The sequence below is a fragment of the Antennarius striatus genome, chromosome 2 (genome assembly GCF_040054535.1).
Source record: "Antennarius striatus isolate MH-2024 chromosome 2, ASM4005453v1, whole genome shotgun sequence".
NCBI lineage: Eukaryota > Metazoa > Chordata > Actinopteri > Lophiiformes > Antennariidae > Antennarius > Antennarius striatus.
The window spans coordinates 19991429-20104810 of record NC_090777.1 but is presented as its reverse complement, the minus strand read 5'-3'; the positions used below and the strand labels follow the sequence as shown (position 1 = coordinate 20104810).

The 113382-nt window shown below is 40.3% G+C and overlaps 8 protein-coding genes across 14 annotated transcripts; 2 read left to right on the top strand and 6 right to left on the bottom strand.

Moving 5' to 3' along the window:
* Positions 1-13880: 13880 nt before the first annotated feature.
* Positions 13881-26834, top strand: LOC137606701 (vasopressin V2 receptor-like). Its single transcript, XM_068332089.1, has 7 exons — positions 13881-14186; positions 15101-15155; positions 21066-21454; positions 21881-22126; positions 22357-22503; positions 23394-23943; positions 25116-26834. Exons 3-7 carry the CDS (start codon positions 21068-21070, stop codon positions 25316-25318), a joined length of 1533 nt encoding a protein of 510 aa, XP_068188190.1. The 5' UTR covers positions 13881-14186; positions 15101-15155; positions 21066-21067; the 3' UTR covers positions 25319-26834.
* A 6365-nt stretch (positions 26835-33199) lies between these two features.
* ssr4 (signal sequence receptor, delta) lies at positions 33200-36232 on the bottom strand. Its single transcript, XM_068336679.1, has 6 exons — positions 36064-36232; positions 35734-35852; positions 35572-35646; positions 34933-35022; positions 34750-34815; positions 33200-33589 (listed from the first exon to the last, which is right to left on the bottom strand). Exons 1-6 carry the CDS (start codon positions 36110-36112, stop codon positions 33485-33487), a joined length of 504 nt encoding a protein of 167 aa, XP_068192780.1. The 5' UTR covers positions 36113-36232; the 3' UTR covers positions 33200-33484.
* A 1615-nt stretch (positions 36233-37847) lies between these two features.
* LOC137604968 (rho GTPase-activating protein 4-like) lies at positions 37848-47090 on the bottom strand. 2 transcript variants are annotated; one of them, XM_068329250.1, is made up of 22 exons: positions 46975-47090; positions 45602-45694; positions 45291-45462; positions 45025-45187; positions 44755-44817; positions 44536-44664; positions 44307-44435; positions 43849-44070; positions 43635-43739; positions 43037-43204; positions 42845-42929; positions 42678-42702; positions 42479-42578; positions 42317-42377; positions 41453-41530; positions 41211-41339; positions 41021-41126; positions 40471-40701; positions 40344-40396; positions 40033-40261; positions 39895-39943; positions 37848-38928 (listed from the first exon to the last, which is right to left on the bottom strand). In XM_068329250.1, exons 2-22 carry the CDS (start codon positions 45669-45671, stop codon positions 38812-38814), a joined length of 2484 nt encoding a protein of 827 aa, XP_068185351.1. In that variant the 5' UTR covers positions 45672-45694; positions 46975-47090; the 3' UTR covers positions 37848-38811. The 2 variants fall into 2 exon arrangements, with proteins under 2 accessions (XP_068185351.1, XP_068185360.1); XM_068329259.1 differs by having other exon boundaries at positions 45345-45462.
* A 1732-nt stretch (positions 47091-48822) lies between these two features.
* On the bottom strand, positions 48823-51326 carry naa10 (N-alpha-acetyltransferase 10, NatA catalytic subuni). Its single transcript, XM_068335945.1, has 8 exons — positions 51144-51326; positions 50904-51002; positions 50766-50824; positions 50593-50638; positions 50387-50502; positions 50192-50236; positions 49349-49433; positions 48823-49198 (listed from the first exon to the last, which is right to left on the bottom strand). Exons 1-8 carry the CDS (start codon positions 51162-51164, stop codon positions 49016-49018), a joined length of 654 nt encoding a protein of 217 aa, XP_068192046.1. The 5' UTR covers positions 51165-51326; the 3' UTR covers positions 48823-49015.
* A 1583-nt stretch (positions 51327-52909) lies between these two features.
* Positions 52910-61520, top strand: zgc:158263 (ceramide kinase family protein). The gene is made up of 13 exons (XM_068329271.1): positions 52910-53244; positions 55432-55527; positions 55644-55781; positions 55905-56033; positions 56144-56207; positions 56317-56462; positions 56542-56616; positions 56744-56896; positions 57054-57159; positions 59636-59739; positions 60670-60866; positions 60950-61263; positions 61383-61520. Exons 1-13 carry the CDS (start codon positions 53121-53123, stop codon positions 61453-61455), a joined length of 1719 nt encoding a protein of 572 aa, XP_068185372.1. The 5' UTR covers positions 52910-53120; the 3' UTR covers positions 61456-61520.
* Positions 61521-62085: 565 nt separating this feature from the next.
* Positions 62086-67068, bottom strand: LOC137604987 (glucose-6-phosphate 1-dehydrogenase-like). Of its 4 annotated transcripts, none has more exons than XM_068329304.1 (13): positions 66425-67068; positions 65659-65696; positions 65426-65534; positions 65118-65335; positions 64863-65021; positions 64476-64601; positions 64289-64382; positions 64004-64190; positions 63689-63924; positions 63406-63482; positions 63215-63307; positions 63067-63132; positions 62086-62229 (listed from the first exon to the last, which is right to left on the bottom strand). In XM_068329304.1, the coding sequence occupies exons 1-13, from the start codon at positions 66551-66553 to the stop codon at positions 62217-62219; spliced, it is 1545 nt and encodes a 514-aa protein (XP_068185405.1). In that variant the 5' UTR covers positions 66554-67068; the 3' UTR covers positions 62086-62216. The 4 variants fall into 4 exon arrangements, with proteins under 4 accessions (XP_068185405.1, XP_068185386.1, XP_068185413.1 ...); XM_068329285.1 differs by lacking the exon at positions 62086-62229 and adding an exon at positions 62239-62641; XM_068329312.1 differs by lacking the exons at positions 62086-62229; positions 65659-65696 and adding an exon at positions 62240-62641 and having other exon boundaries at positions 66425-66454.
* A 238-nt stretch (positions 67069-67306) lies between these two features.
* Positions 67307-74079, bottom strand: galnt6 (UDP-N-acetyl-alpha-D-galactosamine:polypeptide N-acetylgalactosaminyltransferase 6 (GalNAc-T6)). Of its 3 annotated transcripts, none has more exons than XM_068327072.1 (11): positions 73870-74079; positions 72392-72897; positions 71813-71985; positions 69926-70075; positions 69401-69635; positions 69198-69315; positions 68902-69102; positions 68661-68792; positions 68457-68558; positions 68207-68365; positions 67307-67909 (listed from the first exon to the last, which is right to left on the bottom strand). In XM_068327072.1, the coding sequence occupies exons 2-11, from the start codon at positions 72871-72873 to the stop codon at positions 67796-67798; spliced, it is 1866 nt and encodes a 621-aa protein (XP_068183173.1). In that variant the 5' UTR covers positions 72874-72897; positions 73870-74079; the 3' UTR covers positions 67307-67795. The 3 variants fall into 3 exon arrangements, with proteins under 3 accessions (XP_068183173.1, XP_068183180.1, XP_068183163.1); XM_068327079.1 differs by lacking the exon at positions 73870-74079 and adding an exon at positions 72997-73321; XM_068327062.1 differs by lacking the exon at positions 73870-74079 and having other exon boundaries at positions 72392-73321.
* Positions 74080-75718: 1639 nt separating this feature from the next.
* LOC137603508 (adenylate cyclase type 6-like) lies at positions 75719-110790 on the bottom strand. The gene is made up of 24 exons (XM_068327050.1): positions 110602-110790; positions 108272-108446; positions 107265-108150; positions 89273-89422; positions 88723-88844; positions 87416-87527; positions 87042-87169; positions 86629-86787; positions 86349-86490; positions 86082-86210; positions 83414-83442; positions 83074-83221; positions 82855-82952; positions 82643-82730; positions 82392-82508; positions 81634-81786; positions 81296-81471; positions 80784-80813; positions 80667-80696; positions 80434-80566; positions 79216-79479; positions 78865-79069; positions 78650-78774; positions 75719-77642 (listed from the first exon to the last, which is right to left on the bottom strand). Exons 3-24 carry the CDS (start codon positions 108147-108149, stop codon positions 77514-77516), a joined length of 3552 nt encoding a protein of 1183 aa, XP_068183151.1. The 5' UTR covers position 108150; positions 108272-108446; positions 110602-110790; the 3' UTR covers positions 75719-77513.
* Between the last annotated feature and the right edge of the window lie 2592 nt (positions 110791-113382).

Below are 113382 nucleotides of genomic sequence, written 5' to 3'. Positions count from 1 at the left end.
AAACAAGAAAAATTGTCTCAGTGTTTCTTTTGATGTCCCTAGCTTTAAAAAAAAGTTAATATTTCACTGGCTGTGCCCTCACTGTGAGTTCAGGTGGCATGACCAGAGTTACATTACATTAAGGCAAGCATGCTGTGTTCATGACAACCTGCATTACACTGTTCTGATGTCATTACAATTCGGTGCCCCCTGAAATCCGAGCTTCGTAGCACTTTGACAGCTAGGCAACTTCCCACTCTCACACTCTGTGTCCATTGACCAGCCGAGCACAGTCGTCTTTCTGTTGCCAAAACAAAGCAAACTATCAATGCCTTGTTACTCAGCTCTGCACCCAGCATGATGTAATCTCCATCTACCACCTGTTCCACACATGCGTAAAGAAAATTAATATCTAACATTTAAAGATATCAAATCCCACTAAAACATGCAAAATGAGTAATTTTAATATTTTTCAAAATCTGATTTTTCTCTACATTTACTGATCTTTTACTTGACAAAACGTTTTGAATAATCTTCTCTTTTGTCAATTCACATTTTTCTTAATTTCTTTCTCCTTTCATACCAATGCTTGTCTTAAATTGGTTGAAACAGCTCTAAAGAAAGTCAGTTAAAACAAAAATCACCACTTTGATTAGACTCTTTATCTCCATTTGGTGTGAAAGCCTGGAAAATGTCTTACTCAGTTCCTGAATGTTTCGCTGTTACACCTCTGTCAGAGGATTGTGTCTGGTGACTGCGTGACTGAATTCAAAGCGCCTTTGATCCGAGTGAACCAAATGGGTTGCTGCAAAGAGGAAATTAAGTGATTCCTAAGTGACAGATCTTTCTGAAGGGCAGACGAATCAAGGACATATCTAATGTGACATTGTGCAAACCAATAAGACAATGAAAATGTGAAGTCTAGACCTCTATCTTGACATTTTTGAACGGTGAATGCACACTCAGTGTCCAATCTCTGACTTGATGTTCTCAGACAACCTGCTGCCATTCAGATTTTAAACTTTGGAACATGTCAGACTCAGGACACATTCCTTTGTTGAATGTTTAAGCAGTGATAATGATAAAGAGACAGTGTTCTTGCTAAACCTTTATCTTTTTTTTTATGTTATCATGGCACAGGTGAGATGCTAGTTATTCCAAAGATGTATTTTTTAAACTGATAAACAAGCTGGCTATTGAATCACATGACTGTCAGATACTGTATCATTTATCAAAAAAGGCACTGTTGACTGTGGGTTACAAGTGCAGTATGTCTTATCTTACATTCTTTCACTGTCTCTGACCCAATGTGTCTTTCAGCAGCCCCTGAAGTGTGCATACCTGCCCGGCCCCCTTCACTTTACACACTTCAAAGACCCCACCATCATTATCCATGACTTCCTATCATCCCATGGCCTCAGAATCTTAGAAAAACAGCACTGGGCTCAACATGCACCTTACTTTTCAGATTTTGCTATGACCTCATGCAGTAATTTTCCAGTAACTAACTAACTAACTCACTACCTTGAGCAATGTGTCTTATTGCTACTCACTGTGAGGCCTTGTGGCTATTATCAGTATTGTTTCACCAAGAAAATATTTCTTCTACACTCTCCTTGAGTATTACTACTATTGATATCTGTCATTAAATGATTGCAAACAGATCCGGAAAGAATCCCAAGACAAAATGAATGTTTGCAGTTCTCCCAGAGGTATTCAAATATTTTGGTTGATGAGAGTCATTGTTCATGGAAGGGGTCCTACCAGCTGGCAGGTGGAATTTAAGACGCTGTAGACAAACTGGGCATGAGGCGACACTTAATACCAAAGAGCTAGAACAATCATGAGCCCAAGCTCTGATGCCTTTTGTTCTCTGAAAACTCCCCACACCAGGAGTTCATTTTCAAAGGAAAGAAGGATACATAAGTCAGTCCTAATCCCTCCTTTTGGTCCACCAGAAAACCCCAGGAGGACTCCCAGAGACCACGTTCTAAATATAGGATACCCTTTTTTTATTTCTTCACATCCTTGCTCCAACCATTTCAGCTATGCATTCCCATTAAAAGTTGATCAAGTCTGTTGGTTTCATTTCCTTAGGATGCTATCAATCTTGAGAAAATGCTTCAACATAAACAACAAATGACATGGTTTATTTTTATAATCATTGAATAAGTGTCAGCTACTTGCCTGTATATAGCTAACACTTGACCTCTTTGCCGGCCTGCGATGTTTATGCTACTCACTATATGAACCCTTATGTGTACAGGATATCCGCTGAAGAAGCAAGAAGAACAGGGGCCACCCAGAGATGGTTTACGTCAGAACCTTGATTTAGTAAACCATACATCTAATTTATATTCTTCAGCTACTTGTGAAAGGTGTGACATGGTGCAGTTCTCAGTGTAAACAGTCACTGCCTCACAGGGAGGCCTCGCGGCACAAATCAGTTACAAGAGAGAACAGCAAACACATCGTCAAATAACTGAAACTTGTCTTCCATCCCATTTGGATGACTGTGCGGCTTCACAACTGTCATGCCCCAGGCTCATCAGAAACATCAAGAAACATCAAAAAACACACTTTGAGTGGGTTGCCAGCTCACAGCAGACTAATACAAGGTGTGTTACACCACTCGTCAGATCTCACAGCAGTTTCTTCTGGCATCATGATCTCTGAACTCAGAACATCACATCTGTCCCTGAACAGGAGGAACGCGCTGATTTTCTGATGGCCTGAATGGTCAGACTGTTACTAAGTTTCCAAAGACCATTTCGTTTCCTCTCTCTGGGTAACGCGGATCCATGCACTATGGGATGGTATTTAAACACTGCTATAAACACATTCACACTACAGTGTGTGTTTGTCAGTGTCAGTCAGCGTTGGATGTGAGCCTCTTTTCACTGACAGTTGATACCTAAAGATCGTTAGCCATATGTGTATGTCTAAACATTGTCCAATTAAGTTAGCCCAGCAGATTAGCACCCCTAGTCAGGCTGATAGCAATCAGATTTTAGACTCATTTTACACACGAGCGCGTTACATTAAACAGAAATAGATACACTGACACAAACACATGTGAAACACCTGTACAAGTGAAGACAGTCTCTCCAGGAGGGAGCAAACCTGAAACCTCACAAACACATTATGGTGACTGACACGCTTAATGTTTCATTGACTGTAACAGGATATGAAGACTCATTCAACAGTAAACACTCTCTTTCATGTATGCAGGTTCAAGTGTGTTTGTGTGTTTTAAACAACTGCATACCCTCATCACCATCCGCTGCCCCTCATTATCATGCCACAGCTCTTCCTCAATACGAACAACAACTTCCTCTTTAGACAGAAGGGATGCAAAAACACTTTTCTGTTCATCTTCCCATGATGGCCTTCAATCTTTCCATTCAGAGAGCCTCTCTTCCCCACCGTTCCCCACCCTCCCTGCCTGTTAAGTAATGACTTCCAGCCTGACCAAGGCTTAAAATCAGGAAACACTCAGCTTGTTGCTTAGGTCTCATCGCAATTGTTCTCACTCTATTTGGACGGTTCTTCAAAGCAGAGCAAGAGTGTTTGTTCATAGCATTTCCTGACAACCTTGACACCTTAATTTCAATACATTTGTCTAATTAAATAGATTGATTGCTTCGCAGCAGTCAGTTCAGTTTGGGAAGTCATATACTAGAATTAGAAACGATAATTTTAATGGTGGTTGTGGAGTTATTACGTGTTGTTATTTTTTATTTCCATCAAGGACAGGAGCCTCAGCTCTTTTCCCTTGTATTCCTCATCTGGTATCTCTCAGTCCAAAACAGCATCTGGCCAAGCTTGAATGTGCACAGCCTGCCACATGTTGATTTGTATATTCATATGATAGATTGCAACACTGAAATAACCAGAAGCAAGACTTTCAAGACTTTTAAGGTAGGACCCTTAGCAGAGTCCAGATATTACTTACAGCGTCGACAGCTACTAAATGAAATGACATGCCACAGTTTACAGCATTATTGCATCACATCTAGTGCATTATACACATAAAGGTCCCATTGAAGTTGTAGCATGAGGAAGCCATGTATGACGTACTTCACTCTGAAAACCCATTCTGCAACACAGACACACAAACACACCAAAGCGATCAATCAGGTGAGGAACTACACTGACTTGTAAACATACCACAAGAGGCTCTCTCTTTTCTCTCTCTCCCCACACAGAGAACTATTCACCCCTCTTCCCAGGTCTCCATCTTCCTCGCTCCCTCTCTCTTCCTGGCTCGTGCTCCACTCCCTGCGGCTCCTGACACTGAATTCATTCAACCTTCAATTACCTTTTTCCACCTACACAGATAAATAAACACCATCATCATAATCATCATTAACACTATGAGGTTAAGCCATTCATGTATGCAGATACAGTATGTTCATGATAAAGTCATATAAGTGGAAAAATACACACTGCAGGGCGCATCGACTACTGCTAACGTACTTACAAATATGCATGATACATGCAAACACACAACTTAGATTTGAGCAGTGTGTGTGTGTGTGTGTGTGAGTGTGTGTGTGTGTGTGTGTGTGTGTGTGTGTGTGTGTGTGTGGGTGCGTGCGTACGTGCGTGCGTGCGTGTGTGGGTATTGTTTGCTGTGTGTGTGTGATTTCCAACCTGGATTAATTTAGCTTTCAGCCAGTTTGGTTTCAGGGAGATCTGTCCAAACAATTTGCTGTAGCACTCTTAGTATTTATCTGTACTACATTCTTCTCATCACATACTGCTGATCTGCTGAGCTACTGTACCGCCAGGAGCAATCCTCTATGGTTGGCCTTAAGATTAAGCTAAAGGGCAGTATACGCCCTCCCTCCACTTCAAAATATCAATCAAGTGCAGAGCATGTAGCTGACTTCACATGGCAGCTTTATTATGTTTTGCCTTAAGCGACAAACCGACAATTACTGCTCTTCTGGAATGTAATACTGGGCTTGTAGGTTTTTGGCGATGTGATCACAACGGAATTTCTATATGGACATTAACTAAATACACGAGTTATCAATTAAAATGTTTTTATAGCAGACAGCGCCTCAGGATTGGGTAAATATTTGTTTTAGACAGGCTCTATTGAATGGTTGTGTAATAGGTTGAAAACCAGTTTTAATAGAAAGTAAGCACCCCCTTATTTTTTTGTTGTTGAGATGACGTTATTGAGAGTTGCATGGGCAGGTAATGTAATAGTAGGGAAGCACTCATGATGCTGGAAGACGTCGTCTTCGCAAGCTCTACCTGGCGCGAGTCATTAATGAAACGGCGCTGGCTTGTGAAAATGTTAATCCTGTGTGCCTCGTCATTGATCCACATCCAGTGCACCGCCACCGATTCACGGTGCTTTTAGCCTGTGCATCACATGTGCCTGTCCAGATTCCCCTAGGTCTGTCGCCAGTAACAGTTGCAAAAAACTCCCCTAAAAACAAAATTCACATTAATAAAAACAGAAAAATACAAAGTAATTGGAATACATATTCATGTATGTGTGTTTTCAGAAATAAATTTAAGTGTAAGTTACTGTGAGATGTAAGCACATCTTTACAAAAAATAAGCATGTTCGTGCAACTTTCTTGTTAGTTTAATGTAGCAGAGTCAGATGTGACAGTTGATACCATATGATATGGTTCTGCTGAACATGAAAATATCGGCAAAAGCTGTTGAAGGTGTATGAGTTCATGGACAAGGAGAAATTCACTTCAAAATTCACCTCAGTTAACTTTTTTTCTTATATTTTTGAAATAGGGTAAAGCAAAAAACATAAAGGTTCAACTCTGATGTATTAATACCAAGGGATTATTTTTTTGAAGGCAAAAAAATGGGCCCTGTCATCTGTATTCATTGATATACATGCAGTGAGAGGAGCAGATCCACTTTTACCCATACATGTTCACATGTGTAGGCAGAGCATAAAAACACACACACACACACACACACACACACACACACACACACACACACACACACACACACACACACACACACACACACACACACACACACACACACACACACACACACACACACACACACACACACACACACACACACACACACAGTTGCTGCAGATCTTAAGTCCTGATGCAGTAAGGGATATTGGCTGACATTGAGAAAATGAAAAATAAAAGATTTTCAGAGGGAAGAAATGTCTTGACACTGTCAATTTATCTTAGAGATCCCAGCAGAGCGCCAACTGCTTTTCACCAAATCTGAATCTCTATCTGCTCAGCAACTTCTCTCACTTACCCCGCTCTAAACAAACTTCCATCTGTACAGAACCGCATGCCACACTGTGCTTATCACCCATGTACACGCGCTGTGTATACAAACAAACACATCCTCCCACCACTAACACGTGCTTCCAGTCTGGATTTTTTTTTTTTTTGACGATTACGTTCAAGGCTCCATGAGCAGAAATCCGGACCATGCTCTTTTGTTCACTGTGTCGTCACCAGTGTTCCGCTGTGGTGCTTTCTCTTCACTAAACACTGGCTAGAAGTCCCTACAGCCCTCAAGTAATTTGCCCTGCCCTCCTCTCCAGTTAATCCCCTCTAATTCTTTCTCCTCATGGTGTCTATTTTTCCATCTCCAGGATAAAGATATCTATCATTCCACGGACTTATAGGCTATACATTTGTTATGCTGGACTTACAGCCTATCACATTTTTCCTTCTTCAGAAGGGGTGCAGGCTTGGGTGAATACATTGACAGGCTAGGTGTCCAGAGGAAAGCATGACAAGCATGTGCAAAGAGATTTCAAAGTTTGTTTTGTTGCAGTCTCCCCTGATTGGCAGCTCATCTTACGTCCTCAAACACGGTTGTCATTGGTTGATCAAAACAGAACATTTCAATACCGAAGTAAAACCCCCAATATCATGGCTTTTTCCACTTGTATCTTTTCTTCATCATCTCTACCTGGCTTCTTTCCTGTTTTCCCCCCCTTTACTGTCAATATATTTGCTTTGTTGTTTACATTTCTCTTATCGCAACCTTTTGTGTGTTTGCTGTGCACACAGAAAATCCATCATTGCTATCTAGCGTGAAGGGGGCTCTCTGCAGAAAAAATACATACCACTAAATAACATGAGCGGTCTCAGAGAGTAGAGAAAACAGATTAGAAAGATTATAAAACCCTGATTTAAAGTTTAGAGAGTTTGAAGCACTGCAGAAAAGCATGCAAGAGCTGCAGACCCTTCTGCAGAAGAACCTGATCTCAAATCCTTCATGTGGTTATGCACACATAAAACCAATTTGAAATCTGATTTTTATGTAATGCAGAATTTAGCTAGTTCTTTAGCTGCAACTGCTTCTGCTTGGGCCAGTTGTATAAAAATATACAGTATAATCTACATTAAAGCCTTGTAAGTAAGAATTACATTTTGTAATACCTAGAGAGAGCAACGTAGTGTTGCAATGTTGAAGTGTTACAGTAGGAAAGTTGCTCACATGCAACATGATGCTGGAATAGAGACTCACAGTCACATGAGTTCTTTTTAAGGGAGAGGGATACAGCTGGCACGTCTGAAGCAAACAAACAATGAATTGAAAATGGGTTGATTTTATAGACTGAATATTCATTACTATTGATCCTCCTGATTAGTTCATCAGGAGGAACATGACACAGCACATAAATATGAAGTCTGCATATACAGTATTTACATCCTGCGAAGGGGATGTATTGTGATTACATTCTGCTTCAAAGCGGTGATGTATAGTAATTGTCAGTGTTTGTGTGTTTGTCTGTTCATCCGTTAGTTAGTCAACCAAATATCTTCACAACTGTTGCAGGTAGAAATTTGAAACAAAAAAAGGCATTACTCAGGCGGCAAATGGGACGAAAATGAGATGATGAACTTGACCTTGAGAAAACTAGGTCAAGGTCAATTTTCAACTTTTGTACACTCAGGAACCGGATAAGATTGAAAGACGAGGGAGAAGGCCAGTGTAAGACCATAGATCAAAGCTAATGATTTGATCTACCTATGCTTTGATTTACCCTGGCCTATGAAAGTAGGTCAAGATAAAATTTTGAATTCAGAGACTGCAACATCTCGCGACTTACCCTGGCCTACCCTGAAAGTAGGTCAAGGTAAAATTTTGGATTGAGGGGTGTAGCGGGTTGTTGCAGTCTGCGACTGCCTTGGTTCTAGTTACTCCTGTTTTCACATTCTCATCCATTTTATCTCTTCGACTACATTTTAGCGACAGACACAAAATCTGCATCTAATCAATTTATCGAGGATTCTGCTAATGTTCGTGTGACAGAATTGCTGTGGCTTCCTTGTCTTTAAATTTTTAACATCTCTGTGTAATCCATCTGTATCTGTGAGAGCCAGTGGATCACATCCTTCTTCAGAAGTTTCCATCATCATCCATCTTGGCAGCAGGAATCATAGGTCTGCCATCCAGCTTATTTGTCTATGTCTCCTGCAGCTATCAGAATGACAAAGCACACATAGATAATAGATGTAGGTCTTTATGAAAAGTGGTTATGGCTATCATAAATTAACTCACTACTCCACTTCATAAACAGATTATATCATGGACAATCTATCTTTTGAAATGAACATAAAGTACACATATTTCTAGTGTTTGAAATGTAAAACTGCAGTGCTGAGGTTTACAGAATGAAACAGGGTTTACTAGCAGTCACACAAAAATGTTAATTACATTACATTACTATCAAATAATATAAATTAGAAAGTATTTCCTTTTGAAGGAATTTAAACCATAGACAGTTAAAATACATTCAATGCATCAATCTTTTACATGATTAAAAAATTTGAAAATAGAAAAAAATCATGAAAGCAAACACACACACACACACACACACACACACACACACACACACACTACACTACCTATTATGTACAGTTACATAATCGGCAGTGTAAACATCTAATTTGGATTGGGTGTGCACAGATACTGTATACTGTAGTTGAGTTATGACATTCTGAGTAGAGAATGATGTCATGCCCACTCTATGTGATGGGAGCTTAGCAAGTTGGTACATTTGAGTCTCTCTCTCTCTCTCTCTCTCTCTCTCTCTCTCTCTCTCTCTCTCTCTCTCTCTCTCTCTCTCTCTCTCTCTCTCTCTCTCTCTCTCTCTCTCGCTCTCTCGCTCGCTCTCTCTGTCAATGGTGAGTATGGAAATCTGGAACCTCGAAAGAACCTTCATCATAATTAAGATAAACATTTCAGCATAACTTGTATCGGAAAGTGTTTTTAAAGTACACAGAAGCTCCTCGGTTAGCACTGCCTGACCAGTTTGATCACATGCACACATACATACATTAATAAATGCATGCATACATACATAGTGATTTGGTGATAATGATGGAGATTGATTTCTGTGACTTGGTCAGAACTTTTAATAGTAATTTTTACATTTGCAAAATTGAAATTATGATCTATTGTAAACAAAACTTTTTCATACACCTTAATCAGTATGTTCTATTTATCCATCCTTTGTCTATAAGTGGTCTTCCTTGCAGGTGTGCAGGGGAGCTGGAGTTCATCCCAGCTGACTTTGAAGGACAGATAGAGAACATGTGGTACAGGTCAATAGTTATTCACAGGGCTGACACACAGAAAGACAAAAAATGATGAACCCTTTCACACATGTTAGCAATTCACCTGTTTTCACTGATATAACCTCTGGTGTATTTTACAAGGTAACAGGGATACCCACCACACCTCCTTCCATGTAAAATTTACAGATAAACCTTTACTTAATGATCCATAAACACAGCATATATTTTCCAAACTTAAATTCTGTCACTAATTAAAACATAGATTTATTTAATAAGAACAGCTTTGTTACAGACAATATTACTCTACAGTTAATAGAGACAGGAACATTTCCCTCATGGTTCCTTCAAGGCAAGAAGGTTCTGGATTTCATTCATTTCAGTGCAGTGCTTGTTTGTTTGTTCTACCCGTGTCTGTGTGGGTTCTCTCCTGGTTCTCCGGCTCCAAAAGCATGCAGTCGACACCAAATTGTTTGCAGGTGTGAGTGTGACTGTTTGTGTTTTATGTGCCAGTGATGAGCTGGCGTCTCATCTGGGGTGCAACCCACCTTTTACCCATTAACCTTCAGCAGACCTGCGAACTGCAAGGCGTATAAGCGTCTGGAGACTAAATGATTGTGATTGACAGACATTCCCTTCAATGTGTTTGATCCTTGTTAAATATCCATTACCTTTTGTTATTGGCTTGAATAAAAAATAAATTATGTAATCTTACAGGTCACATGACCTGAAAATGTTTGGTTTGGATTTTAAATATAGAAAACAACGGTTTTAAATTTGCATGATGGGATTCCTCTGTTTCCTAGCTAACTTAAAATAATGGCAATACTCATTTTCAACAGTTCTTGCACTTTGAATAACAAGCAGTTTTTTCACTTTTTCACATCCTGTTGGCCTCTTCTGTTTGCTCAAGGCTTTTTGTGGTTACAGATTGTGATCCACCTTAAGTAAGGCATCTGGCGCCTGGGCATTTATGCCTGGATAACATCGCTCTTTATTATGTGTGCAAGCTCTCGACACAACAAAAGCATGCATACTAAATAAGGACACAAAGACGTGATAAGAACAAGGTTAGAAGCTGAAATACCAGCAATCATAAATGCAAATAACTGCAATATCAAAAAATATCAAAAAATAGTGCAGGAAAAGGGGGTGTGTATGTGTATGTGTGTGCGCTGCGAAGGATGTAGTTTTGGAAAAAGAAGCTGTTCTACAATCTGTTAGTCTGACCTTTGTTGGTCCTAAATCATTTTCCTTAGGGTAAAAGGACAAACAAACTGTGACCCAAGGGGGCTGTCTCCTTACTAGAGCTTCTAACTTTCTTGTGAAGCCCACTAGTAGATACCATGTCCAGCTCTGGGAGGAGAGTTCCCACAATGTTCTGAGCTGTTTTAAACATCCAGGCCAAGTCTTTTGGGTCCTGTGGCAGTCCAGTCAGTATACCAAACATTTGAAAAGTGTGATGTGTTGTTTCTATGATATCCTTGTACATGTCCACCAGCAACTGAGAGACACATTTGATCTGTATAAGTTTCCTGAGAAAGAAGAGCCTCTGCTGGGAGATCGCAATAGTGTGTAGTATGGTCTGGGTGCCACGATAAAATAATTGATAATCTCGTCACGCTGAAATAAAAAAAGTAATGCTGGTATCGTGCACACTCATAAGTACACCTATCTCTTCACAAATGTTGGCAGAAAATGCAGAAAGGGTTATCTGATTGTTCAGGTTTCCGTGACAATGGCTCTCCAAATGTTTTTTAGCGTCAATGCTGTAAACACCACAATCAAAAATCCCTTTTAGTTTTACCACAAGATGCTGGAGGCAGAGACTAAGGATAGGTAGATATAACAAATTGAAAAACAGCTAAAAACAAAAACAACCAAAGATATGTGTGACCTAATGTGAATCAAACATTTAAACCATACTGTGGTTGCTACGCATACAGTTATGTATATATATGACTTGTTTTACTATACTCCTTCAACCCTTTCACCCTGTGTGAGAGCATTAATGTCATCATCAAAATGAAGGTGGGATGTTTTCACATTTATAATTCAGAGACAGGTTTGCAAAAAGTGATAAATGCCCGCAGCTTCTCGTGGAAAATAGCGCGAGGAATAATGACACTAATAGGACCTCTGATAGAAATAAAGCTGAACTTGATTGCCAAAGTAATCTTGCGGTTGTTATGAATTCACACAAGACAAATCCTTCTCTGTTATTCATAGGACAGCTGACACTTCATTATTCACTCAGATGTAACTTTTCACTGCCAACTTTATCCAAGCAGGTGTTAATAAGTGCACTTTGTGTACTTCTTCATGAAAGACATGGCCAATTTTAGCCCGCCCCACAGCAAGACAGATGTCTCTGGTGGACCTCTGAGTGAACATTCAGTGAAGCTCCATCTCTTTCTGTTGAGGTTGATTGTAACCACATTGGCTGTGTCTGACAGAGTCAAGAGTGAAAGCCAAACATGTCAGACAGTGAGATGGACTTGATTGTTTTTGGATTCAGCTCAGTGTCTTCCAGGACTGCCTTCATCATTCATTTCTCCAAGCAGCAGAAGGCTGCTTGACCAAATGAGTGATTCATATAACCTCATTGGAACATCCTGCAAGGTTGTTAACACCTCTGCATGAGCAAAGAGGTCCTGAGAAGAGTCATTGCCGAAGACTCCCTCTCAAAGGAAATCAGATGTCATTTCATTCCTGGCACAGGATTAAGAGATGGAAATAAGCTCCATAAGATATGTGGGAGAATATGTGGCTAGAAATCTCAGAGGGAAAAGTTGTCAGAACTGGAGATATTTAAAGGGTTCAACATTCCATTTAAACTCTAGTACCACTTGATACACAAGAGACAATTCACCAGATAACAATAATGATAATTAAAATAATGTGCGCTCCCAAATAAAATACAGGTTGTCCTTCTCCACAACGGTGTGTTTTCACAACATAATGTCAAGCTTAATATATTCAGATAGATTCAGGCCTTCTGTCTTTGTTCCTCCTTATTTTCATTGTTGCACAACCGGTGGGCTTTAGATTAATTTTGTTGTTCTGCGGCTTTGTGACAAAATGCCCTCTAATGCAACAGGGTTCAGAATAATCATGTTAAACTGAAACTATGCGCCAACACCTCATCAGCAGGATAGATGGGTTGTGACTGAGGGAGACATCTGATGCAAACCTGGTCTGGTGGAAAACAGCCAGGCTTTCTGACATCATTACACAACTCATCTCTGCTGGCAAAGGATCAATGATTTTGTGCTAGAAAGACAGACAGTTACCCTTGAGTACATAGTTTTGTGTGCGTGTATGCACACATATTTGTGTGTGTGTGTGTGTGTGTGTTCGTGCATGTGTGTGTGTGTGTGTGTGTGTGTGTGTGTGTGTGTGTGTGTGTGTGTGTGTGTGTTTGCGGCAGCTGAAAGGTAATGATATACGTATTGTTACAAAGTCAATGAACATTTGTTTCTTTGTTATTTGAAGCTTTTAGGGAAAGGTTCAGAAGAAACCGGACTTTACTTCCAATGATCCTGTTTGGTTGGATTTTAGTGTGTACATTTGTTTACAGTTTGTGCATGAGAGTGTGTGAATATGTGTGCACAAATGAATGAATTCAGTCATTGTGTAAAGTCATGTAGTGTTTGCATGCAACTGTTCATCTTTACAATGACATGTGTGTGCACGAGTGTCTGTGAGAGACTGGGAGACTAAAACTGAGAGCCAGTATTTTTTTTTCACTCTAACCTTTATGCTCTGTGTGTGTACGGCAAGGGTGAGACCTGCTGTTGGCCTTGTTGACTCAGCCTCTTGGTGTTCCTGGATGGGCTGAAGTGCACCGGTCCTTGTCCACTAGTAACAACGTAGGTGGAAGGCCAGACAGTTCAAAACAGCAGACTTTAATAAAAACACAAGGAACAATATAGCAATGATTAACATCAGACATGAACCACTGAAATGAGGGGAATGAGGGGAGGGGCATTTATTTTCAACCAGACCCCTGTCTCCCTCACACACACGCACACACACACACACACACACACACACACACACACACACACGCACACACACACACACACACACACACACACACACACACACACACACACACACACACACACACACACACACACACACACACACACAGTGTCTCTCTTACATATACTTCATATCCTTCATAGGTATGCACCACACTCAATTTACTCATGGCTGCACGCTCCACCCTCAGTCCTTAGACGACAGGCTGGTTGACCCAGTGGGAGGAGATAGTGGGGGAAGGAGGTGGAGGTAGGAGCAGACAGAGCTCAGTTTCATTTATGCTAGTGGTGCTGGAGGCTCAGCACATTTCAAGAGCATAACATGACTCGTAATGAGACTTGACACACATGGATATTAGAAGGCTCAGCCTGACATACGCTTGCAAGGACAATACAATCCGCAGGAACGTCAAGGACTTGCACAGACTCTGCAGAAATCAGATGTCACACTGAATTGAAGATAAGCTAAGTGACATTTGTCATCCAGGGGCCAACTATTGTCACATGAGTGGAGGAATTTCGATTGACTGAAGACATCACTGGAGATGTGCAGCTATTGGGTAAAATTCTGACATCTTCTTGACCAAACTAAAATGGATCATAGGTGAGTGCCTTTTCTATAATCTGTGAGTGTTTGATTTGATTGCTAACATGGAGTGATGTTAAGATTCTGATATAAATTCAAATATTTAATTTGTTTTTATAATTTGATCAATCTCCTCTATTCAAGGAAAGTCTCTTCAAATACATAAAAGCACATGTTGGACCTAAAACCTTTAAATTGCGTGTGAGTGGATTTGTTTGCTGTCTAATGTAGGTCATCTCTCTGAACATCTATAGTATCTGATATCTGTAAGGGACACATAGAAGACAGTCAACCTATATTGTCAACCTATATATTCAATATTTTACTTTTTATTTTACTTTTTATTTGCTCTTAGACAGAATCTTGTTCCCACCACTGTGTCTGATATTAAAAAAAAATACTCCTGACATATCTACTGCAGATGTTTTTGGGGTTTTTTTTACTAAAATGGTGATAAAAACAAAGTGTATGTTATTGTTGAGCAATAATTAACATGAGAAAGACAAAACTATTTTTAAAACAGCATCAAGCTTTGGAAGGTTCATGTATAACTTTGAAGTGAATGAATGTGCCGCTTAAATGTTTTATTTACTTCAAAATGTTACTTCATATAAATAAATCCATAAATCACAGAGGAACTATGCTTATATAACATAGGTATTGATTTATGTTTTTTGTGCATACATACCCTTTGACTGTTGCCATTGCTTTATTAAAAAATGCTGTCAACCACACATTTTCCAGGAAGTTATACGTTAACTTATATTATGAGTAGTTTCTGGCGGACCCTTGATGAGTATTGTTGTGGTCGTCTCAGTTTTTCCCTGGCTTTAAAAAGCTTGAGGGAACTGTCAGGTTGTTAATGTGATCTGCCCTAACATGCATTGTTAATGGATGGTAATGGTGACAGTGCTTCATGCTTTGTTCCACAGCCACACTGGGAGAAAAATACACGCATGAGAAAGCTGACCATGAACTGACAAAAAGGTAAGAGGTGACAAAAGATATATATATACTCACTGTTGGGTACTCATGTGTGTACTTGCGTTCTTTTGTATATGTTCTGTAGTTCTTTGAGCTGGTGGGTCTGTATCATTCCCATATATCAACAAGAACATAGAAAATTCTATAAAGTCATTTTGTCACTGTATATGTGTTTTCTAAGTGAATTGATTTATTACCTGACTTTTAAAAGATACAGCAAAAGAACAAAAGTCTACAAGGTAATCACGTAAATAAATAATATAATAACTAATAAATTATAGATTCAATATAACTGGAAATGAAACATTTCTCTTCAAAATGAGTCAAAATGATAAAAGTGTGACAGCAAAATGAAGTCACACCAGTTTAATATAACCTCCATTGCAGTATTTTGGTAATCAGTCAACAAGATACTGTTTGATGTAATGACTTAAATAACAGTGACCAGGAAGTGGTTAGAATCAAACAAATTGCTTTGAAATCATTTTTCTATGACTGACACAATTTCCTGTTTTGTGTGTGTTTGATGTAATCCATATTTTATAAACAAAAATAACTTCTATGATTGTAACAACTATAAGGAAAAAACATCATCATCATTATCATCATTAACGTTATTTTAGCCCGTGTTCTAACAAGGATAGGTATTACTTATTCTTTGGGGGCAAAATTTGATTCTGAATCAATAGTAAGGCAAGGAAAAGTCCCTGATTGCTTGGGGTCTTGTTGGCAGCATGATGGTTAATGATACATAAAAAGATAAACAGTCTGTGGTCTTTATCAGCACTGATATGGGGACTTAGACCTTCTTCAACACCACATCTGTTGAACTCTTCTGTCTGCTTGAATGTACAGTATATTGTATAGAATAACCCCATGGGGATGCTTGTGAACACAAAACTAAAGGCGCACCTCCGGACGCACACAATTAAAATGTCAGCAAGCGATGAGTGTATCCGTGTGTTTATTAAGGTGTGGTGGCACGAAATTAACATTTAATGGGTTATTTGGGCAAGAGGGCAAATGAGAAATTATTTACTGTTGTTGCTCACGTTGGCTGTAGCTTGCACTGGAGACCAGAAGCACGAGTTGCATGATAAAGAAATGCATCATGGATTCAGAGCTTCAGAATGGATTTTTAATAAGCACAGCAGATGCCCCCATGAATTGAAATGCCTAAATATATGCAGAGTCATTGAACCAACCCATTCAGATTGAGAATTCATGCTGCATGTGAGAGTGTCAACGGGGATCTAATTTACTTGGATATTTTGCTACATGTAAGAATGCAAATGAGACCTTAGTTTGTATGAAGCAGAATGCATGGTCATATCTGCTTTATCATGCTGATGAAATGCTTCAGATTACTCATCCAGTTCATCATTGCATCACTTGATTAGTACTCAAATAAAGTCTCTTGTCATATCAATAAAAGTCGCATAGATTATCAAAAGTTGAAGTGTTTCACATGGAGAGATTTAATTTTTGATTCATATGTTCATTTTCCATCATCTTGGTCAGGGTTTGGTCTAGAGTCCAGACTGCTGCAGATCTATTTCTTGTTAACCAAAGTCAGTCACTTAATCATGATAAGGATGGAATCAAACAATTTTAGTCACCAAAATAAACTGCTTCCGCTGTAGTTTTGATCCATAATGACTAGAGATGATTGGTAGGATGGAGGGAGAAAAATAAACTGGTGGGATGATGCAGAAAGAGACAATAACAGGTCAAGGAGGGAAATTAAAGGAAAAAGAAGAGCAAATTACCAGGATAAATTAGCAACAGGTTGTTTGAGTGTACACTGGGCTGCTAATGAGGACAGAGAGAGCCTCATAAATCAGCAGGGGTCAAACCTGGTCAATGGGAATTAATCAGGGGATGGGCATGCAATCACAAGGCAAGTGAAAGTGATGGATCTTTCATTTCACGTGGACTATTGCACCTAGGGCCTAACCATCTGCTTGTTTGCCACTGCCGCCGCCACCTTTTCACATTTGCTCCTGATTACCTTTAAACCTGCCAGCCAGGTCTATCCAGTATCAGTGTCTTTAGATGCAAATTATGTGTCATGCACGAAAGTGGAAAATAAATGAATTTGCGTGCCATGCTCGAGGTCAAGAGACAGAAAGGGAAACAGGCAATAATTTGGCATTTAGACAGTGAAAGGTGCGTTTTAAATTTTCTGCTTTTATTCACTTTTTATTTTCATGAAATATCTTTATTTATTTGACAAAGTAAAACTTTACATTTGAAAACTGCAAACGGAGGAAGACCACATATTAAATCAGTACTCTATGTCATCCTTCACCATTTTCTAATTTTATTTAAGATACTAATTTGATAAGTGATCACTTTGAGCTGCTAAGTTTAAATTGGTTTGCAGTTTAAATATAATGAAATGCACCTGAAATATCACCAACTTTGAACATAATGTTATGTTCAAAGTAGAACAGACTTGATGTTCATGATGGCAGATTATGCAGTCATTCCAGTTGCATGCATTCCTTTGTGGCTTGTGTTATGATACACACAACATAATGAAAAAAAAGGAGTTTCGGAATCGCTGAAAATAGACAAAATTGTTAAAACATTACAACATTATCACTTTCTTTGCAAATAATATATGGATTTGGCAACTACACCCAATGAATAATATTGTAATACACTTTCCTGAAAGTGTACATTTTTATTTTTAAGTTATTGTTCAAACCTATTTTACACACAAATGAAACCATTGACAACTGTTACAGATTACAAAGACTTTAGTCCATGAGTCAAAGGAGATGCACACATATATGCTCATATCTCAACAGATGTAGAACCAATGAATCATCAGATGGTCCACTACTTTGAAGGCTTATCACATAACAGACCATTGATCGTTATTCTACTTTTAATGCTGCAATAAAATTCAAATGGTATGTTTTAGGATTATTTAAAAGAAGAAAAAAAAAACATTGTTGGGTTATTGATGCAAAGATGAATGTTACAAGGTGTGAATGTTGTTGGCGTAAATACTAGTTTTTTTCTCCTCCTGAAAATTAATGGTTACATAAATATCCAGAGAGAAACCACAGTGACACCAGTAACACGCACTCTGAATGTCCCTGCTCTATGTGGTCCACTTAGTTTTGTTATAACCCACATAACTTTCTTTAAACGATAAGTGGGTGCGGGTTCTAACAGGTTAAAGACAATGGGAAGAAGCAAACGGACTCCATCATCATCTATCATTAATCAAGTTAAAGAGAAGACATGACGTCACGCACAACTAAAAGCCCTTTCTGCTGCACATCATGCAAAAAAGAGATGCAATATTTGTACATAGCATAAACTCATTAAAACCCATGCAAATGTCATACGGTGTTTTAAGAAACAGAAAATGCTGAAGAATATATTTTTACTGCACCAAATTTCTATTAACTATACTTACCTTTTAAACTAAGTTGACGGAATTTCCTCTGAAGAGCCATTGATGCAGGAATGTCTAGCTATGGGTGGTGCTCCTATAGTTGCAATATAAAGCCCATCTTAAGTTGTTGAAGGTATTTGTTGCACTGATTACACATGAGCATCATTACATTTTTACAACATCGCATAATATTTGCAATTTATCATTCAGCTTTTTAATTGCAATTACTTTAATATCGTGAATTGTTCTCTGAGTTTATACCCATGTTAAAGTATCTCTCTAAGTCGTTTTATGTTATCTACAATGAAGCACACTTGAAATATGGTCAGAAATTAGTCACACAGGTCAATGTAGATAATGAAATCACATGAAGGTTTAAGGGACCACAGCGAGCACAAAGAATCCTCTCATGAATTGTGCTGTAATTATGGAGAGGGGCTCAAAGCTCCTCAGGTCTTGACAAACAGAGAGTCGTAGACTCCTCAGTTAAAAAGCCTTGTTGTTTAAACCCCTTATTAAAATGACTTGAAAGGAAAATAGTAAATAGATAATAATGTAGAATATCACTTTGATCCAAAGGACCAAGTAATGAGCAGCAACCTAAACACTTACCGAACCAATGAAGATTTGGAAGCATCTTAAAAATTTAATCATGTATGATATTGTTGAGGTCACCTGGTGTTGCAGAAAGGATCTATTCAAACTTAAGTTGTTTTCTTACCTCAGAGAAATAGTTTTGCTCAGATTCACTTTCACTGAGCCTCAGCTCTACCCTTATTTTGGGTGGAGACATCCAGCTGGTCTGACCTGTAATGCATGAATTTGAACACATACCTTTGGAAAAGCAAAAATGTTTAAGTCAAAAATAAGATTAGCTGTGCGAATTGATGCACCCATACATGCATACGCAATCCCTGAACAATGTTCCATAAAGGAATTCCCACATTAACCTATTGAAGCCCTGTTGCTTGCTTTCAAAATTCCATCATGCAATAATTATCTTGCAGAGAGATACTTTATTTGAACACAGTGAAAGGCTTGCACACTGTGTCTAGAACAAAGCATCTCCTAAAATACATGCACACATGAACACAGCAAGTAAAAAGCAGAATAAATGGGAAGCTAGGTCATCATGAGCATTCATTTTGGTGATCATAATGTAAAATAATTAACCAGCCTATGTTAGTTTGATCTACACTCACGATTGATGAAGAGGACATCCCCTACTTTATTGCATAACAGAAGTGGTTTTCTCATACAAGACTTGCCACTTCAGGCTATTGATCCCACTAGCCACCTTTCTTGTCACCTGTGAATCTAATAGCTTTCTTCCTTCTTATAGAAGTGAAACTATTCTGTGTCAACCAAACCACACCTTGCATATTAATCATAGTGATAGATTAGCATGCTGACACGATAGATTAGCATGCTGACATTCAACACACAATGCGATGAATGATGGTACATATATACCTCTTTAGAGACTCTTGCCCTAATCTTATCATCCTCTTTCCACAAGTCAAATTTATACCTTTTCCAGGCTGTTTTTTTTTTTTGTCTTGCCATTTCTCCACACTGCTGTCATGTTTTGTCCCTCATCTTCATCTTCAGCCCTCCATTTTTCCTTCACAGACTTTCTTCAAAATGCAGTTTATTTTACCAAGATGCCCCTTAGCATCCCTGGACTCCCTTATTCTGAAATTGTCTCCTCATTCCTGTCAACGGCCTTTTCTTTTGAGACAGTTATTTATAAGCTAAGAATAATAAACGCAAAAATCATTGACATCAAGAGAGAATGTGACCAGGGAAATAGAAAAAAACCTCTCTGGGTGTATGTGAGAAAATGTTGGAGAAGGGAGGGAACATAAACAGGGGAAACAGGAATGTATAGGGTACGCCTGAGATGAGAGTGATTATGAGTGTGAAGCTGAAGGAAAGCTGTCAAATCAACTTTGAGAAAACATGGGATAAAAAATAAACCATGTTGGATTTGCATCAGAAAAAAATGTGAGCTTTGAGTGAAGGATAAACAGCCACATTAACTTATTAAAAACCATCAACATTCACAATGGAGATTGATTGATTAGTCATGAAATTTGACTCAGGGCAAAGAAACCCAGAGAGGATTTTCAATTATTTAGACATTTAAAATAAAACTCCATAATAAAGTAATTATAATGTATGTAAATTACAACAGACATTCAAAAAACCTGTGACTGATCTTTGTTTTCAATAAAAGGTTCAGGTGTTTCCCTTTGTATTGTTAGCAGTTGTATCAGGAAAAGAACAATATGACTTAGAAGATGACCTTTTTTGTCAGGTTAGAGGAAATTAAATCAAGATGAGAGGTATGATGCTAATATTTTAGAAACTAGTTCGTTGATTAAAACATTTTATGTGACCTTGTGCCAGTTTAACTCCCAGTAATTGTTTTTGTATCGGCCATCATCACCTAATCCAGAACAAAAAAATTTTCATGGGCATTGTTTGTCTTTCAGGAATGGAAAGCATTGGCATGGAAATGGACTGGGTCGGATTATCCCACTCCTCTCTGGTCACTCCAGGAAGGAACAACTTCTCTTCCCAGTCTTTATTTGTCTCTGACCTGGCCTCCCATAATAGTAGTCACGGTGACGAATCCATTTTCAGCATCTTCCCTGAGAATGGCTCCACCACCGCCACGCCTCGCACCCTACCCCAGCCCAGGGTGAGGGACCTTGGCCTGGCTCGGGCAGAGATCGCCGTCCTTGGGGTGGTGCTGGCTCTTACCACCCTAGGGAATAGCTTTGTGCTGTGGGTGCTCTTGAGGAGGAGGAAACAAAATGCACCGATGCATGTGTTCATGGTCAATCTGTGTGTGGCTGACCTGGTGGTGGCCTTTTTTCAGGTTAGTTCATAAGTCACTTGAAGAATTTCAAAGAACATACATACCAGAGTGACAATAAAAACTTCTATTCAGTTTAAATAATTTTGAACAAATATCTAGAACTTCTTTTCTGAGCTAAAACACTGTCTTTAAGCTGCAAAACGTAACTTTCTTGGCATTTGTTGTGTAGCTGCCTTTATTACTTGAGCTTGGAGAACCAGGGTGATTGAACTGCCTGAATAGTTGAGCTGCAAATAAAATCTGTGGCTCTTACTTCCAACCCAAAGATGACATTGTACAAATAGCTTTTCAATGTGTAGATTTAATTTCTTAAATGGCTGGGCACCAAGCATATATTTGGAGTTTACAGCAGCACATGTATGTGATAAAACTTTTTATGACATACACTTAAAAATAAATACATTAAAAAATATTTTGTATTTCCAGGTTCTTCCTCAGCTAATATGGGACATCACGGAAAGGTTTCAGGGACCTGACCTGCTCTGCCGGTCTGTCAAGTACTTGCAGATTGTGGGCATGTTTGCTTCCTCCTACATGATAGTTGCCATGACAGTAGACAGACATCATGCCATCTGCTGCCCATTGCAGGCTTACCGTGGAGGGGCAATGTCCCGCTGGAACACCCCTGTCATGGTGGCCTGGGGTTTGTCGCTGGTCCTCAGTATACCACAGGTAGGGAAGGATGCACTGTACACACATGCAAATGCATCTCACTCACTTAGAATACATGGAGAATAAGGAAAAGAGAGCTCAGAGGGCATCCACACCCTGGAAGGATGGAGCTCAAGATGTTGGTTTACTTTTAGCACAGTGAAGTCAATATAGTCCTCTAATGGAAGAGTAAACTGACAGCCGTGTCTGTGGGTGAACTGCTGACCACCTCCCTTTGCTTGATCTGTCAGGTGTTCATATTTTCTCGCTCAGAAGTGACTCCTGGTGAGTACGAGTGCTGGGGTCATTTTGCTGAGCCATGGGGGCTGAAGGCCTACGTCACCTGGATGACTATAGCAGTTTTCATCTTGCCTGCGCTCATCATTACCATCTGTCAGGTAATACTTAATTCACTGTTTGGACTCTCACTGCACAGTTGACAAAGAGCCATTCGCTAGGATAACACAAATTATGCGACGGTATCTAGCAGAGCGACGTGTGGCATGAAGGAAATTCTGTTTAGTTTTCATTTGGCAGCCATTGTTCAATAACCATGGGAGACTGTGGTTGGTGTTATGTAGCATCTCATGGTGGATAGGTATTCTGGGCTGCCTCCTATTTGCCCTGCTGCTCTATTTAGAGAAAGATATTTTTGGGGTCCAGCTATTTCCTCTAATTAACACCGTGCTTGTAGGAACACTGCTGAGATGACTGCTAAGAAAATCTGTCCACTTTCAGAACCTCTTACCAGGAAGTGGTGCATACCATATCTCTGCCAAACATAGAATCTATGATGCATTCAGTTTTCAAATCTAACGTGAGAGACAGTGTGATTCATATTATTGGGTACATGTATGTTATGTAGTTTACTGGTATACACTGTCAGGTGTATTGAAGTGTATTGAAGTTAAATCTGTTTTCTCATTGCTGTTTTCTCGCTTTTTTATAGATGTCAAAAAGGGGAAGACCTGCAGGAATTAGTAGTAGCAACATTATAAAAGTAGCAAAAATAGATACAATCTTGAATTACTGTAAATAGTATTTTCTTGATATAGAATTTCCTTTATGTTTTCTTTTATTTCACAAAGAAAGAAAAGTTTTATGATGGTTCTTAGTGAAGGCCAAAACACATTCTCACTTTTATTTCAAGTTTATTGTCAATTCTAACACCAAAACGGTAAAACAAATTGTCTGCATAGATCCAAGAAAAGTTTATGTCTTACAATGTCGTGACAGTATGGTCTGTTTCTGAGATGTTAAACTGATTGAAATCCTTTCAATGTTTCAGATAAGAATATTCCGTGAGATACACAACAACATCTACCTGAAGTCAGAGAGGATAATGATGACTGAGTTGAAGAGGAGTAAGGTTTTCTTCCGCCTCCAGCATTTTAAGAAGAGTGATGATTGGGGCAGGGGGAGATCTGCACCTGGAGGAGTAGGCAGGGACAGGAGAGGAGGACAGCTCCTAAAAGGTGTGAATAACAACCCTCATAATAACGGCCATAGCAGTCAAGCATCATCCGTCGTCCACTACAGCAACTGTAGTGAACATGTGACTTTGACAACATCTACATCGCCTCACCAGCAGCAAATACTGAAAAACGCAAACTGCCAGGAGTGTTGCACATCTTGTGAGATGGCCACAGGCTCCCCCAACTTCTCCATCGACTATGCCCCCCCAACGCCTGTGTCTCCACCCCCTCCAAGCATCACTAACGCCATGTCGAAGACAGTGAAAATGACCCTGGTCATCGTGCTGGTCTATACAGTTTGCTGGTCGCCCTTCTTCATTGTCCAGCTGTGGGCGGCATGGGATCCCAACCCCCCTGACCAAGGCAAGCCACATGCATGTTTCACAGGTTCTGTTTTGCATGATCTACGCATGTGTTTCACCCTATGGAAAGCAACAAAAACAGGCATTTGTTGTGACCCTCTAAATCACTTAGGCTGTTTTTCTCAGATAAAATATTTTTCATTTGTCCAATTTATACATTTAATTGCCCTTAGCGTGAAAGTCTGTGTCAAAAGCAAAACAAGTCCGGTTCAAACAACAACCTCTGATCAATGGTGTTGTTTTTGTAGCGAGTCTCACTCATTATTCCTGGGACATGTATTTCTAGCTCAGATGTGGTAAGAGAGTGAAATACAAGGTCAAAAACAATGTTTGTTTTGACCCACAACCAGAGATCCCTGGAAGACATCTCTGGCCTCTGTACCTTTTGGCGCACAAACAGCATCTGTTGATGTCTTTACTGGCAGTCACAGATGGAACGAGCTAGTTCGGCATCGCCTGAAACTGTTGCTGATGTTGTGGGTTGTGAGGGTGTCTTCTGATCTGAAGTTGAAGACAAACATCAGAGGGCGATAAAAATATGTTTTTATCCACCAAAGGATTTTTGTAACAATATCAGATGTTGACATTTCATTTGCAATGATAATGGGTCAATAGTTTGCGCACATTCAACATCACAAGCACAACACGCAGAGTGAACCCTGTGAGCATACTGCAGATACTTAAGCATGCAAAGTGTGTTTAAAAACAGCTAGAGTTTGCAAAAAATGAAGCTATCCCTTGCAGGCAAACCATAATTTCACCATATGCAAACACAAAGGCACGCACGCAGTGTGTCGTGTTCAAGTGTCATGTCCTGAAAGTTTGTTGTCATCAGTTGTGCTCAAATGACTTGTAAAATATTCGTGTTTTACTGATGTTGCTGATCTGTGACACTTATAGTACTGCTGCAATTCCTTACGGAAATGAAATGAAAACAAGACATACGGTTTATATTCAAACATAATAATTGTTGTGCTTATGAACATTTGTTTCAATGTGATGTACAGCATATGGTTCACAAGTTGGACAAGCAGTCCAGCTCATAAACTGCACATTCAGAATTAATTCTGTTTAATTGTGTTTATATGTACTGGCACCAACATATTCATGGATCTTATGGATGTGTGTGTCTGTGTGTGTCTCTGTCTGCTTCTGTGTGTTTGATTTTGGCAGGAGTGGCCTTCACCATCCTAATGCTGCTGGCCAGTCTGAACTCGTGCACCAACCCTTGGATTTACACGGCTTTCTCCAACAGCGTGTCGAGAGAGTTGCAGAATCTGATGCGATGTCGATCACGACCTAGCCGCCGAGGTTCCCTACCCGACGACTCCACCACCATCACTCACACCTCCACCACCAAGGACAATCTGTACTGATGGAGATTGATGAGATAGAAACAGACACAAAGAGACATGTCTGAAAAGACATGCATGGGTGCGCAATTGCAATGAGGTGCTTTACCACCAGTACCAATGACACCTCCAGCGTTGTGCTGACCTCTATCAGATGTTTCCAACAACATAGGACGGCTGTGCTGTCATCAAGACCTCTATGTTTAATCACGTCCTGTCCACCCCAGCTGCGATGAAAGGTGTTATTGAAGATGTCAGCACCATTTTATGAGGGTAATGTGCAGGAACTGTACAGTGGCAGCCTTGGAGAGAATCTGCAATACAAAACGTTCATGAAATTAAAGATATTTACACCCCAACTGTAACTGAATAGAACCCTGTACCTCAATAAATATGAGAACAACTCTGGCCCCACTCAGACAGAGTAGAGCCATTGGAATGCAAGGGTGGATCACTGCATTAGTAGCCTGACGGCACGCCTAATGTATAAAGCAGCAGTCGAACCTACGGGCAATGACAAAACTGAGCAGCATGCCATGGAATGAGATGAGAGACACAAACACACAGCAACGCACAGTGGGAAGGCTGCTCATCTGAGAACAGACAGGGGATTACATGGATGTTACAGCTGTTGGAGTAGCCTGGAAGAGGTTGTAGATGAAATCTAATTATATGAATGAACTCTGTTCAATCAAAGAAAGTGGATTATAGATTATGCTTCAGGCTACACAGGCAACAGGGGTCCGGTTCCAAAGAACAATAGCGACTTGTTCGCAGGATGGACGGATCTTGAGAGGATGTTGCAGTTGAGTTAAGACACTTCCCCAAGAGGGACTGGAATGACGAGGGCTGCTGCAGACAGGAGGAGTGGGCCAAGGAGAATACAAATCAACAATCCATGTTTCCTCAACCTACATGTATACTTGTGTTGAGTACAATACCTGAGAGGAACACAAAATGATTTCCCTTTTACGAACGCCTGAAGGTGTGAAACAAGAAGATTCAACACAAGAAAACACTAGAAGAAATAAATGACAAATCATCCAATGACATTCCGTGTATAGTAATCAACATTGTAAAGTATATTTATTAATAATATAAGGCACATGTGAGGCAGTTACTAGATTTTACATATAAAATAAATGTTGACTGTGAATCAAGAGGCTGCAGTGGCCTAATATACAAAGGAAAAACATGAACATGTTAAACAAAAGAGTTTATAAGCTAAACTGTAAAAATGATACCTAATTGTAAAGATATTTATTTATAGAGGTATCACTTAAGAGAGATCACAAAACTTAAACATAGTAAGTTACAACACTCTTAGTTATACTAAGTGTAATGTCTGGAGACCTGTGTGGAAGAGCCTTCTTTGAATTATGTCAACCATGTGATACTCAGAGCTAACACGAGAGTCATATGACAACATGACTTTATATTTATTGGTGCATAAGTTATGTATTGATCCTGTTACTGCAGGTCACTGCCATGTACAGTTTTATATCAGATTTTATTCTGTTAATGTATTAAAAGATTAATGTATTATGGCCCTAAACTGCATGACAGAAAAAAAATAAAAACAGAATTATGTAAGATATTTATTTGCAGTAGATCTGAATTTCAATTTCTGTGTGTGTGTGTGTGTGTGTGTGTGTGTGTGTGTGTGTGTGTGTGTGTGTGTGTGTGTGTGTGTGTGTGTGTGTGTGTGTGTGTGTGTGTGTGTAAAATAACATCAGGATTACCACATGCTCATGAATCATGGAGCTTTTCTATTTCTAAAAGCATTTGCGTTTTTAGCCAATTCAGCAGATCTTTTTTTTTTGTTGTTGTTCATGAGAGAGCGGTGTAATTCCTGTCCACAGGACAATACTAGGATGCTTTCAAGGTGTTTCATGAGGGATCGTCAGGGTTCAAGGAGAAGCCTCACCTTTTCCTCTGTGTGGGCAGGGTGTTTGGGTTTTCAGCGCAGTGCTGTGAATCTGTTCCCAAGACGCAAGCCTCCACTTTGATTCTCTGCCAAGTGAAAGGCTACAGCAACATTGTTCTAGGTCTTACTTTGCTTTATCAGGAAATAAATTAACTTCCCCAAAACTCTTGGGTATTCATGGATTTTCCTCTTCCCATCAGGAAGTTGAGAGGTCAGAGGATGATTCTTCTCAGCTCAAAGGGAGAGACTTAAGACTCATCAGTCCGTTGTAATTGATCAGAGAGGATCAGAGAGGATTCACACTGTTGTGCTTTGTTGCATTACCATGTCTGTACGGCTATTAGTGACCATTACAACAGATGAATAATTAAGGTCTCCAATATACAGGGAATAACAGCCACTAAAATTAGAGCCATCACTGCAGAGAATTTCTTCCTGTCTCAAGGATACATGAGGTGAGCAGCATTTACTGCTCCGACCACCATCAACTCTCCTCCTGTCAGAGGATGTGATTGATGGCCTGCGGGACAGGTTACTGCCTCTTGCAATCCTGTGTTGTGTCAGTATGGGTGTGTTTATGCTGAATATCCTGATGCTTATGTTTTCCAGGTTGAAGCAAGGTTGATGTTTAAACTCAAGGTCACTTCTTCATTACAGCGGAGCAGACCCGTGGCTCTGATGGCAACAAGGGAAATAAATGGGCCCTCTGTGTGGCTGTCACAAGGGCAGGAAAATAGGTGAACTTCGCTCGTCAAATCAGTTTAGGGTCAGCCGTGGAGTGCATCCAGTGGTTCTAAGGAATGACAGAGCCCCCCAGCCTTGACCAAAGTTGGCATAAATCAGAGTAGGGGCTGGGGGCTTTACTACACTGAGCAATGTGTCTGCACTGCTTAACTCATCACTGTTTTGCAGACATGATGGCTGCTTAAGCTTCTCCTAAGCTCATTCCGAGACATTGGGAGGCCTATCCAGCCCCAACCATATTACACAACTAGCTTCTGTGTTAGCATAGGGCACTGAAGCATATGACCTGAACAAAGCAAGCAAGAAAACACAGATAAACAATTAATTACATCTTTTCAGAAATAGTTTTTATTTTTCTCTTTTTCATTCCTTTCAGGTTAATGATTCTTTAAATACCTCCTGATTGTCAAAGAAGCAGTGTCTGCTTTGAAAACCGTATTTCATTTATAAGACAGCCTTTGCTTTTAATTAGGAAAATTAGATTATTGCAATTGTTTTCAAGGATTGTTTTTGGCCCCACTTCTCTTTTTATTGCCAGCAATTACAATTTTTCAGAGTATTGCCTCATAGTTATAAGGGCCAAGGGGACTGAGGTTAATCCCTCTCACACACACACCTTGTTTTTATTACATCAAGCCTGGTTGTGTTCACACCTCAAATAGACCCTTCAATTTTTTTTTCTTCATTGTAAAAAGCGGCTTGTGGACGGCATGTGATACAACCCGTTTTATGGCCATTCATTCAACAAGCTTTCACAGGATTTGTGCACAATAGAAAAGCTTTGCCATGAAGAAGTGTCTACCTCTGTAAAAAACAACAACTAAAAAACGTTAAGCTATTGTGGTACTTATGCTGTGAAATATGAAGTAAATGGTTAATGTGATCATTATTACTATTTGAGAGTAGGAAGAATAGGATAACAGCAAGGAATGCACACAAAAAAAGCAACTGACGCTGAGATCATTCACTCTAAACACATCTGAACTCTTCTGGCTATACTGGCTACATGTATAATGTGCCTCACTGTATATACACATCCATGAAATGACCGGAACAAAACTATTATTGCTCTGTAAGGAAGGGGAAGCAAGCCTGAAGAGAAACAGTGTGTTTTCTCCGTACTGAATTAGTTCATAGTTTGTTGACTTTGTGCTTCTTTGCTTTACAGCCAAGCAGTAAAAAAAAACAGCAGTAAAACCATTCTTATTGTGGAGACAGTGAGTGTGACTTCATGTGAGAATAGTTTGTATGACTCCAGTTTCCACATTGCTGAGTACCGGTAAGCCCATCGTGTCTGGCCTTGCAGTTGGTGTTTCACACACACCTCTGTCAGAGCAGCTTTACTCACCTCACAGCATACATGCATGTACGTACACGTGTTTACCATTCAATCCTATGTCAGCACGGCAACTGTCTGCATGTACTGGATTCAGCCAAGACATAGTCGTGATCAGGGGCTGACTCAGTAGCATAGAGTGACATTTGCTTTGATTGATTGATTATAACTGAATTTAAAGTTCTTATTTCATCTGCGACGAAGAAGGATTTTGTTCTTTAACAATTATTTGGACCAAATAATTGTTAAAGAACAGTATAAAACAGAGGACAATATAAAACTGTTAGAGGACAATATAAAACTGTTGTTTTATATTTATATCTGTTTTATATTGTCCTGTTAGAGGACAATATAAAACAGATAACCATTATTACATATGCAATAAATACCTTACTCTTGTCGTCATATAAATCTGTTAAAACTTCCAGACATATTGTTATGGCTGTGGAATGTATGATTCTAATTGTTTCGTTGTGAACTTTTGAATGTTCTAAATAATAAATAACTTTTATTTTTGTTGTCATGGTCTGTGCAATCATCATCATCGTTTGTTTTAATGATTCATTAGTTCATGTCTCCTCACCACTCATTCATTCAGTCCTAATGGTCACTACATTAGTCCAGCATTAGTGCATGCATATTAGTGCACTGATTGTGAAGTGACACCAAAATGTATCATATCACACTATTTTTATGTTGTAAGACTTAAGACGTTTCTAACTTCATGCTAAAAACTATTTACATAAAATATTAATAAACAGGTGTTTTGTGTTATCTCAACTACACAGTGAGGACAGCTCCACAACAGATTTTATTTTTAGTTAACACAAATGAACTTTGACCAGCTTTTCTTCTGTGTTGTCCTCAGATGAGAAAAGAGAACAGTTATTTCAACACAAAACAATTTGATAATTTGACAATTTGATTCCTCTCTCTGGCACCATTCCCTAAACGTCTCTCACTTTCTGTCTTCTTCAATCAAACCCCACTACCACACGTCCCCACCACCTGACTTTCTGCATGTGGAATCTACCCTCCTAGCATTTGCTCCCCAAAGGGAACAGGAGAGCCGCCTGCGAGTATTATGGCCCTTCCACCGTCATTGGGCTGGGACACAGGGCCAACTCACTGGGACCGGGCGTCATCTGCTGGGGCCTTCTCTTGCAGCCTTCTCCCAGACAGCGAAGCAGATGGAGCTGATGTTGGCTGGGGCAGTAGGATTTCCGGGACAGTGGTCTGTCACCCCACCTGGACCTGCAGACAAACCCAGGTGTTGCCGGTTCAGCTCACTGATCATCTTGGCTAGCGCCGGCACCGGCTGTGTTTGTATCACTGAGGATTAGTTTAGTGCCAGTGTAACAGTAAACTTTCTGCTACCTCTCTGTGAGTGCTGTCAGTGACCACGACGATGACATTTCCACAGCAGATTATATTTTCAGTGAACACAAACAAACTTTCAAACTGTCTCCAACAGGCTCGTGTTCAGCACAGCAAAGTTCCTGTGATTGTTAACGCGTTGTATCTCCTGCCGCTGGGCTCTGACCAAACCGAACCGCCGCAGTACTGCATTACTAAAGTTCCCTTTGGGCCACATGGCGTAATGGCTAGAGTGCATCCCCCATGTATGGAAACCTGACGGCAGACTGGGTTCCATTGACACTTGTGCCTCTTTGCTGCATGTCATTCTATTATTCAACCTTTCCGTCACTCTCCAGCAAATAAAGTCTTAGATACTCTAAATTTCCTTTAAAATTCCTGAGAAACTCCCCACCTCCATTGCACACACACTCTTTTTCCTTTTCTTTCTCCCTCTCTCTCTCTCTCTCTCTCTCTCTCTCACACGCACGCACGCACGCACGCACGCACGCACGCACGCACGCACGCACGCACGCACACACACACACACACACACACAGTTTGATGTTCACATCAAACTTCAAACACAAATGCACTGCACAACCAAAAGTAACACCAGGATCAGTTTTTCAGCCTCTGATCTCACAATTATTTCAGTAATCCCACATTGTCTTTTCCAGTTGAGTAGATCGCTCATGTAAAGGTTGTGGCTCTTTCATCAGCCAGCAGAACTTGTAGGTCACATTCTCCTGCATTTCCCTCTTTTATCTTCTTTAAGCTCCAGAATGATTGGTGGATATGGTTCATCGTTGTAGCTGACAATGAAACGCTGGCCCGTATTTTCCTTCATGATGACCTCAAGGTGGGATGTTCTTTTTTTCAAACTACGACGTAGTGTACTGCTCCTAGGACACTTTTGTTTGCTTGCTAGTTACATCCCGAGTATTCATTATCCCTGGAGCAGAACCAACAACAAGGTAGGTTATCATTGCTCCTTTTAAAACAATTATTAATTATAAATATTCATTATTTTAAAAAAAAAAGCTTTTCTTACTTCTAAAACAATGATCAAAAATATATTTGTTGTCTAATTTAAGAAATAGATTAAATATATATTTGCTTGGATGGCTGCTTTTAGATTAGTGACTAATGCAGGATCAATATAAACATTTCCCCTTTGGGAGAATTAGCCGTGGCACCTTGTGAGTACTTTTACTATAACAACACTAATCGAAAGTACTACATCCAACATCTGCTCTGATTTACAAGCCCTAGTTCTGCAATTTAAACTCCATCACACAACAAATAGGACAAGTCTTATGTTAGCATCAATTTGGTGGCTTTATATACCCCACCATTCAACCACTCCCACTTCCCACAGCCTGATTCGTGACTCCATGAATTCATTCTCTCATTTAACCTCTGAATTACCAACATGTCGACTGTTTCTGTTGTCCCTTTACAAAGGGGATAAGGACAAACGATACCTGAAGGTGTGCTTCTACCATGAAAACATGTTTGTACTGACAAACCACCAGAAAACCACGAGAGGCATGAGAACACTGCACAGTGTGCAGCTTTTATGTGTGTGGATCATGTTACTGTTATACAAAGTTTACATTAGTCTCCAGGGACTCACTGAGAAATTGCAGTTGTGCTGTACTCAACTTGCTGTTTAGTTTCTGCAAACACTGATTTGGGGAAACGACAAAAATAGATTTGTTAAGTTTAAATCTCTCTGGCAAACAATACATCACATTTCACATTTATAGAACAATCGTGTGTTTACATCACATAAACACAAGATTGTATTATAAACATGACAATCTAGCCTGAAGTGGTAGCACACATTGGCTTAAAGTGAGTCCAACATGTTTCACTACTTTGGCAGCAGCCGATACTGAACCAGTAAAAATCCTGTGTAAACGGTCCGTGAAGTAATGCCAGGGATGAATCTCCGTCCGACAGAAGCTCTAAGAAGCAGCACTAAGCTGCCACATGCTGTTCAACACAGGCACTGCACTGCTGTAAGTCATACCAGTAACACAACATGGTCTTAACACTGATAGCACATTTAATGCTGATGTACATTGACAGAAAGCAGGACATCAGCAGCTACAGTGCAGCTGTGGTTCTCCTTGACTATCTGGAAATGCCAGTGTGACAGCGATGCCTCCCCTCTGCAGACAAAAATAGCTGTAATTTCCACTGAGAGTTCTGCTGCAACTCTCTCTCTGGCAGAGAGGGTTGAACCAGTTATTCAAGAATTAACTACTACAGATCCTACTTGAAAAGTAAGTTTTAAGATGTGAAATAGTGATCATATTAATTGTAGAAGTTCAGGATGCACCCAACCTTATGGTAGTCAGCCGATAGCCCCTCCCCCACCCCTGGAAGGGACATTAGGCCTGTTCAGGTCAGTCAGCGCCATCACATGGTTGACATATGTGGTCTTAAACTCTCTGCTTGAACTGAGCACATCTATGCAAACCCCACTCACCCCTGGTCTAAGTGCAACACCAATTTCCAAAGCAGGACTGAATACAGTTTTGTAATTTTTATTTATTACTTGTGGTTTAAAAAAAATTACATTATACCAAAGACAAAATCATAATGCAATTGTTGTGCCAACTGATAAGACTAACGGCATACAGACACAGTCTGAATAAAAAATACTAAGACTGCTTCTCTAGCTCCTCGTCCCAAAGCAGATTATTTGGCAAGATGGTTTTGAATTGCCACCACACTGGATGGTTGGCTCATTGTTCAGACACCACCAAGTTCAGTCTTTATCAATCCAGTGGATACATAGTGACTTCCAATCCATTTATGCTTGGATGGTGCTCTTAGCGCTGAAGGCCATGTAGTAGACTAGGATACCAATGAGGCCAGCCACCACTTCGGTAGACACCCATGGGCCACTCCAGGCACCCTGTCCAGAGATTCAAACAGGAAAACAAAACCATCAGAGATTTACAGATAAAGTGCAGCACACAAAGTTCACTAAACATCCCAGGTATATCCAGATTTAGAAATACTGAAGAACTGAAACATCATCATGATCGAGGATATATTACTTGTTGAGCAATCTTAAATGTCACACGATCATCCACATGCAATAGAAATGATTTAATATTTGTGCAGAATGCTTATTATAATTAGAATGTTACTATTCAAGGTTAAGAATTATTAAAAGATATTAGAAGTACAGTATTCTCCTCTCTATACTTGTTACAACTTTTGTAGGGTGGTTGTCTGCTTATCAGATGGTTTGATCCCTAGCCCTACAGTTCATATGTCAAAGAATATTGGTCAAGATACTGATCTCAGTGATTGTTCCACTGGTGTGGATGGTAACCACTCCTTCAGAGCAGCTGGTGCTTGTTCCTACCACTATATGAATGTTATTGTGAAAGGGTGAATGCAGATTCTAAAGCTCTTGAAGTTGTCAAGCAGACTAGAAAAGCGCTATAAAATCTAAGTCCATTTTGTTTTTGGTTTCCTGCAACGAGTGGAAAAAATCTATTAAAAAAACAGCATTGCAATAATGTAATCGTTTAAGGGATCTGGATGGCGAGTTGGCCCACAGTTGGCTACTTAAACATCCAGCATATATGGATCAACACCAAAATTCAATGGGTTTTGTGTTTCTGCCTGCCTATTAAAAAGAAGCCTCCAGCTTCTACCAGCTCAGTTTTTTTTTGTCTCTGTTAATGAATAGGTTGCATGCTGTTTTAGAGGTTCTTCTCTATCAACTGGTGTTTGTTTATGAAGGATTACTGAAGCAAAACATGAAGTTACGGGTTGTAAAATGCAAACAATAAGCAGAAAGATGTTATAAAGCTGTGAACAGCTGTGAGGTGTTGTAAAGCTGTTATAAAGCTGTGAACAGCTGTGAGGAATTGAGCCAACTACTCTGTTCATCAATGCAAAAGACATCTTTCACTCGTTAGCAGTCACGTTAGTCAGTTAGTATAAAATACTGGTTTCAGGGTCTCTTAATTATTGTATTGTAGTGTTTGTTCACCTTTACAAGGCAAAAGTTATCAATGTTATGACAGAATTTATGTCTTCAGTCTAAAAATGACTCACCCTGTGGTCAATGTTCACAGAGAACAAAGGCTCAATGGCATTCACATCTTCATTGTTTCTCTGGGCCTGGATGAAAGGAGTTTCACAAATATATATAAAAAAATCACTGCCAATCCAATAAATTGTTAAAGAAGTAGAGCTCACATGCACTAAATTATGATTACATGCATGCCAAACACTAACCTTGCGTAGAGCACTATAGGACTCCTCATCAAAGAACTTGACCTGATATGTTCCTGAGCTTGCTTGTTTGTGAGGAAGACTCCAGGAAACCTAAGGCAGGAAGGTGCATGCTAGTAAATGGGTGATTTTGAATTTAATTCAGTATTAAAAGCCTTTTTGCCTCAATAAGTATTGGGACATTTAAATAGGTGTCTTAAAGTAAAGATAGATGTACTGTATGCATCAACAAAAAGAGCAAAGTGCTTTATCTGTCCCAAATGGCCACAACTGAATGAAAACAAGAGTTGAATTGTTACGACACACTTTGGAAGTGTCCCTCATCAAAGGCAGTAATGATGTTGCTCTCACATGGCAAACGTGACAGAAGCAGCTGTGTGTAAATTTAACCTTAAAACACTATTATATCAGACATATCATTAACTTCAGGTTTTGATTAGTGTCACATCTTAAGAACAATTACCCTGACATTGTGTTTCATTTCAATGTTCAGCATAACAGGTTCACGCTGAATAAATGAGATTTTTTATAATGTTTAAATGATCAGACCTCTTTAGAGGTTATATTTTGTGATCTACAACTTTCCATAGCAATATAGACAGAAGAGCCACTTTCATCAGTTGTAAGAACATCACACCATACCTGATATTTGCCAACATCCTGGCCTCTGGTCACAGGGAACTGTCTTCCATTGACGTCTGCATACAAAGTCACACTCTGGAGGAAGGCCAATAATCAACATTCAGTTAATCTCTCCACAACATTAGCATTATGGCGTTTAAAGTGTTATTGGTGGCGTGGTACCTGTGCTCCATTCGCACAGGTCAGGCTGAGTTCAACGATGAAAACGGACTCAGAGGAGATGACGGCGTCAGAGGTCGTGTAGGCCGAAGGTGTGATCACCGGGTCTGTGCAGCTCTCTCCTGCCACCGCAGAATGCACACGTTGGGGTTAGAGAAAATGTTGACGAGTGACGTATTGTTTATCGTGTTAACGACCGGCACATTTAGAAGACTGACATCCCATCTCAAACTACTGTATTTGAATGAACCTCTCTGCTGTCACCTGAGACCGGTTAGCATTAGATGCTAATTAACACAGCTACTGCTTTACCACGGCTTTCCTAAAACTTACCCGAGCAAACAGCCACGAGCAGAGCGATGAAAGCAGCTACCCGAATCATTGTGATGTCTGACAGGTTGTCTGGTCTTATTTATTTTAGTCTCTGCAGACGACTCGCTGAACCGCACTGCTCTTTTCACACTGGCAGACGGAAAGATATCCACATCAGCGCACAGCTCCTACATCTGCGGCTGCGCAAGAATGACGTGTATTGTTTTACCGTGATGCATGCTGGGAAAATCGCTGAGTCGACACGTCACCTGTATGAAAGTTGATTTTGAATTGACCTGCGCTTGGAAACTTGACGGGCTTTGGACAATAAAGGGCATCTCGAAGTCAGAATGTCCGCATTAATGAAATAATAACATTCCAGTATGATCTTAGATAGTGAGAAGATGCCAGAGGAATGGAGAAGAAGTGTGCTGGTGTCCATTTTTAAGAACAAGGGAGATGTACAGAGTTGTGGCAACTCTGTAGCTAGACTAAGGGCAGAAGTGAGCATTTGTGAGCAGCAGTATAGTTTCATGACAAAAAAATAGAGTACTACAGATGCAGTATTTGCTTTGAGGATGTTGATAGAGAAGTACAGAGAAGGCCAGAGGGAGCTGCATTGTGTTTTTGTAGATCTGGAGAAAGCTGATGACAGGGTGCCCAGAGAGGAACTGTGGTATTGTATGAGGAAGTCTGGAGTGGCAGAGAAGTATGTTAGAGCAGTGCAGGACATGTATGAGGACTGTAAGACAGTGGTGAGGTGTGCTGTAGGTGTGAGAGGAGTTCAAGGTGGAGGTGGGACTGCATCAGGGATCAGCTCTGAGCCCCTTCTTGTTCGCTATGGTGATGGACAGGCTGACAGACGAGGTTAGACAGGAATCTCCATGGACTATGATGTTTGCAGATGACATTGTGATCTGCAGTGAGAGCAGGGAACAGGTGGAGGAGAAGCTAGAGAGGTGGAGGTTTGTCCGGGAAAGGAGAGGAATGAAGGTTAGCCGCAGTAAGACAGAGTACATGTGTGTGAATGAGAGGGACCCAAGTGGAAGAGTGAGGTTACAGGGAGAAGAGATCAAGAAGGTGGAGGATTTTAAGTACTTAGGGTCAACAGTCCATAGCAATGGAGAGTGTGGAAAAGAGGTGAAGAAGCGTGTACAGGCAGGATGGAGCGGGTGGAGGAAAGTGTCAGGTGTGATGTGTGATAGAAGAGTTTCAGCTAAAATGAAAGGAAAGGTATATAAAACTGTGATGAGACCAGTGGTGTTGTTTGGTCTAGAGACAGTGTCACTGAGGAAAAGACAGGAGACAGAGCTGGAGGTAGCAGAGATGAAGATGCTGAGGTTCTCTCTGGGAGTGACCAGGATGGATAGGATCAGGAATGAGTACATCAGAGGGACAGCACATGTTAGAGGTTTTGGAGATAAAGTCAGAGAGGCCAGACTGAGATGGTTTGGACATGTCCAGAGGAGAGATAGTGAATACATTGGTAGAAGGATGCTGAGTTTTGAACTGCCAGGCAGGAGGCCTAGAGGAAGACCAAAGAGGAGGTTTATGGATGCAGTGAAAGAGGACATGAAGGTAGTTGGTGTGAGAGAAGAGGATGCAGAAGACAGGGTTAGATGGAGGAAACTGATTCGATGTGGCGACTCCTGAAGGGAAAAGCCGAAAGGAGAAGTTGGCTCCTGACCAATGCCTTCACTTCAGGTTTATGCTAATTTGTCAAGTAGTTTGTATTTGATCAAAACATTGTGGACACACACACACACACACCTTCTAATGTAAATACCAACATTTTTTGCAAAATGTTTAATTATTATCACACCTATAATATATCCAGAAATGTAACCTCAAGCAGTGCAAAAGACAAAACATTCAAATATGTGGGTCTCTTTACCCAGTTGTTTTTCTCTTCCTCCTGGAAGTTCCCATTGTTTTAAATTTCCAAAACAAAACTATTAACGTTGGCAGAGAAACTCTCAATTGACGTTTGTCATAGAAAACACCATGACACCATTATAAGAACCAACAGGTATTGCTGACAATAATTGCTTTTCCAGTTCAATGTGCATAGATTAAACATAGACATTTATTAAAATTAGTAAATAGAAAAACATGTTGGGACTTTTTGCATTTCTTCTTTCAGACTTATTTGCTTTTAGCCGTTTTTCATTTTACAGTTCCATTTCTAAACAGTTCAAACATTTCAAAGTCAAAAAGTAATAAATTATGTTTTTGTAGAATTTTTATAACTGAATATCAAAGTAGAAAAAGTTATAAATCCAGCATTTTTTAATCCTTGGCAAAAAGCATTCAGAAAAAAAACAACAATTTCACATGTAACTGAGATATACAGGCAAATCATTAGGGTCAACAGTCCAGAGCAATGGACTTATGACTGTTAAACTACTGAGTAACACAATAGAAATACGCAAACTCTTTATGGTTTAAGCATTCACAGTTTTCGTTACCAAAATGATATACCATCAGTAAACAGACATTTGGTGAATAATGCATATGTGTGGATTAACATTTGGCATCAACTAGAACCTCTCATAACAACAGCTACAAAGACACAGACCAGTGCACAATGACATTCAGGTGTACACAACACCACTGTGCATTTCAAGAAATTCACAGTTTTCATGTTATGCTGCAGGCCCACAGTTACAGCAGGGTTTAACTCTAAAAAAAACAAAGTCAGAATCAATTAACCTCAGTTAAAGAAATTAATATCAGTCTCTCAAAGAGGTCACTCTGCTGGTTTCCATCCTATTTCCCTTTCCTTTGGGAAGCTCTGGAAGGAGGGGAATTCATGGGGGAGGGATTCCGCCCCATTTGTCGTGATAGGAGCTCCTTGAAAACAGAATCCATGTGGACACAGACCTCCTGTTAGATGAGAAAAGACTCCAATAGTTATTAAAGAGAATAAAAATAAGGAACAAATCTGTGTTGTCTGTATTCCTTTCTTCTTGAGAGCTTCTGTTTAAGTTTGTCAGACAAGACATGACGGATAACAATAATTTCACAATTGACAGGTTTCTAAGTATGACAATCACTATTAATGTGAATGAATTATCGGACACTCCACAAGGCATATTCAAGTAATTGATAATTTTGTGGTCTGCCAGGTGAGAAATCTTTGACTCCACTATAAAACTTGATGAGATAATCTGGATGGTTCAAGTTTTTATCATCCAGAAAAAGCATCTAGAATATCAAGAATTAGAACCAATTATTTTTGTTAAAAAACATTTTACAAATGGCAAATTTGTTTGACTTTTGTTAACAAGACTTATCAGGGGATCTACAAGGCCTCATAGAATCTAACAGAATATAAATGAACAGTTTCTTAGTTCTTAGGTCAGCAGTCAAACAGAAATAAATATCAGTTATGTTAATGAAAACTGCATGTACCTGTAACTTTTAGTAAGCGGAAATATATTGCTTACAATAGATCTTGTGCAAATGAACCATCTTTGACACCAATCAGAACAATGTTGTCGTGGAAATGCAAAGTAATTGAAATTTTACATCTTTGTTCTTTACAATTTCCCAAAGAATACTGCACAAGGTGTGCTTCAAAACAGTTCTTACATAACAGGAAGAGAAACCACTCTGGTATATGGTTAATTTGCAGAGACAATTTGTTGAAGATGAAATATTTACCCTAGACAAAACTCTTAAAATAAAAACAGACCGAGATGCCAATTTTTCCCCAAAATAAGAATAATAAAATTGTTCAGAATCCCCAAAACATCACTATTTAATTTAGAGATTAAACTATTAAAAAGCACTTAGTTATGACTTTCAATCACTAAATAATGAAATGCAAGTAAGAAAAACCCCACAAACCTTGTCTACTTGAACAGAGACATCCTCGTTGGGTGATTGTTCCTGAGATCTTTATGCAGAAGGGAGGTCAAATAAATAAGTAAAACCATTTCTTGCAGAGTTCGTAGTAATACTGCAACAATATTGGGTGATACTCACCGTCTGCGGACTTTACCAGGAGAAAGGATCCGCGGAGGCTTCAACTGTGGCCCAACAGGGATGTGGAACACCACCTTCCCGCCTGAAGCAATGCTGCCCCCTGCTGGTCCACTTCTCAACCTACCCTTGTCAAATGACCTGCCTCTCCGTAACACAGGATATGTGTTTTTCTGCGTAGGTGATGCAGAGGACATGGGGCTGACCTCAGATGGGGAACCAGTTTCCGACTCTAAAAGCATATCTCATTGTGAAACATTATGAAACATTACACAGCGCTGGTCAGAGACGGAGAGCAGAGCACATGGACTTACCATCTTGGCAACTGGTGCGCTCTGTTTCTACATCTCCTTCAATGACAGGCTCACTACGAAGAAGACTCAGATATTCAGAACACCATCCATACATACGTGTTGTGTGTATGAGCAGCTTATCTCTTACCAGTCACCATGCTCCAGTGTCATGCATTTCTCATACACCGGACCTCTTAATTCATTCTGGCTGGGGAAGATGCTTTCATGATAAAGGATGAAGTTCTTCACCAAGTCGTTGATCTGAGCCTGCAGGGAAACGGCATTATCATCATCTTTAGATCCTCTTATCAGGCTGGGGCCAAAACACACAGCCAAGTTGTAAGGTTGCATCATGTTCTCGTCGCTGTACTGAGACACACTGGAGGCAGAGAGACAGAGGATGGTAAAATGAGAGAAAGAGGCTGTTAAAAAATTAGGCATATCCTGAAATAAAGTTAAAATTAAAGAAGGGTCACTGATGCTTTATGTTTCCTCATCCAATACACACATGCACCTGTCAAGCTAACATAAATAAACTCCACAGAAAAATAATCATTAGATTTCAATTTTAAAAAAGTGTTTTTGCCAAATATGTTTTGTCCCTCCTACCAAGAAAGAAACATTTGTTTTCCTATATACCAGTAACTGGTTCCTTTTACAGATAATCAGCCTGAAGAGTGATGAGATAAAATACTCACTGATGAAGGAATGCAAAGAGGTATCTCATGACAATGATGACCGGCGTGGGGTAAGAAGAGATAACCATTTTGATTTGAGATTCTCTCTCTGCCTTGTTCTTTATTTCTGAGAAAAATGTGATGACACAGATGAGTTTCCACTGTACACTCCAACCCACACACATTTCACAACTCATTTGCACAAACGTACGGGCATGCTCCAGGAGTTGACTAGTGCTTTCGATGGGGAAGAGGGGATTCTCCAAACATCTGAAGTAGAGCTTCAACACTCCTGCAACAGAGTCCAGGTCATATCTCTGCTCAGCCAACGGATCCTCTCCTACAAATGAAGTCCACAGCATCATATTATTAATTTTGTACAATGAAGAGGAGCCACTCTATATGGGTGGATATGGATTAGACCAAGACAGACCGGAAAATACACAGGCCTACCTCTCTCAAATGCATCCCTTAGGTTGTTAATCTCCATCTGAGACCCAGGCACTCTAAATATCCCTTCATGATGGAGACCTGTTGGCAGACAGATCATTTAGAATCTATATACAGTATTTTCCCCACTGTAAGGCTCACCTTCAATGAATGGCCTTTAAAAAAACTTTTATATATAAAGTGCACTACATTATAAAGCGCACTCTCAGTTTTTGAGAAAATTGAAGGCTTTTAGGTGTGCCTTATAGTGCGGAATATACTGTATTTAAAATTTGACTGACAGACATATGTAACTTATCACCTAGCACTATTTTCTGCTGAAACAATTTTCTGCCAAACCTAAACAAATTGATTAATAACTAAGTGTAAAACCTAAGTGCACTTTCATGTTGACCATGTGTTGCAAATGCTTTGCCCTGGGCAGGGTTTATGGAGTGTTTAGCTCAGCACGTTGGTTACAGACACCAGAAGTTAAGGGCATAACAAAAGATTCAGTGTCAAGGCTGGATGAAAGCAGTTGGGAGGCAGTACTGGCTCGGGTCAGGGCAGGACAATACTGTCTGCTGCAGTGTGGTTCCCTGAAACTATTCATATGTTGTTCCATGTGTTAAGTTTGCATGTTCTCTTCGTGTCTGCATGGGTTTTCCAGCTTCCTCCCAACATAACAACAATAACAAAAAACAGTATAGGTGACCTAGTGACTCTAAATGTGAATGTATGGCTGTGTTTCTTTGTATTCCGTGAACTGAGACAAACTAGAGACTTGTTCAGGGTGAACCGAGCACTCGTGATAGTCAAAAATAGAAAATGAAAGAATGAATGTCAGTGCTTTAAGATGCTCTTTCATTGCCTCTTCAGAATACTCACCGTTTAAGTTGATAAAGCAAATGCAACTTTTTACAACGATTGGAATTTGTTGTCCTGATGCCTGTATGAAAAGTGTCCAAATGGAAATGGAGAAGTAGGTAGATTATACCAACAGTGAAAAATGGTGAGATGGTGAAAATATCGTGGTAGTAGCTATGGTACCTCTATAAAAGACAGCATGTCTCCATTGAATAATTTGTGGTTGTGTGTTAAATTTGCACTTGTGAGAATCTTCCTGAACGTTGTGGATTTTTCACTCTGTCTGTGGAGTAGATACCATAATGACAAAAAACACAGACACAATCTTTACCATCATACAGGAACAAACTATCATTAGCAGCTCTTGAAACACGTTTCTTACCTTAGCTGTCCATTTGACGCTTCACCTATGATGGGGAAAAAGCAGAAGAGAATGCATCATATTAAATGAAAACCAATCAGAAGGGAGTAATCCACATTGTTGTCATTCATCTGAGACATCAGCAGAGTGGCTTTAGGTAACATTCTGAGAGAAATGTGAAGTGAAACCTTTATCCACAGCCACTTTAAGAAGATCATGTTTGGCTTGCAGTTTACAAGCCAAGGATCTGCCTACAAGGTACTCTTTCAGCCTCTGTAACAAATCAAACATGATTTAAAGTCACGATCATGCCGTCTCCATTGGCCACTGACTGAAAACACTACCATCAAACCTGAGCAACAATTCTTACAATGACTTACAATGATATAGAGATTTTCTAACTCCTGCAGGCTGGCCCTGCGTTGGGCCAAACTGGGCTTGGCTGTTAGGTTCTCAGTGCTGCCCTCCTGATCACTGCTGGGGTTCATATCATCATCACAGATACTGTCCAGCAGGCAAGAGTGTGCCGATAACATATTCTTACATCCCTGTATGAGAGTAGCAAAGATAATAACCAAATAATATACCCCACCAATACAGCATTACATTTTAATCAGTCCAAATACATAAATCCTCCAGATTAATATTATGAAGACTGTAAAGCACAGGGCTGCCGTGCACTGCTCATGAAATTTCAGTTATGTTGCATTTTAGAAGTTTCTTAAAGAGGATAGAATTACAATTTGAGGACAAATAAAGATTTGATCTGGATGTTCAGAAATATAGTCAAAAACAACTACCAAACTTAAAGAAATGGATCATGTCAATGGTTTCCTTTACAACTGTGTTAACTTCAGATGCATCCTCAATAAAACATGACGAAAGTCATGTTCTCTGATGTGATGGCTTAAATTTGACAGGCGGATACAGCAGACAACACGGAAGGGCGATGTTAAGGTGTCATGTGATGAACTCTACCTCCTCCGTTTCCTGGGTGACTGTTTCCAGTCTCGTTTGGATCTGTTTGAATCTGGTTTCGAGCTCACATCTCATCTCATAATCTGCACCACTGACCTCAGACACCTATCAGATAGAAGGTGGTTTAGATGTGATGGCAAATGGCAAATACCACCCACACACCCACACACCCACACAGACACACACACACACACACACACACACACACACACACCTGGTCTCCATCATGGGGCTGATAGGTGAAGTTAAACGGCATGCAGAAGGTGTTATTGTGATCCTGCAGGAGCGAGTCTCTGTCTTGGCTCTGGTCTAATCTGGACACTGTTTCTTGTAGCTGCTGCAGACCTGCGCTTAGGTTCTGCTGGCTCCGCCACCGATTGGTCAGGTAGGCCTGTGCAACCCGAGACAAAGAAAGGTGGTACCCTGCATCTGCACACTGAGGGAGGAACAGAAAATTCAGAATTTAATGAAGATGCTGTTATTCTATTCTACACGTGATGAAGGCATCCTTAAACTAGATGTATCAATGTTTCTGGGTGCTTTAAATCCAATATCACAAAAAGTTTCAAAGATATTCTGGTTGTTCTAATTTAAAATGGTAGTACCCAGAAGGGGGACAATAGCACCATTTAGTAGAATTCAAATACACTATACAGTAATGGATTCACTCACATCTATCAGAGAAGAAATGTCTTGGAGGTAGTATTTATTCATGGAGGCATTGACGGCTGCCAAGTTTAGGAGGTAGTCGTTTCGAGCCTTGCTGAGTTTGAAGAAGATGTCTTGGACCTTAATTTGTCTCTATGGTGGATAAAATATTCTTAATGAGAAATTAACTTGACAGAAACAGATACTGGTAAAAATATGATGTAAAATATGATGTAAGCGGGTATTTATTTACTTTCTCTATTAACCTCTCCAGTTTCTTCGCAGCACCCTGCTTCTGCTTTTCTTCCTGTTTCTCTGCCTCCTTCAGCTTCACCTCAGCACACACAAAATCAGAGTGGTACTGGCAGTATGTTCGCCACGCCTGCACACACACACAAACACACACATAGACACACATGCTTTCCTTTGTGGAGTAAACAGAAAACTTTGAGGTGGTTGGATTCCCACTCACCGTCTGCATCTCCGTGGTAACCTTCAGTAGTCCATCTTGCAGCTGAACACAGATTTCTTTACTCTGGATCCAGTGACGAAAAAAAAACAACCCACAAGACGAACAAAGTAAACCACTAAATGCTTTTAATGTCAAGAGTTTAAGAGGGGTGAAAGTTGGAAACGGAAAGCAAACACTCCGAGAAATTTACACTATGCAGGTACAGACTTGCCTAAACTGCCAAATGAAAAACTGTGCTAGTCTTCAGAAGGTGACAGTCCTCATAAGTACCTTCTTAGCGAGGTGTTGTGTGTACTCCAGGCAGTATGTGAGTGGCTGGATTATGAAATTGCTGCAACTCTCACTCAGTCCACTGTGGTCCCTACTTTCTTGGCGGGTCTGGGAAAGCAGAGCTGTCCAGACACAGGTCACCGTGTGTTTGCTGGGCTCTTTTCTGAATGCATGTAAAAAAAAAAAAACCAGATAAATGTGTAATGTGTCAAATACAACCAGGAGTGCTTCACTACAGCATCTTCATATTTCAGAACTGCTTTTACTTCTTGATTCTGGAGGTGAAACGTTCAGCGAGTTTTTCAAGGGAGCGAGCATACTCATTTTCAATCTCGCCCCGCCGCCGCAGGTAGTCTGTCAGGTCCTGCAGCTGCTGGCTCTTCTGCTCAACTTGTAAGTCCAACACCTTCAGCTGGTCCACAAGCTGGCTGCGAACCTCTGATAGGGAAGGCAAGAAGAGGAGACAGAAACACAATACGACTCATTTCATATTTACAGTTATTTTTTCTTTACACAAGAAAATATTGATCATAGTGAGGGGTTTGTAGAACGGCGCCAATAAAAATCATAATTCTACCTTTGATTTGCGTGTCATAGTCCACTGAACCAAACCGCTCTCTCCGTTGCTTCATAGAGGAAGAAATCATTCTTGCTCTGAATAGAATTAATTCTAAAGAAAAAAGGAACTTTCTTACAATCTTTGTATTATGAAATAACAGCGGCGTTGTTCATTAGAACACTGTTGTAGAATATTATCCTGCTCCATTTACCTACAAGCTATCCTAATATTATCCTGAAAGATTATGGTAAAAACAAGTCAAGGCCTATTCCCAGTGCTGCACCCATGAATACTGCTCTGGTACAAGAACACTCCCATTCACAGTTCTTTCTAACTTCCTCCCGCCCTTTAGTGTAACAAAGTTTTTCAAACTGCTCACCTCCGTTCTGGCAGACATTTAACCAGTCGGCAAGAGCTGCCCACTGCACTGGTCAGGCTGCAGGGTTAGGGCCAAAAACAGTTGTGGCAACATCTCTCATGCTCTAAACAATCTGACCCACAAGACCTACAAGTCTTTGAAAAACCCAGGTGGTTGTATCAATGATAACAACATTAAATGATGTTGTTTGTATGATGAATCCAGCTGCTTTTGATTAGTATTCCTAGACTGACACTACTTGATTTTCACATTGTATTATCGCAGCACTTTAGAAAACTATTGTATCCTGTTCTCTGTAGAGTTACATCAAATCCAATAAGACTGACTTGTCTCAATGTATAAGTTATTGTCATTTAAGCACAATCTCAAATGACAGGCCTTTGACATTTTGAGAACTGACAGTTTGACTACTGATAGCAATTTCGTGCTCTTCAGAAAGAGGAAGAGAGTTGCGTTTTTTGCAGAATCACAAGTATTGTCCACATTTCTGCTCTTCTGCTTTTTTTTTCAAGAGGCTAACATCACTCATCAGCAGTGGAAGCATTTCCTAACTGACCTGGTGAACCAGTCTGCCATATTAAGTAAACCCAAAAGTCCAATCTATGTCATCCTTTCCGGCTGGCCCTCTCATTTTTTCTCCATGTAATCAGCAGTGAATCACCACCTCCTGTTATCTCAATATTGAATCAAAGCCAGTGTTAACCTTACTGCTACTAATTTTTCAGCTACTTTTGTGAGAAGTATTCATGTTTCAACCTGGGCATTTACAAGCATGAACACATACATGCTGCCTGAACAAGGAAACAGTAATGTCCTGAGGGCTGTGTCTCCAGCCAAAAATAATTTAACCGATGCATTGAGACAAAATATTTGTTAGCTTAATGATAGAGCTTCCCAAGAAAAACAAAAACAAATATATTAGACCTCAACTGACAAATTGCTTTGGTTAGGGGAGAATGTTTAGAAATTACAAAGAAGAAATGTTTAATGTAATAAAAATAAAGAGTCCTACCTGAGGAGGAGCAATCCTGGCAAGTCTCTCTCAACTGAGGGAACCAAATAATGCCAGTTAGTAACAGCACAGTAAGCTCTCAAACGTTTCACCTCCCCCTCATGGTGGACACGGATGGTTGTGGGTGGAGTAAAAGTCATCTCTGAGTCGCTCTCTGTCACACACACACACACACACACACATATCCAGTTCTATGCCTCACCCCTGCTCTCTTTCACACATTCAGCTTGAGACACCGGCGCACAATTGTGCAAGTGAAACAAGTGTTTTAACTTTTTTAGGCACTCTCACATGTGGCTTCTTGAACTCCTCAGGTCTTCAATCCAATCAAACACCAGCTGTCTTCACTGATTAAATTCTCAAAGCTGGTTTTTCACTGTGGTGAATGTGGGATTCCTGTCACACAATTGATTATCTGTTATATACTCTGCTTGCGGAAATGTTTTTTATGTACTGAAATGGCTTCACAAATGCATTAACTGTGTCCGATTTTTGAAAAAGTCGCAGATAGCTTTAATCACATGTATACTTGTAGCAAAATAAGATGCAACTTGCTCTCATCTGTGCCTCATCACTGTGAAAGACCTGTTTTGAACAGCTGCAGCTTTGACAACTTCTTTACTGAAAAGTGTTAAATAGAACGAAGGTGTGAAGCTGAGCTTTATTCAGTTTGTGACAAACATTTCATGTGTCAAAAATTGTTGCGTGAAAAAACAGACTGGAGGAGGTTTCAGAGTATCAATGTATTGTTGTATGACCTTTCACTATCACGGCCAGCTTCAGTCTTCAAAAACAGTGAACACTGAAGACTTTCCACAGCACAAAGACTGATTGAATGGTAAATCCACTGTAGAAGGAACTCTCTGCATTTGTTAAACCTCCTATATGTAGCATTAGTCTGAGTTTCCTCAAAAGGGTGGCTGGGCGCACCCCTTAGAGATAGGGTGGATCTCAGTCACTAGGGAGTAGCTGGGAGTAGAGCTGCTGCTACTCCATATTGAGAAGGGCCAACTGAGGTGGCTTGGGCCCCATCTTCCTAGATGCCTCCCTGGGGAGGTGTTCCAGGAATGTCCCGGTGGAAGGAGGCCCTGGAGAAGACCAAGGAAGTGCTGGAGAGACTATGCCTCTTGGCTGACCTGGGAACACCTCGGGATCCCCCCAGAAGAGCTTCAGGAGGTGTCTGGGGTTAAATCTGGCCATCCTTTCTGACTGCTGTCTTTGTGACCCGGCCTCAGGTAAGTGGTAAAGATAGTTGGTTTGAGCTTGACCATATCTTCAGAAAAAAAATTATCGACCTGGTGAAAGGTTGTGTAGTGTCTAGCACACGTGATGTGTATATGTAGTGGAAGTGTGCATTTCGGTTATCAGTGTTTGTTTTTTTTGCTAGTGTTAGGAATCAAAGTTAACTCTTTAAATTCTAGCCATACTCAAGGGATATCAACAAATCAATGGGAATCTTCAATATGAATCATTCCTCATTAGATTGTCAATATTTATTTTGTCAGTGTGAATTCTACAGACACCTCATTACAGTCTGGATGGTTAAAAACTTAGATGACCTTCAGTTATTTGTTGTGTTGGCTAATTGTACTGAGGCATTTCAAAGACTTTGGTTCATAGTGGCCGACATACAGTCCTCAAGTTAATTACTGTTATTAGAATGTAAGACTCCACACACAAAAAGCAAAACAAAACTGCTTTCATGATAACAAATGCAATTCCAAGAGCTTTATTTGAGTGTTTTATTTGATGTTTTCTTTTAAATAATGAAGAGCCCAAATTGAAGAAGAAAAAAAATGCTTTCATTTCTGTATATTACAACTGGTTAATCCAATAAAAACACAGAGCTGATATTCACTTTAGTTTTATTTAGCTAACCCGATGTTTTGTTTCATTAACCAACATGTTTCTTTCACAAAACCAGTGACAGAAATGTGTGAATGGCTTTTATGCAAAGACAGTCCCAGTTTCTAAAGCCAGAGTCATTAGAGATAAAAAGTGGAAATGAGGGATGAATTTAAAAATGTCTAGGACTGCAGCGTCATTGTGAATCAGAGGAAGAATCTTTAACATCTGTACTTTCCGTTGCCTCACTGACTTCACTCAGCTCTTTGCTCTCTCCGCCGCTGTCTCTCTCGCTTTCCCTCTCCTGATCACCTGACCCTGATGGGCTCTGGCCAGACAACGCCTCCTGACCAGACACACGCACCCCGGGCTTTCTCAGCTGTAGGACAAAGATGAAAAAAAATATGATTCACTATCAAAGGCTGTGCATTTGAATTATCTACATAACAAGCAGCATTAAATGTGAAACGATGTCACTGTAGTGTCAACATATGTATCTACTGTTTAGAATTGTTGAGAGTGAAATCACCTCATCAGCCATGTGAGCCAAGTCTCTCTTCATGGCATAGGCATCCTCACCATCAGCATAATACTTAGGCTCTACCTCACTAATCCTGAAACACATGAGTTAAGGTCAGAACAAATATTCGGTCAAGGCAGCAGTTGCCATTTCAGTCATAAAATTTGCTTTGTCAAGAGAAATTTTGGTTTTTATTAACCTGAAAGAACTGTTACAGATTATAGTACATCGAGGCTGTCAAGAAGCTTTTGTGTAATCCTCCAAACACAAACAAACCAACCAACCAACAAACAAACAGCAGTAAAAATACAACATCCTTACTTAAGGTAACAAACATTTTTTAAAAAACCTAATTTAAAAATGGATTGTTTTACAATAGATGCTGTGAGACAATTTGACAGGCAAGCACTGAGAGATGGAACATAACTCATGAGCACTTCTTGGGAATATTGCAACAATCCAGCTTCAAAATGATCCTATATGAAAATATACACATCATGCATGCTATGGATCAAAATGTGCTGGAACTCACAGGATGAAATATATATTGGGTTAGTCTATAAATAATACAAAATATTACTGGCCTTGATTTATGGGGCAAACGTGCATTTACTATTACCAAATTGTGAGATTTCATTTTCTCTGCTAATTCCTGTTACTGACATTTACCAATTATACTATGATATTTATACTGTACATCCCAATATATGAATCAAACCATTTCACTTATTCAATACATTCCATAAGTTCTTTGTTTCTGGATATCTTAGCTGTAACTATGCTAACTGTATGACAATACAACAAGAATGTATGAATTTCGAAAAATAAAAATGCTTGATTATTCAAACTTACTGGAATTTGAGTGTGTTTGAGTAAAGGTGCAGGGCTGCTCGGTTACTGCAGAGGGGAAAAAAAAATTCTTAAAGCAGAATCACTTACGTATATAACATGAAAAAATATTTGGAAACAACAAACAAAACCACATTTACTTCGAACTATATTTAAAAAAACAACCTAAACCCACAGATTTACAACATTGCACAGTACCTCTTGCGTACATGAAGTGAGACATATTTGGCATTGAAGTTTTCTATCATGGCACGACTGGCCTGGTCCATCAGCTTCTGAGCCAGACCAAGCCGTCTGTGAGATCGTTTCACTGCCTGTATGAAACAGATGAGAGTTCTGTTAGATCAGGAGACCCACAGTTACACCAGTAATATTAGAGAGTGGTATGTCCTATTGATACTCACCAGCGATGTGATGTGTCCATGGGGTACATCATCTGGGTCCTCCTCCCTATGAAAGGTTAATAAGTTTGTTTGTTGTTGTTGTTTTCTTTTCATATAACTATTACATTTACAGCTGTATTTAATACCGTTGAAGACATATCAAGATGTAACCACAAGAGAATAAAGTTACTTACATCTTTGCTAGTACATATCCTACAATTTTGCCATTTTCGTCCTCTGCAATATATGACAGCTGAAAATATCAAAACGCACGTCAAATAAACAGGTGGATATAAACATGATTTCGGTGCTTTCATTACAGACTCGTTTACCTGAGGCCAGGATAATCCGTGGTAAAAATAGTATTTCATCTGATAGTTCTCAGGAAGACACAGCAAGTTGCAGTGCTGCATATTCATGAGATCCTCCGGCTGAATAAAAAAAACCCGCACGTCAGAGAAGTTTTTGTGGCAATATTTGGCAAGCTACAGAGTATGCTACAATGACTAGCATTGCTACATGTTAGTTTCTTTGGAAACAGCATGGCTTCGAAAGGTTTTCACCACACTTACCCTTGCGTTTCGTATGTTCATTTTGCTCACTTGTGTGTTAGCCGAGTCACATAAAGAGAAACAACGTATGGCACAATTAACAGGTCAATCAATGCATAATAATTACACTATAAACGTTAAAGAGCTTATCTAGCCAGTTAGCTAAAACGACTAGCTAAGCAAGGAAGGGAGGAGAGGAGAGGATGGAGCGTGCGATGACGACATTCATTTCCGGCCACATGGTTTGCTCCGACTTCACAATAAAAGTTGCCACCCATGTTTGTGGTACAAAATCTTTTAACAAGTTACTTTTATTTTTAAATATACGTCACGCAGGATTTCTATGGTAGGTGGAGCTCCCACAGCGTCAAGCTTGACAGTTCAAATAACGCCTAGGCATTGCCTGCCAAGTTGTGTCAAGTTCCGGTCACGGCTGAGGCAAATAGCAACTGGACTTCCGGTGGAAAACGTCTGTTTTCACTGTCCGTGTAGTTTCAACGAAGCTAATTGTAGTTCTGTAATCACATTTACCATTTCTGCCAAAGCATCTGAAGAATTCATATGCAGAATTACGTCATTAATGAATAGTTAGAATTTTATATTAGACTTAGGCAATTGATTTGCTGTGGCGACCCCTGAGGGGGAAAAGCCGAAAGGAAAAGAAGAAGAGTATTTTATATTAGACTTATTTAAAAATGTGGAATATAAAATATGTAGTTGTTACAACTCTGAAACACAAACATTACGTCTTTTAACAAGATCTAATATAATATGTAAAGTGGTCGGTAGAGCGGGTCGTCCCATGATTTCAAGATCGGCGGTTCGATTCCCGCTCCCGCCCAAAAAAATAGCCGGAGGTGAGCTGACAGTGGGAGGTGTCAGCTCACCTCTGGAGCACTGCCGAGGTGCCCTTGAGCAAGGTTCCATCCCCTTTACAAATTGCTCATTTAAGGCGCACCAAGATAGAGCTGCCTGCCACTCTACCTCCCTTGCATGCCTACAGGCCCCGTCGTATGTGTGTGTGTGTGTGTGTGTGTGTGTGTGTGTGTGTGTGTGCTACAGGGGCCTGTACACACTAATATATATGTGCTGGCGTTTGAATCATTAGCTAGAGTGTGCATTCTTAATTTCCCTTCGGGGATCAAAACAGTATATTAAAAGTCATATGCCGTTATAGTCCTTTTCTTTCCCAGCATGCAAGCGCTGCCCCCCCCCCCCCAACATATTTAAACAGCAAGGTATGTATTTGTTAAATGCAATGCTTTTGCACCAGGGTATTTAACATGAAATCCAAAGTTATTAGTTATTATAACCCTAACCTGACCTTTCAGTTAGCACTCAATTGCCAGTTAAACTTCGAAAATAATTCTCACTTTTGTATTTTTATAAAACTTGCATTTATATAAAACTTTTCGATCATTTTTGTCAATAAGGGAAAAAAAGCTTTATCGGATACAGTACTATGAGACTGGGTGCATGGGTGGGGCATGTATCATAATCGTTGTTTGGTTAAAGGAACAGTCCAACTAATAATGACACCAATGTTTCGCCAAAAATTGGAGGACGCATAGTTTTTTTCTTTTAAAATTATCACCACCTGCTCTCTCTTGTCTTCTTTCTTTTTTTTTTCTTAAAAAAAAGGAGCCTCGTAATAACAGTCATAATCATGATTGGCCAATACCACAGGTGAATGGAGTCCATATCCTATCAGAAGCGCTACCTGGGAACAGCGCAGGTGTCGGGGGGCGGGACCCGATGGGAAATGTGTTTTTAGAATTACACTGCGCAGTCGGCTCTGTTTTGGCACCTTATAGACGAAATACTTCAAACTTATATTCTTATCCTAATTTCTCTCATGACAAATTAGAACCAAGGTGCGTTGTGGGCTGATGGCGAGAGTAGAGGTTCAACCCACTGCCACTGCTCAGAGATAAATGACCGTATGTGTGATTTTGTGAAGAACGGAAGAGCGCCGCGGTGTCTGACGCGCTTCTAGAGATGGAGACCAACTCGAGGCTGGAGTCAACTTTGTGGGTCGGGAATAAAAGGTACCGGGCGGTCTTGACCGGCTGGCATTTCAACTGGACTGAGCTAGATTTGAAGGACCGCGATAAGAGAGCAAGTAGGTGTCTCTAAACTGTTTGACCGCCAGAAAACAGCTCTATATGGCCTCTATAGTAAGGTTTTTAACAGTATGGATCTGCTTGCTGAATTTAAAATATATAATAGCACAAGCTCAGGTGTATGTATGTGTGGGTGTGTATGTGTATATAAACAACAAACCAAAATGCATCTGATGCGAGGGAGCGCAAGCCTATATGTTCAGAGAACGTGAAAAACAAGTCAAACAGCACTAACGCGATGAACAGACTCATGTAAAATTAGGTTACACATTATGTACTACCAAACTAACATAAAAAGATGACTGATGTACAAATTTGGTCATCACTGTAAAAATTATTTAAAATCACTCAAAATAAGAAATAGATTAATTGCAATAAATTGTAAACGTATTGAAATGTGTTGAATCTATATATTAATATTGACCCAAAGAAGATAAAGCTATGTTTTCCCAATCTTTACACGAGGTTCTTTTCACAGTTGGACATTTAAAGACATCCTTTAAGTCAATAATTGTTATTTATGTTAATTACCAATAGGTTAAAACAAACATTGATTATGGCTTTGCTGCTTTAGGCGTGTTAGAGTCTGCCTTTTTTCTCAGTTTGATTTGTCATAGTAGGAAAAGCACCAGATGTTATTAATAATATGAACATGGGGTTACTTTCCCTGCAATGTCCCCAGTGAGCCAGTATTAACCCCAGCACAAACAAACTGAGGAGAGGATACAGGAATGAGTATGGGGCTCCGTCACGTTTTGTTCATAGAGTATAGTTAGAAAAATATTCACTACTTTCTGAACATATCACACCGGTTCTGATGAGTTGTCCTTTGCTCTTTAAGCTCTTTGACATTAAATTTTTTAAATTCCCATGGCTATGAGTTTGAGTTTGGCTCAAACTGTATCTTAGTTTTAGTTTCTTGAGTAAATTTCAAATACTATTCTTTATTTTTCTGACAAAACCTCCTGCACACACCAGCCCTGTGGTGTAGTGGTTTTTCCAATATAGGAACTAGAGTCATTTGGTACATATTGTCTTTGCTTCCCTGCTTATAAATTGAGTTTAGGTTTATTCTGTGAATGGGATCGGTCTCAGTTAAGGATTAAAAGAACATAACTCAAAAACTGTTCAGTATTTTTTCCATGGGAAAAGCTTCTTTTGAAACGTTGGGATTTTTTTAGCATTTGATTTGTTTGGTAGGTTACAGTTAAAAAATTAGCGTATTCTGAGATGTAGAAATATCAATTTCAATAACAATAAAAATGCAAATGATTTTTTTTTTCTAAGTGGCTCAACTGGACCTGTCATGGGAAAAGTATTTGACAGGTGTTGCAGTACCAAATACCAATGAACCTAAAAATGTTTGAGAGAGCTCTGGCAGTTGAACAGTACAACCAATAGTCTTGTTATTAGTATGTTTGTACGTCAGTGGCTACAAAAAAGCTATCCAATGTGAGGACAGTGGTTGTATTATTCTGTTCATAATATAACAAAGAAACATATCCACTTTAGTTTGCTCTTTTTACATCCTGCAAAGCGGCAATGTATTGTAATTGTCAGTATTTCTGTGTTCGTCTGTCTGTCCATCCGTCCATCCGTCCATCTGTCTACCAAATATCTTCAAAACCGTTGCCAGATAGAAAGATGAAAGAAAAAGCACATGAGATGATGACCTTGACCTTGAGAAAACTAGGTCAAGGTCAAATTTCAACTTTTGCACTCATCGCGGATTTTTGGAAGGCAATCATGTGATGCCGTACGGAAATTTTATTGGCGTTCTGTGAGTATCGAACTTCCGTGAGACACAAAAGTGCTTTAAACAGTCGATAAGAGTGTGGGAAAAGGTAATCTAGATAGAAGGTGGTTTAATATCAGTATGGGGAGGGTTCATAAATGTTTAAATTACTGTAAATAATAACATAAATAGTTCATCGCTCTATCGCGGAATTCGTTAATCTCGTGTGGTTCCTGGAATGCATTAATTGCGAGGAACAACGACAAACTCTATACCTTTTTAGGTACACGTCTCTTAAACCTGATGACATATAATCACAAAACAAAAAACAACATTTTCAGGAAGCCAGAGACTCAAAAATGTGTAGGTCAGGGTAAAATGTTGATTTCAGGGGTGTCGTGGGATGTTGCAGTCTCTGACTGCCTTGGTGTATTTGTGTTTGTGGTTCAAGACTCAGTGCCTGTATCAGAGGTGGTTGGAGTGGAGGAGGGCCGGATGGAGATATTACCCCAAAAATCATTTGAAGACACGGACAAAGACTTCACAGGTGGGTTTCTAGGGAGAGGCAGATGTGAGATGAGATACCAAATAATTTACTGTACTCATGTTGCAAAAGATGTGGGTTTAACAGCTTACAGTTTGTCTTCTTTGTCTATCATCTAGTATTTTATGTGAAGCGCAGCAGCAGTGGGGGCCCTTATGGTTTATTTTGGACGCTAGGCCAGACCCAGTTCAGCTGCCCCAGTCAGGTTCTTAGAAACCAGTGGACGGAACACCTACGATCTGCTGTGAAAAACCACAGTAAGGATGGATCATAAGACAAAGCTTATATTATGTCTCCTATATCTCTAAATATATCATACTTAACATATTGTAATAATATTAATCATCTTCATTCAAATCGTCCTGTAAAACTCCGTCCAGGTCCCTTGCGCCCACACAGGCTGTTGGTGTTCATCAACCCATTTGGAGGGAAAAAGAAAGGAAGAGAGATCTACCATTCTCTAGTTGCTCCTCTCTTTGAGCTGGCTGGCATCAGCTCACATGTAATAGGTAAGTGACCATGAAACTGTTTCACTACCTTTATATGTTTTGAGATTGATGTTTGAGAAATGCAGGTATACTAGTGTACTGTATATGTAATCATAGCCATTAATGTTTAGTGACCCAGAGGGCAAATCAGGCCAGAGATGACCTCCTGAAGAAAGACCTGTCAAGTTTTGATGGGTAAGCGTCACTAGCATGTGCAGTGACAACACTGGCAGCCAATCAGAAACGGCGGTTAAACTCGCCAGGAGGTGCTCTCCTGATAGAGACTCTGTTTTTTGCTTGACAGTGTGGTGTGTGTCGGAGGGGATGGCACATTCAGCGAAATACTTCACGGTTTGATTGGACGGACGCAACAGGAAGCAGGCCTGAATGAGAACGATCCTGCGGTCATTTTACAGCCTTGTCGACTTCACATTGGTATCATCCCAGCTGGTAACAACACCTCTGTTCACGAAGAGATGGTGTTTGATGTAGAAGAATAACGTCACAGATCATGGTGTGTCTTTAATAGGCTCTACAGACTGTGTTTGCTACACCACAGTGGGAGTGATCGACCCTGTTACTTCAGCTTTGCACATTATCATCGGTGAGGATTCTTTGAACCACAGTGTGTTTTTGACAGTAACATCCGTAAATACTTGAATGATTTTGCGTAACTGGGAGTTTTATTTTTTGGACTGTATAGCTCTACTTATCCACCCAATACCTTGCAGGAGACTCTCAGCCTTTGGACGTGTGTTCGGTCCATCAATCCTCCACCCTGTTGCACTATTCAGTGTCCCTGATGGGCTATGGCTTCTACGGGGATGTCCTTGCGGAGAGTGAAAAACACCGCTGGATGGGACCTTTACGATATGATTATTCAGGTATGGAGGGAGATGGTGTTACAGGGTCTTTATTTTAATTTAGCTTGTAGTAAGAAATTTATCCTGAAAACATTCTATGACACAGAACCACACCTCTGAATGTACTTTTTATAGACGTGTTGTGTTGTGCATTCACTTTTTGCTCTCCCTTGTCTAGGCACGATGGTGTACCTGAGTAACAGAAGCTATGCAGGCATAGTTCAGTATCTACCAGCAGACCCTGTGCTCTCCAGCCCAAGAGACAGAACACGCTGCCTTTCAGGGTAAAGCACCAACTACTCGCAAGACACAACTAACTGTCTCATTCAGGGACAATACTGATTATTAACGCACTAACATCAGTGGTAAAGCAGATTACTAGCAAGTCTGATCCATCAAGTTAGTAACTGGTCTGTCTGACGTTTACTGCGTGCAATTAATAGTAGGAGTAGGTCCTCAACCTACGAACACAATTGGTTCCAAGAGGCCGTTCGTCAGTTGAATTGTTCGTAAGTGGTTTTTCATTAAATTTAATCTATAATCGCAATTTGAGGTCTTTTAAATGCCATTACTACTCTAAATACAAAAGTACTATTTCCTTAGTCTTACCTGAAACAATTGCAGGACATAAAAACAACACTCACTTGAAATAAAATACTGTAGCACCTTAATACAACTTTTAGATCTCTGCCTCTGCTGAATTAATTTTATCTGCGGGGGTGCAGAGGTTAAGCCATGCTTTAAGCCCCTGAGGTTTTCCACCACATTTATGTGAATGACGTGCTGATGTACTTCTTGGTCATCAAATGTCAGACACACGACATTATGCTTGATTTAATGTTTTATTTCCATTAAGTTTTTCAGTTAACTCAATCAATAGTTAACATCAAATAGCTAAACATTCAGAGTTCAGCATATATTCTATATTGCAGGCTTTAACTTTCAACCTGACCTAAATTGTCTACAGTCTCTGTTCGTGAACGTCCCCATGCACATACTGTAAAGACCTGGTGCGTTTGTTCCCTGCTCAGAAGTTAGCAGAGATGTGGATGAAAGAAACGCTGCGCAGGACGTGCCAACCGGAAAGCCAAAAATGCCACATGAGGCCTGACATCAGAGCAAACTCTGTTCAGTCTTATATTTGCTGAGTTATTTTGACATGACATGTAAAGTCTTAATCTATGGGGTGTTAAGATTTCACTGCTTGGCAGGGGTTGCGACGGAAAGGAGAGCTGAAGTAGTCGGATATGGCGGCATGCAGTTGTTTGTAAGTCAGATGTTCGTACCTTTAGGACCACCTGTATACATTAAATGTGTTTGAATAAGAGAAAAAAAGTTGCATCAGTACCTCAGATAGGGATTTACATAAAATGTTTTAAATGTAAAACCTAACCTGGGAACATTGTCTGTTGTTTTTTACTACATATTTGTTTAAATGATTGTATTATCTGTACTTCACCTGTTTCACAGAGGTGCAGTAGTTTCTAGGGTCATGTGACTGAGACTCAGACATACGCGGTAAAACAACCCTAGCATAAACAACTCCACCACAGTGATGTAGTGTCTCTCAGTCCCAGGTGTAAAGGGCCAGAAGAGATTCCACCTACCACCACTGGAAGAAGCTCAATATGCAGCTGAAAACAACATCATTTGTGGTTTTCAGCTGCACGTTGGTTAGTAAGAGCCTAATCAAACAAGAACATTTTAAAACTGTAGTGAAACACAATAGATAGAAGTGTTTTTTCCAAATATGAGAGGAAATGGCGCTTTACCCAACTGCTGCAGTCTCAAAAATATCAAATCCCTCAAAGAGAAAAGTTGCTAGTATTATGTCCTTTTGTTGCTGTAAGCATGACACTTGGCTAATAACTTCTGTTATTTACTAATATTTAGTTCTGTATTATTCTGTTTTTCTATGGGATAACAACTCTGGTATGATCCAGAATTTCTTCTGAAAGATAAAATTCATCACTCTACATAACTGTATATTAAAATGTCTAGGCTTCTTATGCAGATGGCTTTTGAGTTGCAGACAGCTTCTCTTCTGCTGCTGAGTCAGCAGTGGTTGACATCTTGGTGACTAGACATGGAGCTCTTACATAAAAAGATGAAGAGCCAAAGAAAAGAGAGAATATTGTCTTTATAGGATTTGATTTGCAAACATGTTCTCATGAGAGATGCTGTTTAAAGGGTTGCATAATTTTGAGACCGGATTTATCATTGAGGCTAGTATTTTGTGTTGAATAAATATAAACATACAATATGTTGCATTGAGTTATTTAAAGTGTGCTCTTTCGGTGTATTGTGCCAATAATCATACTATAAAACATTGTTTTATACTAAAGCCTGTCACATCCTTTGGTGACCAATCTTTACTTCTTTTCCCTGTGGATCAAAGGGAAGGGTAGGGAGAAAATGACCCTGGAAGGAGCATCACCATCATTATTATTTAAGCTGCACTGAAGTGGTTCAAATTTACTGTTTTAGATGCTTTAGCTGTTACCGTCAGCAGCAAGGTCTCTGGTGTTAGGTGCACCTTAAGGAGTGTTGGACCCACATCAAGAGGAACTTGATCTAGATGAAATGTGAGCCTCAGCCTCCTGTTTCAGGATGTTGTCTCAGTCCATGCCTGGGGCAGCTGCCTCTCTTTGTCAGAGAATGGTTCCTGAATCTTAGTGGGTGTCAAGGTTAAGGAGCTTGTTATTCCACAGACTTCCAAACAGGGTGAAAATTCTTTTTGTTGCATGTTTGTATGTTCAGGTGCAGTGTGTGCTCCAGAAGCACAGAACAGGTTTTCCCTCACTCTTCAGATCCAAGGTCCCTGTACAGCTCCAACTACAGCCAGTTCAGGACTGATTTAAAAGGTAAAAGTGTCAACCCATTAAAATTCCATGTTTGGGCTTTAAATTCAATCCATTTTTGAAACTATATCTTTGTGTTTTGCCTTGTGAAGTCATCATTTTGTACCTTCAAACATTACATAGATTTAAGTTTCACCATTACCTTTGACAACTGTATATGCTATTCAGTAAACATTTTAACACACTATTAAGTTGGATATTAGACCATGAAGCTAAAAAACCCAAAACAAAATACATCAGGATTATTTTATTGATATGGGTGATTATAATGGGAAGTGTAGTTTTTCTGTCAATATATATTAAAAACAAAACAAAAAAAACATTCACCTATTCATTCATTAAATGTTATACATATACAGTATCTCATTTAAGTTCTTGTCCAGAATTTCACAGAATCACGTAGCATCTTGCTGCCTCCCCATTTCTCTAAAACCCCAAAACCTCTGAATGACTTATTCTCATTTCCTGTCAAGGCATCAGCTTCAGCCAATAGAATTCTGAATTTGTTCATGTGACTCTACACATAGCCAGCTAGCTTGGAGACTCAGAATTAGAAATACTACCAGTTTGAGCCGAGAAACACATTACTTTTCTATGTGAATTATTAAACAACTGAAGACACAAGTATTAGTTGAAAAATGAAACGGCTTGACTGTTCTTCTCTATTAATCAGCTCAAGATCCCACATATTTAACTTTCTACCCATTTGACCACTCCCAGAGCCCTGACTTGTAACTTCTCCTTCGCAGTTCAACCCTATTGTTTAAAAGCACACCAATGCAAAATAAAGTAAAACCAATCAAGTACATATTCAGGTATTTGAACAACTTAAATATGTTCTAGGATATGGTGATCAAAAACTTACACAACGACAAAACACACAGTGATTAGGTCGTGTAGATTGAGATGTTTGTCATTCTCTCGTCTGTCTAGGTGAATGGGTGACTGTGGACGGCAGGTTCAGGTGTGTGGCTCTCACTTGTATGTCCAGCTCTTGTGAGAGGAGTCCTCTGGGCCTCTCTCCTTCTGCCCACCTGGCAGATGGGACAGGGGACCTCATCCTGGTTTGGGACACCCACCTGCTTGGATTCCTGAAGTACCTCTACAGGCACACCAGCACTCAGGACCAGGTATGGGGGCTTTTCCCCCAGAAAATGAAGCTGAAGTACTAAGTTTAAACACTCTGACTTCACCTCTTTTACTCCCATCTTAGTTTGACCTGCCATTTGTGGAGGTTCACCGAGTGAAGGCCATCCGTTTCTCTCTCCCCTCTGGCAAACAAAGAGAAGAATATGAAGAGATTGGAGGGCTGAATAATGGTTTAGATGAAGAAGAGACAGATGAGGAGACTTTAAGCACGAGTGGATCTAAGCAGCACTTAGCAGAGCCAGGAAGACGGCAAGAAATGACGGGCAAAAAGAATGCAGGCAACAGATTTTTTTGTGGTCTGTGCTGCAGTAAAGCTCCTGCTGTGTCAGTTTGGAACTGTGATGGAGAGATTCTGCCCCTTGTTGAAATCCTCTGCCGGTAAGAGTTATTGCATTTGGGTATTCCCATACTTGGCTGTTTTAGTTTTTGATGTGTGGGTTAGATAAATTTTTCATACTGCTTTGTCACATAGCTTTCATTTTGTTCACTTCTCTCAGGATTCATGGACAGTTGGTGCGTCTTTATGCCAGGGGCATTGAGGACGCAGCAGTCATGCAGGAACTGCAGTGAGAAAAACGGTCAAATTTTACAGGATGTCCTGTAGTTTTCTCTGAATGTTCGATGATGACAAAAACAACAAGGACTCTTTGCAAAGGAATGCTTATCTGTATGTTTGTATTTTTTAATAGAATATCCAAACAGCACAGTATCTCATGGCCAAATACCTGAAATATTTTTTAAATTTGCAATAAAAAAGATATTTATTCTTAAACAAGTGTTTGAATATTTATCACTATGAATGTTGTTTAAAAATAATATGAATTAAGTTATTTGAAGTGCAGGGTTTTTGTATACAAGTGCAGTTACTGGTCTGTCAATTGTATTATCCCTTTAGCACCCAGCAAAAGGGATCCAGGGGATGTCGACAGAATAAAGACAATAATGTTTATGTTAATGCAATAAAGAGACTAACCTGGCTCCTTCTGTGCTTTATTGTTGTCAACATTAGTTCAACAGCACGATTATATGAGCAGCAACATTCTCCTTGTTGTACAGGATTATGAAGTAGGAACATTTTTCATGTGCAATCACTGCTGAATTGATTTGACATTTCTAAAGTAATTCTTACTACTTCTATCATCACTATTGCTTCACATACTATCAAACTAATATATTAATTCATATGAGAGCAAATAAAATATAAGCCAAGACGAGGTACTTCCCATGGTCCTCTAATGATTCCTTACTGGACGTGTGTGTGTGTGTGTGTGTGTGTGTGTGTGTGTGTGTGTGTGTGTGTGTGAGTGAATGAGTGCTTTGGAGGCCCCCAGCTACACAGCGCACCTGGTAGACAGACATAGATGTAAAAATCAGCATCTCTGAGAAGAGAAATTATATATTATAAATATGAATTATAAATTATATTCTGAGAAATTATATATGTACAGTATATGTATACAAATAGTAAGTTGAATTTTAAATGTTAAAACTCATTCATGCTTTGTGAAACATTTGTCATCACATGTGGTATTAATTAGTTAGACTTTGTTAGAAATGATATCTAAAAAGTGTTTAAAACTTACCTGAGTGTCATTCTTACCTTAACCATGGCATTCAGGCTTCTTGGTGGTTGAGAGTCAACAGTTCTTACAAAGCTGGTTCAACAAGTTCTCCCAGGTTTAGTTTTTTTTTGTTATGTTGTTGCTTTGTACACCATATTAAGTGTGACTGGCTAGTGATGACAGTAAATGCAGCTCTGCTGACAACAGAGAGTGAGCACATACTCCAAACTATTATACAAGAAGAGATTTTCTTGCTTCATTATACAATTTTCACATCTTAAGGCAACAGGTGTTAGGTGTGGTGATGGTATTAAAAACAATACTGACAAAGATTAGTGGAAGGTGATTTATTTAACCATTTGTGGGTGAACAGTCAAATCAGTCAACTACAGGTATTTTTAGATCCATGTTCATGCCTGTATGATTGGGAACAAAAGGTGTGAAATTTTTCTTGTACATGCAGACAAAATCAGACATTGGCACAGCGGTGACAAATTGCAGTAACCTTTCATTTATGTAAACTTTCTTACATTCGGGTGTGCATGTGTGTGTGTGTGTGTGTGTGTATATATAACTGAATAAGTGCAAAAGGAATCATGATGTGTGGGGCTGCACCCACTTGTACGTTCCCTCATAGCGAAATCCCGCCGTCCTCACGAGTTCATCCGCTTCCTTTGGACCACGACTGAGGACAAAGAAAGCAGAAAGAACATAAATCAAAGGGAAAAACATTTTTTTCTTTTTTTCTTACAATCAAATGATATTACCCTCCATATTTGTATGGGATGGGATGTGGCCTCTCTGCCTCTATTTGGTGAAGGAGGGGGGTAAAAATTCTCCAGGCCTCCCGCAACTCATCACTTAGGCAGAAAGAGGAGTAGTTCAGGTAAAAAGAAAAAAATGGACAGAAAACATAGCACCAAAATGAAGAACTATGTTAGTAATCCTTTCAACAAACCTGCGGACAAAATGCATCTGATTTCCACAGAAGACATCCAGAATCAGCCTCTCATAAGCATCTGGGAGCTTCACATTCTAAAAGAACACAGCAACTGTCAGTTATAAGTGTAAATATGAATATGCCAGTTTATTCACAATGTGATTTATTTAGATTAGGTTTGTTCTATAATGTCAAAGAATTGTATCCAACCAGGCAGCCAGTGCGTTTGTTAAAAGAAAAATCTTGAAGCAACCAACCAACAATATAGAGACTTGGGATAAAAATAAGGCGGCAGCAGCACCTTGTATCGGCTCCTGTAGGTGAGGTCAAGCTCCGTCTCTTCTGGGCTGAAGTAAACTCCAGGCCTCTTTGTCATCATCTTCAGGTAAATGGCTTCATCAGGCTGCACTCGCACAACCAGCTCATTCCTCTGACATCGTTCATCAAATATATCACCCGGTACATCGGTGAACTGCAGACGCACCTCTGCTTTCCTTTCATTCAGAGCCTTTCCACAGCGAAGAATGAAAGGAACTCCTGGGGGACGGGTGGTTGACGGGATATCATAAAAGATAATTGAAGATAGGAATAAAGTTGAGGATGTGTTTTACCTTACCATCCCATCTTTCGTTCTGGACGTAGAGAACTGCGGTGGCAAAGGTTGGCGTGCGGGATCCCTCAGGTACAGTTGGATCGTCAAGGTAACCAAGCTTGGACTCAGCATTCCCCTCCGGGTCCCCTGTGTACTGGCCAAGCACCACATCCGACACAGCAACAGGGGCTATACACTTCAAAACTTTCACCTACAGTCCATCAATAAACACAACAGGATTACAAAGGCATGAACAGAAAGCATGCATAAATGTCCCACTATGCCCAAACACTCACTGAATAGTCTTACCTTCTCATCCCTCACGTCAGCTGGGCTGGTTGAAGTAGGTTTCTCCATAGCAACCAAACAGAGCATCTGGAGGAGATGGTTCTGCATGACGTCTCTATAATCACAAAGACGGGACTGTATTCAAGGAAAGCAAAGGTATTGTTGTCACAAAAACATTAATTTCAGTTATCTGTTATCTGTGTCTCACCGAATAATACCAAAGTCATCAAAGTATCCTCCACGGCCCTGAGTGCCAAATGACTCCTTGAAGGTGAGAATCACACAAGACACACTGTCCCTGTTCCATATAGGTCCAAATATTCGATTCCCAAACCTTGAAGTGACAGAATAAAGCTGAAATAAAACCCCAGTATGAACAGGACAGTCTGATGGTCGCCCTCTGCGATGCTGTGATCATCCACAATGGCTCAGGTGCAGGGACAGATGACATACGAATATGTGAAAAGGTGGGGCTCAAAATGCCAACCCTTGAATGAGTAGAGGGCCTGAGCCCCCGGCTGAGCAAATAATGACTATTTAGCTTGGGCTCAAATCAACTTTAAAAACTTGAAAAGGATTGCATGGTGGACGTTACCTGAGAACCATGAGGTTCTGGACCATCTCTTTTCCCAGGTAGTGGTCTATGCGGTAGATTTGGTCCTCTGTGAACAAGGGGGACAGGTGGGCTGAAAGCTCCTCTGAGCTCTGGAGGTCCCGACCAAAGGGCTTCTCAACAATTACTCTGTTCCAACCCCTGTTTAAAAAAAATTGTCAATTTGGATTGAGAAGTGATTAAATATCAAGTAAACCAATGACTTTGGAAAATGTATAAGCATAATAAAATGCTGACTTGCTGCTCATGCAGTGGGCTCGGACATTTGTGGTGACATGGTGGTAGACGGTGGGTGGAAGAGCCAGATAGAAGAGTCTGTTGGTGCCATCTCCCCCCGGCAGAGACGACAGATGACTGTTGAGTCGAGCAAAAGAGCTGCCGTCGTCATACTGGCCTCTAATGTAGGAGTTCTTACTGAAGAAAGCAGAAAGATGCTCTCCCTCTTCTTCTTTTACCTAATATTAATATTGAAGAACAATTTTTGAAAACACACCCAAAATAATCAACTGTTTCACATATCCATCGAGGAGACTGATATGTTCTACCTTCATATGAGGCAGACATGCCTTCTTGATGTCATCCAAAGTCAGGTTAGACCGAGCAAAACCCACAAAGAAGGTGTCATCCGGCAGAAGACCATCCCTGAACAACCACCTAGTGAAGGGACAGGGTCAGTCAAAACTAGTGAGGCAAGTCGTTGTCCAAGGGTCAAATTCCTCATGGGACAAAGTGACCAAACAACCTCTGAAAAATGTATTTGACACAATTCTTAACATACCACAAAGTTGGGTATATCTTCTTTTTTGCAAGATCTCCCTATAGAAACAATAAAAGGAAGGCAGAGCTCTGATCAGGTACCTTTACTGACCCCTGTAGCTGAAAAGAATCAAGAGTCCAAAGATCAAAAATGTCGTCAGAAACACGAGTGACTGGATTTGTTGAGTAATGCAAAGACTTTGAACACTCTCTTTGAAGGACTCAGATGGCAGGATTTGGGAAAAATGCACACATTGATAGATAAGAGATCTTCTACAAAATGTTGGTACTGTTGTCAGAAAAGTCTGACAAATTGTTTCCCGTCTTTCACTGACTGACAAAGGGATGAATAGGGATTACAAATGCAAACCAGCATGTTTTCATAATGTGGCTTTAAAATTATAACTGATTCACTACAGAAACCCTAAGGCAACAGTTCCTCTGTCTGGATTTGTGCCAATCATGTTGGATCTGTGCCACTTTAACATACTATTGTATATGATTGTTATACTCTCTGAATTAATCCAGTTAGAAATGTGGACATATGAGCTGCCCTCAGCAAACAAGACAGAGTGTAGTCACATCAAACACCGTTTAAGATTTGACAGAACTCATTTGTGCAAATCTGCATAAATTTGCAAAAATGAGTTCTGCAACACGATGCCTGATACAGATGTATAATGTTTCTCTATTCTAAGATTATGCATCTGTATCAGGCATAATGTTAGAGGACAGAAAAGTCTGGTTATTCATGGCATGTTATAAGAAGCTCAGCAGTTTGTACTCACAGAGGCTCCCAGGATTATGAATATGTGAGCGTTGGAGTGCCTGGACTGCTCCTCTCCATACAGCTCCCTCCGGAGCTGTCCAAACACTTCAAACCGAGTCAAATGGTCGGTGTTCATCTTCTGGTCCATCCGTTATCAGTCTGTCCTGCCTTAGTTACACTCACTTACCTACAGTCACGTGATAGGCAGTACAGTATGTTGAAACTTTGACAGCCTCAAACTCAGGTCATGCTGCCACCTATGGTTGTAACTAAGTAGCGCCATAATCCTACTGCTTCCTCTTGCTCTCTAACTATTATTAACTGACTGCCGTGATGCCACTGCTTCCTCATTCTTTCTGCAAAGTTGAATGGTTTTCGCAGCAGTAATGTTAAACCTTGAAATGAATTCTAACCTGGCAAACAAAAAACAAAATCCTGCCCATTTACTCACATTTCACTCCTATTCACCCACGCTGATAACAACTGACAGGAATGTGTCTTGCCCCATAACCACACCTTCGACAAATACTGCACAAACATTAACAGGGACCTCTGACTGAGAAAGGATTCTTATCAGTTGGCCTCTATTCCTTTTGACACTGCACTGACAGTATTGTAAAAATGAATCAAGTCACGTAGTTGCCTCTAAATCTAAATGATCAAATGTTCTCGCATCAGTTATAAAAGCAGAATTATTCTTTTGAATAATAACATTAGCTAAAACAATAAAAAAATTCTTGTCCAAAACCATACGGAAATATAATTAATATGGGCATACAGTATATAAGAGGTCATAACTCAATTATATATTTTAAATATTAACTATATATTTATATTATTAACTGAAATCTCCTGAAATGTGGTTCAATTTATATATGGTGAATTAAAAAAAGCTCATAATACAAATGATCATTTATCTGACATAGCAGAACAGTTTTATTTAAAAAAATTTTTTACTCTTTTTTGCACATTGCCACATTTCAAGATTAACGGTCAAACAAGAGCATTATTTTTTTCTCCAGTCAAGTGAAAAACTCACTGAATTAAGATCACAGCAGTAGCTCGCCACTGCCTTACAGTCATGTGTCAGTTCTGAATGCAACGTCCAAACTGCCTGATAACCCCCAACCACCTTCAAATGTGTCTGTGGTAAATAAATCTGGTATAAATAAATTTAAAACAAGTGAAGGCAAACCGGAGCATCTTTAAAGTAAAGATGTGACTGTCTTAACTTTGTCCTCAGTCTTCATCTGTACACTCAGTGTGTTCAAGTACTCCAACTCCTCAACATTAAACCCATCTGGAACAATGTTGATTTGGCTCCTTGGAGCCGAGTGTGAGAAGGGTAACAGATGCCAGAGGTCACCTGATGCAGACGGGGGGGGGGGGGTCAGCTGAAGGACCAGTGCTGGTAGAGGTCAGCTGGTTTACAGATGTCCATCTTAATCTGGCCATCTTTCAGCTGTAAACATTGTCCACTACTGGGATTCTTCAGAAGATGTTCCTGGAGAGCAGCAACACAAAAAAGATGAAAAAATATTATTATAATTTTAAGATAATTTTACGATGTGGTTTTGATATGGGCCACGTCCCTTTAAGCTTTAATGGCTTGGCAACCACATGATGACTGCATGAGTCACCAAGTTCAAAGATGTAAAGCTTTATTGAAGCTAACCCAAGCTAGATGCACTACATTTAGCATCCAGATTTGATACAGATATCTGTTTTCTCATCTACCTTTTGGCAAGAAATCAAATAAATGCATTCCTCAAAGAGAGACTTGTCCTTTAGTGCTCCTCACCTCTGTAAAGACCCACTCTTGTTGTGGTGATAAACTGGAACCCTTCCCCTTTAGCTGGCATTTCTCGATGATCACTGGCTCTGACTGGGGTTTGGCGTGAAGACACAGCTGCTTTCCAATGTTGTGACGAAGCTCCTTATGAGATGTGTATTCAAAGTACTAGAAGAGACAACCTTTCAGTCAGAGACCTCACCGTCCAAACACCACCAAATGTTAATCAGTCTTTTCACATGCATGTGAGTCATTGTACCTGGTTTCCTCCCATGTTGTGACACTGGTACATGATCATAGGTTTACCTCCCTGGTTGTCTCCTCCAACATCCAGACAGGTCTGAGATCCTGCATTCCTAATCTATTGTCAACATAGACACAAAATAGTGGTAAAACAAAGACACTTCCGCAACAATGTGTGTTATATTGTTCAAATTCATATACATAAAAAATTTTTACTCACTGCACCATATACTTCTGGAGTTAAGTCAGGAACAAAGCCTTCTGGGTAGACTGTATTCAGATACCAAGTGAAGTTCTTGCACTTCAGCCTCTCTCTCAGTTGAAGACGATCAGTGATATCTCCATATTTATTCTAGAATCGTGAAAAAATTTGTTTAAAACTCTTAGAATCATTTACTAATACAACATCATATCAAACTGCAATAAATAGAATCCATGTGCATTTAACGGGTCACACCAACCTCTTTGGCCATAACTTCAGCATTATTGTGTCGTCGATAATAGATCTTCTTGTAGTCGTCCATCCAGACCTCAGCCAGGCGCACCTGATTGCGAGTGATGACCTCTGTGCCTTTGGGGAAGGTGTGAGGGCTCTTGGTGCGGAAGACATGTCCCACCACAGAACACGGGATTATCTCCAGCTGACCTCCGCACTGCCAAACCTGTGAGACACATTTGTAAGTGGTGGGAACTCTGACTGACTTGATAAGACAGACTGAGCGTCATGTTGAACTACAGTGAAGGTAAACCTACGGACCCTGAAAGACATCTCCACATTTTCGCCACCCCAGATCTCCATCTTGTCGTCGTACGTTCCGATGTGTTCAAAGTAAGACTTTAAGATGGAGAAGAGACCTCCAGCAAAAGTGGGGGTTCTGAAAATTTCATAGGAAGACACAAACATTTTAAGACTCTTAAATTATTCAGCGTAGTTCGTGGGGAAACCAGCATGAGTCTTACTTTACAGGATAGGTTTCATCTTTACGCAGCTTCTGTGCATCTGCGGGAATTGACTCCCACCCAAACGTCAGACTCCAGTCAAAGTTACCGCGGTTGGCAGCGCGATTGGTGGCCACTGGCTTGTTGAACTGAAAGGAGTTGAGGTCAATGGTGGTGATCTCTGGACTGACCACAGCAGTGGGTTCTTCAACAATGCGTGTCAACAGAGGCTCCAACCAACCATGGAAACACTCACCTAGAAAATAGAGGAAGGGGATACACAGTTTAATATACAATTCGTCTTCACAGTTAAAAAGAAAAAAGAAGGAAAAAAACATTCAGATATCTGTGAAAATACTTTTCATTAACGTTTATCAAGAAATACCTTCCAGCCATAGCAAAAGCTTAATATAATAAAAGTGCAAATTAGCTTTACGTTGTCTCAAAACATGGATAAAAATAAAGAAATGTTGACTTTAACATCAATAATAATAATCGTGATCATGGCCTTTGTGACTTGTGTGATATGGTTGTGTGTTTTCTCACAGTGCGCATCAAGAAAAGTCAGGACTTCGCCCTGAGCAACGCTGGCCCCCAGGAGCCTGGCGGTGATGAGGCCCTTCCTCTCTTGTTGCCTCATGACCCGGACGATCTTCAGCTGGCTCACATGTTCCTCTAGCTGGCTCTTCAGATGCTCTGATGGAATAAAAACATCCTCATGTCTTCTCTCACACAACTTGAAATCCAAATTGTACTGTCTCAAGTGAGGACCAGGGGGTAAAGCTATCTCATTGTTGCAGTCGAGTCAGACCGAGATTGCTCTTTGACATCACTGACAATTTTTTACAAATGCAACAAGAGCACACATTAAAACACTCAAATGCACAACCTGAAGACAGCAACTACTTTCAGTATGATATTTCTTAAAGGCTCCTGCTGCATCTGGGAAGATTCCTAGCAGAGAAAACAAGTGATAAAGTTGCTGGTAAAACTGGGTCACACTTCCTCTCTGAAAGTAATTATGATCTCAACGCATGTTGTACATCTGTGGTAAATCTTCCACCGGTTACAACAAGTGGCTGCTGCTCTCGAAGCAAAGGAAGTCAGGGGACAGTGGTTCAAGTGCAAATGCAGCTCATGTTACTTTGGCTTATGAGAAACTGACATTTCCAGCTCAGACATGAGGCCACTAAACATCAGTGGCAAAGGTGAACAAATGGAAAAGTGACCTAACTGTGTGAGGTGAGATACCAGTACACAAATGTGTGATCATTTTATTGTACAACTGCAACTGCTACACGTATGTTAACAAAAGTTAGGCTCGTGGAAGACAATTAAATCAGGAAAGGAAGGACATGAACCCAAGAGGGTACCGCATTTTCTCTATTTTAAGCAGCCCCATTAGTGCACTGCATGCTGATTTTCCACTGACAGGACACTCAAGACAACACCGTCATGTTTTCTCCATGGAAAGGACACCACAGGGGACTCTTTATCACAATGGCATGCATATTGGGCTATTTGAAAGGGAAAGAATATTTTGTTTTATCTATAATAAAGGCTCTGCTTTTGAAAAACTTCAAAGACGAGGTCCCCAGGTGTACTTTAAAAAGATTGAACATTGATCTAAAGGCTGAAATATAATTTAATGTTACAGTGACAACAGCTTCTTATCACGTTTTACACCTAATCTCTGCAGTCCTGGTCAGCTACTGATAAGTGGTGTGCAGTGTGTAGTAAAGTTCATTTCCATTCCAGTCATGACTTTTAAAACTAACATGATTATTAACAAACATTATTAAACACAACTATATTGTTGCTGTATAATTACTGAAACAATATAATTACACCACCTATTCCACTGGATTGTAAAACACTTGTGTTACAAGAACACATTATAATGCTGCACTACATCACAGACGGGTTCTGACATACTTGCATTTTTGTCAAATGTCATCGAGGTGATTCTGTTGACAAGTTTGTGTTCACCACTAAAATTCTTACTAGTGGAAAACCTTGGAATAAGAATTATGACACTGTTAGCTGCTGCATGTCCTATACGCAACGCAAAGACTCGTATATGATGAGCAAAAATGTGTGCGTGTGTGTGTGTGTGTTTGAGAGAGATGGAGATTATTGAGCACATATTTGCAGTATGTCTTGAGGAAGTCTGAAGGAATTTCAAATATCGAAGGCACAACTAAGCTAACTTACTGATTCCAGACACAAACGGAGTGATGACTACAGTATATCTGTGAGTCTTCTCTGTTTGCCCTCTCTGTGGAACATACTGTGGAAAGTGGAAATTTTCATCTTGGGAAACCTGATTGCCAAGCCTCTCCGACAAATGGCTCAAGAACAGTTGTCTTAACTGGACCTTTGTACTATTTGAAGGATTCTAATTGTGTGTGTCTGTGTTTGTCAATTTCACACCTGCAACACTGGCATCATCCACCAAGATGATCTCTTTGAGTAGGATAGCAGGAGACGTGTACAAGACGCTGTAGACCGTCCTGAGGAGGGTGGACCAGGCTTCGTTGTGGAAGACTATGATCACGCTGGTGGTGGGCAGAGGAGGACAGCGACGAAACCTCCTCTCTACACACCTGAGCAATGTGAGTAGTGTAGAAACACAACGACAAAGACATGTACAAAAGTGAGAGGCATATCCGATGAAATGTGTCACCATTGTTCTTCAAGTGCCACGTCTAACAGACCATTGTTTGCAGATATTCCTAAGGTCTGCCCTCCATACGTTTAAGAGTTCTTAAAACAACACAGAGATCCTATTCCAAATTCAAATAATCCGGTATGCAACCATACAGTATGCACACTAATACTGCATACTAATATACACTCAGCTGTTGTAGTTGTAAATAATTTACCTCACTTAATGTGACCCTAGCCCAGATCCACGATTTTATCTGTCCTACGGTGCACATGTCTGCAAACATCTCAATAAAACACTGATTATTCCGAAACTATCAGTTTATTTTGAGAACACGTTCTTACTCTGGAGGCCTCGTGTCATCCCCAAGACTACGGCTCAGTGATATGCGATCGCTGGCAAACTGGTTGAAACAGTGGCGCGTCATGCCCTCCTCTTTCTCCTTCTCCTCCTCTGGGGTCATCTTGTCTTGCTTAAATGCTTTCCCATCAGCCCCAGGGCTGTGGGGGTCCTGAGGTGGTCTCTCCAGGTGAGGTTTTAACTCAGCCTGAGTGTAAAATCCAGCTGGACATTTGGCATCCTCCGTGGGCTGCACCTGTTCTTCTGGAGGTTGTGGAGCTCTGATCTGGAAGCCGATGTTGTTTACAGCCTCTCGGACCATTACCATCACCTTGTCCTTCTTGTCCACAAGCTCCTGAAACCAGGGGTCGTCAGCAGGAGCGTAGCCAACGTCCCTCTGGAGAACCACTAGTGTTACTATAAAAACAGCCCCCCCAAAGATAGCCAGTTTCAGGGGGGACATACGCCGGCGTAGGAAAAGACGCATGCTTCAGGTTGGGTGTCTCCAAAGCTGTTAGACAGAATAAAGACAAGAATGACTCCCAAGAAGCTGGTTTTTGAAAAGGAATGTGAGATTTCTATACTACAAACAGAAAACCCCCACACAAACCATGTGATGGGGTTTTGTGTTTTCCCACGCAGAAACAAAGCAAGGTAGAAGAAAAATCACTTCAATCCGTTTGCGTCCCTACAAGTGTTAAAGCAAGAAGAGTAATCCCGTCAAGCTTGTTCCACCTCCCCACTCCTCAGGATACAGTCCCACTGGGCGGGCGAGCACATCAGGGTAGGTGTGGAGGGAGAGTGAACAAACACACCACACCTCTCAGCAAACACCTGAAGCCACCAAGTCCCAGCCACCGTCTCCCCGGCCCCCACGTGGCAGCATGCGGGCTGCCTCACCGGCTCCCGTACCGGAGAAGCGGAACGCGCCGCGACACCTGCTCCAGGAGCGGTCGATCACCTGGGATGAAGCAGCGGGTGACCGCTCCACGGTGCGTGACGCGATCGTGACGTCAACGGTGCAGTCACACACACGATGTCTCTGCAGGATTTACCTGTGATCACATGTCCGAGTTACACTGACTATGTTCTGATTGATTTCCTCTTTCTGAAACCAGGTTGCTTTATTATAACTGGACCCTCCACGTCCCAAACAAAAATTAATAGCGGGACTGTCAAACAGAAGTGATTGCAAGAAAAAATGTTAATGTCAATTTGAGAAGAACTGGCTTGTGAGATTTGTCCACAGTTTTTTGATTATAGTAACACGAACTGTGAAGATGAAGACTTTCAAAAGTCACTCATCGTTGTACTAAAACCGAAACAGGAAGCGGTGTGTTGTCATTCAGATCAGGCGTATTGGCACACTGCCCTAAAAAAAACCCCCAAAAAACAAAAAAAACCAGTGTTTTTAAACGGGTCGTAAAAACATGCCAACGGACACCTGTGCGTCAGTCACCACCTCACTGACGGACTGACTCACCTGACGACTCGTTATCTTCAACACCTGTCCCGGTTGGTCTGATAAGTATTTATTAATCCAAATGACGTGAATATTTTTCCATGGATGGTTGCCAAATGAACACGTCGCCCAGCTTTCTTGTGGAAGACAAACAGGAGTGGAAGTCAAACCAGGATGCCGTCGTCCGGTTTCCCCTTTGACATCAACAGGTGTTATTTGATGGAGCGGTCGGCTCCTGCGCGCCCTCTGTCGACGCTTTGAGGTACTGACGAGCGGCTTTCACTGATAATCGGAGACAGCTCCTTTGTTAAAGTGTACAACATGAAGGGGAACTTAAAACAGTGGTGACACTATCACAATCAAAGTCAATAATTCAAACTAGAAAATTTGAAACTCCAACTACTGAAAAATATCAGTTCATGTTGATGTGAATAGCCAATAAGCTCTATCAAAAGAGACTTTAAATTTGTCAAGTTAAAATGTTACAATAACCAAACTGAAGAAACTAACTATGAGATGCACATCCTAAGAGCACATGCAAAGCATATGACAAGTTTCACGGAATTCTGTGGATGAGTTTTTGAGGCGATACTGATAAACCATAGCCCCCGTCAAAGCTGGGACCTACATACGAAGAATAAACTATGTGATATAATAAGAAACAGCATTTTATCTCAAGGGTTTGAGAGTATTACTTTCTCTTTTAACAATTATCAATTTCTTCAAGTTACATGATAAATAAAGGAGAGAAAGCTGCAAATACTGCAAAAAAAATCCTTTCAGGAGTGGAAAACATACATTATTTTCTAAAAACTGTAAACATGAAATTAAACATGATAAATTCGCAAACAACGTGTCTGGTTCTTCTGAATCCCACTCCAGTAGAGCCAGTGACACTTCCCTGTTTATCTTCCCCTTGAGCAACTGTACTTTCATTTATGTAAGCCTTGAGGTTTTATGATATACTGTATATCAGTGTAATAAAGATAAAATTTATTTGTACTTCCATTTTAAGATATTATTTATTATGAACACAACTAACATGGCATTGCTATGCAAGTGAGTCATCTGGTACTGAAGTATATTGAAATTTGAACTTTCTGATGTCCTCATGGCATAGAGAACCCCCCCCCTAAAATTCCCCAAACTAGAAAAAACAAATACACCCTCATACAACAAAACCTCCCAAAAATTGAATTTATATACCACCAAAATATCATACGATAACCAGAGGTAATAATACTCAAAGGACATCATTTATTTGAAAAAGGTAACTAACATAGAATCAAAGATAGTATTACAGACCATGTATCTTATACATAGAGACATCCGTGTCCTTTCATCAGGGATTAAGAGGAATTTATGTCACTTAATTAATGTTCAGCAGAGTGCTGTAAGTGAACATTGCCATTATCTCAACAGAAATACATTATTCATGTGTAAGCAATTAAATACTCTCTCCTGTCTCACCCTGCTGAAACTGTAGACTGATATATGCAGAAAAGGAGAAGGAGGCTCTTCTCAGGTTACTGTCACAGGGAGAAATCTTGATTACAGGCTGCTGATTGACATGCAATCTAAATTACAGTCAAACAAATAGTTCTAATCAGGTGAAAGCTGTGTCTTCAGGAAGGAGCTTTTATGTTCAAGAAATAATCAGTTTGCTCTTTCAATTTCAGCCATTGTTGGATTAAAAATAGACTGTTTTTTTTTGTCTGATTGGGCCTATTTATTCTGAACTCAGATTAGGAAGATAAAATTGGAGGTCGGCGATGCTTTAGTTATTTTAGATTACCGTACTTATTTTACTGTCAGCTTTCTTATAGATCATAAAGGACATCAACAGAGACAATCAACCACATAAACACAGTTAATGTAAAAACAGTAATTTCTTTATTTCTTATTCAAGGGTAAATAATCAAATTAATCATTGCACTCTTTCTTAAATGCTGCCACTTCTTAATGGAAAATGCAAAAGGTCCTAGCCTGTGAAGGCAGTATTTATAGGCTGAATCAGAAAAGTGAGAAAATCAATACCAGGTTTGAAGCTCATCTGAATATACATAAAATACACCCTCAATTTTCATCAAACAGGAAGTCTAATCAATTTGCCCTCTGGTTCAAAAACCAACCCTCAGTACAAAAAGGCAATGTAAAGAGTGGTTTTCTTCAGTAGTAGTGTCATTACGGACAAAAAAAAATTAATTCCTACACACATTCTTATCATTACTGTTTCAAATGGTTCCTTTTAGGGTGTCTCAAGACTATTGGTGCCAGATACAACCGGCTAGAGTCAAACACTGCTGTGTTAAGTTGTGAATATCGGTCCATGAATTATGTGGACCACAGAACTGCATAATGTCAAGGCAATACTTGTGAGCAGCTGAAAAATTCCTGCTTACAATTAATCCTGAAGTTGTCAGGCAACTTGTATATGCTAATGTGTTGTAACACAATCCAAAATATACATTTCATAGGCTCTTTCTTATTTAGGATGGAATGAAATCAGTTAAAATCACAGACCAGTAAAAGGCGCTGTAGACATAATTCTCTCCAACAGGTCATTTTGACACAAAAAAATCAGGAATAGGTGCATATAAAACATGCCTTGGAGCGACCAGTTTGGCAAGAAAGCATTGTCATACATAGTCATAAAAACCTCACAGTGTAAAGTTACAGTATGCCCCTTCATGGATAAAGATCAGCATTCAGTTACATCTGTTAACAGCCCAACACACAACCACCCATGCACACAAGCAAAACACACTCACACTCACTGAAATCATTTCATAACAGTGTAGCAATTTATCCTCAGTGCTGTAACACAACTGTCCTTCCTTCCTTTCATATTTCTTGTTTTTGGCTTTAACCAAAAATACATTATGAGCAATAAATCACACAGTTGAATGAACCACAAGCTGTCTTATGTCTGACTGTGGCTAATCACAGCCTGAAAAAAACAAAGAAGGCCTGATAAGAAACACAGCCAGTCCAAGCCAAGGTCATTGCGACTGCATTCTATTTGTGTGTGTGTGTGTGTGTGTGTGTGTGTGTGTGTGTGTGTGTGTTTCTCCTTCATGAATAAGTCCACAACAAAAAAAATCTTCACCACCATTGGAGATAATGGCGTTACCGTGGCCTTTGCTGTCAAACAACAAATAAATTACTCAGAGTCGCTCTACTTTTGAACTGAATTATTAATGTTTTCGTATCAAACATTTGTTCTTTGGTCGTTTTCATCCTTCATGTCCTTGCATAATTTAAGTAATATATTTTTTCTGTTTTTGTATATCTATATTTTCTTTTTCTCCTACAAGGTCGTCAAAAAAATAATCCACATGAAAATAAATAACAACTCCAGATGAAACACCTGTACTATTGCTCATTAACACAAGCGTTTCCCCTTCTGTTCTAAGGCATCTGGGCTTTGTGATCGCTCAAGCAACTTGGGAAAAAAAAGCTTCCAAATGTGGACAACATCCTACATGTGTGCATCTGGGTGTGGAACATGCAGACAGGCCACGCTAGTAGGCATCGGCCATCTACTGTCCCCACTGTGTTTGCACCGCGTCTTAGTGTTCATCGCCTAGCTGACCACTCAGTCTCTCTGCACTCGCTGTTTCATCAGTGCAGTGGAAGTCAGGCTGCAGTCGGCCTCTCTGTTGTTAACTGCCAGCGGGACCGCTAGTGAGGAAATAAGTGGTCATCTCCCCTTTACCCTTCACCTTGACAACACCTCGGCAGTCCAGCTGGTATCCATTGTTCACCAGTACGTTGTGTAAGTCTGTGGTCACCTGCCAGAGGAGACATTTGACATGGAAGTGGGATGAACAACCCTACCAAAGAGTTAAAGTTTCTATTTTACTTTATTATAATTTCAATATCTTTTGAACAAATTCCAGCACTAAATGTAATATAATCATTCAACAGTTTATTTGACAAATAAAATGAACAACTATTTGTTACTCCCCTGCTCATTATATTCGTGTGAGTGGCTTAGGTTTTTCTTATTTCGCAGTAACCAATTCTATACAGCAGATGGCAGCGTTTCTCTAAAACTACAATTACAGACAATTTATGATTTAAATTAGAATTAAAAAAACCCCAAACATGGCCACAATTTTCAGCTACGTTTTGTCTCTTGTCTCCCTGAATATAACGCCTTTTGTTTCGTCTTTCTATCTTATCCGGCTCCTGAGATATGTGAAAAAAATTGTACAAAAGTTGAAATTTGACCTTGACTTAATTTTCTCAAGGTCAAGGTCATCATCTCATTTACATCCCCTTCGCCACCCAAGTGAGCTGCTTTTTTTTTCATCTTTCTATCTGCAACGGTTGTGAAGATATTTGGTGGACGGATGGACGAACACACAAACACTGACAATTACAATACACCACAGCTTCGCGGGATGTAATGAGTGTTAATATCAAGCATAGATCCAAAACAGGAAAGTGGGATCCTTGTCCTTCAACAGCCTGATTTGACAATTTCTCTGAGATATGTGACAGATAAAAGATTTGAAAAATTGAAGATGTGAATATGTCTAGAATTCATATTAAGCTTCTTGACTTCTTACACTATTCATACCAATGATGATCGGAATTTCTGATTAATGACAATTCTACTAAGAAGATGTCTGAATTAGATGGATGATAACTGACACTGAGAAATGACTCATTTCCAAGTCATTTGATTTGCACTCTGCATTGGCTGCTACTCCTCTAATGACTATGGCTGCAGAACGCTTTTTGTGAACATAAAGCTACTGCCGAGGTGGTGGGGAGTGTCTGAGTGTTGTACCTGGATGTAGTCTGGTACTCCTGTGCTATCCATCCTGCTGGCCACATTGACTGTGTTCCCCCAGATATCATACTGGGGTTTTCTGGCCCCAATCACTCCTGCTACAACTGGTCCCATGTTTAAGCCTGGGAACAAGTCACCACCATTGATTAGCAGGAAAAATAGATTTTAAAAATTTGCCAAGTCAAAGCAGATTTGATGAGGGTAATGGTTACCTATCTTCATCTGAAAGTTGTTGAAGGAGTGTTCGTTGATGTATTTCATCTGTTCTCGAAGCCTCATGGCGTAGTCGGCCAGAGCCAGAATGTGTGAACGTCCTTCTCTGTCGTAGGTGGAGTCGTTGAGGCCAGAGGCCGCCATGTAGGTGGAGCCAATGGTCTTGATTTTCTCCAGCTGACGGAACCTCTCCTCACTGATGATCTAGAGATCAATAATCAGCACTTCAGCCGAAGGTCAACAGAAGAAAACACTTTGTAGATCCTTGTTCTACATGAACAAGGATCTACAAAGTGTTTTCGAATAGTGTTTGATGTAAAAATTGTTTTGAATCTTTCCTTCTTTCTCACCTCATCAAAATCAGCAATGATCTCATTGAGGAGCCTCAGACACTCCACTCCTTCATTGTTGGCTTCCAGCTCCACATAGAACTCAGAAAAGTTGCTGATAGAGGCAAACATGACAGCAACACACTCGCATGACTGATAATACAACTCATCGTTGCGACGCTCCCGTGCGAGAAAGTGGGCGGCTACATCCTTGGGCAGGATGTTGTGGAGCAGACGGCGATTATACGCCTGCAGCTCCTCCATCTCCTCCTTCTCCTCTGTGGCCTGAGGACGAACAGCCAGAAATGTGTTTGCATAGTCTCAGGTGACTCCTGCAGTTATGCCAATGGCCTTTTTCATTACAGGATGTTTTGAAATGTCACTGTCGGAACAGGTATAAATAATATATGTAATCAGGTAGATCAGCAGTCCCCGACCTTTTTTTGTGCCATGGACTGGTTTAAAGTCAGGCAATATTTTCATTGACCGGCTTTTAAGGTGTGGCGGATAAATACAACAAAATAAAATGATACGGCCAGCATAAAAACTGGCATTTTGCGGCTTTCTTATTCTTAGAAGTCGTAGCTTCACTGGCTCTTTTACCCTGCACAAAGAAACTTTCCAAAGACATTAGATTTTTGTTCTTTTTTTTTTTAGCTTGACAGTTTTAATTTAGCGGTTATGTATTCTGCGTTACGGGCCAGAGCGGCCCCTTTAAGAAGATAGTCATGTGACCACGGCAAGTATCTTGACATACATAAAGAGTGAGTCATAGACAGATATGGCTGAGAGAATCCAGTCATTTTACAAAACAAAACATTGTTCACAATCAGACAATAAATAAAACGAAAGTAATATAACTTATATATTCATTCTGTGCGACTAGGTACCAAGTGACCCTTCGACTAGTGGCCCGTGGCCCGAGGGTTGGGGATCACTGATGTAGATGACATTTACCTGCATCACTTACGCTGTCAGTTAGAGCATGCTGACTCATTGTATTGCTTTCATGGCTCTTGCTTTTAAAAGCTACTTGTTTGTGAGCTTAACAAACCCGTTTTTCCTGATATTAATCGTCACAAGTTATCATGGTATTTTTGTGTGTGTGTGTGTGTGTGTGTGTGTTTGTGTGTGTGTGTGTGTGTATGTGTGTGTGGATAATAATAGCTTTAGTTTGACTTCTTTACAAAGGAAACTTAATTTACAATTTTTGTTTGGTTAAAAAACGTTTTAGCTAACCTGAAGCTTCCACAGGAAGTCGAGGCGTGCAGTGGACTCCACTTGCTGGCCGTGCAAATAGAGAGCCAGAACAAACACTGTCAAGATTACAGGGGTCATGACCTTTAGGGATACCTTGGTCACACTCTCCAGGCTGAAGAGGGAGAGAGAAGTTGACCAGAATGAAAGAATGTCTTTGATGGATTAAAACGAGTGCAACCTGACACATAGTGAGAGATACTAAATGTTCTTACCACTGTTCTGTAGTTTCATTGAAACTGGGCCTGGAAAATATGGCAAAGAAATTCATGTCATAAACCATGTCTTAAAATTGAATATTAAAAAAACAATACAAAATAAATTAAACCTACTGTTGTATGGAATCGTTAACAGGTAATTGTCTGAAGAAAAATAGGAAAACATATTCAACAACCATGAAATACGACTTCTACCCCACCATCATCACCCCTGCACTTTAACAGACATACAGGTAGGGAACACTTCTGTCAGTTGCCCTTGTTTATTGGATTTCTTTTTATTTGCACATTTGAGAAAAAGTTTTAAAAATTCAAAAATTTAGTGAAATGCTTAAAATCCCCAAAATGTCAAAAACCACCTCTGAAGTACACGAGAGATACAAGTGTGAAGTTTTGTGGAAAATATAGAGAAACATTTTTTCAGTTATATCTTTTGAGACACAAACCAAACACAGAATGAGTAGTATAGGCTAAACGACACATGAGAAAGCAGCTTTTTTATAACCTTAAATTTTCTAGCTATGTCCAGTCTAAGACACAATGTTATGACAAGGGCGCTCTGCTATTAAAGTTGAAAGTGTGAAGGAAAGAGTGTGTGTTGAGTGTTTTCCTAACGGGATACTTACAGAGTGTTAGCAATGACCAGCAGGTCTGCGTTGTCAAACAGGGCTACTTGAGGCCACTCCACCAGCAGGAGGTAAGTGAGCTGGATGACAAGCATGAGAGCCAGCTTCCCTATGCTGCTGATGTGGAGGAACACTGAGCAGGCCAGCAGGGTCAGCAGGACACTGAAGCTAAAATACTGCAGCAGGGGACACAGAAGAGGAAGAGGAAGATAAAGATGAGGAGGGCCAGGTGAAAATTCAGAACCTTTCATGCACACAGAAAAACTAACAAACACAAGCATGCAGACACACAACTGTGCAGCTGGCAGAACACACACGCTGAAACATTATCGACTAACCTCGGGGAAATGGCAGGGCATGGCCTGGCTGGAACACAGAGTCAAACCGTCCTCTGCTGTCTTGGTCAGGTTGTGTAACAAGCAGAGAGTCACTGAGGTTGTGTTCAGCTCGTCGGACACACAGTCCACTAGGTTCTCTCTGCTGCAGGTAAACTAGCAGGAAAGGAGGGTACAGTGTTTCATTCTACCGTCAGGCAGAGGTGAAGCAACATGGTAACAGAAACATGCAACTACAATGTTTTATTTAACCACCTGAAAATTTAAATAAATAAATACATGCGCCTGTTGACCTTGTCAACATTTAATTTCAAAATGATATAATCCTTTTAATTTGATTTTAAATACAATAATAGCCAATTTAATTTTTGGTTTTATCCTTGATTTGTACCTCGGTGTAGAGCAATCATGAAATCTAACATGTTCATGGACAAATAAAATGCTGACATCTACCCTTGAAAATATGCTAAAAAAAATCAGATGGTTTAAAATCCACCTGTCACAGTGACAGATTCTAATGAATTATAGCTCAAATCCGAATTAAAGCAACCCCCTGGGCAATCTGGACAAATTTTTGCAAAATGCCAGGATGGTGCAACCCCTTCTCTTTTCAAATCCTTTGAAAAGCAATGAAAAATCTGACAAGAAGAGCATGGTAGATTACAGTCAGGGCAGGAAATGGTGCTGAGACAAATATTTCACCCTTTCTCTGATGTCATTGTAGGGTCACTAATGGGAATATGTAGATTTGTAGTCCCTACCATGTTAGCAAACGATGAAATGAAGAGGAGGAGGATGGTGAAGATGCCAACTAGTGTGCTGTTGGCACGAGACTGGACTATTTTCTTTGTTACAGTCTGCAAGGCGGGTGGGAAAAGCTGGAAGACACAAGGTGAGCAGATCAGATATGAGAGTAAATATCATCAGTGATGCTGGCAGACATGAGAAATACATAATATTGCCTATAATCTGAAGAAAAACCACAATGCTGGTGAAATTCTTTGTTTCTCACTTTGATGCACGAGTATATGGCACAGATGAAAAGGATGTTGCTTAGGATGATGAAGACGCTGACATATAAGCCAAGCATAAGTGTTGTTCTGTGGAGGAGACAAAAAAGACACGAGGATGCATAACTCACATTTAAAGTCTCATAAACTAATTAAAAGATTTGTTGCACAAAAATCGGTATAACTGACATATTCATCAGAAAGAGTTTCTTACGTTGGGAAAATGATGATTTGGATAAAACAGATGCAAAAGAAAACAAAGAGCGTGCAGGCCACATATCCTCCAAAACGATCATCGATCTTTTTAGAGTACTGAAAATGAAAAATAATAACATACAGAAAAATAAGTTTCTTTGTAGCTACAATCAAGAGGGAAAAAATACAGTTTGCTTTAGAGAGTTTTGGTTTGATTTCAAAGCAACTCCAAATAAACCTTTTTCTCCAGCTCGCTGGTCTGAAAGGTGAGCAGGAACTTCTTCACATGGTCTCTCCTCAGCTGATCGATGCTGCGCGCATCGATGGCCCGCCCAAGAAACTCATCCACCTCATCCTCAGGGTTCAGGGCCTCCTGAGCACAGCGACTATGAAGCATATAGCAATAGTTCACTATACAGTGTGTGTTTCTGTTCATGCATGAGATTACATTGGCCTATGTTGCAGCAAGCAAGATGATTCAGAGCTTTATTTCCAGGGATGACGACAGTAACAATCTTTAATTGATTTGCTAATACGAAAAAGTCTCCATTAAACAAAACCATGGGGAAAACACTCACTTGTCTTTGCTGGATGCTTCATCAATGCCCTAGGAAAAACAATAAAACAGAGAGTTAAAACAAGACCAAAATGCAGACGGCGCAGGAACGAGAGAAGGATTATCAAGCGGCCACAGTGCGACCGAAAAATAGAGACTCAGACATCTGCACGGCTAATCCCTGAGAGTCAGACTGATGTTTTAATTATTGCTGAGAAGCTTCAAATTACACCCTCTTTGCCCCTAGGGCTAAAACTCTCTGAGAGGAAGAAGAAAAAACCAGGAGGAGAGGGGGAGACAGTAGGAAAGACAAGGAAATGATCCTTGCAGAATAAAGAGAAGGAGGAAGTGAGTGAGAGAGAAACGTCTGCAGCTGCATCCTCATCATGTTGGCAGTAAAAGATACGCGAGGAATCTGTTACAACTCCTGTCTGATCCATTCTTCCCTCACATTCACATTGTCCCCTTTAGATATTGCCATATATAGAGAGTATATACTGTATATGTATATATGCGCGCGCACACACACACACACACACACACACACACACACACACACTGAAGTTTTGGACCTTCATGAGTTATTCTCATGCAGACGTGTTCATTCCAGGCCTGTTGCTGACCTGTTGGTCTTGCACAGGTGTAACACAATGAAGGAGACGCAGCGAATTTGTTTTTGCCTGAAAGTAACTCCTGATTAGCTGCAATGAATAATCATGCAACCACACCAACACGCTAAACAATGAAAATGTACGCTGATGGGTGGTGTTTACTGAGTCAACATTTACTTACTCTTATAATGGGGAAAATGCCTTTGAGACAGTTAAGAGAGTTACAAGATTTGCTTAACATTTAGAAAACGAAGAAGAAGAAGAAACATACTTTAAGATCCCCACAGGGAAATGTTTTTTACCACTCTTATTTTTATATGTATTTTAAACATATTTACATATAAATACAGGTACAAACACACACAAACACAAGAGACCTGTAGGAATGCAAATACAGAGAGGACGATGGAAGAGTGGCAAGCAGAAACATTTTTGTTGCGCCCAATGAACAACTTGTGGGGGACGGTGTGTTGCTCAAGGACACCTTGGAATTACTTAAAAGGCAAACTGGAACCCCTCCAACTTCAGTTCGCACTGCATAAATTTTTGGTCCACATGGGTCTTGAACTGACCACCCTCTGGTTCCCAGCCCAAGAGCTACTGCCGCCCGCTTTTAATCTCATTTTCTGAACCAAATTGCCAGTGGCATAAACTTACTTTTTAAAACACTCTTTTGGCTGTTCAGGTAATTAGACACCCTTTTCAAATCTCAGCCGCTATTTTTAATTAACCTTAAACATGTTCTCAGTCAGTAAACACATTTCACAATGAGATACACAGTGTTGTAAACTTGCAAATGCTGACAATAAAACACAAAACACAAATCCAACACACCTCTCATCTTTTACACACAATTACTAAAAAAATGAACACACAAGTTTCTCTTGATGAGGACAGATGTGATCACCTTTGTGAGAGGTGGCGGACAAGAAGGAAAGGGCCAAGGAAGAATTCATTCATATATTCATTATTCCATCCCATCCTGTTGAAGATGAGATGATCAGAAATCACCTTGTCTTTAGCATCTTACTAAATTCAGGTCACAGTTTTAAGAACTAACCTATACTAGTTGACATCAGGTGAAAGTAGGGGTACACAATGGACAAGTCGCCAGTTTATTGCAGGGCCACACACAAACACACAAACATCCACTCTTACAATCAGACCCACTGACAATTTAGCAATTCAGCTAAATTTCATGGTTTTGGAGGTGGCAGGAAGAGAGAACCCACACAGCCAAGGGGAGAACATAAAAAATGTCCCCGGTGGGATCAAACCACGACCTTCTTGCTGTGAGGCAACAGTGCTACCCACTGCACCACCATGCCGCCACCAAGAGCAATCATTTATGATCAAATTCAGCCAACCACAGTATTGTAAACCATGTCCTTGTTCATGGGACGACAATGAGAGAAGCAGAACAAAGACTCTAACCCACTTTTACCAAATTGTCTGGCCAGCATCATCAGTGCATTCAAAGAAGAGAACGGGTAATTGATTCCTGCTGTACAACATTTGACTTACTGTACACTACACAACCATAATGTTCACTGCAGTACTGCTTTTACTGGCCGGGTGAGATTATAAGTGAATTTTCTTCTATTCGAAATTGCCTGTGAGGTGGATGAAATCCAAAAAGACATCAAGACATAAGACTGGATTGTTATAGAGTTATTAAAATTATTTCTTAGTAAATAATTCTGAAAACTACAGTATATAATTCTAATGTGAGGTGAATGAAATCCAAAAAGACATCATGCTGAAGATTGGATTGTTATAGAGTTATTAAAGTTATTTCTTAGTAAATAATTCTAATAACTACAGTATACAGTATAATTCCAATAATAACAGTGTTGGACAACCAAAATGTTCATCTGATAATGTTACCAATAAGAACGCCAGAGGCTCACCAAAGCTATACCAGTTAAAAATGAATGATAATGTAGGAAATATACAATATTAACAGCTATTTAAGTTAGTCATAAGGATCTAATGATATTGCTCCAGGTGATGGAGGGGATGACACAGAAAAGTGACACAGAACAGGTGCCATTTGTTGCTCCATGCATTCATTTTTACCATCTGTCTGAAGACTTTGGACTCCTTGGTTCTGGAGAAGGACCTGTCTGGTACCCAGCGTGGAATCAGTCCCTCCACAGAATTTGCACGTACTCGCTGCATCTTGGCCATCATGGCCTTCTCCTCTTTCTAGAAAAGAAAAGAAACCCCACCAAGGGTAAACACTTTGGCAAACAACTTCCCTGCCAGCTGACAAGCAACTTTATTGTCTGTGTGAAATATGCTGTTAGTGTGAAGTAATCAAGGAGACCTGTGAAATTCACTAACCCGCTTCTGGCTGCAGCCCAGCACCAAGAAGGTTTCGATGTTGTGCTCTTTCAGGTAAGCATTCCTGTCCCCTCCAGATCCTGGCTCCACCTCGTAGTCCCCATTCAGATACTGCAGAGTGGCTCTGGTGATGTGGATACGCCTACACACACACACACACACACACACACACACACACACACACACACACACACACACACACACACAAACAGTGTTTGAAACAAAACAAGCAACCAGAACCAACGTCAACGCAGCTGCAGGTGGAGTGGGAGGGGCTTACCCAGCTTTGCCTCCGGCCTCCATTTGGTTGGCCAGCGTCACGTCGTTGGACCAAACGTCAAACTGCCACTTGCGCAGGCCCAGCACCCCACAGTGAACACGCCCACTGTGGATGCCCACCCGCATGTTCACATTAACGCCTGTCACTTCTCTCACCAGCCTGCAGTTGCATGCGCACACACACACACACACACACACACACACACACACACACACACACACACACACACACACACAACTGTTGAAAAGCTAGTGTCACCTTCAGCTTCACTGCATCTACTCTACAGTCTGCACAGCATAAAGAAAGCAGGAAACATTCACCTGTGTTTAACTATGTGACAGAATGAGAGAGCATTCTGACTTGCAGTGAGTGTGTCGTGTTATTGTGGTGCGTTGGTGTATTTTTTCACTCACGAGATGGCCTCGATCATGTCGACTCCCATTTCTACACAGCAGTGGGCGTGATCAGCGCGGGGCTCAGGAAGCCCTGACACACAGTAGTAACAGTCCCCTAGGATTTTAATACGCAGGCAGTGGTTCTCCTGTACAGCAATGAGACACACACACACACACACACACACACACACACACACACGCAAACATTTACAGCTAATTTAGTGGATGTGATTATGGTATAAGTTATGTGAATTAAAACCAGAGTAGTTACATTTATACATCACATAATACTTAAGTGACCCCTACTCCACACCAAGATATGCTTTGTGTTTTTATAGGTCAAGACTACAGATTGTATGGATGCATCAGCAACGGTGGTTGTCGACACTCACGGAGGCCAGCTTGTCAAAGCGAGCGAACAGCTCGTTCAGCGTCATGACCAGCTCCTGGGCCGTGCACTGAGACGCCAGGCTGGTGAAGCCCTCGATGTCTGCAAACAGTATGCTGCAGGAGAGGTGGTGGTAATGGTGGTGAAGGAGAGGATGGGGAAAAGAGAGAGGAAGAGAAAGACAAAAAAGATGGAGAATGAGATCAATTAATTAAGTAGGCAGTAAGTTAACAGTGTCTAGTGCCTTCCTCCCTCCCCTCTGTCCAGCTGCCATTTGATCAGGGGAGGGAGAGAGAGGCAGACATTAGTTCAGCTCTGTCTCTCATCATCTAGGCCAATGTAGGTCACCTCCTCCAGCTAGTCCCTCTGAGAATACCACCCCCGACTCCCTGTCTACATGCCTTTCATTGCTAACTTTCGATAGTAATAAAATGCTAGAATAAACAACGCCACAAATACGTTATGTTCCCAGCGAAGGCAACAGATGGCGCTGTGGGTCTAATGAGCTCTCCAATGGGCTGTTGCAGCAGCCTACAGGGTTTCTGCGTGTCCCACAGCAAAGGCTGTGAGCCCTGATGAAGAATGTTATCTTTAAAGGTAAGTTCACACAGATCACAAACAAAACTATTATTAAACTTGAATTCTTTTCAAGCTATTCAAACAACAAGTGTTTTCTTATTTATACTGAATCCCTGTGTGTGTCCTATTAGGAAAAAAAATGGTGTTCTACACATACATTCAATAACACCAGCATCAAAATTTTTGGGCAAAGAAAGATGCTTTTTCTCTTGTGTTATGCTGTGATAATGGATAATTTTAAGAGTAAGTGGAGCAAGATTTAGAAGTACATTAGTTACACCTATCTGTGCATCGCCTACACCTATTTGGGTCATCTCTGACAGGTGAGCTCTGCTGCGACCTCTTTCATTACCCCTTGCCACCTTCATCCACAACATGAGCAGAAAGTCGGCTGGAGAGTTTCGGTCGCCTCTTAGCACTGACTTATCCTCTCTAAGGAGTTGAAATCCAGAGGAGATGACTGAGACAAGGGGCTGAGGTCTGCCTCCTATCTTTAGCTACAGAAAGCACCTCAGTGTGTCTAAGTCAATATCGTCACTGCAGCCTGCCACTATCAGTAAACAGCAACATGCATAAAACATGCTGTCAGGGAAATAGCTGTTGGATTGACTCTGAAACTGACACATCAGTCAGAGGAGTGAGGTCAAAGCCCCCGCTGCTGGCAGTGATGGCAAACCAGACGAGCCCCCTGACATCCTCCTTAGTGGGTGTTGTGTGGAAGCTGCCATTTACCTGACATTGTCGTGCTTTTGGATGTATATCTTGTGGAACATCATATCTTCTTTCTTGGCATTGATATCGGCCTTCATCTCCATGGCAACATGCCTTGGCAGCACTGACAGAAGTAGGCGCTCCTGTGTGTGTGTGTGTGTGTGTGTGTGTGTGTGTGTGTGTGTGTGTGTGTGTGTGTGTGTGTGTGTGTGTGACAGAGAGAGTGAGAGAGAGGGAGAGAGAGAGGAAACAGAATTTAAGGACAGAAAGACTTGGAGAGGGAGCCCATTCATTTTAAGGCAGCTCAGAGAGCCACCCAGCCCTGTTGGCATCTGCGTGGGAATGTGTTAGTCAAACAGAGAAGTGTAGATATGCGTGTTGTGCTTCAGAACATATTGTTGACCTCAAATCCTGAGACAAATAAAAATACAGTAGAAAACAGAGACATCCATCTGTTGCTCTTTTGCATTTGTGCCATTTTCTGCAGGATGTGGGCATGGCTGTCTCCTTAATTTATATGCATGAGAAAGTGTGCATGTGTGTATGTGCGGATGAGTGTATATATATGTACCTGCTGCTGGTTTTCTCTCTGCAGGTACAACCTGGACAGGATATATCCTCTCGTCTCTTGGAAAGCTTGTCTCTGGGAGACCTCAGCAGGATAGTGGGTCCAGATCCCGATCATGTTAGTGCACAGGAAGATCAGCACATTGGCACTGATCTGAACACGCATACGCATGCACACACACAAACACAACAGAGAAACACAACAGAAAAAAAATGAGAGTCCCACCAAATGAGCATATTCTATCATAAAAATATAATCATCTCGGCCTGACCTGGGAGAGGTCAATAATGGAACTGTTATCACTCCATGGAAAAAATTCCTCAAATGTCTGAGGGGCCATTAGACATGATTTGATTAGCGATGATGGTCCCGTGGTTGTTCTGCAAGAGGACATTCTAAAGGGGTGAATGTGAAGTGTGATTGGGGACATGGAGACTGTTTCACTCCTGCTTTTAGAGCTGGAAGTCAATAGTTTCATAGTAGAATTAATTCAAATGAGAAAAATGCAACATGAAAAAAATACTTTTTTTTGAAAGCCAAAGTAACAGACTACAAACCATTTTTTTATTGCTTAAGCGGTGCAGTTGTCAGCGGTATGCATTAGTGTGGTGGACTACTTTGAAACTGGTACTGTGTTTAAAAAGATGGCTTTAGTCATGAGAAACAGAAATGTGACTTTCTTGTGTGAAGCCAGAGATGTCTGTTAAACGACAAGATTGAGAATGCAGAGACAATCTGTAAAACAACATTATCAGTAAAAGAAGTTCAGACAAAATGTACAGTTAGCTTTGTGAGGTCATCGACCTCAAAAACATTCCTCTGCGCTGCTCCAACTGCATTCTGTGTGTGCCTGTGTGTTTTTGGATGTGTGTGATAAGCCAGTGTGTGTAAGCCTGTTAGTGATTTATCTTCATACTTGTCTACAGCCAAGACTGAACATCAGAATTGGGGCCTTGAGCTCTGGACTTCCCCTGTGCCCAGAAACAAGACACTGACATGCATACACAGAGACACAAACACACACACATCCTCTACTGGCCTCCTTGCTCAGATGCACACTCCAGCCTGGGAAAGTCACTTGACCTATAACCAGAGAATAGAGTGTTTCCTCTAAAGATGATATCATAAATAATGAGAAAAAAAGACAAGCAGGCCTGAACCTCAGGGCTGAATTTCAGGCAAAGTTGTGGCAAAACTGGAGGATGCTCAAAAATCTCCTCACCGGTGAACGTATCAGAGCAGTGGCTGGTATGTTGTCAAACTAGCCTACATATGTATGTCTTGTAATTCCATTTGTGTGTAAGAAGACAGATGACAATTGATAGAGGATTCTTACATACAATACACATTTTCATGAGTGTATTACATAACGCATTTACTGCATCTGCTCAAATTCAGCAGTTGCCTTTGATTATACCCTAAATATGTCAGACTTTTTTCATGATGATCCATACATTGTTCCTCAAAGAAAGTGAAGTGAGTAAACAGCAAGAAAAAAAAAATCCTGATCCTAACAAAAAAAAACCCCAAAACAAAACAAAAGTCTTTTTTGTGCCACATCCTCATGCTGTTTCAAGGAATTACATTCAGCAATTGTGGCATAATCATGTGACAATAGTAAACATGATGATAACGTACACAGCAAATTTAAAAAAAACAAAACGATGGAAACAGTTGACAATTTTTGTCAAATACTTCATAAAATAAATTTAAAAGACCATTTTAAATAATAATGTCGCATTCATGCATTGTTAGAAACAAATGCAGATTTAAAACAGAGCCTCAAATGAATTGACAGAGTTTCGACAACGACCTTAAAATGAAGTTTACACTCTATACACAGGAACTCGCTTCTCTGTTGTCACAACAAGACAGAGACAATCTCATAAAACTGTGCTTGAAACACAACACCAACGGGCCAGCGGCAGGCAAATTCCATTGTTTATTCAAAGGGAGAGTTGGAGGTAGCTTCCTCCTCTACCTGAAAACAAATGGCCGAACAAGATTAGAAGCACAGCAGTAAGCAAAAATAAACACACCGATGGTTTGCAGGTGCAGAAGGAGAAATGCTTTTGATGTATTGGGTAAATACTTATACCTGGTGTAGCTGATGCAGGCACTGAGCAACATCATTCAAAATACATCCTCATTTTTTATTTCCAGGGGAAATACATTAGAAAAATCCAGGGTCCCTCAAATGAGGGATTCAGGAAAGAAAATTTTGTTTCCCCTGAACTCCTTGATGCAGGATGACAGAGAATAGTTGATACAACTCTGAGTCAACTTTCAAAGATTAAGATGAAGGTTGTCCAGAAAGGGAACTCATCTTTATTCTATTGAACATCAGGCTGAGGACCTAAAGAGAAATCGACTCTTGTTCCCTACATGGCCGACTGACAACCTCTCTCGAGGTCCAAAACATTGAATTTGTGCCACAACATTGTCTGATATGTGATGAGTCTATTGTGTTCATAAATCACTGACAGACCAGTGTTTCATAATAAGCCCTGCATTGTAATGTTATAGACCACCGATGGAGACCTGACACCTAAGTCTTAAAGGACTTTGATAGAACCTGACCACATTAATCTCAAACAGATGGCTCTGAACACAGTGAGCCAGATAACTTAGTTAAGTGGCCTGTCTGAGATACCGGTCCACTTGCAGTTCCCAGGAACAAGCTCCTCAACAAAGCACTCAGTTTACGTTGAGTAAATTCAGTTTCCCGTGTGAGCAAGGCCAGATTTATATCCAAGTAAATCAATTCCTTCAAGTCAAATTGATTAAATGGATTTTTATTGTTCGGAAATAAACATGCAATCTGCCTAAAAACAGCTCAGAGTGGGAGCTCAGGAGCTCCCACATTAAGGCATTTGCGTCAGGTGAACGCACAATAGAGCAGCGAGGACCATGCAACTGCAAATTGACTTTTAACTTTTAAAAGCATGCAAAAGCTTCTAAATATCAACAGGAGAGTTGCTTTCATGTTCAAGCTATTACAGCTCAACAACTGACTGGGTAGCAGAAGAAGAATCAACTATATTGACCTCCTGAAGGGGAAATTGTTTTTTTAACGTTAGTTGTTATTATTTCTTAAATTTATACCAGTCTGATCCCCAAAGGGATATTAAGAGCAGACTATAGTCGTTATACTTTAATCAAACGCATCCATACATATTAGTGTACAGGCCCCTGTAGCACACGCACACACACACAAGGTGGCCTGTAGGTATACAAAGGGAGGTAGAGTGGCGGGCAGCTCCTTCCTGGTGCGCCCCAAATGAGTAACTTTAAAGGGAAACGGCGCCTCGCTCAAGTGCGCCTCAGCAGTGCTCTGGAGGTGAGCTGACACCTCCTACTGTTAGTTCACACTCCGAGGTTGGTGGGAGTGGGAATCGAACCGCTAATCTTTGGAACATTGGACGACCTGCTCTACCGCTGAGCCACTGCTGCCCCTACACGTGTGTGTGTGATTGCTGTTTTTTACATTATGCACAACTCTCATTTATTGAGTAAAATCTAATTGTAACATGTATTTGTTACATGTTTTGATACATTTTTATGCTTTATAAAACATTTATGTCTGAATTTTGGGGGGCTTGGAACGGATGGGCATTTGCATGGAAAACGCGTCTCTACTTCCAAAATTTTCTACTTAAAAAATTTCTTCCAGAACCAATTAATTTCTCGAGTAGAGGTACCACTGTGTGTGTATATATACCTGTATATATGTACACACACCCACACACACACACACAGACACACAGTATTTTCTGCACTATAAGGCACACTGGATTATAAGACGCACCTTTAATGAATTGTTTATTCTATAATCTATTTCGTATATAAGGAGTACCGGATTATAAAGCGCATATAATAAATTTTTTAAAAATAAATTTAAAATAACTAGTGGTGTAGTTGCGCTATCCGTCCACCGGCCAGCGCATTCATGACTGTGAGTACCTTTAGTCAGCTGTGAATGGCCCTATTGTTATTTCAATGAAGCCATTCTGAGGCCCCGTCCACATGATGACGGATTTTTTTAAAAACGGAACTTTTTAAAAACACATTGAAAACGATTCGCGTCCACACGGCAGAGTTTAAAAAAAAATCTCTGTCCACACGTAAACGCACCAGTGCATTTTCGAAGACGGCTAAAAGCATGCCTAACCATGTGGTGGCAGTATTGAGTCAAATTTTATCCAATAGGAATCCTCCGTGTTTTGTTGTCACAACACACGGGCCCATAAATGTGACATCACAGCGGTTTTCATCGCAGGTAAGACATCAGCGTTTTCAAAAAGTCGCGGATACAATGTCCACACGAAAACGCATATTTTATATATATATATATATATATATATATATATATATATATATATATATATATATAATACTGACAGCATCCAGATGCTGTCAGTATTTTTTTGACAGTATTTTTTTAAATTTTGTATACTGTTATAATCCCCGAAGGGAAATTGTATGTCAGTAAATCAATCACACCCATGCATATCATTGAGTACATGCCCCTGTAATACACATAACCACACACAAGGGGCCCTGTAAGCATGCAAATAATGGGAGGAAGACTGGGTGGCAGCTCATTCTTGGTGCGCCCAATGAGCAACTTGTAGAGGGATGGTGCCTTGCTCAAGGGCATCTCAACAATGCTTAGAAGGTGAACTGGCACCTCCTACTACCAGTTCACACTCCAAATGTTTTTGGTCCACATGGACCTTAAACTGGCCACCCTCCCGTCCCCTGCCCAAGGCCCAGTGGACTTAGTGACTGACCTACTGCATCTGGAAGTATAGCTCAATACAACAGCCTGATAAAGCTGAATAAAAACTGAATAAAAAGTGTGGGAAACGTTTGTGAAAAAGGTTGCATTAATGCTAAGTTATGCTTAGTCACCACAGGGTCTGGAGATTAGAAGCAGCAGTCGCAAAAGCTTTTGAAGAAACCTCATATGTGAGCTATGCTTGAGTCTGAAAGACGTCTTTCGGACTGGTAGCTCTTTGGTTCTGAAGCCTGTGTCTGGCGCACTAATTTCAACCAGATGCAAGTGTAACGCAGACCTGCCATCACTCTGACACATCCCGCTCAAAACAGAGATGGTGGCTAAAGAGAGTAGAACCTTCCCTTCATTAGCACAGTGTCCTTCTCTTTGTCAAGGATCTTCCACGGATGTTTTCTGACTATTCTCCCTCCCAAATTTAAGCTGTCAAAGATGAGCCTCACTCAACATTTACTTATGTAGGAACCTCTCGGCGGTGAAGTTAGAAGGAGTCCAAATATTGGTTTATAAGGTGCGGCTCATGGCAAGATGCTTTATTAAATAATGCAGAAGGATAAAATGCTAAAGAACAAATTATAGAAGGGAATGGAAACGATTTTTGCTTGGCAAACACACATTAAGCCCTTTCTGTCTTTAATAATATCCAACTGGACAATTTCCGTATGCATGAGCATGGTGGAATGTACGCTTGCACAGATCATTTTCACAGCAAGGTCACCATCCATGAATTAATTTACAACAACGGAAATGATCTATTAATCTATAAGTGATGTTTCAAAGACAAGTTGATCGTCTGCAGAGCTATGTCGGTGCAGGGTTGTTTTTTTAAAATTCTGCAGTAGGTTCAGTGAGGTTTCTACATGATGAGTATTTTTGAAATAATATCAACTTGGATGATATTACACAAAGAATAGGCAAACTATCAACTGGTAACTACGGAGAAGACACTGACCAGTTATTAAATAGATGCACTGTGCACATGATCAATATTTTGTTTTATCCAGGAGGATTTCAAAAGGCCAGGAACAGCCCAGTGTCACTTGGGTCAAAGGTTAAACTATAAAAAGTTAACGCGCTATATCCCATAAGCTCTGGAGTCACTTACTAATGTTGACATTGGTACTTCTCTCTGGCACATGATAAGCATTTTGAGTTTTTAAAATGTCTTCTGGAAAGAAACATCAAAGTCGTCACACAATGTGGATGACAGCACGAAAAGATGTAGCACAAAAATAGACAATACTATGAGAGTTGTTTGCACTCATCCGGATCTAATCAGGGTTACTATGATGTGTAATTACTGAAACAAGAAAGTCATTCCTTATAAAGATAAATGTTGTAGACCAGTGGGAGTGCCTGTCCTTGCCATCTTGGGACACTGCCATCTGGCACCAGAGTTCTGTTTTTGTCAAGACTTGGGCCAAACCAAAATTAGTCTCAGGCGACCAGTGAGACCACAAAGTAATCTTTGTGAAGTACTGTAACAAATTCCAAGAAGCTAAATAGAGCTGAACCCATGCTGCACATCTGTCAAAAAATCACATCCTGAACTAATACTTGTACATAAGATGTCCAAACATGAGGAAAATTACCCAGCAATCCTGAAATTATTGACTAAAACAAAGCACAACCACTGGCTAAAACTACCCACTCCATTTTCCTAATTGGACCAACAAACTCTTCTTCAAATGAAAAGACTACAGTATAATCCTCATTTTATTCTTCTTCAATACCTAAACCTTGAATTTAGCTCTGACTAGCTCTGTTACAACAGTTCCATTAAGGACAATGCAGTTTCCAATTTTTTTCTGACATCATATGAGTTTGAGGGGCTTGAAAAAGTAATAACAGAGGAATTACTGGCCTCAGAGAAAAAAATGACAGTAGATAATAAAAAAAACCAGCAAACAGTAAAACAGAGCACGGATAGAAGAGATCTTGGTTACTGTCATTGGAGAGCTTTCAGTATGGCTCCTCCCTAAAACAAAGCAGGAAGGTCACATGAGCACACATCTTAACTCTTATTACGTCCATGTAACATCCGCAGTTAAGGTCTGCTCTAGAACATCATCATTTGTCTTTCTTCCCTTTCTTTACTGCCATTTCCTGTCTGAACAGAGAGGCGGTCACAAGGTAATTACATTCAATGAATGATAGCATCAAGTGTTTAAAGCTTACATATGCCTACATTGTGACCGACAGCCTCTGCATAAACCAATGCACACCTTAAGGATGCAAAAGAAGTCTGTGTTTTGTCCAACCAACATTTTAAAATACTAGAAAAAAATATCACATTTATTATCATGTTGAGAAACAACATCTGGCAATGCTGCCAGATAAAGGACAACAAATGTCTTATCAGAACAATTATAGATTAGTTGCAGATTTCAGATGACTGAACAGATTGTTTCAGGGCTATTCCATTCTCTTTTTTCCTTTGAATTTACACTATACATGTATTTTCATGCATGGATGTGATTTTAATATATTATAATCAGTTTGAAATATTAATAGCTGTACAACGTTGTCTATGGTTCAAAATGGCTAATTATTAGTTTAAATGTTTAGTCACAACATTCATAGAATAAAAATATACATTGTGGTACGATGACAGTACAATTACAACATTATATCAGCACGAGTACAACTAAGATGATCAATAACTTTAGCAACAGCCATCAAAGGCTTTATTCATCCTCAAATGTGATGTCAGATATAAATGATTATATATATATATATATATATATATATATATATATATATATATATATTTTTTTTTTTTTTTTAAATAATTTAAATATTTTTTTTTAAATAATATGTACACACATTACACACACACACACACATGAACACATGAAGATGTTTTCTTTTGGATTCTCATACACACTCATATCACAGACAGTATTGCCTTTTTACTAAAAAGCTTGCAGATCAAAACTAGCTGAACAAGTGGTTGTAGTCAAACAGCCAAAATAGATGTTTGTTTGCTTTCATGAGTTGTTGCAATTTAGATTAGCATTTAATTTAATAAAACAGAATGGTTGGGGCCTAGAGGAAGATATGTACTCCATTGAGTACCCTTCTAGTTTATATGTGAAGAAAGAACATAATAAAATATGTCATGAAACAATGCAGCCTTTAAGTTTTCTGTCACAGAACAGTTGGCATAGTTTAGCTCGAGCACACTCATGGACTCTCATGGCTGGGCTTGCGCTAGCCATTCGCCACTTCGCCATAGGCGAAGTAAATTCCAGATAGGCTACAAGGTTTTTAGCCAATCTTTTACTTTTTTTTAGTCTTAGACTTTTGATCCCTATGACCAGCAGGAATAACCAGCGATGCATGTAAATGTGTATTCACCTCGCTTGCTATAATAGCAAGTAAAACTTACAAGTAAACATTGAGTAATACTAGGAATCAAATTTATTAAAATCAAAGTGTCTAAGTCAAAGTTAAAATGTCTTCTAGCCTAAGTAAAACTTAAAAGTAAACACTGAGTAATATTTTGTAGGACTGTATCTCCACATAGTGAATGCAAGTTTTCAGTTGTTGAATCTCACATTTATACCTGCATAAAGTAGGATAGAAATAAAGATAGTTCAGCTTGAACTGTTGACTTTAGTGTATTTTTGTAGGTAAACTGAACAGAAGATTTTGCTCTCAGAATGCAACAGAATGCAGGAAAACAACCCCATTTTCTAAAAAATTTCCAGGGGGAGGCCCCTCGGACCCATCTGTGTGTGTGTGTGTGGGGGGGTCAGGTGTGGTTTTACACCACCCAACAATTGAAAACTTTCTATCCTACTTTATTCAGGCATAAATGTGAGATTCAACAATTGAAAACTTGTATTCACTATGTGAAGACACAGTCATACAAAATATTACTCAATGTTTACTTGTAAGTTTTACTTGCTATTATAGCAAGCCGCTGTTTTGGACACAGAATGTGGCTTTTTGTGGCTTACTCAATTCGTTTACACTGAGCCACAGTGGCTTAGTCATACTAGCTCCTGGTGCAAGCCCAGCACGGATATTTTCACTATAAGAGAAGAAGTAGAACACTTGAATTAAAACTCATACAGAATAACATCCTGAACAAAACCAACCATGACAGAAGCATATGACATGCGACACAGCAAATAAAAAATGAAAATGGCCAGCATTGTCAAATTGACATTTAAGGTGTGATAATTGATTCATAATGTCCTTTCACGCTTAGAGTATCATTAAACATGCACCTCGGGGCAGAACAGTAATTTTTTTTCTTAGCTTTCTAACTTTCAAAGATGAAAATGTAACAAAACACAATTTCCTTCCTTTAGTTAAGAAAGCTTAGAAAGCCAGTCAGCTGAAGTTGGCCTGCAGGGATTGAAAGCTAGCAGGTAAAAAAAATTCTTCAACTACTACAGTACTATAGTACTGAGCCCATTATAACACTCATCATTGCCCAAACTGTCTGCTGACTGCCTCAGTCTCTTTGGATGACACATGAGAGTCAGTTAGATATTTGATCATAACATTAATTATATTTGGCAATCATATGCATTCAGCCACCATTGAAATAATGAATAAATAACATTAGTAATGAGACACTAAACCATGTGCACACATATGCACAAGCTTTATAGGTGTGTTTCTACAAACAGCTGCACACCTTTGCACAACTGGTCCTTTCAGATCCTGTGAAGGAACAATGCAGAGTGTAACTTTCTGTGGATTACGTGTGTGTGTGTGTGTGTGTGTGTGTGTGTGTGTGTGTGTCTGTGTGTGTGTGTGTGTGTGTGTGAAATTTCATCATGGGACTAGGGTCTTGTTATTGTGTCTGACATCATTCACTGAAAATGTGAAAAAGGACACCAAAGCTCACTGCCTTTAACAGCTAACAGCAAAAACTGCAAATGACAAGACACAAGGCAATCTGCTCAACAGTTAAAAAAAAAAAAGGTTAGAGCAGGTTAAAGAGGGACTTAAATATATACATGCACAACAACAATAGCAGGAAGGATACACTCCAATGGTAAACATGTTTGATTATTACTGATTCATTTGCATCAAAGCGTTCTAATACAATTTTAAAACACAACATGTGCTGCAGCAGTGAGTGTTACAGTAGGACAACGAGGTACACAGCTAATGCGCCGGTGGCTCAATGAGCCATTCACCTTGTGCTCACCGGTAGAGGACTTTGATGTGGACCCGTCAACAGAATACACGGTGTAGGTGCCCATAAAAGCTAAAGGGCTTGCATGCCACACAGATCACCATTTTACATCAGTAATGGATTTCCCAATATATATCTCTTGGCTTTCCACCATGTGCGGTTCAGACTTAAATCCTTGTATTTACTTTTAAAGCGAGCCAAGTCCTCAATAAACCATGGGATGTTATTAGAGGCCTGCACTTCCTCATCCCCGACTCACACAGCTATTATTAGTCCAGCTATTATTTGCCTTATCACAAGCTTATTTTAAGAGCAATTTTTTTTTAGCGCTAATCCTAATTGCTCCTAACCATGAATGTGGAAGCTATCCGGGTTTGTATCGGTGTCTCTGGTTGTAATACAATAAGTGTATGAGTCACAAGATCTGTCTCTTTCTAGCTTTCTGAGGTGGAGTGGGGGTGGGGGTGGGGGAGAGGGAATGCATTGTGCACCCATAGTACCTGATGATGAGTTCTTACCATCTGATAGCAGCCAACAAGAATTAGAGTCTATTTTTAATGATAAATGTCCTGATCTATTCAGAAAACATTAAAATCTTACACGATCCAATTTTGCTCATTTTAAGCTTGCAGTTATTCATTAGAGCCGATGTTTGAGGGACTAAACAAAGGGTTCTGTGTTTTGCTTGAACAAAAACAGAAAAATCCCGCAGCGGTGTAAAATCGTGTATGTCAGAGACTTAGCCTGTAGCACAAATAAACAGTGGACAGACCTGCTGTCATATGTTTTGAACAAACTTCATGAATAATTACATAAAATTTGAGACAACCTGTGTGTTTGTTTTCAGCTTATTCTACAGAACACCAATGTTCTGGCCTAAATGCATTATGCATGCTCCAGTCATCACGCTTGTAACATGTCATTGATTAGTATCTTTTTTCACTGTAGTGAAGCAGAGGGATCAGTATGTTTCCACTAGTCCTACATCCGCTGACCTCATAACATTCAGCCAATGGAACAGGTTTTTCCTCTCAGATCACAATACTGTACAATAACAGAAGAGGCTTGATGTGCCTTTGTTACTCCACTCTCTTCTTGACCTGTCAGTCAATTGCTGAACTTCACAGGGAATCACTTGAGATTTACTTATCCAAATATTTATTGCTGTACATTAAATTCCTATTTAGTTTCCCACTAACTCGTGTATAACCCGCTGAACACCACCTAGTTACACATTCTGAGTTCTACACAATGGAGCAGTAAGTCACATAATCCCCTTTAAGACATACAGACACGGATGCACAGCTGTCCACACACACACACACACACACACACACACACACACACACACACACACACACACACACACACACACACTGTATATACATTCACAAAAAAAAAAAAGAAACAAAAACTTCTCAGTGGGGGAAGAATGCCATACATGTCAAGATTAGCTGCAGCTACACCCGAGAGGTGAAAAAAAACATGAGGGACAGGTGGTCTCTCACAGGGAAGGACAGAGAGTCCAATCTGTTTTAGGCCATGTCCTGTGTGTTTGTATGAGCATAGTTTTGTGGGTAACATGGCTCTAACATGCTGCATCTGTCATTCAGCCACAAAGTAAAATAAAAGCTCAAGTGACAAAAGTAGACGGATGCACAGGGTTGGGTATGGCTCACTTGTGAACCAAAAACGGTATCAGAATGGTATCTGCAAATATTTACTGGAACTCTGCACACCATCTATTTAAACAATAACAACAATTTTATGTGGATTGTCTAGTTGACTGTAACAGCTTCAAGTTGATTTCAGGGAGCGAGATCAATGAGCTTTTAATGAGAGAGGTGGGAGGATAAAGGGTGGGGGGGGGCAGAAAGAGAGAGGGTGGGGTGCACTGCGCTATCAATTCATTAGTTTGTTTCAACAGACACTATTTATTTGAAGGTGCTATGGAAAAGTGAAGCCACAGATGTTCTCACCTACCTACCGCCTTGCCTGTATTTCTTTCTGGGTTCCTCTCATCTCAATATGAACTACATTACCAGCTATGAAATTAAGTGAGTTCAAATTCATTCTAACCACTCATAAACAAATTGAAAGCCGGAAACTGATGTGAGCCTGATGACTCTGTTTGAAGGTATTTATAAATCGATGCGTGTCATACAATAACGATAAATTGCACTGTAGTCTCCAATTACCAACTAATGATAGGAAGCAAGCTCCAAATAAGCAACCATGCTTTAGAAATAAAGAAAAATGTGTTTTTGAAAGAAAATAGTTATTAGACTAGTAATACTCATGGCTGACATACTGAGGTTATTTATCTATTTTTGAATTTTATAAACTGATGTGATCCCTGAAGGGAAACTAAGAATGCACACTCTAGTTAGTAGTTCAAATGCATGCATACATATTAGTGAGTACAGGCCGCTGTAGCACACACACACACACACACACACACACACACACACACACACACACACACACACACACACACACACACACACACACACACACACACACACACACACACACACACACACACACACACACACACACACACACACACACACACACAAGGCATGCAATGGGAGTAGAGTAGCGGGCAGCTCCTCTCCTCCTCACGATAAGCCCCTCATGAGCAACTTGTAAAGGGGATGGCGCTTTGCTCAAGGGCACCCCAGCAGTGCTCCAGAGATGATGCCACTGTCAGCTCACACTCCGGGTGGCTGGGCGGGAGCGGGATCCGAACCGCCAATCTTTGATCGTAGCACGACCCGCTCTACCGCGCGTTCTACCACTGAGCCACTGCATAGTCTGTATCTGCAGATATAGACTTGTTTTAGTGTGTTACACAAAACACAGATTTTATTTATACATTCAGTTGACCAATGTTGTCCTCAGGTTGGTGACCAGATTTGTACAGACATAGCATGTGGAGTCTGTTTTGAAACATGAAGTCATACTAGTGATGGAGTCTTCTGTTCTGCTCTGTACACCTAGTAACATCTGTCAAATGTATGCTAGCAGATACACAATTCCACATTGATTGAGTTCAATCGACCTCTTTTTTTGCCATTACCAATTCGGTTATTCGGTATACATTTGTAAAAGTACTGTGTATGGTACCCAACCTAAATAAAAATTTCAGAGTTAGGTGATCTAAATACATACTTGATTGCACATTTCCCTGTGGGTGCTACTAACTACCCCACAGGGTCACCTATTAGAATCACTGCATTCTTACAATAAAAGCTACAACAACACCTCATGGTGCTGCTGGCAGACACGCTCTGTCTCACTGGCTTCATATACTGGAGGGAAGATTCACTGCAAAGCATCCAGTGTTGCTACAAAAAAAATATATCAGGAAATAAATTGCAAAATCAAAGACAACAACATCAGAAGAATAGTTAAGAGAATAAAACTGATGCCTTCCTCCAACCAAACGCTGCTATAATCAGCTAACTGTCAAAGTTTGGAAGTAAAACAGCTTCAACAGCATCAGCTGTCAGCTGCCAGCCTGCAACCGACCTTTTAAACCAAATGCAGTTAGAGGGATGAAGCATGAAAAAATCCCAGTAAGCACAAGTGAAGATTAGAAAATAATGAATCAACTCTTCTGTGGCAAAGGGATTCAACTCAGAACTATATCCGTGCAGTTTCAAACATGTTGACTCAATCTGCAGTCAGGATTTGTCATGCAGGTTTTTTGTAATTTAATGAAAATTATAATCATGTGAAAGCAGGTGAAGCTGGAAAACTATTTTACAAGTAAAACATTGTCAGTTATTTACTGTAATCTGTTGGTGTAAATTGAGAAGGTTTCTGGGGTATTTCAGTGACATCCTTCTTTGCAACTAAAAGAAGACTTAAAGGTAAATATTAAACTGATAAATCAGCAGAAAATCTGTATGTCCTTCATACTAATTCCCTTAGCTGTACAGAGGTTTGTTAACACAGCACAAAAATCATTGACTGCCCTCTCCGATCACTCCAACACAGGGCAAACCTGTAACCTCTCCAAAGGAGACAACATTCTAAAAGACTGCTCTCACTTTGGTTAGAACCTGTCAGGAGCTTAGCCCTCAGGAAAGCTTTGCAGGTCATCATGAACAGGGTCCTTCAGATTTTTAATTACAATACAAAAAGAAGATTCCTTTTTTTAATATGTTAAAACTACAGGTGAAAGGGCATTTGCCACTGGGGAATGCCCAAAATGATGACATTGGCTGTGCCAGTCAGACTAAATATCATTGTTTATGTGTGATTTATAATGGTCAGTTCACTGAGTTTGGTGCAATGCTAATTTCTATTCTATTCTATTCTATTTTGTTTACATTTTAAGCCCCAACTTTTAGCCATTTAATAAAATGGTCTCAGTCATGTAAGTAAAAAGTAAGAAGTCCCAGTGCCATGGACTATTGCATGGGGAGAACAGATTTAGGAGGCTTTCAAGGGGAAGAAAGCCAGATGTGAGTAGCTGGTAGGTGAAAGCTGAATGGGATGGAGAAGTTGATGTGATCCATCTAGTTCGGGTTTAGTCGCTTTGTTGGTCAATCCATCAAAAGGGCACTTAAGCAGCAGCAGATTGGAAAACTGCACGGACGGATTGGCTGCAGAGAGGGCAGTAATAGGGCTAAGGATGAAGCAGGGTCACCGGGACGAAGGCATTTGATGATGATAAACCTAAAACATCCAATCTGAAGGAATCAAAGGCAAAAACCAAAGATTGAGCTAGCAAGTAAAAAAGAAAAGATTCAGCCTAATCTATGTGAGAAACGATAATCAGTATTTTGTTTTTCTTCAAATTAAGTCACACATGGCAACATTGAAGACATGAAGGTCAGACCAGCACAGTAACTAAATCAAAACCTGTCATTCTAACCAGTTTCCATCAGTAAGAATGAACAAGATCCATCTAAACACTCTTCCTTTGTGAACATTAAAGTACTTCAAATAAACAGTAACAGTATGACTGGCTTGTTCCTGAGAACAGTTATATTTTCATCTGTCTTTAGTGGTCCTTAGCACCCCTTCACTTCAGAGGGTGAAACATCTATGGAAACAATCATTAGACCGTTGTGAAATAAAAAGGCCTCTATATGTGAGAGTGACGTCGTAAGAATGGACTTATGACAGACAAAAATCAGAAAAGTGGAGAGACAAAAAGACATGAGACTGGCAGCTCCTCTACAGCCTGATGCCCAGCATTACTCCATCAGTGGTTCGCCCCCCTCCTTCACCATGGAGGTCTCTAACAAAGACCTCATTTGTCCTTGCAATCATTGCTCTCACATCTTCTGAGCTCTGACCCTGCATCGCCACAGGGAAAATACAAACAAGGGCCAAAGAAGGCTGGGACACAGAGAGGAAGTGAATGGTAACCAGCCTTCCCAAATCAGGGAGGCTGGCCATGTGACACCAGAACCCTACAGTTGTGACCTTGCATGCATGATATATGTGGGCATGATAGAATGCATGATTTGTGACTAGAGTCCTTCTGTATTCATACAACTTCACGTGGCCTAAAATCAGAATGAAAAATGCTCGTATAGAGGGCTGAATAAATGAGCCTCGACACTAACAGTATGAGAGCAAAAACCAAAAAAAGCAAACAAACAAAGAAAAAATCACAAGAAAGTTTCTCATTCTGTCAAAGGAGTTCTATGCGGATAAATGTGATGAAGTTGATAACATCAATAAACACCCTCAAGCAACTATGAAAACCATTCATCTCCATTAAGTCTATGAATCCAAGACAGAGACAAAACAGCCCTCTTGCCAAACAATTCCATTGCCCATCATCGACCGTTCAGAGAAGTGGAACATTGGGCTCGAGCCTTTGGGTGTCTGTCCATCATCAGAGAAGTGATACAACCAACCAGGGCAGGAGTACACAAAGACAACAGGTCAATGTGGCAGTAGTCAACTTGCCTAGTCTGGGGTGCTTAACACACAAGCTCACTCGACCGGCGAAGTTATGTCAGAGTTATGTCAATATTGCCTTATTCAGAGTGGCTCCACGGTTATCTACTAGCCTAATAGTTTGTAGAGAGAGCTTCTGCAGAGTTAAGCCAAAATGTGTTGTTTATGCTCAGAGCCAGTGACTTCAAACACAATCACTTCATATATGAATGAAATCACATATTTAAATTTGTGATGAACGTATTACTGTAAGAACAAAACCTCATCTGATAGAAGATTTGAGTTATTATGGGATGCTACAATTTCCCACTATCTCTTTACAAATGAAATCCTCACACTTCCCAAACACAACACAACACTTAATGACAGGTTAAACCAAGACACCAAATTAAAAAAGAACAAATGAGGGATAGACACAGAAAAAAATCCAGATGAATGTGCAAATAACTATAATCACACTTAAACTTTTCACAACGGGAGAGTTTAATAATAACTATCAACAAAAAATATTAATTATGGCTGTGTGTGTGTGTGTGTGTGTGTGTGTGTGTGTGTGTGTGTGTGTGTGTGTGTGTGTGTGTGTGTGTGTGTGTGTGTGTGTGTGTGTGTGTGTGTGTGTGTGTGTGTGTGTGTGAGACACCAAGTAATGACTGTGAGTCAGCATGAATAATACCAGGACCTTGAAACTGGGGCAGCAAAATTGAACTCAGCCATTGTTTATTTTATTATTTAGAGCAATGTTTTTCGTACTTTTCATGACATGTCCAAATATATTTTGAAAAACTATGTGTCAGTGAAGCTGGCTGGACTGGAAAGATGCAAAAAATAGTTTAGTTGACAAGCTTGTTGCAGAAGCAACTTCTTTATCATCCCTTATTAGAGCAACAGAAGAAAACAGGTGTTCCCAGATGGATACCAGTAAATTCCTTTAATGCTGGATCGGGAATCTGCATGTGTACATCTATCCACTGGTGCTGCTTAATTATTTATTAAAAACTGGATCGCACTTCAAGACAACATCCCAAACACTGCTACACAAATAAAAAGAAATTTACCCTACAATAAACTAATATATTTTATTTTAAATGCCAAACATTGACAAGTGTCAGTCCCTAAAATGTCATGGTGTAGTCCTGTTCTAGTTTATGAGTCTAACTTTGAAAATCGAAGCATAAAATGACAGTATATAAAGAAATGTTATTTGCTTTTGCTTTTTTATTTATTACAAGCAGTAATTGTTGTCTTGCTACCAAAAAAAGAATTTAGAGCACGCATAAATTGCATTTGAATCCCTGAACAACAACTAGAGTCTGATACAGGGTCCTTACTAACACTAACACTTGGACACTACAAGAAATGAAATAGGATCTCACAGCACATACAAAAAGAATTAACAAAGAAAATGATGAAATATTTTTTCCAGCATGTTGGGAGCTCACAAAAGCAAAAAAAAAAAGTCTAATGTACCTCCAATATGAAGAGGTAATCATTGTTTTTTCCATCTAATTTATTGCACAATCCAAGTATCCCTCCCCACCCTTGTTCAATTTTTAACAATAGCCTCCTTGTTTCGAGGAATAGTAGCTTGAATGCCACCAATCTAAATTATCCTGATATTCCACCACAGAGCGGCTAAACGGGCTCATTCAACCCAGATGACCCAACTCAAACCCCAACAGAGTTGCCAGTAGCTGCCCTAAAGCACAAAACATGAGCTCATTAAAAATCTCATTTGAAACACTGCCAAGATCCTCAGTACTTCTTTTAGTACAATATCTCTGACATGAAAACGTGGTTGAGGAGTCGGTACAGTATTTGTCCTATAATAATGGGAAGGGAAAGTAGGGCGTTTACATTTGTGAGTACAGTAACAACATTGTGCTCAGTTGAATGGTGATAATAGTGGGTCCATACTAGGCCAGGTCTGGTAAATGTGACATTCATTCATTTTGGTTTTCTGTGCCGAGTGTATATTTAACAACAACAGGACTGCATAAAAGGTAAATATACAATAATGAAGGTGTTTGTTTGAAATATGAAATATAATGAACATTATGACTACTATGAAAAGATGTGTTCACGTTGTTGCTTCTCCTGTTATGACTTACCTGTCTGTAAATGAAGTGGTACTCTTTGTTGAGCTGCCAGGCGGTAATGACATGAATGGTGGACAGCAGAACTCCACTAAACACAGCAGCTCTCATTCTGACGGGCAGCAGTGTGTAGATAATATAGATGAAGAAAACAGTCCACCAGATGCCCTCTGAGGCACTGGAGGGGTTCACCATCAGCACGCCAAAGACCTGCACCACGATCAGCACACAGATCACCAGGTAGCTCACAATCCACATGTAGTCCTGGTGGAAGCCATTACGGTTACACACTACCATCATGGTCACGAAGAGAACCATGGCCACAGACAGTACTGACACATAGGCCTCGTCAGGTTTTTTGTGTATGCAGTGAAAGCCCAGCATGACTGCACAAACCACCACTAGCATCCCCATCAGCATTGTCAGTGAGCTCTGGTTGAGCCTAAAGAAGTAGCGCTGGTACAGACGCTCTAACTTTGTAGACTGAAATTTTTTGGACTGGAAAATTCCCACGAAGCGCATCCAGCAGTCGGTTGCAGTCATGGCTTTGCAGCCGCCTTCTCCCAACTCCTCGTCTTTCTTGCCCTTCAGCTCGCCATCTTCAAAGCCCAGGTCGACAGCCTTGAGACCCAGATCCGCACCACCGCCCATCCTCTTTCCATAGTGGTCCTCTTGCCAGCCACATCGCAGGCCAAAGTTGCCCCCACTGGTACCGGCTCTGCAGTGGTAATGCTGAGGGGGTGCATGAGGGAACTCCTGGCCCTCAGGATCCCTCAAGCAGCTCATGTAGTGGGGGTTGCACAGCGAGGAGCTGTTCTTCCTCTTTTTGCCATTGCGTTCTCCCCATGCCGTCTTTCGTTCATCCACTCTGCGTGCAAAGAGGCCTCTGGCCCATGACATCCTGAACACAACATGGAGGTGTTAACAGAACATAAAGACGAAAGACTGACATACAGCAATGTGAGCATTCATTCGGTTATTCAGACTATCAAAAATGCCAGTTAAAAAGTTGTTGGTATCACCTGTGTGGGCTTTATAGTGTATAGCAACACTTCAGCCAGGCCACTATTTCCTCCCAGCAAGCACACACCATGAGCTCCCACTAGTCAGCGCCATCAGATGTGAGTGTGTCTTCGGGCCCTCCTCCTTTGTTTGAACTGTTAGTATGTCAGCCCAACATAAGCTTCTGTAGAGCACCTGAATTTATTGTAAAAACACACAAACAATCCACATTATGTTGTTGAGATAACACTGCCCTAGGAAAAATCACCTGGGGATGAAGATCATTGTGCATATGTTAAGTAAACGCATTTGTCACGTTACAACAGTTACATATGCAACTTTGTGTGCGTGTGTGTGTGTGTGTGTGTGTGTGTGTGTGTGTGTGTGTGTGTGTGTGTGTGTCAGGGTTAGGATGATTAATAGTTCAAACAGGAAATAAAACCAAATAAATGTTCTGTCCATCCTCCTTGACGGACCACCTTTCCACTCCGCCTGGGACAGCCGTTTCCATGGAAACAAGTTGTTATTTTCTTTATAAAACACTAGATTGTGATAGAAAAGCCTGCCCTAATCATTGCCTCATGCAGCAGATGCCGCTGGTCAATTTTGTCATCAAACATTTACGTTAATCACAGTCCCATTTCAACAAACTCCTTCACCAGTTGCTGTAAATGTGAAGAACATAGAGGATGTAAACCATTCTGGATGGACAGCATGCTGCAAAGACCTATCATTACAATCTGCGTCTAACGTCTTGAGTGGGAAGAGATGGGTGTGCTCTATTTGACAACAACAAAAAAAACCCACTGAGTGGGCAACATCAAAGATCAAGAGCTTTCCCCTCCAGAATAAATTGCCCATGTGTCCCCCACCAGATATGATGACTCACTATATCTGAGTTCTAGAAGCTCATGTCAAGGAAACTGCTAAACTCTAAACTTAATAAGCAAATCTCTTCCGGGCTTACTGAGCCGAGACAGTGAGAAGAGTGTACATGAACTGCAACACATACCTACCAGTCAATAACAGCCTTCGCTGGAGTGTGTCAACCAACAACACACACACACACACACACTAAAAAACAAACTGAAGTAGGTTTCAGACTTGCACTGTGGTTCCTTTCTTAATGAAAATTTTAAATTAAAATATCTACGATTGTCAAGCTGCATCTGAAAATGAGATAATACATCCCAGCTATTACAAACTCCCACGACAATAATGTAATATTATATCAAGAGCATCTATTGAACCAACGACCCGCTGCGGGCTGATAGAACTGTGTTGCCAGGTCCGCTGCGCGGTGACAGGCTGGTTGCAGCATAACCTTTACGGGAGTCACCTTTGATACACTTAGGACAGGTCAAACAGCAGCATGCGGCACTTACGTAATACAATCTCTACCAGGTAGTATCTGCCATATTAAACATACTGTAATCTGTGCCTGATGTCAAGTTTACATGATGAAATGAGGAGACGGTGATGCTTTCACTGCATCTCTGTACAGTGACAGCATCTTGCTTTTTCTCCGTATACCACTATCAATAGACTAATAATAATAACAATAATTCCAATACTACTACTACTACTGCTAATAATAATAATAATAATAATAATAATAATAATAATAATAATAATAATAATAATAATAATAATAATAATAATAATAATAATAACACGTGTAGGTCCATGCTGTTGGATGCAGGCAGACGTCCGGGGAGCATTACATAACAGGACGCTCCAAGTCGCCTGCAGGCCAGGTCGGCAGCTCCCCGTGTCCACATGAGGACCGTGTAAAAACCACGCTACACATGCAGACACAGCACTGTCCGTCTGGAGAGCACAGATCGGCATAGAGACTGAATTGCTGCAGGAGGAAGTGCAGCTCGACACACATTTACCAACTAGGAGTAAAACATTCAACTTCAGCCAGCAGCGGATCTCTTGATAACGAGCGACATGCGGGCCAGGGCGCACGCAGACTTAACGCGTTGTGATCCGGGACTACACTTTGGGCCCTGTCTCGCTGTAATACAAACGTGTACGTCATCCAAACAAGACCGGTAGGACGATGAGAATTTATTGGAATGCTGCGCACCTAAAACGCCAAACAGTACAAAACGGCTTTATAAAAAAAGGGGCGCCCGCATGTGAACGAGTGTCCAATGGTGCGTTCAGTCCTGCAGAAGAGTTGAGGTCTCTCACCGCCGCCGCAATCCTCACAGCAAAACACTGGAGTACAAATCAGCTGTTGGCATTTCCATTGCTGCATATTCTCTTATTGCATTCGGGCTCCGCCGGCCGGCGACGGAGTGCCGCGGTACCCGGCACAAGAAGGACGCAGCGGACTTACCGCTGGACATCCTCGTTACACGAGTAAGTGTAACACTGCAGTGGAGCGCCAGTTGAGCTCCGTGTTATGATGTCTTCACCCAGCCGTCACAAGGTTCTGACGCGGTTCTGTGAGTCCAGAGGAAGAGTTGGGTTCGCAGGGAAGCCAAGAAAAACTGCGAAATGTCACCGGACAACCTCCGCTCTTCCCTGTCGAAGATCCAGTACATTCTCACCGCCTCTCTCTCTCTTTTTCAGTCTCCCCCACCTCTCTCTCTCTCACACACACACACACACACACACACACACACGCACACACACACACACACACACACACACACACTGCATTCGTGAACGCAGGAGTCCCCCTAGAGGTTGCGTGAAAATGCGCGTCCTTATGGTCTCACGCCTTCACTGACAAGTTGTCCGTTTTCTTTCCTTTCTCTCTTCCCTATCTCTCATCATCATCATCATCATCATCATCATCATCATCATCATCATCATCATCATCATCATCATCAATCTGAAACTGTAACACCGCGATTAAATGTCAAGCAGCAGATCTTTTTTTTTTCCCCACTTCAAGCGAAAAAAAGTAAAAAGACGACCATGTGAAAACTTCGTCGGTGTTATCGTGTTACATTCAGACGGTGGTGTAGCGCCACCTAGTGGACAAAAATGAGCATGACTGGAATCTCATTGAAACTACAAGGGGAGGCCATTCTTTCACTCATGGTTATTTATTTTTTTGTCTGCATTAGGCAAAAAGTAGTCAACAGATTCCATGAAGTTTATTAAAACGTTGATTCAAAAATTCAGTACAAAAGCTGTGTACCCCAAATTTAAATGGTTGACCCTAAATCATGTTAACGACAGTATGAGGAAGAGTATGTGGATAAGGTAATCAATGTAAAGGGCTCTGGTCATGGTGGGGACGTTACTCAGTGCATTCTAGTACTTTTAAACACGACCATTTTTGCACTAACTAAAGTATGTAAAAATATTGGGGGGTTTTAAATCACATGACTAAGTTTAGTCTCCAAACTAGTAAGACAACACTGCTGTTAACATGGAAGAATATGTTTACTTTTCTTTAAAACCGATTTACACAAACCTGAAAACATGAAACATTAGTTTAACTTTTTAGTCCATGGGGGATGATTATCATTTTAGTAATTAAAGTACTGTAGCTTTACCCTACAGAACAATAGTAATAGTACAAGCTCTATACTGTCTGTAGCTTTACTGTGCTTAGTGTATTGACACACATAGCTACACATAAAGAGGCAACACAAAATTTCAGACACACATCAGATCATTACAGATACAGACAAATTACACATGCAGACCTCAAGGACAATTTACGACAGTGAGATAACAATAATAAGGGCATACTTCAACAAAGATCAACAAGGCAATCAAAGGTTGCAACATCCCGCGACACCCCTGAATTCAAAATTGTACCCTGACCTTCACATTTTTGCTTTTTTGTTTTGTGATTACTGTATATCTCACTAGGTTTCAGAGATTTGTACCTAAAAAGATATAAAAGTGAAAATTTGAACTAGTTTTTCAAGGGCAAGGTTATGATCTAATTTTCACCCCTTTGCCTTCCTGAATATAACGCCTTTTTTTTTTCTTTTCATCTTTCTATCGAGATTTCCTGAGATTTGTGCAAAAAATGCACAAAAGTTGAAATTTGAACTTGACCTAGTTTTCTCAAGGTCAAGGTCATGACCTCATTTTCATCCCCTTTGCCGCCTGAGTAATGTGCTTTTTGTTTCATCTTTCTATCTGCAACGGTTGTGAAGATATTTGATGGATGAACGGACGGACACACAAACATTGACAATTACTATACAGGAAGAGGAATAGTGTTCAATCAGTTTGGCGTCAGATTTGACTATTCTGCAAAAGTTACTAAACCCGGCTTGAGTGAAATATATATAAATATATTTTATTTTTTATGTTTTATGCCTGTGCTACATTTTCACAAACTAACCAGGTCAGTGCTGAAGGGCCACTTTCTGGACCCTTACTGTGTCCTTCTGCATGTGTGGTGACTTTCTGGTGTCTTTTTGACATTGACAGTATGTTACCTGACTGGGGCGGTCGATGAAACCCGTATAATGGAAGGCGTTTACGGGATGAGAAGTGTGTGTGTGTGTGTGTGTGGGGGGGGGGAGTGCTGGATCAGTGAAAACCGAGAAGACCCACGTCCCACCCGTCCCTTCCTGCCTGGACATCTTCAGCCAACGATGACAAAACACTTGGTTCCGGTAGAAAACCTGCTCAGATATGTGTAGAAAAAGGATTGGCAGTTATATAACACAACTTAGTCTCTTCTTCATGTGAAATAGGTGTTTTGTATCATACAATGAGGTTATAAAAATAATCCAGTGAACGCACAAACTGTATTCAAATAAAACAAAATTGGCAAAAAAAAAAAAAAAAAAACCCCGCACAAAATCTGAGGGACTGTTCTGTGCGAAAAGAGCGGGTCTTGCATAATTGATCAAGAAAGCTGTAATCCATCCACCCGTGTGTCCGTGCGTGTGGCTTTATGTACAGTCATTGATCATGCTGTGAAGCCACAAACTGGAGCTTTTACAGCGCAGATGCCGGCGGAGCTAAACGTCCAAATGAAGCGCAAAGTCTAATTGTTTTTTTTTTTTCCCCTTGTGTTGTGAGAATGTTTGAACGAGGTTTTGCGCGCTGGCTTTAGGTCACAGCTTTATTCTAACATAGAAAAAAAACCCGGCAAAAATCTGTTTGTTTGTTTTTTACCCACGTCGGACTGACG

Coding starts and splice junctions, on each gene's coding strand:
- LOC137606701 (XM_068332089.1), top strand. CDS start 21,068: ATGGAAAGCATTGGCATGGAAATGGACTGGGTCGGATTATCCCACTCC. Junction 22,504..23,393: donor TCATCATTACCATCTGTCAG/GTAATACTTAAT, acceptor TCAATGTTTCAG/ATAAGAATATTCCGTGAGAT. Junction 23,944..25,115: donor TCCCAACCCCCCTGACCAAG/GCAAGCCACATG, acceptor TGATTTTGGCAG/GAGTGGCCTTCACCATCCTA.
- ssr4 (XM_068336679.1), bottom strand. CDS start 36,112: ATGATTCGGGTAGCTGCTTTCATCGCTCTGCTCGTGGCTGTTTGCTCG. Junction 35,647..35,733: donor CCTGTGCGAATGGAGCACAG/GTACCACGCCAC, acceptor GCCTTCCTCCAG/AGTGTGACTTTGTATGCAGA. Junction 33,590..34,749: donor CTGTGAACATTGACCACAGG/GTGAGTCATTTT, acceptor ATCTCTGGACAG/GGTGCCTGGAGTGGCCCATG.
- LOC137604968 (XM_068329250.1), bottom strand. CDS start 45,671: ATGATTTCTTCCTCTATGAAGCAACGGAGAGAGCGGTTTGGTTCAGTG. Junction 44,665..44,754: donor TTACCACGGAGATGCAGACG/GTGAGTGGGAAT, acceptor GTGTGTGTGCAG/GCGTGGCGAACATACTGCCA. Junction 40,702..41,020: donor CTCTTTGCATTCCTTCATCA/GTGAGTATTTTA, acceptor CTCTGCCTCCAG/TGTGTCTCAGTACAGCGACG.
- naa10 (XM_068335945.1), bottom strand. CDS start 51,164: ATGAACATACGAAACGCAAGG. Junction 50,639..50,765: donor GGATATGTACTAGCAAAGAT/GTAAGTAACTTT, acceptor AACCTTTCATAG/GGAGGAGGACCCAGATGATG. Junction 49,199..49,348: donor TGGCTCACATGGCTGATGAG/GTGATTTCACTC, acceptor TTTGTCCTACAG/CTGAGAAAGCCCGGGGTGCG.
- zgc:158263 (XM_068329271.1), top strand. CDS start 53,121: ATGGAGACCAACTCGAGGCTGGAGTCAACTTTGTGGGTCGGGAATAAA. Junction 56,463..56,541: donor CATTGGTATCATCCCAGCTG/GTAACAACACCT, acceptor TGTCTTTAATAG/GCTCTACAGACTGTGTTTGC. Junction 60,867..60,949: donor ACACCAGCACTCAGGACCAG/GTATGGGGGCTT, acceptor CTCCCATCTTAG/TTTGACCTGCCATTTGTGGA.
- LOC137604987 (XM_068329285.1), bottom strand. CDS start 66,553: ATGGACCAGAAGATGAACACCGACCATTTGACTCGGTTTGAAGTGTTT. Junction 65,535..65,658: donor AAGATATACCCAACTTTGTG/GTATGTTAAGAA, acceptor TCCCTTCACTAG/GTGGTTGTTCAGGGATGGTC. Junction 64,383..64,475: donor GATGACTTTGGTATTATTCG/GTGAGACACAGA, acceptor TTGTGATTATAG/AGACGTCATGCAGAACCATC.
- galnt6 (XM_068327072.1), bottom strand. CDS start 72,873: ATGCGTCTTTTCCTACGCCGGCGTATGTCCCCCCTGAAACTGGCTATC. Junction 68,559..68,660: donor CTCCAGAAGTATATGGTGCA/GTGAGTAAAAAT, acceptor TGTTGACAATAG/ATTAGGAATGCAGGATCTCA. Junction 67,910..68,206: donor AAGAGTGGGTCTTTACAGAG/GTGAGGAGCACT, acceptor GCTGCTCTCCAG/GAACATCTTCTGAAGAATCC.
- LOC137603508 (XM_068327050.1), bottom strand. CDS start 108,149: ATGTCATGGGCCAGAGGCCTCTTTGCACGCAGAGTGGATGAACGAAAG. Junction 82,953..83,073: donor CCAGCGAGCTGGAGAAAAAG/GTTTATTTGGAG, acceptor TTTCATTTTCAG/TACTCTAAAAAGATCGATGA. Junction 80,697..80,783: donor GTTAACGATTCCATACAACA/GTAGGTTTAATT, acceptor CATATTTTCCAG/GCCCAGTTTCAATGAAACTA.